This window comes from Biomphalaria glabrata, chromosome 4, assembly GCF_947242115.1.
Source record: "Biomphalaria glabrata chromosome 4, xgBioGlab47.1, whole genome shotgun sequence".
NCBI lineage: Eukaryota > Metazoa > Mollusca > Gastropoda > Planorbidae > Biomphalaria > Biomphalaria glabrata.
This window is the reverse complement of record NC_074714.1, coordinates 48459026-48603204: the sequence shown is the minus strand read 5'-3', so window position 1 is coordinate 48603204 and position 144179 is coordinate 48459026. Positions and strand designations below refer to the sequence as shown.

The following is a 144179-nucleotide window of genomic DNA, read 5'->3' as shown; positions in this document are numbered from 1 at the left end:
TTTGTGGAAGAAGGTTTCTCGGAGAAGGTTTCTTTGCTCTCATCAAACTCGGATCGAGTTGGGAGACGAAATCGAGCTCCCTTGATAGGCAGCTAATCGGATTTTGAATCTAAGCTACACATCCCAACGGTTTTAGTTGGAGGACTTAAATAGCGACTCCTCAACTGTACCTAAACATTGTTGATGCCCTAGAAGCCGTTTTCTTAATTAAGTATCTCAAGATTCTTGTTACCGACCTTTGTTCTGGCGTAAGACATTATAGTACATCAAGATGTCAACATCTTCTGCACCAGCTCTAACATAAGCATTGTAGTACATCAAGATGTCAACATCTTCATCACCAGCTCCAAACATAAACTTTATAAGACATCAAGATCTCAACATCTTCTGCACCAGCTCCAAACATAAACATTATAGTACATCAAGATGTCAACATCTTCTGCACCAGCTTCAACATAAATTTTATTGTGTTTTGACAAAACATTATGAACACAAGCTAATGTGCAAGTATATATAGCTAACTAGTACACTCCCATCTGACAAGGGGGAACTAATTAAAAATGTTTTAGAAATAAAATTGGAAACCATAATTAAAACTTTCCACACAGATTCTACATTATGCCTAATATCACGTATTGATAGTCATTGGTCAATGTCTATTTTACCAGAAGCATAGATGCTCAACTCGTGACATGTTTTCAAATACTGAAAAATTTTCCGCATTTCTAGAAATATTATAATAGTCGCTAACTAGGTATCCAATGTAGGCGCACATGTAATTGTGCATGGGATCTAGGTACATTTAGGTACTGAATAGTCCCTGAGAATAGTGTCAAGGTTTTAGTTAATTGAATCAGAAACAATGTGCAAATTATTGAAAACGTGTCCTCCTTATTTGTTTTCTCGACCCAACTCTAAAATACTTTTCTTTGATATACATTGAATCTTAGCTTATAAAATATATACAGACATTATTTCAAAAACGAAGATGATTACGTCCTAGCGTCATGCATTTAGCCATGCATATTAACCAACAGGGCCGGTCCTAGCGATTGCGGAGCCCTATGCGAAACTGATTGCGCGGGGCCTAGTCTGGATGGGAATAAGGATAATAAGTGAAAATTAAGATTTTCTATTAGAAAATAAATTCGGCTTTGCATTTTATTAATTTTTTTCTAAGTACATAATCGCGATCAAGTTAATTTTACTTTACCAATCTTGCAACCTATGGCATATTTATATGCCAGTGACTATAAAAGTAAATACGGTATTGGAACTTCCTGTTATGGGGAAAATTCGTCCGATTATTACATTTTATTGCATGAAAGCTGACACAGTCTTTTCTTTTTTATCGCGCGTAGGAATTGCGTTTTCCATAATGAATGACACACACAAATTATAATTTTGTCTATTTTTTATGAGTTTTCAGGAAATTTTAATAAGTGCAGGTTATTTCCAGGAATTTTTCGTATATATTTTGCAATTAATAATTACACATAAAATTAGCGCGGGGCCTATGAAAGCGCGGGGCCCACTGTTAACCAATGACTTAAATTCTGCCAAGTCATTGGTTTTCCTGGCCTGTTTAGGCAACCCATTCCATTTAACTTAGACTTAAATATTAGCAGATGTAAGAGTTATTTATAAGTTACAAAATATACTCACGGCAGTCTACTTCATCAGACATGTCCCCACAGTCGTTGTCAGTGTCACAGACAAAACTTTTAGGGATGCAGTTACCATTCTGACACTTGAACTCATTTGGACCAGTGCAGTTTTCAGCTATATGTTGAAATCACAAAAAAAAAAAATATACAAAGTTAAAATTGTTAGGCTTCAATTCAAACACACCAAAGTGGTTATAAAAACACCCAGCTTCTATATTACACCCAGATTCTAATCATCACACAGATTCTAAATTACACCCAGGTTCTATATCACACACAGATTCTATATTGAACTGAAATTCTGTAAAACACCCAGATTCTATATCACACACAGATTCTATATTGAACTGAAATTTTGTAAAACACCCAGATTCTATATTACTAACAGATTCAGTAAAACACCCAAATTCTATATTACACCCAGATTCTATGTTACACCCAGATTCTGTTACACCGCGATTCTGTAAAAGACCCAGATTCTATATTACACCCAGATTCTGTAAAACACCCCTATTGAATAATACACACAGATTCTATAAAAACTCCCAGATTCTATATTACACCCAGATTCTGTAAAACACCCCTATTCAATAATACACACAGATTCTATAAAAACACCCAGATTCTATATTACACCCAGATTCTGTAAAACACCCCGATTCAATAATACACCCAGATTCTATATTACACCCAGATTCTGTAAAACACCCAGATTCTATAAAAACACACAGATTCTATAAAAACACACAGATTCTACAAAACACCCAGATTCTATAAAACACCCAGATTTCTACAAAACACCCAGATTCTATAAAACACCCAGATTCTACAAAACACCCAGATTTCAATGAATGTACTCACGACAGCCGACTTCGTCTGATCCATCCCGGCAGTCCACAGCTTTATCGCAGTAGAAGCTGGCGGGAAAACAATCCAGCCCGTCTGCGCAGTGGAACTGGTTTGCACCACACGTCACTAAGTGAAAGTTCAAGGAAAGCCAGAATTATTATCTTCCTTGTGAACAAAAAAATGCACATAAAAGTCGACATTGTGAGAGAGTAGATGGTGTAAATGGTTAGAATAGATTCTGTAGTACCAGGATACCGTGGTGCTAATACAATGACTTCGTGTCATTGGTTTTTTTTAGTCAATCGACATTGTTTCTCTTTGTGACAAAGATGTCAGAGGCTTGAGCATAAATATCCAGTACTTAATTAATTTTTATTTTGGGGGGGGGGGGGGAGGGTAGTCAGTATTTGTGCCTTTTATTTCTGCGGGAGGTACTTTGTTTTACGTTTCACTTGTTCTTTCAGATTTTTAAAGATCTTTTCCAACTAGTCTTAACCTTCCTTAGGACGGCGGAAGTTGAAGGCGACCAGGGTTCAAACCCGGGACCATCGAGACATCATAGAGGAGCGCATACCCCTAGACCAGTAAAAAGTAAAGTTTCCCTTCAGACCTATAGGTCTATGGGCAGATGATGTAAAGGTCATTTGTTTCTGTTAACGAAGGTGTCATGTGGCCAGCACATTGACCAACGACCTTTACCTTTCCCCAACTAATGTCAGGTACCCATTAGAGCTGGGTGGACTCAGAGGCGCCTTAAAGATTTCTAAAGATCCCGAAGTTAAAAATCCCAGTTTTCACAAATATTTGAACCCTGGAGCCCCGGCTCGGAAGCCAAGCGCTTTATCACTCAGCCACCGCGCCTCTCTGTGGACCAGAAAGACATCCAAAATTCAAGTTAGATTTAATCAGCATTCACATTTTTCGGTCCCTGATTCATTTGATTTATAAACGAATTCACAGCATCCAGTTTCGCTGTTTTTTTTACTGTGAGTAACGCATTCGTTTTTCTTACATGTTTGTGATAATTACTACTAAAACAAGGAAGCTAAATCATGAAATCCTGAAAGCCCCCAATATATCGTTTAAGTCTCCCTAGACTAGCAACTGCACACATAAGAATACGCATACCTTGTCTCAAGGACCTCTCTTCTGATTCCTTCTTGAATTTCTCTTTTTGAATTTTACTGCCAACTAGCGTCACCATTAGCACCAGGAGCACAAAACACAATTTCTCGGCAGCCATTCTGTTTTCAAATAATCTGCAAGCAAGATAAGAATTACAACAATACTTTTCTTTTTACTTTATATTTTAGTTCCAAAAAGATTGTCGGTAAAGATAGCGCTCGCGTTCCCTTAACCAATGTCGTGATTTTTTTTGACTGCGAAGTCGGAAACTAGGTGAGATACAAAGGGGAATAATAACACAAGGTTACATTTAAATGCATAAGTATATAGGCCTATTTGATTCTACATAGTTCGGTAGCATTTTATCAAGCATTTCATTTTAAGTAATTACCGTTACAATGGAGAGGTAGCACCATATTTTCGATGAATTATTTTGCTAACATATGCGAAAATAGCCAGAACATATGTGACAAAAATTACAAAACGCGGATTTTAAATCATTGATGACAAGAAGGTCAAAGTTTCACCAATTCTGCCAAAAATGTCATCTTATCCATCCATACGTCTTTCTGTTTATATATATATTACTAAGAACCGTATTTTGTATAAAGGATATATGGACTTTAAAAAGGGGGAATTAAATATCGACAAATTTTAATTCAATTTTGTACATATTTTGAAAAGACGAACATACAAAGCTGAACCTAGCTTGTACTGATTTTAAAAAAATGGATTATGCAATTTTCTTGTGACAATTTCACGAGTAAGCCAACCACATCAAAAACAAACTAGTATAACCAAATATAATACATACAATAACGACATAAACATTCAGAACGAAAAATGTGACATATACTAGGAGGAATAGTCACTTTTGTTGTATTTTGTTTTTCCTTCATAAGCGGATATAAATAGAATAGTTTCAAAATGTTTTTCCTGTCACTTTTTTTATTATTTCAAGGTTAACCTTTTCTAGACAATCTATAATTTCCCCTGGGGAAATGGGGCGAGGTAAAAAGGTTCAATTTGTTTTTAAATCTAACATTTATTAATTTTTATGAACAAAATAATCGCTCTATGTCGCACAAAGATAGCCTTAAAGAGGATTAAGTTTGTTTCTTAACATCATAGTGTGATTTCATAAGACATTATTAGTTGCGGTCTGTTTTCTCTTTAGATCCATAGAGAAACCTGGAGAGACACCTGGAAAAACACCTGGAGAGACACCTGGAAAACACCTGGAGAGACACTTGAGCATTGAGAGACACCTGAAACAAAAATCTGGAGAAACACTTGGAGAAACAGCTGGAGAGACAACTGGAGTATCACCTGCACCTGGAGAGACATTTTGATAGACACCTGGAAAAAAACTGAAGAAACACCTGGAGAAAAACCTGAAGAGACACCTGGAGACAGAGCTGGAGAGACACCTGGAGACAGAGCTGGAAAGACACCTGGAGACAGAGCTGGAGAGACACCTGGAGACAGAGCTGGAGAGACACCTGGAGACAGAGCTGGAGAGACACCTGGAGACAGAGCTGGAGAGACACCTGGAGACAGAGCTGGAGAGACACCTGGAGAAAAACCCAAAGAGATACCTGGATATGACACAATTCAGATCTTGACAAAATATCCCTGTCAGTTTGTTCAAGACCCGCTGTGGTTGTGGAGTCGTGCGTATCATGGTTCATTTAGACACTGGAATGTGGAGACTGCTCTCCCAGTTCTTCTATTTTTCTAGTCATCTCTTAATCTTCGCCTCTGAGAAACATAAAGATTGCCGGATCTCCATGGTGGAAAAGACGTTTCGAATTTCTCAACCTACAATTAGAATAATAAAAAAACCCTCTTATCTTCAAGCCAAAAAAAAAAATGAAATTGTAATTTTTAATTGACTATCAATGTTCCCCTTCTCTTAACGTAGACAGAAACTAGTGAGACTTCAACATGTCGACCATTAAAATTTGCTTGGCGGTTGCTGTGGTCATCGCGTTGGCCAACGCAGTTCAAATTTCTAAAGACTCACGCAAGAAAGTACAAAAACTGAGTAAGTTTATAACACTGTGCTGTTAATGTTAGGTCAGTGTCATTGTAGGGATCTATTAACGACTGTTTAATTACTTACATAACTGTCGTACTATCACGCTACGTTTAGAGATGTTTAAAGCATCCAGTCTGCACCAAGTAATTTTTAAAATAATAAACAACAGGACCGCCCGGACCTATATACCGCTCAGTAGTCTAAGGCGATCTTTTTTTTGTTAAGTTTAAAAGAGGTGCGATGGCTGAGTGGTAAAGCGCTAGGCTTCCGAATCGGAGGGTTCGAGTCCTTGTGTAGACTGTGATTTGTAATTTCGGGATCCTTAGGGTGCCTCTGAGCCCTCCCAACTCTAACTCTCTCTAGTTGGAGAAAATTAAAGGAAGTAGGTTGTAGTTCTGACCACATGACTACCTCGTTAACCGTGGGCCACAGAAACAGATGACCTTTACTTTACTTTTAAAGGAGGACGGCGTAACAAAGCGTTATCAAGATCAAATATGTCGCAATTTCATCTTTGCTCGCACAGTAAGCTGATAGCAGATGGTCTCTGAAAGAGACTATCACAAAGGTCGCGGTATATATATATATATATATATATTGTTATAGCCCTAGTGGCGGACTGAAAGGGTTAATGTGTGTGTGACCAACTGACACACGAGACTAAGGCGAATCACACAGGTCAACGCCTGTTGACCAAGGGACAGTACTGCTAATACACGCAAATATGGCCCGTGCTGTGGTCATGTGACGAGAGTCTTCACGGACCAGAGACAGAGCGTGTTAGAAAGAAGTCGGTTGAGTCCAGGACAGCAAGCAGTAAGGACTGTGTGTTAGAAAGTGAGTCCTTGAAAATGTAGCTGTACGAGTCTAGAAGTAGACAGAGAAGGACTTGTAGTGATTAGTTAGGCAGTTAGTTCTGTTGTGTAGCAAAGCATTTGAAGTTACTGTAGCCAATTGTGTTTAATTGGCTGTTGTTGCTGTATTTGTCATTAAACCGCCACATTGTTTATTGAAGCTCTTGTTGTCAAGTTATTGTGTTAGATGTGCTGTGTTGTGTTTAGCAGTGTTTGCAGAAGGCCTGATTGAATGAGCACATTTCTCATTTCCTATGGACTCCAAGATGGCTGTAAAGTCCAATCCTCGCTTTAAAACGCCTGCCGCATACGTGGCATGCGTGGGTTAGGTCAGTTGCAGGTAGGCCTGCTTCTTCTCTCAGCTTTTTGTTTGTTCGCCGCTCTTACACCCTGGCCACTCTTCTTGCTTTTCAAATCTTGTATGATAGAAAAGTCCTGGCTGAAGACAGGCGTAGAAGACGAAAAGAAAACTTAAATAGACCCTTGATGGTCAACGGATTTGTCTGCATCTATTCATGCAAAATATGCAGGTCGAAACTGGGTTTGTGTAGTCACGAGAAATGCTGCCATCCTTCGGAAGTCTCATTAGAGATATTTGGACCAGCATACGTCCAGCTATTTATCACTTCTACGACAAAACTTCAATAAGATGCCATCTCCACAACATACATTGGACCAGAGACTAAACAAACAAAGTCATATGCTTTTATTTTGCTTAACCTTACACTGACTATGTATGCCATTAAGGTATAAAGAATCTGGGGGATAAATCCCATCAAGTAAAAGCCGCTTCTATATTCTACCTTAGAAGCTTTCGATCTTTATTTACAAAAAAAAAATGTATTTAGCCTTAAGTCAAACGAAATAGTTATCTGTTTACATTGAAAGAGATAATAAAGAGAAAAGAATTAAACAATGTACATGGATATGTTTATCACATCTCAAAATGGATGTTTCACTATAGTCACTATATTTCACTATATTATTACTTTAAATTAAGAAAAAACAACTGATTCGCTCATTCGCTTTTCCCTCCATGTTTCCAGGCAAAGCTCTAACAGTTTCAGATGGCCACAAGAAATCACCACTAGCCGGTCTTAGTAAGAAAAGTAATTACTACAGGAGACAAGCTCAAGGTTAGTTTCACACTCAACTCTTTCATTAACTTAATGTTAGCACAGGGAGTCTCAACCTGTGAACTTAGAGTCATGTCGTACATTAAATATTAAAAATATGTTTGTTTTGTTTTTTTCTTTGTCTTTGCATGCTTCTGTAATTTAATGACCTCAAGAGACCTTTAAACGTTGATCTCTCTAAAGCACTTTATTTCTATTGAGCTTTACAAACACTAATGTCAGTGTATGGTTTTGTTGACGAGAAATGTTATTCCCAAGAGTACTACATAGATCAACATTTCTATACTGAGCTGCCCTAAACATAACGCTAGCTATTGTGCCTACCTAAATTGTGCCTTTGACTGACAACTAATGATATGGATTAAAACCTTATAAAACCACATGCTAACCATTAAACTAGCGCTGTTCTAACTAGAGCAAATAGAGCCTTGAAGACGCCAGGAGAAGATCTGCTTGAGTTCTGAAAGAACCAAAACACTTAGAGCCTAACATTTGTTGTTTTTGTTTGATTGTGTCTACCTCCAATAGCGATTTACTTGGCAGGAGAGTGAACATCGATTGAGTGGCTGTTGTAACTAATGCCATTGTTAATATCCTGCTTAGGGTCATGTCACACTGAAGAGTTCCAGTGCCACGATGGGGCGTGCATCCCAGGGATCTGGCAATGTGACTCTGCCCATGACTGCATTGACCACTCGGATGAATTCAATTGTGGTAAGTAATAATGGTAATTATAATTTTTATTTTATTGCAGTGAGATGATTCGAAGATTCACTCAATCTGTTAGTTCACCTGTTAGCCTAATACCTTCAGCTTCACCTGACACTTAGTCTGTTGGACCTCCGACCGTCCATACGTTGATGTCTCCCATCGCTTCCCTTGCCTACTTCTTCTTCTTGTCCATAGTACTGTTCCCTGCAAACAAAAAGTATTTGCGAGTCCATTGAGGATCTCAAGCGATATAACCGTACAACCGTACAGCCTTGCTATATAATTTTTCACATCTATCTCTCTATCTCTCTCTCTCTCTCTATCTATCTATCTATCTATCCATCCATCCATCCATCCATCCGTCCGTCCGTCCGTCCGTCTGTCTGTCTGTCTGTCTGTCTATCTATTTAATCTTTTCGTATGTTTCAATGTATTGATGGATGTTAATGACGTCTTGTATTATAATGTATTGTAACTAAGACATACGTAACATTGAACATCACATGTACATAGATCAACAATATTTTATTGTATACTTTCCTACAGAATATAAAGTGTGTGTGCGTGCGTGTGTGTTTGAAGTAAAGCCTTAATCGTAATCTGTGGGGTATAATATCTTTTCAAGGAACTAATCGGTTGTATTTGCAATGTAGTAAGGGCCTATACATTCACATTAGAATATATTTTTCAAGTAAATCATTCTTCAATAAGGTTCTTTTTTTAATAGGATGAATAATAAGCTGTAGATGTCAGGAGAATGCGTTTCTGCAGTGTACAGCAGTGAGAAGTAAAGTAGCAATTATTCATAAAACACTGAACCATAATCTTCAAATAAAAAAAACAAATTTTACAAAATACTTAGAAAGACACAAAGGCACATATATAACTATTGTCCCATATGCTAGGACAAATTAGTACAAGTTCTTTTTCCCTAGTGCTATTAGAGCATGGAATGGGTTGCCTGAGCTAGCCAGGAAAACCAGTGACTTAGCAGAATTTAGGTCATTGGTTAATATGCATGACAGAATGCATGACGCGTTGGACCTAATCATTATCTTTTCTTGAACTAAGATAAGAAACCCACACAGGGTATTTCGGTTCATTTTCTTGCACTTCAAAGTGAACACTTTTAACTCCCTAGTTTTCTGATCTGGTTTTTGTTGTCTGCTTCAGTGGCCGACTGTTCCGGTGAACACCAGTTTCATTGTCACAACGGCAACTGTGTGCCTAGCTCGTTTTACTGTGACGGCGACAACGATTGTGGAGATTTGTCTGATGAGCAGGATTGTCGTAAGTATACATTACCAGCAATGGCACTTTTGTATACAGTGTTATGGGGTGTGTATGTTTCCAAGGTGATGGCGAAAGGAAAGCATTGATTGTTAGTCTGGTTGAATGATGCAACATAAGCGGCTATGTCATAATTCATGTTAAGAACGGGAGACGACTCCTGAATGCTAGATTGTACGGACGTGTTTTTATAGTGAGTTAGATTTGTATATCAAGTTACTTCATCTCAAGTTGGATTGGTCTACGTTGTAATAAAAGTTCTATTTAGTTATTTCAAGTTCTATAATTTAAAATATAATACGCTGACATCGGCTTAGTTACTACTAGCAACTGACAACAATATATAGATAATGTTGGAGTTGAATGTTTTTGTATTCAATGTATTGATCAATGGCTGCGATAGTAAGCTCCATAAATATATTGTAAAGTCTTAAGATTTATTACGATAGATTGAGAGGTGTTCAATTCATTTTTGCTTCGTTTCTCCGCAAGTGAACATTTTTCAACAACCTATGTGTTAAAGAAAATGCATTTTACCTTTTTTGTTTCCAGATCTGGTTCCTTGCACAGACACTGAAGTAAGATGTGATAACCATATCTGTATTGAAGCCTCGTCCGTCTGTGATGGGTTTGATAACTGTAGGAGTGGTTGGGATGAGTTCAACTGCAGTAAGTCTGTAGAGATAAGTTACCTATCACAGCTACTGTAGAGATTAGTTACCTATCACAGCTACTGTAGAGATTAGTTACCTATCACAGCTACTGTAGAGATTAGTTACCTATCACAGCTACTGTAGAGATTAGTTACCTATCACAGCTACTGTAGAGATTACTTACCTATCACAGCTACTGTAGAGATTACTTACCTATCACAGCTACTGTAGAAATTACTTACCTATCACAGCTACTGTAGAGATTACTTACCTATCACAGCTACTGTAGAGATTACTTACCTATCACAGCTACTGTAGAGATTACTTACCTATCACAGCTACTGTAGAGATAAGTTACCTATCACAGCTACTGTAGAGATTAGTTACTTATCACAGCTACTGTAGAGATGAGTTAACTATCAAAGCTATTGTAGAGATTAGTTACCTATCACAGGTACTGTAGAGATTAGTTACCTATCAAAGCTTCTGTACAGATTAGTAACCTATCACAGCTACTGTAGAGATTAGTTACCTATCAAAGCTACTGTAGAGATTAGTTACCTATCACAGCTACTTTAGAGATAAGTTACCTATCACAGCTACTGTAGAGATTAGTTACCTATCAAAGCTTCTGTACAGATTAGTAACCTATCACAGCTACTGTAGAGATTAGTTACCTATCAAAGCTACTGTAGAGATTAGTTACCTATCACAGCTACTTTAGAGATTAGTTACCTATCACAGCTACTGTAGAGATTACTTACTTATCACAGCTACTGTAGAGATTAGTTTCCTATCACAGCTACTGTAGAGATTAGTTACTTATCACAGCTACTGTAGAGATTAGTTAACTATCAAAGCTACTGTAGAGATTAGTTACCTATCACAGCTACTGTAGAGATTACTTACTTATCACAGCTACTGTAGAGATTAGTTACCTATCACAGCTACTGTAGAGATTAGTTACCTATCAAAGCTACTATAGAGATAAGTTACCTATCACAGCTACTGTAGAGATTACTTACTTATCACATCTACTGTAGAGATAAGCTACCTCTCACAGCTACTGTAGAGATAAGTTACCTATCACAGCTACTGTAGAGATAAGTTACCTATCACAGCTACTTTAGAGATTAGTTACCTATCACAGCTACTGTAGAGATTACTTACTTATCACAGCTACTGTAGAGATAAGTTACATATCACAGCTACTGTAGAGATTAGTTACCTATCACAGCTACTGTAGAGATTAGTTACCTATCACAGCTACTGTAGAGATTAGTTACTTATCACAGCTACTGTAGAGATTAGTTACCTATCAAAGCTACTGTAGAGATTAGTTACCTATCAAAGCTACTGTAGAGATAAGTTACCTATCACAGCTACTGTAGAGATTACTTACTTATCACATCTACTGTAGAGATTAGTTACCTATCACAGCTACTGTAGAGCTAAGTTACATATCACAGCTACCTGTTTGTTCAGTTTTCTAGATATTTGATAATATCCACCTGTCCACAGCGTGCACCAATGAACAGTTTCAATGTGACGACCTCTCCAAATGTGTCTATCACTTTTCAAGGTGTGACGGATCCAAAGACTGCAAAGACGGAAGTGACGAAATAAATTGTGGTAAGTGCATGAACAGATTTATTTGAACATGAACAGCTTGCCTCCCATCACTTGTACCATTTCATCACGTAGACACCGGAAGTCCAGGCATGATGACGCCACTACTTCTAGGACAGCTGATGTTCTCTAAGTGAAGAGCTCTTCTCTTTATAAATACAGAAAGTACTATGAGCATGGCGTCTCTACATGACATCGTTAGAAGACTGATGTTTTGTTCCAATAATTCAATTCGCTGTAGTTTTTCTAACTTAACGCTGTTGATACAGGGTCGTTGGGTTGTAACTCCAGACAGCTAGTCCAACTAAACATGTGTAGGCCTATCATATTCTTAGTGTAGAACTTAAACAAAACCTGAAAAAAAAATGGTACAAATAAAGTTTGTCTGGCCTGCCCTGTCCTTACTCGAATAATTTAAATAAAAATATATTTCAGACTACAAGAACACTAACTCTATAATTTTAAGGCCTTGTTTATACTGCGTTAACTTCCCTTTGGTAACATCAGAATCTGTTCTCCTAATACAAACAACTTTTATGCCATACAGCACCATATATTGTAGCATACAGCACCATGTATTGTAGCATACAGCACCATGTATTGTAGCATACAACACCATGTATTGAGCCATACAACTCCTGTGTTTGTCTATTTCATGTAGTGTGTGACCCTGACGATCAGTTTCAGTGCACCAGTGGCAGATGTATCCCCATCACTTGGCACTGTGACCGTGACAACGACTGCGGTGACATGTCAGATGAACTCGGATGTCGTAAGTAGAACACCATATTAAGTCTACACCTTTGTTTCATGAATCTCAGTCGTTCAGGCTTAACTCTCTTATGCATTTCTTTTCTTTATTCTATTTAAAGTCAGGGTTTACAAAATACAAGTGGACCACTTCGGGGGCCGATTTTGAGTTTGTGTTTCCACACAAACTGTCTTTATAACCTTGTTGTTTTTTACTTTCAGCTACCCTTCACCCTGATGTCTGCGCCAACGTCCTTTCTGTCATGTCCTGCGCCCTGATGAACGAGACTGCACGCCCCATGTGCAGTAACTACCATGACGCCCACAAGTACTGCAGACAGTTCTGTAACGTATGCAACGACCCCGTCATTTTAGGTTAAAATTTTTGTGAATATCACAAACACAGTCTGAGGAAAGAAAAATCAATAAACAAGATGTTTAGTTTATTTTATGCTGTCCTTTTTTTTTTACAAACGTTTTATCAACTCACTCTGTCTGTCTATCTGTCTGGCCAAGAAAATACAGTCATTTATTTCCACATCCAATCTCGTATCAAGTTGAAATTTCTTGTACCTTACAAAACAAGAATCAATTTCTAACAAAATTAACAAATAAGTTCATTAACTATTAGTAATTAATTATTTTGCTTGGTATTAAACAAGGGAAAGAAAATGTACTTAACAGATGTGGTGGTATAAGATGAATAACTCCTCTTTATATTTTAAAGAGAGAGAAACATGTCGCAGCTTTAAAGTTTTAAACTTACTGTAGGTGACTATAAAACCTTCTATTTTCATAAGCACCTCGCTGGCACAGTAATTGGTGCATTGAAGGCTTGAACCCTGGAGTTCAAAACCAGTTCGTTTAACTCTTTTATATATATATATATATATATATATATATATATATATATATATATATATATATATATATATATATATATATATATATATATATATATATATATATGCATTAAAAAGTGATCACGGTAGCATTCACAAGGATACCGCCTTCTCCCCTCATTCATTTCTCAACTGGTCCAGACACGAGATTGGATCATAGCGTCTTGAAAATAGTAAAAGCATGAAACACTCATCAGTATAACATTACATTTTCTTGTACCAGTCAGAGTCTTTCTATGAAGAGAGGTTCCTTCAAACGCGTAGTCTTGAAAAATTAACAATTTTGGCTATATTATGTTAATTAAAAAAAAAAAAACAAGAGGAAAGAGACACCAATATTTGGAACTACTAAAATCGAGAAAAGTAGAGTCTATGATAGACATTTTTTTTCTACACATCACGATGAGTGTTACTTGTATTTTGTAGTTTTAAATGTCTGTTGGACGTGTTGAAATCAATAACACATCGAGTGAAATGAAACATTGAATACAATTTTTTTGCTACAATTATTAGTACCGTAACTCCAAATGAGACATTGTTTGCCACAGATACTTAGTCATTTATTGTTTAAATCTGATGCCATTAAAAATATGGAGACGGCCATTGCCCCCCCCCCCCCCTTTATAAAAAAAATTAAAACATCTGTTATATTTTCCTTTTTGATACTGACATATTAATATCTATAAATATAAAAGGCCCCATAAATAATTAGCTTAGGGTCTTATCAAGTCTAAATTTTAGAATTATCAACGTTCCAATAAATAAAAAAATATCGGCAGTTATAAGTTTTTTTTTAGCACAAGTCACAGTACTCACAAAGTGGGGGCTCCTCTCTCTTCAGCACAATGGAGTGCCTGATGTAGGTGTGGCCAATCCTAAGCCTGGACATGGTCGTGCTTCCACGCCTTGTCAGACACTTAGATGCTGATCGCCACCTGACGTCCACCACAACCCGTCTAAGTTTGTTGTGGACCTCAGCCTCACACCGATCCTGCCACTCTCGGTAGGTGGCAGAAGCAATACTTTGTCGCAGGTCCGAGCAGGGAATTTGGGTTCCTGACACCGCTTGATTTAGGGCTCTCTTTGCTTCTCTGTCTGACGTTTCGTTTCCATCTATGCTCACATGGGAGGGGATCCAGTTGAAGGTGACATCGCTATGGTCCAAAAGCTTTAGGCTCTTATGTACCAATGGAATGTCAATCTTCATCCGCCCCAAAGTTTGCAATTCAGATTTGGAGTCAGAGCATATGAGAAATTTCCTCCTGTCTGGTGCTTTTACGGCCATAAGTGCCAGTAATATTGCATGTCAATCGGCCGTAAAGATGGAGCAGTGTGTGCACGACACATAAATGGAACTATTAGAATGTATATCGCAGCTATCGCGAACGAATGCCTGGTCGTGCGGTTTGCGCGCTGGACTGTCGTTCAGATTTATCGATGGTCCAGGGTTCAAACCCTGCCCGCTCCCATCCCCCGTCGTTAGGACTAGGAAGTAATTATCTTCAACTCTGAAGGAACATCCGAAACATGTAAAACATTTTTTTTTAGAAACACAAAATTTGAAGGTTAATTTGATTAAAATATGAAATGCATGGATTTTATTTTGTATGTTAAGGTGTTAAAGTATAAAGTAGATCTATCGTCTTAGAATTAGATCTAGAGTTAGAGTTAGATGCAAGTTGGATGTAGGCTTTGATAGATTTTCTTTCTGCGCGTGCGTGGAGCCTTTGCTATGCGCATGCATGACCTTTCTGTCTTCTCTAATGAAAGAAGCTCGAGATGAATGGGATATAAAGTACGTCAGGACGTCTAAATTCGCAGATATAAGGAACGAATTAATGAACAAATGACTAATTTAAAGGTTACTTTTATTAAATAATAAAATCAATGGATTATATTTTGTATTTTCATGTGTCAAAGTAAAAAAACTTTCTTCGCAAAGTGTTGTTCTTAAAATTAGATCTAGATCCTTTCGATCTTGTTCTAGGTAAACATGGCTATTATGATCTAGAGCCATGAAATAGTAATACTTTCATAGAGTTGGGTAACTTTTTTTTTGAGGGTCTAGAGCTAGTTTTAGGGCAACTGTACATACGTTACGGTTCCAGTTATTACCCAATGAACATTTATGCCAGTTTATGTCAAGATTGGTCAAATGGTTTTGATTTCTATTAGGGACAGACACTCATACATACACACGCCTTACTTTCTGCTTTATATTTTTAGATGTAACATTGAAGCTTATGGCAAAACCTGATCCACTGTATGTGCCTTCATTTTTAGTAGAAAGATAATTTAACGAGATTGAAGTGCTAGTAAAACAGGTTATATGAATTTTGCATATCTTCAGTGAATATGGCGAATCGTTGTCTATAGCCATAAAGCCAATGAGTATGAAATGTCGATGTTAACTCTAAGATCATATAATGAAATACAAGGAATCTTTATTTAGCTAAAAAAAATAGCCTCATGAGAAATGAATTTATGAATTGCATAGTACAAAATTTTATGGATAATAAAAAAAAAAATTCAACACGTGACAATGTCGACCAATGAGATCCACACTCATTAAGTACGAGGTTTATGGGTGAGTGACACTGGGGTCAATCATGCAGAGGTTGCAGTACTTCCTACAGTACTTGTGTCCATCTACGGCGTCCAGGCAGATGGGATGGACGGTCTCGTTCATCAGGGCACAGTCTCGAGCGGTCAACATGTCAGCGCAAAGGCTTGGGTGCAGGGTGGCTGAAACAGTCAGAAACAATTAAAAAATTATTTTTGTTTATACGCTTCTGTCTGTCTGTCTGTCTCTCACTCTCTCTCTTCAACGCTCCATCTTCATCTCTCTCCCACTCTACCATCATCTATCATCTATCTGGCAACACAATCGCAGACTCTTTGGCCCACCAGGGAGGGCAAATTCCACCCACTGATCAGGCTGTAAGCTTTCATCAAGCCCTGGCTATAATACAAAAAAAAAACAGAAATGGAAAAGTGGTTTGAGTGCTGGGACAAGTCCCAAAAAGCCCGTGGAGTCTGGGAGCGCATGAGGCGCCCTGACCGCACTTCCCCGTGGTGGAGGCTGTCCAGGCCTGAGCAAGCTATTATAGCACAGTGCAGGACAGGCCACTGTCCTGTTGGCTCATATTTCTCGCGGCTATGGCCAAATTTTGATTCACGGTGCCCCCGCTGCGGGGAAGAAGAGGAAACCGTGCCTCATATTCTGTTTGACTGCCCCAGACTTGCTGATCTCCGTCTCGACAGGTCTGGGAAACCCAAAATTCTCGACCTGTATGGCGACATTTGTGCACTACGCAAGACAGCAGGGTTTCTGTCCAGGGCTTTTGCAAGAGAGGATTTGAGCCTCTCAAGCCCTCACTCTAATGGGGTTTGATGATGATGATGATCATCTATCTCCCAACTCTCTCTCTCTCTCTCTCTTTTTCTCCCTCAAACGCTCGCTCTGCTCTCTCTATCAATCTCTCTCTATCTCTCTCCATCTCTCTCTCTATCTCTCTCTCTATTTCTCTGTATATATTTTTTATTTCTGTATAGTCTAAGTTTGATAAGTAGTTAGGTAGTTAGGAAGATATTAAAGCAACCCGCAATATCTACTTATTATTTAGGTCTCTTTATATCAAGACATTTCTTAAAAAATGCACCCCCAACCCCAACTACAAGAAACGTTACTGTCACAAAGTCCCAAACTGTACTTATATATACATTTCGTATGTGTTTTTATTATGCCTCATTCTATGAGACAAGGTAATCTAGGATCTATCGGATATCACTCGGGGTTTTAAAACATTTAATTCAATGACTTACGACATCCCAGTTCATCTGAAGCGTCACCGCAGTCGTTGTCTTTGTCGCATTTCCAAGTGATGGGAATACACAGACCATTGGAGCACTTGAACTGGCTGGTGGCATCACATGCTGGAGAGAAAGCCATTGTTAGCTAGACAATTAGACCCAACGATGACCTCCTAACTATTGTAAAAAAAAAAAAAAAAACTAAAACTCTATGGCCATATTACAAAGTCTTCGAGGCTCGCAAAGACCTTCCTTCAGGTAACAGTACCAGGAAAAAAAGAAGAGGCAGACAGAGAAAGCGATGGGAGAACAACATAAAAGAATGAACGAGCCTGCCATTGACAGAGGTTCTATTCAAGGCAAAAGAAAGAGAGGCATGGAGAAAGACGGTCAACGAATCTTCTGTGCCCCCCTAAGGGTCCAACAGACTAAGGCAGTGTTTCCCAAAGTGGAGTACCCGTACCCCCAGGAGTAAGGGAAGACTCTGGAGGGTGTACGCGTTGCACCTCATTAACTATTCTGATTTTTTTTTTTAAATACCAATTTATTATGTTAGTAAATTTAAAAAAGGGGGGAGGGTGGACGGTCGATTGGTACTCAGCATTACACAAATTATAAAAGGGGTACAGGTAGATCAAAAATTTGGGAAACACTGGACCAAGGGATAGGTGAAGGTGAAGGAAGAGACGGAGTGCGCATGTCACAGCCTTGCAATGTAAGTCATATTTCTGTTTTAGCTACTCGTCTTTAAAAAAAAAAATATTTATCCTCCACCAAACAGTTATCATTTGTAAAAATGAGGATAAAAAAATAGCTGCTCGCAAAAAAAAACTTAATGAAGCACAATTTAATAATATGACTTCCATTGCGATGTAGGTTTAAATCTGAGCAATCGTGGGAGCCACTTTATGAAAAAAAAAAAAAATCAAATTTTGTTTTCTGATTAATGTTTTAAAACAAATAAAAAAACAAATAAAAATGTGTTGTATTTTTTCCCCCCAGACAAACAAGAGAAGTAAGGTAAATAAAGAAGACGTTGCATTAGGCTAAAACCTGTGCAGCAAGGGGGGGGGGGTTGTTATAACTTGATAACGTATACAACATATAACAACATCTATTTCCCTAATACCAGTCACGTGTCAATGACAAGACAATGACAAGACATACTGCAAGACTTCTCGTCACTTCCATCTCTGCAGTCCAAGTCTCCATCACACTCCCACCTGGCGTCGATACATTTGGAGCCGTCGGCACATTTGAACTGTGAGGAGGAGCAGGATCCAGCTATGGAGATTGAAGATTATTAGTGCTGGATTAAAACACGTTTACAGTTTGATATGGTGCATTCTATTTTTCTATTGGTAGTATCACATTAGGTAGAAATTATATTTAGGCTCGACCTAGATGTTGAGGAAGGTCGTTGACTTGTAGCACTTAACTGCTGGTGGACAATGTAACCGTTGTAGGCGTATTAATTTAAACTTGTAAAACTTGGGGTACACAAACTTGAACAACTTCGTTTTGAACAATGTAAGATAATTACACTTAATTAGAATATAGGCAAAGTTGACTTGAAATGAAATAAATGTAGTGGGCGTTAGAAATAATATAAAAATATTATTTTGAACAAAATCTAGCTCACTACAAAAACACGTCTTTTCACTCTGGTAATCTGTGGTCGTCTGTTCTACCTAAGACCTGACGATTATTCATTCATCCTTCACTCTTATATAGCCACCAACCAATGCCAATCTACTATCACCATCACCATACAAACACACACACATTGTAATACTAGACTAAAACAAGAGTATCTCCAGTAACACTTGTGACTTGCATAAATGAGTGGCCAATGTGTGTAACGAATGCATAAGAGGAACTACTAAGACCATAACCCATAACCTATAGACATCTTATCTTATCTTATCTATTACTTCAAAAATTAAATCAAAGTCATGCGCATTTCGTGTCACCATCTAGTCATGCATGTTAATCAATGACTTAAACTATCCCAAGTCGTTGGTTTTCTTGGTTAATTCAGGCAACCCATTTCATTCTCTAATGCACTGACAAAAAGAAGCACTTGTAGGAATTTGTTCTAGCGTATGAAAGAAAATGTGCCCCTATCTTTTTGTCTTTCTGAGTATTTCATTAAGTTTTGTTTTTCTATTAGTAAATTATGGTTTAGTTTTGTATGCATTGTAGCTACTTTACTTTTTATTCTTCTGTCCTGATGTGTCTCTAAGTTAAGTGATTTTACTAAAGGTGTTACTCTAATCAAATTAGAATATTCGTTTGTTATAAATCTCACTGCTCTATATTGTATTGGATGACATTGTGATCAAAGAATATTCCAAGGCACCATGGCCTATTTATATTGTAAGTGGTGATAGAAGAGTATATTTTTTTTTATACTTTATGACACCATCGACCTTCTTATGACACCATCGACCTTCTTATGACACCATCGACCTACTTATGACACTATCGACCTACTTATGACACCATCGACCTACTTATGACACCATCGACCTACTTTTGACACCATCGACCTACTTACTGCAATTTCTTTCATCCCAGTTGTCACCACAGTCGTCATCACCATCACACAGCCAGACAGACTCGATACACAGGAAGTTGTCGCAGTGGAGCTCTCCAGCAGTGCACTCCTGTTTGTCTGTTTTAAAAAGAGAAAAGTATAAAGAAAAATACTTAAAACAAAACACAGTTATCTAATGGGAAGAACTCCACATTCCATTTTTCGATATCTAAAAAAATAATTAAATTACTACTATTAAATTAACTAATTGTTGGTTGTTTTTTTTTAAATTAATTCTTGGTTTGTTAGTAACAATGAATAATTGTGCAAAGTTTCAACTTGATGCGAAAATGGGACGTGGGAGAAATAGCGCTTTCAAAATTTTTACCAGACAGACACAAAAAGTGAGCTGATATAAAAACTTTGTAAAAAAAACAAGTTCACCATTTGGCAGGATGATACATTGACACTCTTTCATTTATTTTAGTAAAGTGTAATTGATATTTGATATAATTTGCAAGTTAACATAATCGTATCATAATGGGAAAATGAGTAAGACAAATGACTAGTTGTATCTTGTAGTGGGAAACAAATAGGGCGTGCGTGTCTAGCTCCCTTTTTACAGTTATCTGCCAAGAAAATAGAACATTAAAACAAACAAAAAAGCAGAATCAAAATGCCCTAATAATACTCAAAAAAAATACAGCTTTTAGACATAGATTGTTAGTTAATATTCAAACCCACTGAAACCACATTAATACTTTGAAAGACAATATATTTGTACATCATAAACGTCGAATAGCAGTGTACATTTCATAGTGAGTCTGCAGTATGACGTAGGGTGCTCTAAAAGTCATTTTGATGTTGACACTACTTACGGCAATCTGTCTCGTCTGTCATGTCTCCACAGTCATCGTCGCCGTCGCACAGGAACTCCCTGCTGATACACTTGCCGTTGTTACACTTCAGCTGGTGCTCGCCAGTACAGTCAGTAGCTGAAGACAGATTATAGCGCATTAATTCTTTTTCATTCAGTGTTCCGTCCATCAAAGTTGTTACTGCTACGCTACACAAAAAAGTCCTAAAAACTACTACTATCATATAATTTTAAATTCAACCAAAGCTAAAAAAAATAAATATCCCGCATAATAAAAACGTTGAAAACTGTTGTTACAAAAAAAAACAAAAACTTTTTGGATAGAGTTGACATGTTATAAATTCAGACAATAATCCTACAGGAAACAGTACCAGAAAGCTAAAAAGGCCTAAGAAATTAGATGGCAGGCGGTTGTAAAAGTGTCCTCTATGGTGCCTCTTTTACCCTTTCACGGGCTTAATGTATTAGTAAAAGAAGAAAAAATAATAATTACGCAATAAATAACAAATATGATTAAAACAATGAATATGTAAACTTAACATCTGTCCATTTATTGCAAATATTTTAAAGCCATAGTCCAGTATAGATAAAAATGAGAGTACAATACTTACCACAGGCAAGCTCGTCAGATCCATCAAAACAGTCTCTGTCTGTATCACAGTGCCAGTCATCTTGAATACACTGGCCGTTGGTACAGTGGAACTGGTTGGGGCCACATGTAGCTATGAACATACAAGAGACATGTAGCTATGAACATACAAGAGACAAGAAGATATGAACATACAAGAGACAAGTAAATATGAACATACAAGAGACAAGTAAATATGAACATACAAGAGACAAGTAGCTATGAACATACAAGAGACAAGTAGCTATGAACATACAAGAGACAAGTAGCTATGAACATATAAGAGACAAGTAGCTATGAACATACAAGAGACAAGTGGCTATGAACATACAAGAGACAAGTAGCTATGAACATACAAGAGACAAGTAAATATGAACATACAAGAGACAAGTAGCTATGAACATACAAGAGACAAGTAAATATGAACATACAAGAGACAAGTAGCTATGAACATACAAGAGACAAGTAGCTATGAACATACAAGAGACAAGTAAATAGGCCGTTCAGCATATCATGTCACTTGGTACTAAAAAAAAAAGCTTTCGTTGGAGGAAAAAACATTTTTTTCTAAAGTAGGACAAATGTTTTATTTGTTTGACATGTTTCTGATCTTTCTTCGGAACCTGAGATGAACTCCTATTGAAAAATCAGAGCAGGAAGGACTAGTCCTCCCGTAGTGCTCTGGCAAGAAACTTAGCCGTCCGGCGTAGTGCCTCATAGCTAACATACAAGTCGAGTGACTGCTCAGACAGGTCCCCCCTTAGCTCGCGGAGCTGGGGACACTTGTACAAGACGTGCGGAACTGAAGATTAATAAATCCTTGCCCAAATCCCGTAGGATAGTTGGGGATAGCTGCAGGCAAAGCTAGAACCCAGTACAGTCCAGAATGCATACCATCCGACTAGGCAGTCATTCACCGGTTATAATTAGGAAAGTGGCTTTAAAGTTAATCAAGAATCTTTAATTCTGACTGGTATCAATAAAGCAGCCGTAGAACTCCATCCCATTGTCCAGACAGCTTTTCTTTGCAACAAGCTAGTTTGTGTTCTTCCAGGAATGTAATCTTGGTCGAAGACTCGTGCTGTCAGACTGCGAGACAAGTGTCTATATGGCAGCACTAGCATACATCTAAGCATCACCAACAGTCAGGGCCGGTCTTACAAATTGCGGGGCTCAATTTAATGAATGCTTGCGAGGCCCATCTTTTAATTTTTTTTTTTGTTTTACAATAACAATTATTACTATTAATTAGAGAACATTACATCAGCATTTAATATACAACTTGAAATAGGAAGAAACTTAAAACCAATAGATGCCAGTGGGTTAATAAATTTATGTCAGTCGTACGATACACTAAATATGTTAACATTTTTAAAAACCTGTGATGTGAGCCATGAGCAAATCGGTCAAATCAGCCTAAGCCCCCCCCCCCTTCTGCCAACGCTAATAAACTACAATATTGATACTTCCAAGTCACTACTTACTCTGTCTTTTGTACATCTCTCTCTTGCTGTTGCTTCTTTGGCTGGATTTCTTGTAGCTCTTTTTGCCGGATTTACACTCGACCAGCGCGATGACCACGACAAGAAGCAGACACAACTTCCAGGACATCATTTTAGATTACTTTTTTTTATTTTTTCGGTTTTAAGTTTTAAAAGACCAGTTTTGGTTAAAATGGGCATCAGGAATCTTTTCTCTTAGTTTTATAGAGACATTGCCCTAGAGATAACAGACACGAGCAGGTCATTTTCTGTTGCTGCTGACAATGTTTTCTACATTGACTTCTAATCTTATCAGCGGAGGTCACGTGTACGTGGGGAAAAAATTGTTAAAAATGGAAATTTGCTGACGTAAAGTAATAAAAACATAACGGGTTTATTTATTACTAACCACAATGTGGCGGCCTCTTAATGTCTAGACAAACTATATGCAAGGATGAGTAAACCTTAAAAATGTAACATAAAAGCAGTACAAGAGTACAATTGTTTTCGATATCGAATTCTCAGAAGGACACAATGAATCATAAATTCATAAATAATATAATAAATAATCATAAATAAAGTAGCAATTATACATAAGGCACTGAACCATAATCTTCAAATACAAAAACAAAATTTAATAAACAAAGATAAAGGCACATTCCCCGTTCGTACGCTAGGACACATTTGTACAAAAACTCCTTCTTCCCTAGCGCTATTAGAGCATGGAATGGGTTGCCTGAATTAGCCAGGAAAACCAGTGACTTGGCGGAGTTAAGATCATTGGTTAATATGCATGACTAAATGCATGACTCGTAGGACGTAATCATCTTCTTTTTTTGAAGTAACGTCTGTGTCATATAAGATAAGATAAGATAAATTATCTCCAAAGTATAGTTGAATCACGGACCTTACACTTGGCAACGCTTTCTAGCAATGACAAGGGAACCAAACTAAACTGATCAATATATATTGAGGCCCGAGGCTCCAAGACAAACATAGACCGCTATACATTGCACAACTTTTCTGACTCTTCTCTAAAGATACAACAGGGCGACACTATGTCTACCACACCGTCTGCTCGTCTGTTTTCCACACTATTTGTGGTATACCTTGTTTACCACACTATGTTTACCTCACGCTATTTGCCACACCATGATTACCATATCATGTTTACCACACTATGTTTACCTCACAATATTTACCACACCATGATTACCATATCATGATTACCACACTATGTTTACCTCACAATATTTACCACACCATGATTACCATATCATGTTTACCACAATATATTTAGGATACCTGCGAGGACGCAAACTGTAGGCATTGGAGACAAATAGATCATTGCCACGTCTAAATAAGGTCTAACAGACATGTGACGTGGCAATGAACTATGGGTCTCCACTTGCCACAGGTCAGTGTTCGGACCATCTATGACGGTTGATCTCGGTCTACCACACTATGATTACCATGTATTGTTAATCTGTGACATTTCACAAGAGTGAATGGGCCATCGTCCCTATGCAAGTTCTAATGTGACTAAATAAGTCAATCCTTGATACAGAGGTGCGGTCAGAGGCTGGGTGTTTGTAGTCATAACCAGTGCTTTTTTTTTTTTGTTGTAAAAAATGGATGCCGGTACTCAGTGATGGATTGCCTAAATTTTAACTACTAATAAATTAATAATAAGCTTCGTTAAAATGCAAGAAAAGTTTATTTTTTCACCACATTGAGGGGGGTGCCGTCACAGGGGGGCCCTGATCATAAGACACTGTGGCGCCTTCAGCCTTTTTCCTACCTCTCGTATACGCACACTCTGTGATCCAGGGCCTCTCCTTCTTGCTGACTTTTCATAATCTTTGAAAATCTTGACATCTTTTAAGTCTACTTCATGCATTTAGATTGTATATAACAAGGCCTCTCCTTCTTGCTGACTTTCCATGATCTTTGAAAATCTTTACATCTTTTAAGTCCATCTTACTATAGTATACACACATGATATCTTAATCAAATACTTATTTTATATAAAATATTTGTGTTTTTTTTTCTAGTGTATGAAATTTTATTTTCAGACGGGGAGAGTCATTGAAGGGAGGCAACAAACATAATTACACTTTTTCAGTCTACTTAATGTCTGTGTTGTAAAAGTTTAGGTTTAAAGAACAAGATTTAATGTTTTTATTAAAACCTACTTTTGTCTCATGTATTTCTGTCATCAATGTCAAGGACTTTCACTGAACTAATTTTTCAACAACATGACATTATTTTAAAATGTCAAAACAGGTCAAGGTTAAATTCACATTCCTTTTATCTTGCCTTACAATTAATATCCTTTATATTGTAACGAAAGTGTACACACAATTCCAACACAACGGAGTGTGACTCTAATTTAAGACTTTTCCTTGCAGACGTGATCTCATGGTATATCCAGGTGTTGCATCGCACAGAACAAAAGAGTCAGTAGAAGGAACACCTTTTATCCATTACAAAAAATCTGTAGACCAAAAAAACAAAATCTCTCGTAAGAAAGAACAAATTAAGACGAAACAAAGTTATCTTTGGCTTTTGGAGCACAATTGGTTACGATTTTACAACCACCTCTTTCAGATACCCAATGGAGTAACAGAAAATGAGCTCCATTAAGAATTGACAAAACTGCCCCATATACCCTCCCACCTCCACCCACCCGACTCCTCCAAAGGAATCAATCATCCAAAACCAAATAGCCAGTAATAAAAATAATTTATATTTAAAAAAAAATGAAATCTTGATCATTTCTCTGTGTCCCATTGGAAGATACTGCACACGTGACAGCTTTCTTGCCGCATTCTTTTTATCAAAGATTTTCATCGATGGCGGAAAAACTATTAAAAAAACCTAGCTTTTTGGTGTAACCGGTGTACGGAATAAGGAATGTGCTCCTAAGCTAGGTTTTTCTGTCAAACGTTTTATGACACTTTTTTGGGGCATTTTTTTAGCCCATCAGAATGAAGGTTTCCTGAGTTTTTTAATTGGTAGACGGTGACAGGTTTATTTGTATTATAGTTGGAAACATTGAAGACATTGGTTTATTATATGGATGGCTGCCTGGTCGTGCGGTTAGCGCGCTGGACTGTCGTTCGGATTTATCGACGGTCGAGGGTTCAAACCCTGCCCGCTGCCATCCCCCGTCATCCTGCGGGAGGTTTGGACTAGGAAGTAAACTATCTTCAACTCTGAAGGAACATCCGAAACATGTAAAACATTTTTACAAACATATCGTGAAAATCTCCATCATATGTCGCTAAGCTAGTCCTGTTGTATTGTCGTGACGTCGTTGTGCAGTGCCATTATACTCGAGGATAAAAACTATTTTTTTATTACAAAGCTTATGTTAACTCACTTTGTCTGTTTGTCTGGTAAAATTTTGTACACATCATTTCTCCCAAACCCAATCTTGGATTAAGCTGAAATTTTGCGCAATTATTTCTTTTACCTGACAATACAAGAATCAATAAAAAAAAAAAATTGACCAACTAGTTAAATAACTATTGTTTATCAATTATTTTGGTTGGTATTTTAAACAAGGGAGAGAAATCATACTTGACAGATATGGTGGTATAAGTTGAAATAGTCCACTTGAGGACTCTTTAGCCTTGAGTGAACATTTACTTTTCCCCGAGGGCGAGGTGGCTGAGGGGTTAAGCGCTTGGCTTCCGAACCTGGGGTCCTGGTTTCGAATTTCGGTGTAGATTGTGATTTAGAATTTCGGCATTTCTATGGCGTCCCTGAGTACTGGGTACCTGACTGTCGTTGGGGAAAGTAAAGGCGGTTGGTCGTTGTGCTGGCCACATGACACCCTGCTCGTTAACCGTTTGCTAAAGAAACAGACGACCTTAACACCATCTGCTCAATAGATCGCAAAGGTCTGAAAGAGAAATAATGTCAGGTACCCAGTAAAGCTGGTGGACTCTGAGGCGCCCAAAGATCCCGAAATTAAAAATCCCAGTCTTCTCCAGGATTTTAACCCGGGACCCTTTTTTCAGAAGCCAAGCGCTTTACCATTCGGCCACAGCTCCTATATCGTACATAATTACGTTTCATATAATATTTGTTTGTTTTTAATGTATTTATCTTATTCTTGTTCCTTTTGCTTTGCAACTTTGTGTATCTGGTGTTTTATAGTACAATCACTAGACGCGAACATTGACAGATCTTTTTAATAGCTACTTATCTTTGGGTTTTTTTTACTGGTGGGAAGGGGCATAAATGCAGTATCAAAAATGTAACACCAAAGGGCACCGCACTTACACTGAACAAGATACAAACGTTGGTAAAATGGAATAGAGTGGCTTTACCGTTTGAGAACCGCTAAAACTAGATAGCGAAATGGTCGTTGTTTTAGAATGTAGGCTACTACATGTACATTTTATTTTATTTTCGGAAGGAAATAAGTAATACTATTTTTACTTTGTTGATCTTGTTTGTTTTATTTAAATCCTGCAACTATAAGTTTGGAATCCTAGGTACACATCTAGACGTTTGATGAGAATAAAATCATTGCTTCATTATTTCTTTCACATTTGTAAATCGTGTCACTGTATCTATAATGTATGCATTGGATTGGATGGTTTCTCTTATCAATGCTTCCTTGTCAAACTAAACTAGATTTAAAACACTGAAACATACACTGAAACATACACTGAAACATACGTATGTACGTTACAAGCGTGGCTTTTGAATCAGCAACACTGCAGTACACTGCAATACCTGCATTTCAAAAATCGATATTACAATAATAGGAAATAGTTAGAATAAGCAGTTTCGGCCCCATCTTTGACATCCCCCCACCTCCCACCTTTATGGAAGCATAAGATTGTTCTGTAAACATCTCATTGTCTAGTCATCGAATTTTTATAAAATATTGGAGCGTCTTATACTTGAAAGGAAACGAAACAATTAGAAAATCTTCTTATCACAGTGACTCAGTTTTGTTTCCCAGTAGATAAGGTCATGAACTTTGCCAAATGTCTTCATGGGTCTTGTGTCTTTAAACCTGACAGGTTGGGAATAGTCGAACAGAACGTAGAAATGTTTGAGACACTTTTGAGCTACAGAATAGATTCCATGGTAACAGAAGAAGATCAGGACATAAAGTCATGACCTTTTTTGAAACGTTGGCCAAAATCTATAAATATTTAATACGTAATCATGTCTTCATATACTCCAAGTAGCTGGCCTTCTCCATTCGACCCTTGTCTACCCAATCCTTCATTTGGGCCAGGAGTTGTTTGTATTTCTACAACATATTAGATATGATAGATTAGAGTCCTCGTGGTGTTTGTAGTGTACAGTACATGCATTTCAATTTAAAAATTCAGTACAGGTCTTTTAGTCTTTTTGGTCTTTTCTTTAATTTATAAATGTCCTTTTAAATGGAGGTTTGGACGATGTTCATGGAAACTGGGAGGTAGGGGGCGCCAATAAAGTACGATGCCCCGGGCGTACCTTATGCTCACTACGCCTCTGCTACCTACATTTTATGATTGCTTAACAGTGTCTATCTATCTATCTATCTATCTATCTATCTATCTATCTATCTATCTATCTATCTATCTATCTATCTATCTATCTATCTATCTATCCATCCATCCACATCCATCCATCCATCTGTGTGGCTGATTAAGCAGTGATGAGAATATAGGACTACCCACCCTTAATGTCCATCTATTATAAGCAAATTGAATAGGTCATTAACATGGCAATCAACAGTAACACTAATATACTAATTCTTGAAAGCCATATTTTTTTAGAACTCTGTAACGTGAAGATTGTTATATTGTTACAAAAAAAAAGAAAATTAGACCAAGAGATCTTATCTCCAAACAGAGACAAACTTTTTGATTTTTTGTAACTTATATAAGCAGCATATGGGTTTAAGTACACACACAGCAAAGTGAAGACACTGGCGAAGCTTTTCAATATATTAACAAAAAATGATTTCAGTAAAACACATAGCTCTTGTCTTGTGTGTGTTGACAGCGTTTGTCTTGCCAGAAAGAATGTTAAAGACATCTTTAAAAATCAAGCCAAAAGAGGTGAGTAGGAAGATTGAATTACCTTTTGAAACATTTCCAAGGCGTGAACTTTTCGTTGATCAAATGCACTTATTATTATTATTTTTTGTTTTGTTTGATCATTTTCGAGGCGCGGTGGTTGATCGGTAAAGCACTTGGCTTTCGAACCGGGGGTCTTTGGTTCGAATCCTGGTGAAGACTGGGAGTTTGAATTTCGGGTTCTTAGGGCACCCAGCTCTAATGGGTACCTAACATTAGTAGGGAAAGTAAAGGCGGTTGGTTATTGTGGTTTCCACATGACACCCTCGTTAACCGTAGGCCACAGAAACAGATGTTCTATACACCATCTGCCCTATAGACCACAAGGTCTGAAAGGGGGAACTTTTATTTTGTTACTTTATCATTTTCAGGAATTTTACAGCACTGAAGGGGGAGGAAGGGTTGGGTAGGGAAGTGCTGAGATCAAAGTATTTCAAGATTTGAATTAGTTATTGCATTTACTTTTTTCTTTTTAATAAAGATTCAGACCAAGAGAATGTCAGTCTGGACTCTGGACCTTTCCAACGAGCTATACCTGTTATTTACATTTTAAATTACGCTCACTTATTCTAAGTCTAAGTCTATATTACAATTTGTCGTTAATTGTTGACTACACAAGGTGCCCAGCTTGAAATAATTAAACTGAATCGGAGTTTGATTCCTGCAAGTTGGCTTGATAATTAGGGCTTGAGGCGATCAAATTGTCTACAGCAAAAGCCCTAAGATTCTGTAATGTGTGCTCATTGCATATATGTTCCCAAACGAATCAAAAGCATGTTGATTCTAAGGCATATCGAGACGGAACAGTCATAAAAAAATAGAAGACATTGTTTCTCCTTCTTACCAGCAGCGGGGGCACCGTGCGAATGTTTGAGTTAGAATGTTGCAATCCTCATTTCTGGGACGATGTCTGAAAACAATATAGGACATTGGATGTCACTTCTCAAGCTTATAGAGCAATATAGAGCAAAAGAAAATCACAGAACAAATGTAGAGGTTTTCTGGTGGCGTAGTAGATGAGCGGTAAAGCGTTTGGGTCTTGGGTTCAAATCTCATTGAAGACAGGTAAGTCGGGAATAATGGACGTCCCCAAGTTACGGAAAGTTAAATGGGTTGGTTTTTGTGCTGGACACCCTCGTTCACCGTCGGCCATTAAAACAGATGACCTTTGTATAATCTACCCCCATAATTTTCAAGGTCTAAGAGGAGTGTTTTATTGCCATTGCGATGGAGATTGTTTCTATGGCGACTATATAATGTCATGGAGTGTAATGTAATGTAACTTTCTACTTCTTCCACAGCTGGATGCGCTGCTAATGAGACACCTTGTAAGAATGGAGAGTGTGTCCAGATAGACTGGATCTGTGACACTGAAAATGATTGTATTGACGACTCCGATGAGATCAATTGTCGTGAGTGAAATTTGTTTTTCTGTTTAATGCGGAATATAGGTACCATACTTATTTTAGTACCATATATACTTTCATTTTAACGGCAAGAACTAAGACTGTTTTTCTGTTTGTTTTTTTTTAATTATTATTTTTTAATCTACAATTCCTCCTATTATCTGGCTTACTGTACATGAACTAAACACGGAAACTAGACACTGGGTGGACGGGTATTTCGAAAACATCTCAAACGATTTTAAGGAAATTGAACAGCTAAAGTGTATCTTTGTGAAACTAAAAACCGAATTAGTCTCTCATTAAAAACTTTCACGCACGTCTTTTAAAAAAAACGTTTTATTGACCCACGATTCAGCGGGAATTCCCGCACTCGACTCGAATGCTTGTATTAAGTAAAGAGTTTAATGAATAATTACACGTTCATGAGCATTTTGCGCACTGGTTTACGTGGAAATCATGAACTGGGCTGTAAATACAAATTAAAGAGCTTCATTGTGCGAAGGTCAATCCTTCTATTCTGGTCATTACAAGAAATTAAAGGAATGACAGATTATAGGAGGAATTGTTTGTTACTTTTTTATGTGTTACTTGTTTGTAAATAGTGTAGAAACTCACACCAACACTGTCGTGAATTTGTTTATTTAATAGTCGCCCCTAGTGTTTGTTTACATTTGTTAGACTATGTACTGACTATATTTCGTGTCATGATCTTTACTATGTGTGTAGTTGTTTGTCATTCAGTGTAATAAAGCTTTAGATGTAACATGGTTTTTGTGATTGCTGAAGTACGACAAACACACATACGAAAAACCAACAAAAAAAAAATAAATGCTGGCATTGTGAACTACTTGCTAAATCTAAAATTTCACTTCAAACATTAAATTATTGGATCTTGCTAAATCATCGTCTCTCTCTCATGAATCTATCATTAGCAAACACGTCAAGTCTTTCTAGATCACTTGATTGTATCTATTTGCTAAAACATCAAGTCTGTCTTGAATCTATCCATAGCTAGAATACGAAGTCTCTCTTGAATCTATCAGATGCTCAAATTGAAGTCTCCCTCTTTATTCCAGCAAGGGACTGCAGTGGTGAACACCAACTGAAGTGTAACAACGGACGTTGTATCAGCAGAGAGTTCCAGTGTGATGGCGAAAACGACTGTCACGATATGACGGACGAGACTGGCTGTGGTAGGTTAGGTTCATTTCACAGACACATTGGAGTGAATACTTCAGCAACTCTACTCATCTCTACTTGTCATCCACTTAGCAACTTCCTTTCATCCTTTTATCATCGTCATGCAACCCCTTTAGCACCTTCTTGTAATTCCTTTAGCACCTTCTTGTAATTCCTTTAGCACCTTCTTTTAATTCCTTTAGCACAATCTTGTAATTCCTTTAGCACAATCTTGTAATTCCTTTAGCACAATCTTGTAATTCCTTTAGCACAATCAGGTAATTCCTTTAGCACAATCAGGTAATTCCTTTAGCACAATCAGGTAATTCCTTTAGAACAATCAGGTAATTCCTTTAGCACAATCTTGTAATTCTTTTAGCACATTCTTGTAAATTCTTTAGCACAATCTTGTAATTCCTTTAGCACCTTCTTGTAATTCCTTTAGTCAAATCATTTTTTATCAATTTAGCTCCTTCGTGCAATCCCTATCTTAATAGTCTTAAAGTATACTGTCACAGTAGTTCGCTCGTTTTTATTTTTTTATACTAGACTCCCCCCTCCCTTTTTTTAGCGTTACGGCTAAGTAGATTTTTGTTAAAACATGTAGGTCAATGTAGTATGGTCCAATCACTTTTGTGAAGCAGTAAGAAGGACGGGAAGGGAGTATCAGGGAGAAGGTTTCCGTGCTGAGTTATTGAAGTACTTATAAAAAAAAGGCTTTATTACAATGTTTAGCGAACGGCCTAAATAGTATTGTATGCATTTGGTTAAAAATTGATCTATTAACAATTAATTACCTCATTAAGTCTAACCAATTCATACAATTTCATTAATCGAAAGCAGGGTTTTAAAATAAAGTCTTTGTATAAATCTAGTTTGTTTTGTTTTATTTTTCGATTCGAGGCGTTATGAATTTATTATTATTATATTTTTTTACCTTCTTTCCCTCACTTGATGATTTGATCTGACAGTTTAATTCGATAATTTGAACCAATTAGAAAAAAAAAACGACTTCTACGTGCATTTTGTTCCTCAGAGAATGTCCAGTGTGGTGTGGGTGAGGTCAAGTGCTCCAACTTCCTGTGTATTGAGGCGGAGTGGCTGTGTGACGGAGACAACGACTGTGGCAACGGATGGGATGAACAGAACTGCAGTGAGTACTAGCTGTGCACCTCCACATTGTCCTGATGTAACACACTCTATTGGAGGCGCGGTGGCTGAGTGGTAAAGCGCTTGACTTCCAAACCGGGAGTTCCGGGTTTAAATCCTGGTGAAGACTGGAATTTTTTTAACCCTTTCAGGATCTTTAGGGAGCCTCTGAGTCCACCCAGCTAAAATGGGTACCTGACATTAGTTGGGGGAAAGTAAAGGCGGTTGGCCGTTGTGCTGGCCACATGACATCCTCGCTAACTGTGGGCTACAGAATCACATGACCTTTACATCGTCTGCTCCATAGATCAAAAGATGTAAAAGGGGGAAAAAACTCGCTCTTTTAGATTCTGTCTTGTATTATGCGTTGCTTGTACTTAAACCTCTGTAGATCAAAGACAAAAAGTTTTTATAAAATTAGTTATTTTGACTACAAATTCAGCCTCAAGATAGATGGCTGTATGAGCGTGTGGTATGCGCCTTGGACTGTCGACACGATGGCCCGCTTGTTAGTAACCAGCCCGCTTCCATGGCTGCAGTCTTGGAAGTATGGGCTAGGGCCGTGATAACTTCCCTTTCTGAACGAAGTTTTCAATTTAAAACTTAAGAAAACGTTTTAAATATCTTACACTTACAAATATGTTGAAATGTCTGATTCTCCTTTTACAAAACAACTTGTTTCCTAATAAACATGTTTCCTTAGGAAGCTAGGCGAGCTTGGTGGTACTTTTGTGCGTGCCTATTTCTTCGTTGTGTTCTCTTTATTTTGTTAAAGGTGGGAAGCGTGGTTGAGAGGCCAAGTGCGCTTGAACTTGACTTGGCTACCTAGAAGGGTTCGGCACCCCACTTGGGCAGAGTTGTGTTTACTGAGCGCCTAAAGGCAGCACGGAAAACCAACTCCTAGAGTAAATTTTCTACGTTTTTTTCCATTATTGAAAATTAAAAAATAAAATTTAGGCCAGGTTCTTTTACCGGAAGTCAATCGTGAGTCAGTGTAATTACCTATTTATCTTAAGTATTGCTGTAAATTACGGCACCACATTTTTGTTTCAACAGTTGCCTATCATTCACCTTCATCTATCCACTACTCTATTTAACCGTTGGTTACCACTCATAATCAGTCGACCACCTTTCTCCATTTCCTTCTGTCTTTTCCCTGGGATATAATTTCTTTTAATGACAGGTCCGTCCATTCTTTTATGTTGTCTTACCATCTCTTTCTCTCTGCCTTTTCTTATTTTCCTGGTACTGTTCCTTGAAGCAAGGTCTTTGCAAGCCCTGAGGACCTAGTGATATGGCCATAAAGGTTTAAGTTTGCGTTCTTTGTCTATCAATACGATTGATTAAATATCATTTTATCTTTGCTGAAGTAACAATTCAAATATCTGAGTTAAATAATGGCCCCCTCTTTTAACATTAACATAGTTATTGTTCTTTATATCCGTAGCGTCCACCAGTGGAAAAAGATCTGCAAAGAAATTCATGAAGAAACTAGGCAAAGAAAGTGTATATAGAAGACAAGGTAATCTTTTTGTTTACGTCCTACTCTTCTAGCATTATTTAGATTACAGAGTGCTGCAAATTATTCATAAAACACTGAACCATAATCTTCAAATACAATAACAAAATTTAATAAAATACTCTGAAAGACACAACATTGTGTACTCTCCCACATCCAATATGCTAGGACAAATTTGTACAAATGCTCCTTCTTCCCTAGTGCTATTAGAGCATGGTATGGGTTGCCTGAGCTAGCCAGGAAAACCAGTGATTTGGCAGAATTTATGTCATTGGTGTCATGACTGAATGCATGACGCGTAGGACGTAATCATCTTCTTTTTTGACTTAACGTCTGTATTATATAAGATAAGATAAGAATTGCATGTTTTCTGCCCCAACCACTCGATAAAAATTGCTAAGTTAGTAAAGCGACTGGTGCTGAACTTAGCGGCAATTTCAAACAGGTGTTTGGGGGAAACGCTGAGCTCAGACTGACATGAGCTTTGCAAGCTCGTCTGTGGTGGTCACGAACAAATGCTATAATGGATCTGCCGCCATTGAGGTACTTTGTCTAACCATTTCCCAAACGGTGGGCCTGAACTAGTTGTATAGAAGGGATCTCCTGTCTAGGATTCAGCCCTGTTCATATGGTGTTTAGTATGGCGCCTGTAGGAGATGCAGATTTCTATTTAAAAGAAAAATGGAAACTCAAAGCACTCAAATGTTTAATATTTAAGGCAATGCAGACCGATCTTAAACACATCTTTAATTACGTATGTACGAAGCAGAAATATATTATTAAGAGCACTCGAGGTCAATATAAATTGTATTTTCCTAACAAAGTTCTATAAGAGACCAAATGATTAAAATCTGATAGTTATTAATTCATTTCTCTCCATAATATAGTTTATTTATGCCTGAGATAAAACATGACATGCTTTCCCTGTATGAAGAACTACCTAGTCATTAATAAATGCGAAATTTATCTCAGATATGGGACTGATTATATGAATATTCAATTTTTATTGAATCTATTATATAATTATATAGAATCTATAGACTATAATACCTTTGCACGTCTACTAACAGAACCGATATAATATTAATTTGGTTAATATTGTCTACAGCTTTCATGAAATGCAATACAAAAACACAAAACTATATTCGTATCTTAACAAATTTTATGCAAATCATAAAAATGTCCACAGCGTCCACATGTGGTGCCAATCAGCACCAATGTCAGAATGGGGCCTGCATCCAAGAGGAGTGGGTCTGTGACACTCAGGAAGACTGCACCGACAAATCTGATGAGGCCAACTGTGGTGGGAATTAACAATGAGTAGTCTCTTTAATCATTTTTAAAAAGAAAAAAGCCAACAACTGTATGGTCTAAACTTATTTGACTTATTGAATCCACTGTCATGTAAATCTTGGACGCTAACAGCAGAACTAGAGAGGCGGATCCTAGCAATGACGATTAGTTCATTCAAAGAATTATTAAATAATTTGAAAATTGAAATTGCGATTAGCATAAGGTAAAAAAAATGGGCCTGCATAAGGTTTTTTTTATATAATTAAGAAATGCTGTTATTGATTTCACTTATTTATATTAAATCTATAAATATCTTTCTAAATAAGATATTTTCTACTTCCCTCTTACTTAAATGTATTCTTGAATCTGTTGACCGTCTGTCTCCATTCATCTTTGTCTTTCGCCTTTGATAGAATTTATTAAATGACAGATCCGTCCATTCTTTTATGCTGTCCTCCCATCGCATTCTCAGTCTGCCTCTTCTTTTTTTTTCTGGTATTGTTCTCTGAAGAAAGGTTTTTGCGAGCTCCTAAGACCTTGTGATATGGTCATGGAGATTTAATTTGCGTTTTTATTTTTTTACAGTAGTTAGCAGATCCTCTTAGGGTCCGATCGCTGATCTAATCCAGTCTCTAATGTCTTTGATTGTGATGCGGTCTTTGTATGTGATACCTAGGATATTTCCGTAGCATCTCAGTTCCATTGCTAGGATCCTATTATTTAGTTCTGAAGTCAGTGTCCAAGATTTCGAAAGCTTATAAGAATGTCTAGGATCCTCCTAACTAGTTCTGAAGTCAGTGGCCAAGATTTCGAAAGCTTATAAGAATGTCTAGGATCCTCCTATTTAGTTCTGAAGTCAGTGTCCAAGATTTCGAAAGCTTATAAGAATGTGACATAACTACGGAGCACATCAGCCTGATATTAGTCTCGAGGGCTAGGCCCTTGTCTTTCCGTATTGTTTTGAGTTTTGTAAATGCTGCTGTGGACTGTACAATTGTGGCCAGAAGTTCAGGTTTAGGTTCCTTCATCTGAGACGATAGTTTCAAGATATTTGTAACTATAATTGTAGAATGCCTAGACATTTTATAGAATGCATAGGGAGAGTAGACCTACTTTGCCCCCAAAACGCCAGGCTATACAATGTCTGCATTTCGCCGATAACATGATATTATATACCGGCACCATTTTGAAAAAAATATTACTTTTCTTGTATTTTAACGTGTTTTTTTTTCCTTCTATAAATTGTAGTGTACTTTTAAGTTAGAAAAAGTTCTTTATTTTATAATTGTACGTTACCTGTGTGTCAGTTTGTCAGATCTTAAATGTGCGCTAGTCTATGTTTTGCTTACACCTAGCAGCGCCATCTATACATAAATACCTCAATGATTAATTTAATTCGAGCTACGCCAGCCTGATGATGTTATCGTATATGAGAGATTCCTTCCCGCTGAATGTTTATTTCAGTCACTGACTGCAGTGGGGAACACCAGTTCAAATGTACCAATAATCGCTGCATAGCCAAGGAGTTCCAGTGCGATGGTGACAATGACTGTGGAGATATGTCTGATGAAATTGACTGCCGTAAGTCTTGCATAAGTCATTATAGCATTTTATATTCGATCATTTTTAGGTTCGATCCTTTTATATTCGATACTTTCTACATTCATTCATAATTAAGAGCTACATAACTGCTCTGTAGTTAGTATAAAGGAGGTATTATCTTTTTTTAGCGGCCCCCGAAAGGGGAAAAGACGCTATTAGTTTTGTGTGGCCTGTCTGTCCGTCTGTCCGTCCGTCCCGTTTAGATCTCAGAAACTAGAAGAGAAAATGAAAATCGGACATCATGATATTTTAGATCATTCAGAGTTCTGATGCAACGGCTACTTTTTTCTTTTCCGAAAGTGAACGATCTATTTTTAAAATTGTATATGCAAACAGATTTTTTAAAAAATTCCACCAATTTTCAATGAGAAAAATTCAGGAGAATTTTGTCTTATTAAAAAGTTTACAAACTTCTTCATTAATAAATCAAGCCTCATTCATAGATTCGCGCATAGGTACAAAAAAAAATGCATCTAAGGTCACAATTGAAAAAGTATCAATGAATCATTATAAAATAGATTTTCCATTTATTAACTAACTCATGAAATAGAATATTGATTTAGATGTTGTTCTTAAAAAAGAATTTTAATACGAACTTCATTTCAATTGTAAGTTTTAAAAAAAACACCGTCATTAGGCTATACACTTGACAACAATCTAAATTACAATAAATAGAGGCCAGACATAGATCTAGATTTAGATTTAATTGTATTAAACAATTTGAACAAAATTTACATTTATAATCCATTAAGAAAATAGTATATCTTCTAACAACTTAGGGGTGCAGATTTATTTATTATGTAAGCAGTAGTATCACATCAAGAAGTGAATCTATAACCCAGTAGTAGGCCTACTAATTCTGATCATAATATTAACCTATTATAGATCTAGTAGATCTAGATTCTATTTATAGATTTATAGATCTCGTCTAGATTCTAGTCTAGATTAGGCTATAGATTTAGTTCTTGATCTTTAACTAGAGTCTTTATAGTCTAGACCTAGTCTAGGATGGCTGCCTGGTCGCGCGGTTTGTGCGCTGGACTGTCGTTTGAATTTATCGATGGTCCCGGGTTCAAACCCTGCCCGCTCCCATCCCCCGTCGTCCTGCGGGAGGTCTGGACTAGGAAGTAAACTATCTTCAACTCTGAAGGAACATCCGAAACATGTAAAACATTTTACAAACATTTTCTAGACCTAGTCTAGATTGTAGATCGAGATCTAGATTCTAGATCGAGACCTAGATAGATCTAAAACTTCAAGAGTCTAGATCCAGATCTAAACTGGATGTATATCATGTCTAGAACTAGTCAAGAAATCTAGATCTTGTCTAGATCTAGATTCTATATATATTCTATATTCTGGATCTAGTCTAGACCTATTAAGTAAATAGAGTCTAGAGCGATTAATGATCAGATTAGTAGGCCTACTAATGGTTAATAGTAAAGTCCTACTAGCCTATTCTGTTCGTATGGTAAACCTGTTAAGTTGTGCAGGCCCTTTTTTTTTATTTCTTACTAAGTCTACTTCAATATATTAATCGAAATTGTTGGGAAGAAGTAGGTATCTTGGAGCAGTGGCGTCATTTGGGGGGGGGGGGCGAGGGTGCGGTCCGAACCAGTCGACACCATTTTGGGGGTGACAAATAAGTTGCAAAAATTATAGCTTGGCAAAAGCAGACACATTGAAACAGATAATAATGGAATCTCGAGATATATTTTGGAGCAGTGGCGTCACTAGGAGGTGGGGGTGTGAGAGGTGCGGTCCGCACCAGTCGACACCATTTTGGGGGTGCCAACCAAGTTGGAAAAATTATAACTTGGTAAAAGAAGATACATGGGAAAATATAATATTAAAATTTCTAGATATATGCCAAAATATGCATTGACACATCTAGATGGTATTTGAAGTGTAAATGATACAGCACAACGTTATACCATTTGAAGTATAACCAAAGAAACCTGTTTATTCGATGTTAAGTCTGTTTATAATTTTAATTAAGTATTATTGTAAAATGTGCAATAACAATTAAATAAATGTTATTAACATTGGGATTTGACATTTGAGTAAAAATTTTAAAAAAGTAGGTAATCAGCTCACACTGTATCGGGAGGTTTCTATGCTGATCTTAGGCTAATCTGCTTATTCCAGAAGAATTATAAGAGTCTTATCAAGCACTGTTTGCTTTTATGTAAAAATTAACCCAAATTTCTTTAAACGATTAAATCGTTGGTGAATTTGATTGGGACCGCCTCTGAGTTTGTGTGATAACACAAACTCTCGTTGTAATCCTATTAAAGTAAATTTTAGATTTTTTTTTGTTTTATGTTAGATTTTTTTGAAAAAAAATGTTTAAAGTATATTTTGGGTTTTAAAATGTATAAAAAAGGAAAGAGGATCCTCTGATAGGCCAAATAGCCAAGTCCACACAAACACGGAATGGTGAACGTAGTAGACAGTTTTACTTGACACTTAAGTCATAATAACGTGGCCGGAATAATAACATACTGTAGCCTCCAAACTGAATTATGTCGTTTCCATTGTTAGATAAGCTTGAGTGCTCCGCTGGGGAAGTCCACTGCGACAACGGGCTGTGCATTGAGGCCACGTGGCTTTGTGATGGAGAAAATGACTGCCGGGATGGCTGGGACGAGAGAAACTGCAGTAAGTGATGACGTCATTTCTGATTATTACTAAGTGTTGATATTATATCGAAAGCAAAATACCCTTCTCTGTCTCTCTCTCTCTCTCTCTCTCTCTCTCTCTCTCTTTCTCTCTCTTTTCTCTTTCTCCTTATGAAAGACATTAGAATTAAACTTTCTATTTAATTAAGTACATCTTGCTACACTGTTCAGAAGTCTGACGACAAATTTTAAATTTCCTTGTAAATAATGGGGGTGGCTGTACGCGTCGAATCTTTGGCCTCAAGATTACGAAGAAGACGCCAAGCTTTGGAAGTATCCCGAAGATCCAGCCTGTGACAGGTATCCCTCCAGAGGTCCGCCCGTACAGGTTGGGCCACCTGGCCTTCCGACACAATGTGTTAAACTCTTTGGGGCATTCAGAAGTGCCCTTCTTCTGCGCTCTACGCCTCGCACCTCCCCCTGGCCCTGACAACTCTTATCTGATTCTCGGGACCAAGCTGGTCTATGCCGTGTGCCGGGATAGGTCTGCGGGATATATTTCCTAGCCACACCCAAAATCGCTGCACTGATTTCGACGTATGTGGAATAGACTGTACCTTCCTCCACCGCGATATTCGACAGGGCGTTGTTTTCCAATTCCGCCCCGTACGCTGGCCAACCAGCCTTAGTGTAGTGCCTAAACCTGTAAGCTTCGGATAGAAGGTTTCGCTACCCATAACCCATGTCCTTGCAGTCATAATTAATCATTGGAAAGGCTTCGGGATTCAACCCTGGGGAAAAATCATAAGCCGCCAACCCTTAGGCAGCACTCAGTGCTACACCATGGCAGAGCCTGCATCGGCACTCGCTGTTCCTTTGGATATCCATCAGCTGCGTGTAGAGCTACACCATTACGACCAGGCATTTCCATGAGATGATCCTTAGTTTTTTTGCGACTGAAGGAGGCCATATAATAAATATTAATTTGTGTATCAAACGTTGATTCCGCGGAGCGTACAAATATCTTAATTTTTCTTATTCCCGTTGATATGCTTTCAGATTTATTACTATCACTAGCATTATCCACCGGCTACGCCCGTTGATATGTTTTCAGGCTACATATTGTTTCCCCCTTTCTTTTTTCTTCGAACTTATAATAGAAATACTTGCATGAAAACTGCAAGATAACCTTCCCCCGTAAACGCCTTTGCCCGTGACCTTTATTATCTCTTACAATGAATCGGAACAGCCTGAATGAATCAGAACAGCCTTTTTATAACTCCCCCAGACATGTACTTTTCCCCATAAATTCGAGTATCCCTTCATGAAAGAACTGGGATGAACACTCCACGTGAAAATCGCACGTGATATTATACATGTGATCATCATGAAAGAACTGGCGATAATTCGGTGACGTTTCTGTCATTTTTTCGAAGACCTTTGGTGGCCTTATATAAAGTGAGTGTCAATGTCCAGTACTAGTTTATTACGAGTTTATTAGAGCAGTTAGACGTTTCGTGTCGCCAAGTATTTGGTGCTCATTTATTAGACTAAATCTATTAGGTGTCACGTTCTTTTGAACCCGAGCTGTCAAGTTCTTGAGGTGTGTCATATTTTAGAGTGTTTCCAGAGAGCCAGATAGAGTGTCATAACTATAAATAGTCCATTGATTTTGAAGAATGTTAATAATAACACAAATTATCTAGTACTTTTGTTTATGGTGGTAGGAAAAGTTCATTCTAGGCAGTGGCGTAGCTAGGTATTTGGTGGCCCGGGGAGCCTGACCTCTTTAGGGGCCCCTGCATTTTGACATTCGACACCATACCATGAGATAATGGCGTAATATTTAATCTAAAAACAAATTTAGGACACCTATTTAGGGGACCCTCAGGTGGGGGTCCGGGATGATTTTCAAATTTGGACACCCCCCTCCTCCCGCCCTAGTTACGCCACTGATTCTATGTACTTCAGAGGTGTGTTGGTTGCTGTCTATAAGTCTGGATGAGACCCATGTTAATTAAGAACTTGGTCTTTAAAACTAATTGCATGTCGTGGATGTCTCTATCTGCTAGCCGGCTCCTGCTCTGCCGCCCAGTTCCTGTGTATCGACGGCTCCAAGTGTATCGACGGCAGATGGAAGTGTGACGGGGACGATGACTGCCAGGACGCTAGTGACGAGCGTGGCTGCAGTAAGTGGTTGGCCATATTTTTGACATGCGTTCGTTAATGGTGACCTTCTGTCGGGAGAACCGTTGAGATCTATGCTTTCCTTTACACTCATAATTGTATGTTTTATAATGTACAGTGCTTATTTAGATTAGACTGTCTGAAACAGGGTCTAGTTAAATCATTAAAAACTGAGAACAGAAATTAAAAAAAAATTAACATTGATTGAAAATAAAAAGAATCAGAATGGATTAAGCTGCCATAAAGGATACATGTTTAGCAATATTAAATGTCTTCGCAAAGAGACGGACATCGTACAGTTATTATTAAAGGAAGACAAGGACGAACACAAAGAAAAACCCAGATGCAGTAATCTTTAAAGACTTAAGAAGTTTGTTACGCATTTTTTAAGGCCAAATAGATTTTTTAAAAATATTATTATAATCCCTTCAGATAATGTGAATGTTTGCTTTAAATGTCGGGATCGCATATTTACTAAACTAATCATTATAATTAGAAGTAATATTTTCAAATAAAACGGAAAAGGTTGTATTTTATTAACATAGTTTGAATCATGCAACACAGGAGCCTAAGAAGTTTATTTGGTTACTAATTGACTATTTCAGCTTGTAACGCCAACCAGTTTCAGTGTAAGAATGGACATTGTATTGACCAGAGTTGGCAGTGTGACGGAGATAACGACTGTGGGGACTTCTCGGATGAAGTTCAATGTCGTAAGTTCAATTCTCGTGATCTTTGTTTTTTCTATTTAGCGACAATTTGTTTTTGAAATTAGAATTAGATCTTTGGTTATCTTGAGGCTGGCAAATGGAAAGGCTTACCTTCGACATTTCTGAACACTCAAAAGCCCACTGATCTCTAGTTTAACCACAACTACTGCTTTCGTTAGATTTTGTACGGATGGCAACAAACATTTAATATATCTATCAATAATATATGTATCACTAATATATGTATCAATAATATATGTATCAATAATATATCTATCAATAATATATCTATCAATAGTAAAGTTCCCTCTGTCAGACCTTGCGATCTATAGGGCATATAATGTTAAGGTTAGGTTATCCGTTTCATTGGTCAGTTGTTTATGAGCAGGGTGTCATGTGGCCAGCACAACGACCAACCGTCTTTACTTTCCCCAATTTAAGTCAGGTACCTATTTGAGTTGGCTGGACTAAAAATCGCGAAATTCAAAGTCCCAGTCTTCACCGAGATTAGAGCCTAGGATCCCAGGTTGGGAAGCCAAACGCTTAACCACCGCTCACCCTAAACCATTTAATGTTGCACCGAATTTTATTTCTATCTTCTTCTTCTAGCCAGAGTTTCGCTGCTGAGGTGTAAAAAATATGTCTAGAGGTAGAAGGTGAAAGATAAGCCATGTAAATTGTTTGTGATAAGTTCTGTTGGCTCACCTTCAGATGGATGCATTGTTTGTGATAGGTTGCCTCACCTTCAAATGGATGCATTGTTTGTGATAAGTGGCCTCACCTTGAAATGGATGCATTGTTTGTGATAAGTTGCCTCACCTTCAAATGGATGCATTGTTTGTTTGTGATAAGTTCTGTTGCCTCACCTTCAAATGGATGCATTGTTTGTGATAAGTTCTGTTGCCTCACCTTCAAATGGATGCATTGTTTGTGATAAGTTCTGTTACCTCACCTTCAAATGGATGCATTGTTTGTTTGTGATAGGTTCTGTTGCCTCACCTTCAAATGGATGCATTGTTTTTTTTGTGATAAGTTCTGTTGCCTCACCTTCAAATGGATACATTGTTTGTGATAAGTTCTGTTGCCTCACCTTCAAATGGATGCATTGTTTGTGATAAGTTCTGTTGCCTCACCTTCAAATGGATGCATTGTTTGTGATAAGTTCTGTTGCCTCACCTTCAAATGGATGCATTGTTTGTGATAAGTTCTGTTGCCTCACCTTCAAATGGATGCATTGTTTGTGATAAGTTCTGTTGCCTCACCTTCAAATGGATGCATTGTTTGTGATAAGTTCTGTTGCCTCACCTTCAAATGGATGCATTGTTTGTGATAAGTTCTGTTACCTCACCTTCAAATGGATGCATTGTTTGTGATAAGTTCTGTTGCCTCACCTTCAAATGGATGCATTGTTTGTGATAAGTTCTGTTGCCTCACCTTCAAATGGATGCATTGTTTGTGATAAGTTCTGTTGCCTCACCTTCAAATGGATGCATTGTTTGTGATATGTTCTGTTACCTCACCTTCAAATGGATGCATTGTTTGTGATAAGTTCTGTGGCCTCACCTTCAAATGAATGCATTGTTTGTGATAAGTTCTGTTGCCTCACCTTCAAATGGATGCATTGTTTGTGATAAGTTCTGTTGCCTCACCTTCAAATGGATGCATTGTTTGTGATAAGTTCTGTTACCTCACCTTCAAATGGATGCATTGTTTGTGATAAGTTCTGTTGCCTCACCTTCAAATGGATGCATTGTTTGTGATATGTTCTGTTGCCTCACCTTCAAATGGATGCATTGTTTGTGATATGTTCTGTTACCTCACCTTCAAATGGATGCATTGTTTGTGATAAGTTCTGTGGCCTCACCTTCAAATGAATGCATTGTTTGTGATAAGTTCTGTGGCCTCACCTTCAAATGGGTGCATTGTTTGTTTGAGATTTTAACATACTAACATTTTCATTTCGCCACCTAGCACATGTACACATCAACCCAGCTAACACATGTACACATCAACCCAGCTAACACATGTACACATCAACCCAGCTAACACATGTACACATCAACCCATCCAACACATGTACACATCAACCCAGCTAACACATGTACACATCAACCCATCCAACACATGTACACATCAACCCAGCTAACACATGTACACATCAACCCAGCTAACACATGTACACATCAACCCAGCTAACACATGTACACATCAACCCATCCAACACATGTACACATCAACCCAGCAACACATGTACACATCAACCCAGCTAACACATGTACACATCAACCCAGCTAACACATGTACACATCAACCCAGCTAGCACATGTACACATCACCCCAGCTAACACATGTACACATCACCCCAGCTAACACATGTACACATCAGCCCAGCTAACACATGTACACATCAACACAGCTAACACATGTACACATCAACCCATCCAACACATGTACACATCAACCCAGCTAACACATTGTACACATCAACCCAGCTAACACATGCACCCATCAACCCAGCTAACACATGTACACATCAACCCAGCTAACACATGTACACATCAACCCAGCTAACACATGTACACATCAACCCAGCTAACACATGTACACATCAACCCAGCTAGCACATGTACACATCACCCCAGCTAACACATGTACACATCAACCCAGCTAACACATGTACACATCAACCCAGCTAACACATGTACACATCAACCCAGCTAACACATGTACACATCAACCCAGCTAACACATGTACACATCAACCCAGCTAACACATGTACACATCAACCCAGCTAACACATGCACACATCAACCCAGCTAACACATGTACACATCAACCCAGCTAGCACATGTACACATCAACCCACTCTGTAATCACTTGTATTTACTCAGGTGTGTGCAATCTTTACCTTTCTTCTCCCAGCGACCTTACACCCGAGTATCTGCAGCGACATGATGACAGTGACTGACTGCGCCCTGCTGAACGAGTCCGTCAACCCCGTCTGCTTGGACCCTGAAGTTGGACACAAGTACTGCCGGAAGTTCTGTGACTTGTGCTTGAAAGACTCTACCGCCACTCACCCTCACTAAGAAGGTCACTGTAACCTACTCATATACAGGAAACACCCCTCTCATAATTCAGTTAACATTATGTATAGAATTATGTTGATAACCTCTAGGAACTGATGAACGCAGCTATATGGACGAAAGTTTTGTATTTTTATTGACGCTATTAAATGATATGTTCTCTTTAAATGTCGATATATTTTGTTGAACTGATTGATTGTTCCGTCCATTGCATCATTACAGCTAAATATAGAAAACTAATAATAAAATTCCTATTATAAGAAATATTGAACTAAGTACTATGAAAAGCGGTTTGTTAAAATGAATGATGTGATTGAAATGCGGTAGGCCTATAATTTCACTTTTGCTGACGAGGTACACAGTTTACAAGATGAATGTAAGACATGCTAATTTAGTGAGACAGCTTTAGTCTCAAAGTGTTACGCTGGTCCTGACATTAAGTTTCATGCAACAGCAACTATACATTATCATGATAGGTGGATACTTGTTTTGTTTCCTTGGGGAGGCTGTAAACTCAATGTAACATCCATGCAATGTAACACACTTCTTTCAGTTGTATAGGCCCACCATCCGCATAATCCAAACAGATAAATCCTTATTTTATCAAGAGAGATAATCTCCCCTAAAAAATCGTATATGGAAGAAGCCTTTATATATATATATAATATAAAAAAAATATTTAATAGACATTCAATCAAAATTTTAAACATAATGATAGACTGGTAACAAAACACTAAAATAAAATATTCAACGCATGTTTTTAAATGTCTTATGCCAGAGCACAGAGCACTACGTCTATCATTGACATAACAAACTCTCCACAGACATTAGGTCACGACAAAGCATTTATTGACAATTGATCAGATACAAATTGTTCACAAAATAGTATGCATGCGTATTTAGGTGAAAAAAAAAAGTTTAAAAAATATTCACCAGGCAAAGTCCAAAGATGACCATGAAACTTTTCTTTCTGACGTTCCTTTCCCAAACCTGGACAAAAAAAAGAGGTAGCGCCCTCTTAGCCAGCGTGGTGTCTGAGTGATACAGCACTTGGTTTCGAATCTTAGTGAAGACTTGAATTTTTAATTTTCGGGATTTTTAGGGTGCCTGACTAAAGTTGGGAAAAGTAAAGGTTGTTGATCGTTGTGCTGGCCACATGACACCCTGCTGGTTTACCGTTAGCCAAAGAAACCGATGACCTTAACACCATCTGCCCCATAGATAACAGCAAGGTCTGGAAGGGATACTTTTTTTTTTACTTTACCTTTTAACCAGCTAGGGGTCAGGGGAATCTGTGTTTGAGCTCCAGCTTCTAGCGTGTACCTGCACTATGAGGTGCAGTAATACAATCGCATGGCGTCTGGGGCACACAATTAAGTAACTCTGATCAAGATCTTATTTTTTTTTAAAAATCTTTTTAAGCCAAGGAAAAAAAAACATTAACCTGAAGGGAGATAACTGGAGAAAACAATCTTGTCGGGAGAAGTTAAAGGATAGTTTCCCCTGTATTAACAACTTCAGCAGGGCAACTTTCAACTTTCTTACAAAAAGCGTTTATAGATTATATATATATTTTTTTTAGTTTTCCTAGTTCCTAATCAGAAAGAATATTCTATGAGAAATACAATTGAAAGTAGAAAAAAAGATAGAGAGAGATAGATTAGAGAGAGAGAGAGAGAGAGAGAGAATTATATAGAGAATTATATATATTATTATTATATAGAGAAAGGAATCATTTAAATAGGGTAGAAACACTAAGGAAATGATCAAGAAAAATTGATGCAACAAGATAAAGAATTGATGATAACAATTTATATTTCTCTTTTTTTTTTTTGGGGGGGGGGGAGGCTGGATTGTCTGTTTCCGCTTGCTGTCATCTAGTGTAAACATTAAGTAGCAGATAATCAATGAGATTGAGTTGAAGTGGCGTGAAAGCTCTCTGGGACATACATAACAAGGCTTGAAAGGACAGAATCTACCCCATTCACAATCATTGTAATGTTAACCTAGCTACACCATACTATATAGCGTGCAGTTATTTAGTTACTTCACTTTGTACATTCGTTTGCCCTTTTGCTTTTTCTTGAGAATGTGTCGCAGCGAGATTTAACCCACAATCGGCTGCTCTCTAAATTTACAGAGCATTAAATTGTACAAAGTATGTACACAGGGGCGCATCGGCTACATCAGTGATTTCCAAAGTGGTCTATATAGACCCCCAGGGGTCTATGGGGACTTCCAAGGGGTCTACGGAAGTGAAAAAATAAATTGGGGGTCTATGGCCTGTAAATGGGGGGTCTACGATAGCGGATCTCATTGAAGCATGTCGTGACTTTAAATTTCATTTCCCATTAATGAGTTGTGCCTTAGTTAATCCTTTGAATTTTAATCGAATGAATTTTTCTCTATTATAACATTTTAAAATTGTAACATCTTATTTTAAAGCGTTATTTTATTTTGCTTTATTTTAATTTGAATTTCATCAATGAATATGTATGGCCTAGAAATCACAGAAAAAAACACATTTGAGGTTGATGAATCTTACAAAAAATGCAGGGGGTCTACCGAAAACTGGAAAACATGGCAAGAGGGTCTACGAGACTAAAAAGTTTGGGAACCACTGGGCTAGATGGTCCTTCGGATAATTGTCAGGAAGGCCTTTACGTAATGGGTCGGTTGGGTCTCATAAAATGGACGGCTTTGAACGACTGTCTGACTCGCACATTTGTAACAACAATTTTGTCTTATAGAAGAGCTCAAATTGTTAAAAAGATGTTGCAATATAATCGATAATTATTTTTTTATATTGTTATAACTCTGCGGAGCGCACCGCCATCCAGGCTAGTGCTAGAAGGTGCGCACTGTGATAGACTAGACTGGAAAGGATGTCAACATTAGAAAAGGAGAACGATTTACGCCCAAGTAAAGAGCCAATATGGAGAGACTGTGCCTAAGATAGATGTTGTTTTGTGTACCTGTGATGTCGTTTGAATAAACGTCTATGTCTTGTTGAGTTGCCTCACTTAAGTTATTACAATATTAATGGAATATTCTATATCCACATACCGTGCTTCTAGTGAGCTCTCATCATTGGCCTCTTTCAGTCGTGAAACGACTATGGTTCATCTCGAACACTTTTTCATATGGCTGTGGAGCCCTATTTTGGAGAGACACTCCCGTCCACAGATATTGCATGTCAAGGTGGCTTTCGCTTTGGTGGTAGAGGAGCTGGCCGTTTTCATAGTGGCACGTTTTTCTTCAAGAAGCTAGTTCCTTACTTAACTTCTTGACACATACACACTTTTTGATTGACAAACAAAACAAGTCAAGGACTACGCTTGAGACCTAAAGGGAAACTACTGCATTGAATTTGATGGATGGATAATAGTAGCAGTAAACAGCAGAGTAAAGGCTCCTACATCTTCACACGTTAGGCCAATGCCTTCTGGACGGAGGAAGCGACCACAAATAAAGGAGAGTATGTCCTTCTGTTGCGGGATATCTGAGAACTCTACTACAGTGGTTCTCAAAATTTAACTTTCTTTACAAGGGAACCCCTTAAGTTAGTTAAAACTTGCCCACGTACCCCTAAGTGAAATTACAAATGACACCAAAAAAGACTGTTTTGCTGAAAAAATGTTTGTTAAAATAATAACTTTAAAATAAATTTAAAAAACGAATGTCTTTGATGAGGTTGATGAGATTGTATGAGTGTAAAATGTCAAGCTCAATGTCTGTCTCACTGAACATTATTTTCTGGTAGGTTTATTTGATTTGTGATCAGGTTCATTACGGAAATCAATCCGCGATATACCAATAACAAGATGGGAAAGTAGTCCACAACTTCAGTACAATGACCCGTAATGCAGACTATAACATTGGAATCAGATTTTCTAACAAGAATGTGTAGTATCTTTGTTTAAACATCGGTTTAAGTTCCTCCTCTGTGGGTATTTTAAAAAAGCTGCTTCATTAGTATGAATTCATCTGTGATTGAAATCTGGGTTTGTCCACGAGTAAAAGGATTCAATACTTAGTAGGAAATATCCAAGCTGGTTTGGTTTAGAATGTTTTGTACTAGACATATCAAACAGTAGTGAGGGACGAGTAGATTATTATCAAAATAATCCGATCACAAGAACTTTATACTTGGATTTTAGAGAGGAAGTTATTTTAATTGTATGCAATATTCATCTGTCTGCAGATCCCCAACAGTCATCTCGGGGACCCCTGGGGGGAGGGGTCTGCGGACCACAGTTTGAGAACCACTGCTCTACTACAAGTCGAAAGTTAAGTTATACCTTTCGATGTAAACCTATAATCTAGCTGTACATATTATGAGGACTGGTACGCAGTATGTTGGTCTTTTATATAGTACATCTTGGGCTATTCAGACTTACATTATCACTAGAAAAACAAGTGCAGAGTTAGCGTTCTTTCCCGTCTGAATAAATCAAGAGGAAACAGCTCATTTGATGTGATAGATAACAACTGATTGGGGGTGGGGCATGAGTCCATAGCTACACGATCTAATGGTCAAGCTGACAAACACAGTGTACATTATCTGGTCACTACACGTTGGACTATCATCGTTTAGAAAAAAAATAATTGAAAAATAAAAGCACTAAAACTCTAACGCCATAAGTCGAAAGATTGTGAAATGGTTGCGTGCAATGATCGATTGGTTGTACTCGGTGAGAAGTGAACAACTCGACTACACCAATTGACTTATTTACTTTAGCGTGTTCTTGGATTCTGTTCTCTTGTTCGACCTCCATTCATCACCACAGCGAGCGCCGACAACATGTTATTTAACACACTCTCGTTGCATGTAATTATCTTGCAATTTTTTTTATTTTTTTTTTGCCACCTAATTAAGCTGTACGCCTGCTGGGTTGCATTTCTTTGAATGTCAAGGTTGTTCTGAATCTTAATGATTCGGCTAGGCAGCGCTCTGACGTCATCGGGTCATTAGGTGTAACGTGTCGAGCGTGCGGTCTTACGTCGATATTTTTTCATGACGTCATAATTAGATTTTTTAAAATTTGCGTCAATGGGTAGAGGCCTCTTTGAAAAGCAACAAGCATCATGGGTAGAGATTAAGAATTCATTTCATGGTCAACTATTTGTTTCCCAAATGCCAAATTCTTTTACTCCTGTTTCAGATGCGCCACACATTTTATCCACATGTGATCCTTTAAAATAAACCATTTCGAATTACTAGGTCAGTTTCACACACCATTTTAAAAATCATTTTGAGATCTATTAAATGTCTGTACTCCTAGCATTGTTATAAGCTGTATAGTAAAAAAAAGTACGATAGTTTAGCGTAATGTATTATTTAAGCGTTTTCATTCATATTACTTTTCACCTATTTTAAATTTAATTAGAATCACGTCTTCACAAGTTCATGTTCATTCATATAAACACGCATAACTCATTAGTCTCTTCATTAGCATCTGTAATTACCTTCTAAACCTCTAGTGCCTTAACTCCCTGGCTTTAACGAATGGATCATTAGCTCTTAATCCATAAATAGAAACAAGATTTCAACATTTCTTTGCTTTGCTAGAAAACAAAATGCAGCAGACAATGTGAAATTAGAAATGGACAGAGCTTATTCATCTGTAAACACTTTTCTTTTCACTAGAGATTGTAATACTAAAAGTTAATCACAGTTATCTTCTCTTTCTTTGCACGTTTGTTTTTAAGAATCGAGTTCATTTTTACAAAGCTTATATGAACTCACTCTGTCTATCTGTCTGTCTGTCTGGTAAAAAATTGGTACACGCTATTTCTCCAACACCTATTCTCGGATCAAGCTGAAACTTTGCACACTTATTCATTGCCTTGGACAAAACATGAATTAATAAAAACAATTAACCAATTAGTCAAATAATTACTACTAATCAATTATTTTTTAATACCTAAAAGAGAAATTAATCCTTCAGTATTCACAGATACTCTTAAATATGTAGGGTTACGTAACCTTAGATCATCATCATCTTTCCTGTTGGTTCCTCATGGAACATAGGGCCTCAGCAAAAACACGCCTTTCTCCACGGTCTCTTCCCAGCTCTTTCCGGTCCTCTCGGCTTCCTCTAGTACACTGCGTCGCCATGTTCTTTTTGGTCTTCCTCTACGTCTTGTTCCCTCAACAACAGAGCTGGGCAACCTTAGATATCTGAGCATAATTGATATCAAATAAGAGAAATAACTTGTACATTATTTAGGGATATGTTGTAAGAGCTGAGTTCTTTCTATTGGATATATATTTTTTTAAAGTAGGAGTTTTTTTTTATTTTGCTTACTTAAAGCAATAGCATACAGTAAGTGGATGGCTGCCTGACCGTGCGAGGCCCGTGCTGGGCTGTCGTTCGGTCCTAATGGTCCCGGTTTCATACCGCTGCCTACCCCCTTTGTCCAGTGGGAGGGTTGGACTAGGAAGTAAATTATCGTCAACTCTGGAGGAACAACCGAAGCATGTAAAACATTTTACAAATCATTATAGTAAGAAAAGAAAAGAAGACAGTGTGATATGAAGAAATGTGGTGCCGTTATAATGGAACGTCAAGAAAAACGTAAGACAATGAAAAGGATGAAGATCGGGAAAGATATTGAAATAAATTGAGACAATTGACGCCATATTTAAAGCACATTTGGCTCTAAATACTAAAAATTCTTTTCTGCTTCAAACGTTTTGAGCTTAGGAAAAAAAATAACATGGGAAACAAAGTAGTGCACAAAAGTTATTGTACGGTGTATTAGAATACTTCGCGTATAATACTTTTTGTACAATATACACTGGCTAAACCAAAAGGCGGTCTATTTATGGATTAGACTTCATGTATCCTCAATCGTAGTTGCTTAATCTTGTAAAGCAAAGTAAAGTTCCCCTTTCAGACCTTGTGACAATAGTTTATTTCATAGTCATTTGAAACACTGCACTCATCCTTAATCTTTGACATGGAAAACAATGCCATTGTTATTAGTAGTAGTTTATCGGAGATTTTTATACATAGAGTAAAAGCTATACATCTATTGTCTGTGTATCCGTAGGTTTTTATAAATAGAGTAAAAGCTATAAGTCTATGTCTGTGTGTCCGTTGTATTGATAACTCTAAGTATTGTATTTTTTAAAAAGTATTTGATAGTTTTTATGCACTTTTTACAAAGCTTATATCAACTCACTCTGTCTGTCTAGCTGTCTGTCTGTCTGGTAAAAAGTGTGTACGCAATACTTCCCCCACACCCATTCTCGGATCAAGTTGAAACTTCGTATAATCATTCATTGACATAGAAGGCAAGACATGAATCAATAAAAACAAGTAACTAATCAGACAATTCATTATTCATTATTAATTCATTATTTTTGCTACGGAGTGCTTCCCCTTTAGATATGCTTTTTTTTTGCTTGTTAGCAATTGAGAGATACATTTTCTACTCTTTTATGTTTAGAATAGAAACAAATATTTTAATCTAGCGAAAGCTTTAGAAATCTATTCTAAACCTTATAGCCGTTTTCAGTACAAACAGGCAAGTAATTAGCGGACTAGAAACATGTTAGATACGAAGATAGACTGCCAAGCATTGAGATTCTGTTAACATTAGAGCTCAATCATTTAGTTGACAACAGTGACGTTCAATGGACCTCATTCACCAATCGTAAACAAACAACATTTAGTCACGTGATAATATTGATAAACAACGGAAAAAAAAACTGTCACGTGATAGCCATTGTGTAATAAAAATTAGATCGTAATTTTTATAGAAGAGATAGAGAATCGCGTGGCTAAATGTTGTTTGTTTACGATTGGTGAATGAGATCCATTTGGCGTCCTTGACATTGATTTAGTTTATCCTGAAATTCAACTATACTTTAGTGTCATAAAATCAAGTCATTGGTATAACCTTACCTTTGATTTCATACAGATAGAGAGAGAACCTTTGATTAAATACAGATTGGTATTTACAATAACAGAAGCTTTATACTCTAGACAAGTGGTTCTAATTTTTTTTTAATTTGACACCCATGGTATATATAGTTTGACGTTATTTCCAGCTGAAGAATATTATATGGCCTATAAGGAATGCACACTATATAGACCAAGAATACTTTCACATTATTGGGGATTTTCACATTGAACTAGACAATATCCACAATGCTAAACTGAGCTTAAACAAGGGAAATTAATGCTTCAGTATTCATAGACATGGCTAAATATATAGGGTTTTGTCCCCTTGCATGACGACACACATCATTTCTTTCTTTTATTCATCAAATACTCAATGAATTATTGGTAATTATTTTTTTATATAAAAAAGAGAAAATAACTTTTACATAATTGCGATATATAGTGGAAATTACTTCTATATTGCTTAGATTTATAATTGTAAATGTGGAGTTCTTTACCTTAAATAAGCTTTGGTTTATATTTTGCTTGCTAGCTTTCAGTTTCATATAACTTTAGTTGTCAAGGCCTTGTACACTTTGAGACCTGCTCATTCTGTCACATCAGGTAGATTTTAACGCTTCACAGGTAAGCCGAGTTGAATAAAAGCTAGGTAGACTAGACTGGAGCCACATCAATGAATGGGTTAGTGTATCGATCTGGGTAACTCATCGATTAGTTCTGCTAGCTCTTCGTACGGGCAAATGTTAGGTCACTGACCTGACTGAAGCACTCACGCAATGCGCTTGTTTTACAATAGGTCAGTGATCACGAAAGGCCTGACATTGTCTAGTATCACATGGAGTCATTGATTGGGACTGAACTATGTAAAGTCAGTGATAGCAAAGAACAAGATAATAGCTAGTTAACAGATTTACTATTACATTAGGTCAGTAATCACAAAGAGAGCATTACATCGTGCCCATGGTCACTATTATATTAGGTCAGTGGTCACGTGGATAGCAGCGTTATATAAGGTCAGAGGTCACAAGAAGAGCAAGCTACACACTCATGTTCAGTAATCACCAAAAAAAAAGATAAAATTACATTAGGTCAGTGGTCACAAGGAGAGCAGACTTGCAATAGGTCAGTAATATCATAGAAAATAACAATACATTAGGTCAGTTGTCACATGGATAGCAGCGTTATATAAGGTCAGAGGTCACAAGCCTAGAGAGCTACACACTCGTGTTCAGTTATTACCAAGTAAGAAACATTACATTAGGTCAGTGGTCACCAGAAGAGCAGCCTTGCAGTAGGTCAGTATTCTCAGAGAAAACAATATTACACTACGTCCATTGTTACAAAAAAGAGCATGATTACCATAGGTCAGTGGTCACAAACTGTAATCCATTAAGTCGTCCTGATAACAATAGAGTCGTAACTTATCAGGTCGGTGGATGTGATATTGATTTTCCTTATCGAACTATCTTATCAATAAGTTATTTCATGAACAGTGTAAATAAATGAACATTTTTTAAAATCAGTTTAAATGACAACAGATACACCAGCAGACACAAGCCTCTATAGAACTTGAAAAACTGGATGAAGGTTAAAAAATAAGGAAAAGAAAACATAGTGCATCCCTCATTTTGTAATTAACTTTTTGTTTTGGTCATTCAAGTATGTTACTTTAATGCCGCTTCTGCGTTCGCGTTATTATGTTGAATGGAGAAGGTATATTAATACTAGTATATACGATACGAAAAGCACAGTAGTTTCCAGATCAAGTAACTCTTCATACAGTTTGTCTGGAATTGGAGCCAGTGTCTTGTTCAGGCTTCTCGATAGTGCATGCAGGACATGATCGATATTTTCTGGTGACACTCCACAAGGGCAAATTTGACTACATCTAGTCTTAATTTTCAGTACCCGGAACATGTTTTGTTTCATTTAGTCGTGTCAGGTTCTTGAATTAAAAATTATATGTTGGTTTTGTCTGGATAGCTTGTAATTAGTTGTAGCTCTTCAGTTATGCCAGAAAACGCATTCATTAAATCCTATACCTATTTTTTAGGTCAGCCTTTTTTTTCTTGAAAATTTTTGTATCGCACATCTTTCTTCCTACATCATGTTCAGTGCACTCTGGTCCAATCTCCTTTGTGGGCCAGTGCAGGAAGGGGATATCTAGCAGAAGATTTCAGTACTTCCTTTTGGCGCACTGCAAACTCAACTCGATTCTATTCTGGATTCGAATTCGCCCACTCTCAATTGATCGGCAGGCTGTTTATGCCACTCGGCCACTTGTAGCCCGTGTCTCCAGTGTCATACCAGGTCAGTGCTCACTCGCAGCCCTCTCTGTGAAACTCCATAAGGCCTTTAACACTGACAGCTTTCGCACTTAAAATGAGTCCGTGAATAATGTGCTTCACTACACCAGTCCACCCTAGCAAACAAATTTGACAGAACTATTTGAAGAGACTCTGGCACTCTCTGAGTGAGAGGGGAAGATTGACATTAGAAATGAAAGTCCAGTACCACACTTGTACCCTTAAAACTCTCAACGACCATGTCCAGAGGCTAGATGAGTCTCTCTCTCTCTCTCTCTCTCTCTCTCTCTCTCTCTCTCTCTCTCTCTAGCAAATATTGGAGTCGACAGATTCCTATAAGTCGTGATAGTGAGAAAAAATAAATACTCTAAACTTAAAAAAAAAAAAAAAGGCGACAGTAACGTGGGGTAGTGAGATGTTTGACATGCGCACCACGTGACACCCATCAATGGTGACACCAAATTTATAAAAGTTCAGGAAAAAAAAATCGGCGCACCCATCCAACACATATAGTTCAGTGCGACCAATCAATCAATGTATGTAATTAGCTCTTTATTTATGCTCAAATAGAAAATAGAAAAACAACGAAAGATGTTATTGAAAAAAAACAAATATTTAGGCAAAAAGTGATTTTGGTAGTGACACCAATAGCTTATCAAGCCGTAAGACACCAAACTTAGAGACGCCTCTGAGGAGAAGATGATGTGCCTCAAATTACAAACTTTCTTGGCTTTTTCTACATTTTCATACCTGGCGGTAAAATTATAAAATAGCTTTGCTGTTTGGTGTATCCGATGTATAAAAAAATAAAGGAGGTGCTGATAAGCTGTTTTTTTAAAATGAGCTATATTTTAATAAGCTGTTTTTTTTAAATGAGCTATATTTTAATAAGCTGTTTTTTTTAAAATGAGCTATATTTTAATAAGCTGTTTTTTTTTTAAATGAGCTATATTTTAATAAGCTGTTTTTTTTTCTAATGAGCTATATTTTAATAAGCTGTTTTTTTTAAATGAGCTATATTTTAATAAGCTGTTTTTTTAATAAGCGTTTTTTTTTAATAAGCTGTTTTTTAAATAAGCTGTTTTTAAATAAGCTGTTTTTTTAAATAAGCTGTTTTTTAATAAGCTGTTTTAAATTGAAAATTTTCAATAGAAGCGTGAACGATTTTAATCAGGAGTTGAGTGCGCGCATGTAGATGTTGTTGTGTGTGTTTGTGATAAGATGTGGGACCTTCAACATTCACTTTCAGAGTGACAGTGACACGACAGTCCTTGGAAACAAAAACAAGAAGCTAATGAAAACAAACAAAAATAATGGGGGGGGGGGGGTGCTATAGTTGGGGGGGGGGGTGTAAAAGGGATTGGGAGACGAAAAGAGGTAATCAAACGAGGCCGGCGCTACACAAGATTGATGGGTCCTCTAAGCCCCCTCAGGGGGGAAGTGCTCCAATGTGTTAATGGGCGTGGTAGGTCATTAGTTTCCCGTTAGCACCGGACGCCACGTTTGTCCGGCTTAAGCTGACGTGGGGCCAGTTTCTCATTGTCTCACAGAAACGGGGAAGGTCAAGATCATGGCGACTCCGTGCTATTTAGGACCAAAAAATGCTTTAAAAAACAAAAACGTGTATCAATTAGTTTGGAGCAGTCTGGTAATTAAATTTGTCGAAGATCTAGACTATTCTAGACTAACAATAATACATCTGTGTGATTAGAAATATATTAAGCAATTTTTTTTTTATTTAGCGCAATTTCATACTTTTAGCTTTCTCAGTACGCTATGATCCTATCACTTTTCCTGCCCAGTTAGATAGGGGTTGGAGAGAAAGAACTGGGTAGCTGGGTGATCGCTTTTTAAATGTTCTCAGGTAATTACGGTACCCACTCTAAGTATAAACATGGGAGATTGTAAAGTTATCTTTTATTTATATTTCATGTTTGTGTTCATAAGCCTCAGACGACGACCTATAAAGGGGACTAATTCAGCTTATACCATTAATTCAGTCAAGTACAATTCTTTCCCTTCGCGAGATACCAAATAAAATAATAGATTACCAATAGTTAATAAACTAATTGGTTAATTATTTCTTTTGATTCTTGTGTTGTCAGGTAAATGAAATAATTTTGTAAACTTTCAGCTTCATCCGAGATAGAGTGTGGAAAAAATAGCATGTACCCATCTTTTACCAGACAGACAGACTGACAGACAAAGTGAGCTTTGTAAAAACAACATATAGATCCATCTCTTTAATCTCTGACCCGGCTCATTTGCACTTTGTAATTATCCTTCTTCCATCACGTCATCAATAATGTGTGCAGGTGAACTGTGAATGCTGGAGAGTGAATTGTGTTAGAGACTAAAGAGAGAGAGAGAGAGAGAGAGGCCTTTACGCTAACATTAAACGAGGACATTTTTAAAGGTAATCGAAATCTTCGCTGCCCTTTTTTTGCTGATATAATCAGTATGTACAGTAACATTTAATTGTCTATGTTGGTACCAAGGTATTTAAAAGTTTGCACTATTTCAATGATCTCTCCAGGTGAGGTGGACTATGCGAATCGCTGGGCTTGTAGTTTATACTAGCTTTAGTAGCCAATGTGTTTCTGTTTTAACTGACTTCCTATGTAGAGCATTTATTCGTGTCATGTGACAAAATGATGATCAAATGGTTCAATTGATTCTGCACTACCGTCCCGTAAAGAAATGACACTGGTATCTAACGGAGGGTGTGTGTTTTTTTTCTTCCTCTCTCCACCTCGCTAGCGCCAGAATGACAACCACACGTGAGAGGCAACGGGTGGCGGGGGCCGCTTGATTGAGGGAGGCAAGCGCCAGAGTTAAGAGCTCCACTTCGGGGCGCTGCATTCACGCGTAGCTCACGCTTGTGACTGGATGTACGCGAGCTCTTCACAATGTTGCTGGTGAGTACAATTTGTGTGCGAGCGTTGCCCGAGTGTATGTCATATATATTTCAGCACGTGATCGCTGCGATGTATGTGTGTGTGTGTCAGTGTGTGTGTATGTGTGTGTGTGTGTCAGTGTGTGTGTACGATGACGTTGCATTGTTTCTCACCTGCCCTGTCCCCTCACAATGTTATCACATGTGCCATTCTCTCCTTATCAGTCGGGCAATAAAACGTTTCTAGAGCAACGGTTCTGATGTTTCTTTAGGTCATAAACTTTCACTTTTTTATAATACGTCTATTCAACTCGTCATTTCGTGTAAACTTCAAAAACCCAAAATCTAAAACCAGGGTGGGTAGACGCGATTCTCGAAAACAGCTCTAACGATTTTCTAGAAATTAGACAGTTCCTGTATATAGCAGGGAAAAGAAAACTGGAAAAAACTCTAGTTTGACCGTTATAATGTTTCAAAGTAAACAAAAATAAATTGAAATTTGGCTAAAGCATGAGAAAACATATTTCTTGAATGGATTATAAGTCTTTGCGTTTTTCCGCATTTGTTTCAGATTTTAATAAATTAATGTTTAGGAGCATTTTGCACATAACTTCTAAGTCTTGATCTAGAGGAATATCATTCGAATATTATAAAGTTTAGTAGACACGCTTGACTAAAATTAGGTGTGGGAAATTGTGAGGGGTAACAAATGTTCTTTTTTCTTTAAATCTAACAATCATTAAGAAAAACATAATCGCTCAATAATTTTGTATAAAGTTGTTATTGTCTTTTTGAAAAAAAAATATTTTTTTTTGGTTAAAAATGACGTTTGTACATTACATCTTTCGTGCTATGGTTCTTCTCAGTGCGATCTAGTCCAATCATTGTGGGGCGTGTGTTAACTGAGAGGAAGGTACACAACTTTGCTCGGATTTGATCTCGAGCCCCCTTGTTAGCCATCGCGTTTCTGCATCTCACCCATACCAGGTTCAGAGTTAAGCAAGACATCTTTTGTGACATCCTAACAGTAGACATATTTATTTCTAAGTCATAATGAAGCTTTCAATGACATAGGCTAATCTTCAGTCCCTTGATTTTTGTCGTTTTTTGTGTGTGTGTCGCAAATGTGCCGTTATGTAGAAATGTTGTGATGTAGGGGGCTGCGACGCTTTGCCTAACAAATATTTCCACTCTTTCCTGTCAGAGACTGTGAAGATAGAGACCGGTCCATTCTTTCACGATGTCCGGCCAATTTTTCCTTGTCCCTTCTTCGTGTCCCTTCCTCTGTACCGTGAGAAATGACTTTTGATATTAAAGCTTGTCTTACAAGTTGCCCAAGCCAGTTCAGCTTTTGTCTCTTCATACTTTTAAGGATTCTCTCCATTTAGCCAGCAAAGGTATTGACTTGTATTGACCCCCTGCATCCTATTATTTTACTCTCCTTTGCATTTAGTTTAAAGTTATTCGCTATACATAGAAAATCATACCATATATAGAGACCGTTTTTAGCAGTGTACCTACATTTGGTCTCAGCAAAAGTACTTTTTTTAAAACTTAAATTATCTTAATTACTCGATAGGATTATTACATTTTTGAATAAAAAAATTAAAGAAAAGCGTATAAAACACACATTACAAACACACCACACACAGACACACCCACAAATCATACACATTCACACACATTGCAGTTGAAAACGAAAAACAAAGATTTACCTCCCTTTAGCAATTCAATTTTTAAATTTACTTAAAAGTAATCTAGCTGTGACAAGCAAAATCCTACTGGGCCAAAATTGTGATAAAAAAATGGTTATCAATGAAGAAATTCTTTTCTTACGCGGAAATGCGTTTAATAATTAAATTTCAAGTTTTATTTTTTTATTTTTTTGAGTAGCTATTGTTAACACTTCAGTGTGACTCTGCAATTATGTCCGACATTTCGTGGTGTCTTGAAAGAATCTTAGGCAGCCGATTTTTAGAATGAATCTTTTTCTGCGTTGACATTATCGTGATGGTGGACTCAGATAACTAATTCTATATCTTAGGTAAACAAAGGTTTCCAGATCAGGCAGATCTCTAAACACTTTTTCTTCTATGGTTGTGTTTTGGTGTCAGTTGTTCGGGTGCATCTTTGGAATACATAGTCCACATTCTCTGGTAACACTCCACAAGGGGAATGTTGATCGTTTCGTAATAGCTTGTAATGGAGTTTTAAAAGGGATTTTGTACTTGACTCTTAATTAGTCTTCACTCAGATTTTAACCACAATAATCAGCTTGCCCACTATTTAATTTTTTTTTTAAATAAAACCGACAAATCCTCTTTCAAAACAGAATGTCTACTATCACAATAAATTGACATCCCCAGAGGAAATAGTTTGAGAACCGCTCACCTTAAGGTTGTTGCTACTCTCGAAGCAACACTACAAATCATTGACGTTTCTCTCAGACTGTGGCAGGTTTGACCTTCGATAACAGACGCCAACGATTAGCAGACTTGAGACATTGATTGAGGTATTAGTCACATACACCAAGATCTTCAAATTTAGGGATATTTCACATGGAAAGCTGATAGCCACTTAGTCGATACGGTGCTACACGTAGTCATTGTGGTGGTACACGTAGTCAATGTGGTGGTACACGTAGTCAATGTGGTGGTACACGTAGTCAATGTGGTGGTACACGTAGTTAATTTTGGTGGTACACGTAGTCAATTTTGGTGGTACACGTAGTCAATTTTGGTGGTACATGTAGTCAATGTGGTGGTACACGTAGTCAATGTGGTGGTACACGTAGTCAATGTGGTGGTACACGTAGTCAATTTTGGTGGTAAACGTAGTCAATTTTGGTGGTACACGTAGTCAATGTGGTGGTACATGTAGCCCATGTCGTGGTACACGTAGTCAATGTGGTGGTACACGTAGTCAATGTGGTGGTACACGTAGTCAATGTGGTGGTACACGTAGCCCATGTGGTGGTACACGTAGTCAATGTGGTGGTACACGTGGCCCATGTGGTGGTACACGTAGTCAATGTGGTGGTGCACGTAGTCAATGAAGTGGTGCACGTAGTCAATGTGGTGGTACACGTAGTCAATGTGGTGGTACACGTAGCCCATGTGGTGGTACACGTAGTCAATGTGGTGGTACACGTGGCCCATGTGGTGGTACACGTAGTCAATGTGGTGGTGCACGTAGTCAATGAAGTGGTGCACGTAGTCAATGTGGTGGTACACGTAGCCCATGTGGTGGTACACGTAGTCAATGTGGTGGTACACGTAGTCGATGTGGTGGTGCACGTAGTCAATGTGGTGGTGCACGTAGTCAATGTGGTGGTGCACGTAGCCAATGTGGTGGTGCACGAGCTTTCACGATTTTAGCGAGTCTATTGGTGAAAGAAATTACGTAAACATGAAGTAAAAATGACGTTTCAATGACGTAATATGTCGTAAAAAAATGGGGACAAAAAAGTTCCACAGTCTCTATGATTTCAACAACTTCAACGGTCCTGTTACAGTTTGTTTCAACGCTTTACGACTATCAACTATGGCTCTAATGTTTCAATAGAAATACTTCCTATTTGGTTGTACACTTAAACAGTAACACCTCTGGCATTCAGTCATTAAAGTTTGGTTTCGAGTCCAAATATTCAGGAGTACAGTATTTGTACAAGGCTTATGTCAACTCACTGTGTCTGTTTTGTACTTTCATGTATCAAAGTAAAAAAAATATCTTTGCAATGTGTAGTTCTTAAAATTAGATCTAGATCCTTTCAGTCTTGTCTCATGTAAACATAGCTATATGACCTAGATCCTTTCAGTCTTGTCTCATGTAAACATAGCTATATGACCTAGATCCTTTCAGTCTTGTCTCATGTAAACATAGCTATATGACCTAGATCCTTTCAGTCTTGTCTCATGTAAACATAGCTATATGACCTAGATCCTTTCAGTCTTGCCTCATGTAAACATGGCTATATGACCTAGATCCTTTCAGTCTTGTCTCACGTAAACATGGCTATATGACCTAGATCCTTTCAGTCTTGTCTCATGTAAACATAGCTATATGGCCTAGATCCTTTCAGTCTTGTCTCATGTAAACATGGCTATATGACCTAGATCCTTTCAGTCTTGTCTCATGTAAACATGGCTATATGACCTAGATCCTTTCAGTCTTGTCTCATGTAAACATAGCTATATGACCTAGATCCATAGAGAAGTAGTACTTTTATAGAGCAACTGTTTTAAGGTCTTAAACTTGTTGTAGGGTTACTTTACATAAGTTACTGTTCCAGTTAGTATCCAAGGAACATTTAAGCCAAGTTTTATCACGATTGGACAAAAGGTTTTGATTTCTATGCTGGACATACATACATACATACGACTTTTTTCTGCTTTAAATATATCTATATATATCAAAGTTATCAAAGTATGTTTTGAGACCAAACTTTTATAAACAATAATTATGTAATCGAAATCATAATTCTTCTTGCGATATTAACTTATCACTTGATATTGACGCTAGTTTGTTCGCTAATCTACGTCATCACGTCTGCAAGATGCTATAAAAATATCAACGAGTCTTTTTTAAACGAAATAATTTTATTTCACCTTAAGGCTAAAATAGACACTCTCTAACCAATTACATTTTTTTTCTATTCATTGTAAAAGCTCTTCGAACTAAACAAAAAAAAAAACGATGTCAATTATTTGTTGTATGTTTATTCTGTCTACTTCCCAAGGGAGGGTGTCCATTATTTTATGTCTGAAATGTTGCAGATGGCTACAGATTAATTAAAGACTCTTGTGGATTGACACGTTAATTTAAAAACTGTAATTAGTGATCTGTACAAGTGATATGAAGATTAAGAGTACACTTTAAAGTTTGAGTGGGGGGTTTTTATCTTTAGAAAAAAAATCTTAATCAATAAGGATTACGTTGTTAGCAATTTCCAATATTTAAAACATCAAACGAGTGGTCGAGTTATGTTGGTTTATTTATAAAATGAATACAGATTTATCTTTCTTTCTGTCTGTCTGTCTGTCTGTCTGTCTCTCTCTGGCTTTCTCTCCAACTGTGTAGCACATTTTCTTCTAGCCTCTCACCATCTTCCTTGCTTTGTAAATTTTTTTCTACCTTGATTTTTTCTCTTTCTTTTACCTCTTTCTTTCTCTTACCTCTCTCGTTCTCTTACCTCTCTCTTTCTCTTACCTCACTATTTCTCTTACCTCACTCTTTCTCTTACCTCAATCTTTCTCTTAACTCACTCTTTCTCTTACCTCACTCTTTCTCTTACCTCTCTCTTTCTCTTACCTCACTCTTTCTCTTACCTGTCTCTTTCTCTTACCTCACTCTTTCTCTTAACTTACTCTTTCTCTTACCTCACTCTTTCTCTTACCTCACTCTTTATCTTACCTCACTCTTTATCTTACCTCCTTCGTTCTCTTACCTCTCTCTTTCTCTTACCTCACTCTTTCTCTAACCTCTCTCGTTGTGTCTCTCTCAGTCTCTATCTATCTCTCTATCTCTGTCTATGTTTTCTCTCTGTCTGTCTCTGTCTTTCTATGTCTTTCTCTCTGTCTGTCTCTCTCTGTCTGACTCTCTGTCTCTGTCTCTCTTTCTTTCTCTCTCTCTCTCACTTAATCGTGTCTATGTACAATAAAAAATAAATGTTAAATAAACTTAATCAATTCTCCAACTTATAACAACAATTTGTGGCAAGCAACAAATTTCTATTTTCCCTTGTTTATGAAGTCTTCCTGTGTTAAAATACTATCTCTTTCTAATTATCAGCGCGCTAAATCTTGTGTTTCTACTTTAGGCAGCTGTGGTCTATCCAGTTCTTGCATTGCTTCACATTCTCGTGCAGCACGAGTTCATTGGCAACATTTCAGGATAATGAAAAGTTGTCAAAATAAATTATTCATTTTTGTTACAACCAAGAAAGCGTTGATTTCTAGCTACGTATTGGAAAAAAACACTATACTATACTGTACACTCCGGACTACACAATAGTGCAAATATTTTGCACATAATTAAAAATTAATCATACTACCTTTTCTAAGTTAATAACAACAACATAATTGACTCGTTGTTATAATTAATCCAAACGTTCGTTATTGTAATAAGAAACTTATACATTTAAAGAAAAGATTTTATATTGAGTTTTAATTCATAACTAAGGACATACTATCAAATATCCCTGTCTTAAGCAGTTCGTGTAGTGAGGAATGTGAGATGGATGTGTCTGCAGCAGAAAAAAAGCTCAGTCAAATGAACACTACGAATAGTTTCTGAAGAAAACAAAGTTTGACATTACTTGTGGAACCATGAAACTTACTTTATTTATCCTGTCTGTTTTAGCAATGTAAACCTTTTGGACTACTGAATACAAATAAAAATAAAACAAAAACTTAGGTTAATGTACTGACCACAGCTAATGTACTGACCACAGCTAATGTACTGACCACATTTACCCTTCTTTCATTTGTAAACTTCACTATCCCTTTGAACAGCAACAAGTTTATCAAAAAAAAAGTAACGTTCCTCTCGCAATCTAAATGGTAGATGATGTAAAGGGGATCTATTTCTTTAGTGACGGTTAACGAGGGTATCGTGTGGCCAGTACAACGGCCCATCTCCTTTACTTTCCCCACCCAATGTCAGGCAATCATTAGATTTGTGGCGTTCTAAAACTCCAAAATTCTAAGTCCCAGCCTTCACCGAGACCCATCAGTTCGAAAGCCAAGCAGTCTACCACTCAGCCATAACGCTGCAGCTTAAAGAAAGAACAAAAACAGTACTCCGTTCATGTGGAGACGTGTAGCACGTCATTATCTTCTCCTTTGGAAGTGGAAGGAACGTCCGTAATTGAATAATTCAGAAGAAACAACCAGACATTTAAATCTTATTCCTCTGGCACTAATTACTTCAACCTTTGACTCTATGCTATGACACTAAGCCCAGCTCGTACGATACCTTCGTCTGCCAGATTACACTAACTGCATGAGGACCTGGTCAAACAAATACCATCTATAGCACAAGTATAGCAGTACAAAATAGAAAACAAAAAGCATTATAAAGTAAAAGTTAACAATCCTAAAATCTACCGGCCTATAACTTTGATGATGGCAAGAAATATTTGTCTGTCCTGATGTCTGTCCAGATTTGAAACATTTGTACAACCATTCGGACATTATAGAAAAAATGATTCCATTGGTTGCGTTAAATAACATTATATTATGACATACCTCTGTTGAACTTTTAAAAAATGTGTGCATTATGTCTGAATATGAGCATATGAAACAAATTATTGTTCGTAAGATTCATTTTGAATGTATTTTTATGTTACTATTTGGAGGATATCAAGTAGCTAGAGATGAGAGTTTTGTTTTATCTTTTGATGGACTTTGTTAGGAAATGTTCACGGAAGCTGGTACAAAAGCTTTTTCATCTGCTATCAAATTTTCTTCTCGTGTCAGGAAGCAGATCTCAGAAATCCCTGGCCATCTAGCCAATAGATAGTCTGCGTGATGTCTGCTATGTAGTCCATTATTTCTGGAAGACAACTGGTTCCATTGTCCAATAGTGTCCAGACGCTACTCACCCCCCCCCCTCTCCCTCCTCGAGTTTTTATCGTCTGAACGAATTTTGTGGTATTCTTTTTTTTAAAGTCATGTTATCTCCCTTTGTAAGCGAACGCTTGGTGTTATCTCCCCTAATAGTTCCTCTCAAGGCCGATAGTTAGTGAGAAACAGTTGCTGATCACTGGTGATAGCTCTTATTATAGACGTCATTCTATTGTCTGGAGGAGAGACACACTGTACTGTTGGGAATCAAACAAGAGGAAAAAAATATGAAGACCAGCATTGGTAAACCAATTTTCTACGAACACACTTTTTTTTTGTTCATTCCCCCACCTCCAAAAAGAAAATAATATTGTTTTTTTTTTTTGCATAGTGTATTTGTAAAATTATATAAACTCATTCTCTGTCTGGTACAAAATTTGGACACGTTATCTCTTCAACTTCCCTTCTTCGGTTCAAGATATAAATATAGACATCGCTCCTAACAAAACATGAATCAATACAAAAATAATAATTAATTAGTTATTTTAATAGTGGTAGCTTAATCAATTAAGTTTGATATCGAAAAAGGAAAATACATCTTACAGTGTGGAGAAATAAGGCTGTAAATGTGGAGTTCTACCCCTTTCAGGTTCCACCTCCATCTCTTTTTTATGTAGTCTATTTTTCATTAAGTTATCAACTCTTTCTCCCTTTTCATCTCTTATTAGCAGCCTCATTAGCTCCCTTTATTAGCTTCTCTCTTGCCCGTTTTTTTTTTCTTACTTTCTATTTAAGGCCACGGATTCCATTTTTTATCGCAAACTGCCAGGTTCCTTTTTTTCATGTAGTCCGCAATCCTGGAGTTTTCTTTGACCCAACACTATCATTCGACCTACACATACGTCAGCTCTGCAAGTTTCTTTATCTGCAGCTGCGCAGATTAGACCAGAACCGATCATATTTAACTACGGAGTCAACAAAAAAGCTAGCTGTGGCATTCATACTCTCCTGCCTTGACTACTACAAGGCTGTGCTAGCAGGTATACCCGATGACAAAATCGCCAAACTGCATCGAATTCAGAACAACGCCACACGAATAGTACTAAGAAAAACAAGACGAGATTCTGCTACCTCTATTTTGCGCACACTTCGTTGGCTTCATGTTAAAGTAGGAATTGACTACAAAGTTGCCACACGTTGTCATCAGTGCATCTACAATAAAGAAATGCCCTTGTACCTTAGCGAACTGATCACCCCATATGTCCCTCAGAGAGCCCTGCGCTCAATGGACTCAACGCTTCCAGTGATGCCACGTTTCTCCCTTAAAAGTTACGGTTTGCGGGCTATTTCAGTGCACCGAACAAAAGTTCGGATCCCGCTCCCCATAGATCTTGGATAAACAACATGCTTCACTACATTCAAGAAGAACATTAAGATCTGTTCAGAACCTTTTAAGATTAGTTTGTCATTTTGTCTGTCGTGTTTGCTTTTGTTATGTTATCACAGCGACTTGAGCTACATTTTGTTTTTCAAGGAGCTCTATCAATTAAAATATTATGATTAATATTCCTCTCTCTCTCTCTCTCTTTCTCTCTATTCCTGTTTCTCTTTATTATTCTGTCTATCGTATTTAATTTTTCTCTAATGTCGCCTCTCTTTCTTACTCCATGCTAATTCATGTATTTATTTGTTTGACTCTCTCTCTCTGTCTCTCTCTCTCTCTGTCTCTCTCTCTCGATATATATATATATATATATATATATATATATATATATCAGTGAGAGATGAAAAGGGAGATTAGTCAGTGCGTGAAAACAAAACTGTAGAGACAACAAATGTGTTTGCATCCCATCATCCTCTGTTGTAGAGATCGTCTGCTTCTCAAACTATAAACTCCAGAATCTGTTCCAATTTTTCTTAGTGCTCTGCACTTTATTTTCCCCAGTGTAATATTCCCACCCTGGTCATGTCCCAGCAGCAGAGATTGAATGTTCTGCTACCTCCCCCCCCCCCCACACACACACACAATCTCTATTGGCACTTTTTTTCCCCAATCATTCTTGTCGAGGCGTCTCATCTCAAGACCTGGTTGGACTCTCTCTCTCCCTCCCTCTCTCTCTCTCTCCCTCTCTTTGTATGTCCTGTCAAGTCCTTGTTGGACTCTCTCTCTCTTTCCGTATCAGCTCTCAAGTTCTGCAATCAACACAAGCACATGTATGTACATAAACTATGGAAGCAACAAATAAACAGGCAACAACTCCTCCTCCCTCTGCCCATTCACACAATCCCGTTTCCCCATCAGCCATCCCCCCCCCCCCATCTTCAAATGACATCTTCGCTTTCAACAGCTTACCAGGGAACACCACAAACTAAACTTACATCGATACGAATTGTCTTCCCTTGTCTACAGTTATCTCCCCCTGAACATCTCTAAACATTATGTGGAACTTTTTTTTTCTTCTAACATCTAGCTGCTGTCCCTGAACTAAATATACAGATCTATATGTATCAACAAAACATGACAGCGCAGAATAATCGCAGCGACAAAGGTAATGCTGTGTCGCCGGCACTTTAGCGTTCCTGCGACCTTGAGCCAGTAATATCTGCGCGCATTTAGATGTATGCATTTAGAAGGCGCAGACTTTTTACAGATCATAATGATAGGCTGCAAGCGTTGATCTCTCGTTTGATATCGTCAGAGTGGAGTGTTGACATCGTCAGTACTGACACTAAATATATACATGCGGAATGTTGACATCGTCAGTACTGACACTAAAGATAAACATGCGGAATGTTGACATCGTCAGTACTGACACTAAAGATAAACATGCGGAATGTTGACATCGTCAGTACTGACACTAAATATATACATGCGGAATGTTGACATCTTCAGTACTGACACTAAATATATACATGCGGAATGTTGACATCTTCAGTACTTACACTAAATATATACATGCGGAGTGTTGACATCTTCAGTACTGACACTAAATATATACATGCGGAATGTTGACATCTTCAGTACTGACACTAAATATATACATGCGGAATGTTGACATCTTCAGTACTGACACTAAATATATACATGCGGAATGTTGACATTTTCAGTACTTACACTAAATATATACATGCGGAATGTTGACATCTTACGTACTTACACTAAATATATACATGCGGAATGTTAACATCTTCAGTACTGACACTAAAGATAAGCATGCGGAATGTTGACATCTTCAGTACTGACACTAAAGATAAACATGCGGAATGTTGACATCTTCAATGTCAATGATGTTGTTAAACGGTCGTTGGTTTTTAAACCTTTACCTTCACTCTATCCTTTAGTCTGTTGGACCGTTGGGGCACCACATTAGATTTTTCGACCGTCTTTCTCCTGTCTTTTGCCTTGGATAGAAGCTCTTTCACTGACAGGCCTGTTCATTCTTTTTGTTGTCTTCCCATCGCTTTCTCTGTCTGCCTGTTCTTCTTGTCTGTACCAAATAACAAGCACAAATAAACAGCTGTAGGTGTATTGTCTTCTTACTATAGAACTTGACTAAAACCTGAAACAAACTTTTTTAAAAACAAAAATGAAAATAATCTACATTGGCAACACGTATAACCTTTGAACTTCTCTGTTGTCAACTAAATATGAATTGTGCCATAATTTTAACACATCTCTCCGGGTTGCGTTTAATTTGGAATCGTTTCTCCTTAGTTGTCGCCTAGTTCATTGCATATTTGTTTTCATATCAAATCAGCTGAAAATCATTAAGTGAAAGTCTGATATTTGTATTGAAGTTACTTTGTGATTCAAAATGAAAGAAATAGAAAATTAAATTATGAATTGCTAAATAATTGCAAAAAAAAAGTATAATGTACCTTTTTAAAAAGCAAAGCTTTTCAGCACATCTCTTATTTACTACATCGGATTCACCGAAAAATTCTAATCTTCAATACAAGAAGCGGGATTCGTTAAAGGTAAACGAGATTCTTTGTATTCTCTCCTTAAAAAGGTGTTTTATTGAAACAGTGTATTTCTATTGAAATAGTGTCTTTGGTTGAAACATTGTCTTCTATTGAAACAGTGTTTTTGAAACATTTCTTCTATTGAAACAGCGTCGTCTATTGAAAGTGTCTTTGATTGAAACAGTGTCTTCTTTGAAACAGTTTCAACTGCTGGAGAATAAAATAATGTCATCTATTGAACTTCTAAAGAAATACCGCCCTCTAACTATTATCATAAGTTTTCTTTTTTTTAGGTCTTTATAAATTTGAACATGGCCGGACTTAAATAATTGGAGGCCCTATGTGAAGTGAATGCAGTGTCCACAAATGCAATAAAAAAAATATATACATTCAAAAATAAAATATCGCAATTTATTTTTTTTTAAACTACTGTACTTCAGCAACAGCCATGGGCACAAGTTTCACTTTTGTTCTTTAAAAAAATTGTTTTGAGTCTTGTGTAGGGCCCTAATCAATCGGAGGCCCTAGGCGGCTGCCTAGTTTGCCTATGCCTAAGCCCGGCCTTGCTTTGAATCTAAGAAAACGATTGCGAAGCAGACTATAATCCTATCCGGTCGGATGGCTGCCTGGTCGTGCGGTTTGTGCGCTGGACTGTCGTTCAGATTTATCGATGGTCCAGGGCTCAAACCCTGCCCGCTCCCATCCCCCGTCGTCCTGCGGGAGGTTTGGACTAGGCAGTAAAAAAAAATTATCTTCAACTCTGAAGGAACATCCGAAACATGTAAAACATTTTACAAACATCTTTAACCTTAGCTATGGCCGAACTACTAAGAAGAGACTTAAACAAGAAGAGGACTTTCATTAAACAATCAAACCCACAAAGTTGAAATTAAACGACTATGGAAGGAACTAAAGGGACCTAATCCTTCTGACGAAACCTGTTCAAAATATCAACAGAACAAAAAAAAATATATTTCACTTTTGATGTCGGTCTCCCCCCGGGGGGCTTCCTGTCTAGACACTGTTTTAGTGTAATCCCTCCTGGCCTCAGAGTGTGTTGTCATTGAATGTATGTGCGTGTTTACTTTGTGTGTGTGTGTGCGTGCGATGACGTCACATTGCTAAATCCTTATTGGAAACGAACAAACTGTAACACAAATTTGACATTACCGTAAGTGAAACACAGTAGAAAATCCACATACGGTATAAGATAAGATAAGACAAAATTATTGCTTCAAACAAATGAAAATTCAGTTTGACTACAATAGACCACCTCAGCATAACTAGTATAACAATAACAATATAGATGCAAATACGAATAACACACACGAAACACATACACACTCACAACCAGCGCTTTATGAATAAGTCTTCTAATTACTTCTCGATGACGACAGATGACCTTGTAACACTCTGATTGAAAGTGGGATAAAGACGTTTTCAGCCGTCCAGTTTTTTCCGACTAATTTTACAGATAGTCTCTTCAGATAGCCTCTTTCAGAGATACGTTCCGTCAGAAAGCTTAAATGTCAATTAATTTTAGAAAATAGGATGCTGGGATAAGTCACAAAGACTGACACATAAAACACGGACAGGCTAATCGTGACTTGTCTGACGTAGGTCTATTGTAGATTGAACTCTGATTGTCGAGGTTTTAAGTTTCATAAGCCATTTTGACCTTATCAATAGAATAGATACCTATACTTGGAGAGAGCAATGTGCTTCTTTAACACATTTTGCCACTAAAAGTTTAAGGTATTGATTTATTTATTTATTAATGTTTTGTTGTTGTTGTTGTTTTTTTTTTTTGGGGGGGGGAATGCTAAGATTAAATTTGACTCTTTTTTTCCTATGACAAACAAGAACAGCAAAATTCCACAGAGATTGAGAAACCAGAGGCGTAGCTAGTGTGGGGGGAGGAGGGGGGTCCAAATTTGAAAATCCACTAGGGCCTTCACATAAAGGGGGGGTGCAAATGAGCTTCCAAAATGCGTTTTTACATTGAATATTACTCCATTATCTCATGTCATGATTTTGAATGTCAAAATTCAGGGGCCCTCAAGAGGTCAATTTCCCGGTTCCCCAAATACCTAGCTAACGCCACTATGAGTAATACAGATGTCATGATCTTTCTTTACGTTCCCTAGTCTACGAGATGTGCTGATATAGTCTCGCTGAAAAAAAGAACAAACACTCCCTTCGGTTCTTCACTTAATGGACAGGAGCCGCCCACTTCGGCGACCACTTCAGGCAGTTACGATGGCGCTGGTGACAGTTGTCTTCTAAAATTATTCCGTTTTCGCCGAGACAGCAGCGGCGTTGTTGAAAACAAATGTATTCAAAGATTGTAGCGCTTGTGGGTTTTCTGACGATAGCAGAATTAAATTTGCTAAGAAGTATGAAATAGTTGGATAAAAGTAATGACAAAGGTTAATGTGAAACTAATTTGATAAACAAAACTGAGCTCAACTTTGTTCGTTGTAAAATGTCTACTCAAGCTTAGATCTACATCTAATTGCTAGATGAGACTCGGTATCCACAAAGCTTTTTTGTCTAGTCCAGCATTGTAAAAAAGAAACGGAGAAGCCCGTCCACCTCCAAGGCCCCAAATATCTCCTTCAGACAATAGAGTTACGACCTCCAGACTCAGCAAATGAATGGGCTCAATGTCAGAGATGGAGTGAGCGTGAGTGGACGAACCAATGTGGACATGCGTGGACGAGTGGGGTCGTGATGGGGCGGGGTGTAGGGAACTAAGAAGTGGAATGGAAGGCGGATACAGAAGTGTCATCTTTTACATATCACGTTATTACATTCGTTCGTGCACGTGGGATCAGGGAATCTAATCTCTACCTACGATCTTGGAAATACAGCGAAGCTGAATCCATTATTTAAGAAGATCTGCTGTTTATATCAATGTTTCTGAAACTGCCATCTCTTCGTCCTCAATTATTTATTTCCCATCATGCAGTGTTGTCTGGCGTGACCCGAGGTTATAAAGCATACGATAAAAACATTTTATTTTTAGATCTAGACCAAAAATGCAGCTTGCTTCTTGTGTCCATGTTTCTGGGTGTCATTTCCAGGCTTGAAACTAAACACAGTCTTACAACTTGAGGGCAACTAAACACAATCGTTGGGAAGGCAGGATAATAGACACAATCATTGGGCATGCTGGTGTTTTACAGCCCCGGGCGAATAAAAGGCAAGGATTACCAGAAACATATCGGCCAAGAATTTTTTTTTCGGTAACATTGGAAGTCAGAACTGGTGCTTGTGTTTGTTTGTAGTGTGTTCTATAACTTTGTAATGTGTTCTATAACTTTGTAATGTGGTCTAGAACTTTGTAATGTGGTCTATAACTTTGTAATGTGGTCTATAACTTTGTAATATGGTCTATAACTTTGTAATGTGGTCTATAACTTGCTTTTCTCTTATTCCATACGCTAGAACGAATTTGTACAAGTACTCCTTCCCTAGTGCCTTAAAGAATGGAATGAGTTACCTGAATCAGCCAGGAAAACCAACGATTTAGCAGAATTTAAGTCATTGATTGATTAACATGCATGCCTAGATTGACACATGAAATGCGTAGGACGTAATTATTTTTCTTTTTTGAAGTAACGTCTGTAATAAAAAGAAAAGAAGGAGAAGATTGAGTGCAACAGCATTTATTAAACATATTTTGTACAAATAAGTGTGTATTTGGGGGGGGGGGGGGGGCTCTGAGAGAATCTTTACTGCTACCTGTTAGGTGAGAAACTAAGCATCATATCCTCGGCATATCCTTATCATATCTTCATCATATCATCATCATATCCTTATCATATCCTCATCATATCCTCATCATATCCTCATCATATCCTTATCATATCCTTATCATATCCTCATCATATCCTCATCATATCCTCAGCATATCCTTATCATATCCTCATCATATCCTTATCATATCCTCATCATATCCTCATCATATCCTCTTCATATCCTCATCATATCCTTATCATATCCTCATCATATCCTTATCATATCCTCATCATATCCTCATCATATCCTCATCATATCCTCAACATATCCTCATCATATCCTCATCATATCCTCAACATATCCTCATCATATCCTCAACATATCCTCATCATATCCTCATCATATCCTCATCATATCCTCTAGGGATATTCATAGTCGAGTGGAGACACTAAAAGTTAACATTCACAAAGAAGAGTTTCATTCCCCGACGTTTGCTTGTATAGTGTATCCTGATATATACGAGATACGACGAGTGAGTCTGAGAAAACTAATATATATAAAGTTTTATTGTTATTATGCTGCTTGAACGGCACATAAAGTGACCAACTCAGAGACACTCACACACTACACCAACGTTGTCAAGGTGTTACAACAAACACAAAAGAATATCCACAACATCATCACAATACCAACACGCACAAAAACATTGAATCAGTTATGGACTTTGGCTTGAGCAGTGTTTCAGATCTTGAAAACAAAACATCTTTTCTTAAAAGAAGTTATCGTAATGGAAACAAAAATTGACATAACACTACAGCATAGGTAGTGGTCATACGTCTTGACGAAACGATCCAATGCATCCACTTCTTTTGACTCATGGTGGAGCCCTGTTAGCTGTTAAAGTATGACTGTCAAAATCGGTGATGCTCAACCCACGGCCAGTGGAATAATAACCGGCCCATGACGAGGTTCAATGCGCAACTTCTGTCCTGGGTGGATAATAAAACCGCAGAGGCTTTAGAGGGAAGCGTGGTCAAGAGGCTAAGTAAGCTAGAACTTTGCTTGGCTTGGCTATGTAGGGGGCTCGAGGTTCGATACCCGGACTCGAGCAGAATTGTGTTTACTAAGCGCGAGACTTTTCATCAAACAAACCAGTAATACAATCACCTAACCCTAACCCCAAACCAGTAATACAATCACAAATAGACGTATAGAGGAAACAGGCTTCATATGGTAATTACGTATGCTCAAACCTCGCAACCTCCTCCTAATACCGCTAACTCAGGCCACTTCCATTACGTCATCTGAGAGATCATTCTCAAAGCTCAGGTTCATCAAAAACTAACTCAGGAGCACAATGACTCAAGAAAGGCTTATCATGGTTTTAATGTCAGTGAAGTCACAAATACTAGAAAGTATCGATGTAGATGATGTTATAGATTTCTTTGCTGCACAGAATGCACGACGTGAAGCGATATCAATTGAGATTTGTCACTTGTGCATTATTTAACTTATAAACAACGATATTATTCACTAAAAGAGTCTTAATGATTATTTTTTGTTAAGTTTACTGATATACTGAACTAATTTGATTTTGGGCTTATATATTTTTGCGTAAATGTCTTCATGTCATATGTCGAATGTCAAAATGCAGGGGGCCCCCAAAGAGGTCAATCCTCCCGGGCCCCCAAATCCCTAGTTACGCCCCTGCTAGACTTAGATCTTCAATCTAGTTTTAGATCTAAAACTAACATCTACTTTCTCCCCCCGTCCTCAAAGCCGAATCTGAAGCCACCCGTACTCATGAATTAAAAAAATAATAATACTGCCGGTCTACTGCTTACAAATGTTAACTCCTCTATAAACTAATAGATGAACTTGACCAAGTCATTAGCGATAACTATTCTTATGACCAAGAAAATAAAAAAACTACTTGTCATTCAACGAAACACTTCAACTAGACAGTAGCTGCTCATTCCTAAGACAGAAATGAAAGTAAGAAAATGATGATGATAGAGTGAGAAATAGTTTGAACATTGTTAACATCATCATTCTCATCTTAGAGCTGAGGAATAAAAAGTGATTTCCTCTACGTATCTTTTATTGCCTATTCCAAGACTCTATGGAACAACGTTGTGCAAAAAATGTGGTCTTTTGTTTGGAGAGCGTGAGATCCTAAAGTGGTTAAGTTGTTTATGATTATTAAAGCTTTTTGTTTTTGGTCTAGTATTGTAGGCTCGGTGTAAGTTAAAAACTAATACTTTTAGTTTGATGCACAAAGAACTAATAACACAAAATAACACAAAACACAAAATAACAGAGTTTACGACAGGATTTCACCCGCTTCCCATTCTTGGATCAAGTTGAAACTTTGCACCATTATACATTGTCGATGACAACACCTGAATCAATCAAGACATTGACCATTTAGTTAATTAATTAATGGTTATTAATTAATTTAGTTTACGAAGAAAATGGGAGATAAATCTTGCAGTATTGAGAGATATGGAAGTAAATGTGCGTTTCTTTTATTTATATAACCTTTTTATTATTTTGTTGTTTTTTCTTTTTTTGTTCATGCTCTGGAAGACAGAGTGTCTGTATAGATAATTGTTACATACAAATATTGCAGAGTTTATATTCCTTGTTGCTTGTAACGAGGTTTACGTGTTTTTTTCCCCCGAACCAAGGCTTGTAACATTCTGTATCTCACGCTGCAAGCCATGATTACATCTCTAACTGCTCCTTTAGAAAATCTTTTGGTCTACCTCCCGGCCATCAAATGAAATTAGACTTAAATTATGATCCGATTTTCTTCCACCACCTTAACGCGTGTCGATTAGTGTTATGAAAGGGTTAGTTAGCAAGAAATCAATATGGTAGGAATTGACCCGACCACCTCCACGTGGTATCGTATGGTAGCAGGATTTAGTTGCAGTGATCTGGGTGGAACAAGCGTAACGCTGAGAAAGTCGCTACTTTCCCCACCGACCCAAAGCGCTCTTCGGTCAGTGTTAATCATTTTGAAAAAAAGTTTTTAAAAAATGTAAAAAAAAAAACAACTAATAGTAACATGTAGTTACTTGTTTTTGCTATCTTTCCCTACTAGTCAACACAAAATTAAGCTTATGACATTTATGTCACTCCAATGCAACCTACGGAGGACGAGTCTCCTAACAGATGAGCTATAAATGGTTTAAAATACGGATAAATGTCTACCCAAAAAAAAAATCAGTTCTTAAAAATAAAAAATACCTTATTCATATGTAGCAACTAAACAATCTACAAGAATAATCCTAAAATATCTAAGCATTTTCTCAGAATCGTAACGACTCGCTCTGGCGTGTCCATAATCTCAAGTCATCAAACCAGGGCCGGCCTCAGGTAATTCGACGCCCAAGGTGACGTGAATTTTGTGTCCCCAAACAAAAAATAAAATAAAAAATACACATACATATAAAACAACGCCATTGCAATTTTTCGGTTAAAAAAATTAATTCTGACGAGTAAATAGAATGTAATAAAGCAACTCTTTGAATTCTCCACGTTTCGTTTGCGTTTTGTTGTACCAGACTTGAAATAACATTTTGTTATATTTACCACTAGGAAACAACAAGGTTCTTATGAAGTATGTAATCTAGCAAGTTGACCTTAACATTCACGCATAAACCTTGAGCCATAGTAGAGAACAAGAGATAGGCTAGTAGACATAGATTTCTGCTATGTTAGTGATTCGATCCAAGTGAGAGGGAGGTCCTGCCACGTGGAGGCTCTACGCGGCTGCCTAGTTTGCCTATGCCTAAGGCTGGCACTGCTCAAAACCCTCAACCGAAAGCTTTCAGTTCTACGAGCCTATAATTGTCAAAGCCCTAAAACAATCAGGTAGTCTAGTCACGTTGCTCTCAAGTGTAAAAGCCTTAAGGCCCAAGCCCTTGTATGACAGTGATATTAACTTCGATGACAGGGCTCAATACGATCACCGTCTCATGTCACAGCTTCACCCCCTCTCCCCCCCCCCCCCCATTCCCCATACGTTCACCGAAACACCTTCAGCTGCTGTAGCAAAACAAACGTGGTATTTTTCTGTCAATATCTGGTCAATGTTTAGTCAATGATATCCTGTCAATGGGCTATTCGAGTAGCACACATCGTGTCTCGACGGAAAGGTTCGATCAACCTTTTCTTACCCACTTATGCGTTAATAAGGTTGAAGGTTAAAGGTTACCAAAGGTTGAACGCGTTACAACTCTGACAACATAATAAGGATACAAGATTTTTTTCCCCATTTCTTGCGTTCTTTGATTAGCTTCTTGAAACTCTGTCAGTGTCATGTCTGTGTCATGTCAGTGTCATGTCAGTGTCACACAATGAGAAGCACGTGCATTTTTTTTTTGTTGACGTTACGGTATCGTCGGACTTCTGGAATCCACAGGAAACGAGGAAAGTTGGCAGAACTAAACAGTTCTGGTGGAGGTTGTTCATCAGTGAACTTGAGGATACTGGAACGACATAGCAGAAGATGAAGCTCAGCATCAAATTTGGTGGTGACGTGAGGTTGCTTCCATGAAGACAGGAGTCAAGCAAATAAAAAAAATACCCAGTTTAAAGCCACAACTAATAAGTTCTGCATACAATATAAAAGCAAGGTGGCTGAGTGGTAAAGCACTTGACTTCCGAGCCGAGGTGTCTCAGGTGAAGGCTGAGATTTTTAATTTCATCATTTTTGGGGACGCCCCCGAGTCCACCCATCTCTAATGGGTACCTGACATTAGTTAAAGAAGGTAAAGGCGGTTGGTCGGTGTGATGGCCACATGACACCCTTGTTAACTTCGGTCCTAGAAATATCTGGCCTTTAGATCGCAAAGTCTGAAAAGAAGGGGGATACTTTACTACAAATTAAAAACTATATGATAATTGTAGGACTTTAAAAATAAATAAAAAAATCTTCATTCAGACGTTAAGACGATTCTATGTCAGTGTATCCCAAAATGTGTTCCACGAGGTCTTAATAGTGGTTCCACGAACTACTGGAATAAATAACTAGTAGGCCACTACGTGAATTAATCTCTCCCAAAAAAAAAATAAGCAAAGAGTCCCGTTAAATACTCATAATGTGCGAAGTGTTCCATTAAGGAAAAAGTTTGGGAACCACTGTTCTATGTCATTTCCAAACCCTGTCCGGGATTGAACAAATTGCCTCGGAGAAAAGCAAAACAAGTGAAGACAATTAAAAACTGTAATTTCTAGGATTGACTCAATTCATTTAAACGAGGAGAGTGGAATAGGATTTAAATAAAAAATAGTTCCGTTAAATTAAGCGAGATCAAATGTGACCAGTTTTTTCCCCCAATTGCATGTTATAGTTGTAATTGTTCTAGACAAGTTGTAAATACAAAAACACACTTGAAATAATGAAATAAATTTGTTAAAAATGCAAGAAAAACAAGATTCCAATAAGACCACGTAAAGAAATGGAAATTATTCACTAAAATAAGATAATGTTTGTTTGTAAAATGTTTGTAAAATGTTTGTTAGTAAAATGTTTATAAAAATGTTTGTTTGTAAAATGTTTGTTTGTAGAATGTAAAATGTTTGTTTGTAAAATGTTTGTTTGTAAAATGTTTGTTTGTAAAATGTTTGTTTGTAAAATGTTTGTTTGTAAAATTTTTGTTTGTAAAATGTTTGTAAAATGTTTGTTTCTAAAGTGTATGTTTCTAAAATGTTTGTTTCTAAAATGTTTGTTTCTAAAATGTTTGTTTGTATAATGTTTGTAAAATATTTGTTAGTAAAATGTTTGTAAAATGTTTGTTTGTAAAATTTTTGTTTGTAAAATGTTTGTAAAATGTTTGTTTGTAAAATGTTTGTTTCTAAAATGTTTTGTTTCTAAAATGTTTGTTTGTATAATGTTTGTAAAATATTTGTTAGTAAAATGTTTGTAAAATGTTTGTTTGTAAAATGTTTGTTTGTAAAATGTTTGTTTGTAAAATAATTTCCATGTTTCGGATGTTTCTTCAGAGTTGAAGATAATCTTCTTTCTAGTCCAAACGTCGTGCGAGTGGGTGGATTTGCACCAGGCAGTGTGTGAACACGGATCCATGGAGACGACCGAACGACAGTCCAGCATGCATATTGTACTACCAGGCATTAAAGATTTAAAAAGTGATTAGAGAAGAGAATTTAAAAATTGAAACAAAACAATTACGATGAAATAAGAGAATGAGTTCTAATAATCAAAGAAAAAAAATGAAATCAGAGAATCACGTTAATGAATGGATGGCTGCCTGGTCGTGCGGTTTGCGCGCTGGACTGTCGTTCGGATTTATCGATGGTCGAGGGTTCAAACCCTGCCCGCTCCCATCCCCCGTCGTCCTGTGGGAGGTTTGGACTAGGAAGTAAACTTATCTTCAACTCTGAAGGAACATCCGAAACATGTAAAACATTTTACAAACAGAACGAAAGAATGAAATTGAATAGGTCAAATAAGATTATCAAAGAAGATGATAATAAGGCTTGTCTTCGAGTGCTAAGATTAATTAGGAATGCTGTATTTCACGAGACTATGCAGCCCCAGCTGTCACCTACATATCTTGCCACATCCAGTGCAAGCATAGCAATTGTCCACCGGTGGTCGATTATCAAAGAAGATAACAAAATACTAGAATGTTCTTTTTTATGTCCAAACAGTTTTTTAGCGTCTCCGAAAGGAGACAAGACGCTATTAGTTTTGTGTGGAATGTATGTCCGTCCGTTCGTACGTCCCGTTTAGATCTCGTAAACTAGAAAATGTAGTGAAAATCCGACATTATAATATTTTAGACCATTCAAAGTTTTGATGCAACGGCTACTTTTTTCTTTTCTGAAAGCGAAAAATCTAATTTTTCAAATCACTTATGCAAGCATTTTTTTTCATAAAAATACACCACTTTTACAACTATTCACTATTAATAGTCACAAACAGGGGAGGCTCATTAGTAGGGGAGAATACAATCTACCATATTTTTAACAAATTTATGCAAATGGTTTTAAATTTTATTGTGAGAATTTTTTGTGTACATTTGTATTGCCAATTTAAGTAAGTTCTGTTACTACATTTACATTTATAAAAAATAATGTTTACTTATTTTTAAAGAGAAAAAATATATTTAGTATGCATATAAGTTGGACATAACTTAAAACAACAACTAATAAGTAGTTTTTCAGATTATCGCGTGAAATTCACAACAGCACATAGCTATGAAATACACATAACTGTTGGAATTTTTTTTTTTACGGAAATGTTTTTTTTTTTCTTGAGGAGTAAAAGATTGACCCTTTACAAAACAATTATAAGACATCAGTTAGGCCAGGCTTATATCTAATTTCACATTCACTTTCACCTATCCTATGGTCTGCTAGACCGCTGGGGCACCACACAAGATCTGTCAATCTTCTTTCTCCATTCTTCTCTGTCATTTGTCTTTGATAGAATTTCATTCCGAAGTTCTTTTTGAAAATATTGAAACCTTTTTACCTGCCTGGGTTGACCACTTCGGTGGCCGATTTTGAGTTTGTGTTTCCACACAAACTTCCTTTGTAACCTTGTTTTTAACATTTTCGTGTGTCACTGAGAAAAGTTTTGAAAATGGATTTGAACTGAACACCAAATCTTAAGAACTCTTTTTTTTTCATGTTTCCCTTCTGCACTTGCCTTTCACTTTTGGTCTTTAAATTTGACCTTGACATTTGGTGCTCATCAGCAGCTTCAGTCAGACAAATATTTGTAAGCCCACAATGGCTTCTGCATTAATTCTGTCATTCATGTGATCATAAGCTGAAACGGTCGAAGTTTAAGCCGAGAAATGATTTTTTGAAATCAATACTCAACAAACAGAGGAAACAAAATATGAATTGGTTTAGCAAAAGAACAACCACAAACAAAAAGTCAGATCAGATAACTCTCTGTCGTCTGCTGAGTAAACAATACAGAAGTCTAACCTGAATGGAAAATCTAAGCTAGCAAAATTTAAAAAATCCTTTAAAAAATAAATAAAATATTATCTAAAGGGGAATTACTCCGTCCTTAAAAATATGTCTACCAGTAATGTAAAAGTTATTTCCTTTAACAAAATAATTAATTATCAATAATTAACTAATTAATTATTTTTGTTTATGTTTTGTTAGGCAACTATAAAACTGTTTAAAGTATCAACTTGGTCGGAGAATGCGTGAGGGAGAAATAGCGTTAACAATAATTTAAGGGGACTAAACCCAACAAAATTAGCCATATCTGTGAATACTGGAGGATTAGTTTCTCTTCTTGTTTTGTTTTACATGTTTCGGATGTTTCTTCAGAGTTGAAGATAGTTTACTTCCTAGTCCAAACCTCCCGCAGGACGACGGGGGATGGGAGCTGGCAGGGTTTGAACCCTCGACCGTCGACCGTCGATAAATCCGAACGACAGTCCAGCGCGCAAATCAGGCAGCCATCCATTGTTTCTATTAAACAAAATAATTAATTACTAGTAATTAATAGTCTAATTGGTTACTTTTTTCGATTTATGTATAATTTATTTATGGATAATTGTGTGAAATTTTGACTTGACCCGATAAAGGGTGTGGGAGAAATAACGTGTGCACACTTTTTACCAGGCAGACAGACAGAGTTCATATAAACTTTGTACAGAAAAAAAAATTCTTCTTTAGTTCCAATCACTTATCAGCAGCAGTTTCTCGTCTAACGCTAATCCAACAATCTGTTAGCGCCAGCCCACGGACTCTAAGCCCCAGAGTGGGTGCTACCGCGACACTTCACCTCCCTTCCAGTACTTCGCTCCTTTCTCAACCCTATCCCCTGGCCACTAGTCCACTCGACGCGCCTGGTCCCCAAGTAAGAGCTGATTGGCACGTGACTAGACGATGACGCGACATTCAGCCGACTCATTAATTATAGCAATCAATCGGAGAGCTTCGATCCCATCAGGAAGAGACGTGAGCAGTGGAACCCTACCCTGGCTTAAGTCCGTGACAGAAAAGGCTGAGACAGCGGTTCCCTGTTGTTATTGGGGTTTTTTTTTGTTGTTGTTTTTGTTCCTTTACAGTTTACAGAGTCGTGGATAGAGAAAGTCTTCGTCTCCTTGAGCCTTTCTGTTATTTGAGATATGCTATAGAGGAGGAAGGGGGGAGGAGGGGGAGTTGTTAAGTGGACAACTGCCCCCTACAAATGTCGCGGGATTTGTATTCGTGATTCATACGTCAAGGTCCAGACGACTCAAAAGATTTCTCTCAGCCTGTACCTGTCCTAGACAGAGGGAAAAAAAAGTCCGTTTGTCATCGGCCTAGAACAGCGGTGCTCAACCTTTTATGCTCGGCGACCCCTTTTTACAATCCCCCACTCTTCAGCGACCCACAACCCCACCCACAAACATACAGCAATAGAAGAATAGACAATAACAATTTTTAACAATTAATAATTTTCGATGGTCTTAGGCGAGCCTAGGCAAATCGTCAATCGACCCACAGGTTGAGAACCACTGGCCTAGAAACATAAGGGCCTTATTGAAGTTTAGATTACATTTGACATTTGTCGAGAAACTGAAAAGTTTTATTACTTACTTACTTAGACTTAGGTCCTCACGCGCCGTTGTGCGCATTGGGTGGGAAGCTGTCTCCACAAAGATCTGTCACTGGCAATGTATGAAGCCTCCTCCCACCTGGTGTCCACTGTTCTGAGGACCTCCATGAAAGTGTGGCGCCAAGTTATACGAGGACGTCCTTGTTTGCGCTTTCCTCGTATTGGCTTCCATGTCATCGTAACTCTTGGTATGCGTAATTCATTTTGTCGGAGAACATATCTCTCAAACCTCATGCGACGCTCTGTCACAACCTCACTAAGTGTTCGACTCCGGGTTCGACATAGAATTTCTTTCTTTGACATCAGATCTCTATAACTGACTCCCAAAATCCGTCTCAGCCATTTTTGTTGAGCCACATTTAGTCTTTTCTCAATTTTGTAAAATGACTTACATGTCTCACATGCATATGTTGCATAAGTAATAATAGTACATGTTTAGAAATTAAAACTTAAAACTGTTCGCGTTCAGAAGACAAAAATGTTATCTTTGAACAAGACATTTTCAAGCTGCAAAACTTCATGAAATTGGCTTCTCAATATCTTTTCTAGCTTTTGATTTCTTTATCGTATCAGACGGACGGACGGAGAGACGACACAAAATTAATTAAAGCTTTTCCTCTTTGAAGAGGCCGCTTAAAGAAAACGCAGAAGTTAAAGATAAGGAAAAAAATAAGATAAGAGAGGATAAGCTTTAGTAAAAAAGATAAAATGGTAAACATGATAAGACAAATCTAGATCGATAAAAAAAGGAGCATATAGCATTCCAGAGATCAATTCTTATCCTTTTTTTTCCCATTATCGTCTATAAATAATCTAACCCAATGACATTACATCTACTGGTCCTTTCAATTCCCACGTGACTTGCACGCTGAACGCGCGTTCTCCTACTTACTGTTGCGGAATCCTAATTTACATTTGCGTCTGTGCGTCTGTCATTCCTTTCATTGTCGATATCTTCAATAAAGAAGAACATGCTTGCCCTGGAGAGAAACAAGATTAATTAAGTCCATCGTCTCTCGTGTACATCTCGAGTCTACTTGTAACAGGGTATGAAATGAAATGGCGCCGAACAAAAAAATGAACAAACATTAGCTGACTTGGTGATCAACAAATAAATACTATATATACAAATCGTAAAAGTTTGCCTTTAGAAAAATATAATTGGTCATCAGAAAAATATATTTACAAAATATAATAGGCCTTTAGAAAAATATAATTGGCCATTAGAAAAATATTATTGGCCATTAGAAAAAGATAATTGGGCATTAAAAAATATAATTGCCCCTTTACAAAATTTCATTAGCCTGTGGTACCTTCTGAGGCATTGGCCACTAGTTGCTTCCTACAGATGACCCGGTTCTGAGCGAGTCTCTTCAACAGTCAAGAACGTCTTGTCCATCTGGTTGGCGTCTGCTTCCAAATCTCGATGTTTTGGTGTTCTGGGCCGTCTCGTCTTCCCTTTTTTTTCTTGGAAATTATTATATATATATCAATATAATAAGGCTTGTCTTCAAGTCCGAAGTGAGAAATGCAGTATTTCCCGTGGCTGCGCAGCCCCCAGCTGTGACCTACATATTTTGCCACACCAGGGCAAGCGTAACCATTGTCCGCAGGTGGTCGATTTAGATTTTCTTTTCTGCGTCTGTCCATGGCAGCGGATTTTCTTTTCGTCTCAAATGTGTATTCCGCGGCCTTTGTGAGTGACCTCCAGCTGTCTCGTTCCGATGCCGCATGCAACCAGGTGCTCTCTTCTATGTCAGCTAAGGCAAGTTGGCGCCTAATCGGGTCTTTGAAGCGTTTCCGTGGGGCGCCTCTGTTACGTCGACCACCTTTTAGCTCATATATAATTAGCTTTTAAAAGATATCTGGCCATTCGAAAAGCATTATGATTAGCCTAAGATTTCGATTTAAATCTCGTGGGAGAAATTGGTTACGAGTTTTATTTTTAGCGATACCAGAAAGGGGAAAAGCCACTTTTAGTTCTGTCTGTTCCTTCGTCCGTCCCGTTTAGATCGCAGAAACTAGAAATATGCTGAAAATCCGATATCATAATAGTTTATAGTTTAGATCCTGCAAAGTTCTGGTGCTACTTCTTATTTTCTCTTCTGGAAAAGAATATTTAATTTTTGTAAATTAAATATGTAAGCAGTTTTTACATAAAAATACACAACTTTTTTATTAAAAATAAAGAAAATTTCAGGTGAGGTAAGTATTCTAGTAATAAGTCACTAATCAGATGGGCTCTAGTACAAATTCCAACGTTAGCAAAATTTTTTGTATTAAAGTTACTTTTGTAAAACCTGCATGAAAACATTCTCCCAAACATCTCCCCCCCCCCTCCCCACAAGCTTGGAGTATTGCATGAATGTTTCGCTCTTTAGAAGTAATTGAAAAAAAAATCAAAACAAAACACGAAATTAATCATTTTAGGATTATACATCCCCTCAATCAGACATAATTATATTTTAAGGTCCAAAGTGGTTCATTCAGTAGCGCGCCTTCACTGGGAGGCCATGTTAGTCCCCAAAATAGCTCAAATAATCTCTGTCATTTTGTTAGTTGCCCGGTAGGATGAAAAGATGCTATTAGTTTTGTGTTGTCTGTCTGTGTGAGGTCTGTAACGTTTAGATCGAGATAATTAGAAGAGCTCCTTTTGGGCACAAATGAAATAACTTAATATATGTCAGATATCTCATTATAGATAGTAAATAGTTCCTTTTATTTAAGTAAAAAAACAAAGCCTATTGATTCTTTTTAACTTTTTTGCTTTAGATTAGAAATTTAAAACAGATTTATGGTTTGAATATTCCTTTTCCCTGTGTGGATCTGGTTATTCTGGTGGAGGTTATCTCTGAGTTTGTGTGATAGCCCAAACTCCCTTTATAATCTTTTTTTTTTGGTTGTTGTTGTTATTGCTTTTTCAGTCGTCACTGTTGCCCTGGTTTTGTATCCCCCATCCACGGCTTAATTCCAGGTAGTTCTACTGGAAGTTTGAAAATTGGTTTCCGGAACTAAGAGTCTATATTGTTGATTGAAAGTTCAAGGCACACCCAGTGAGAAATAGCGTCGACGAATCTGATTGATAATCAATACCTAAAAAATGAATCACATGTAACACAAATTTCTTGCACTTCCAAAAATCAGAAAGGGAGACAATTTAAAGTTATCTTCACCATCACCAGTTTCTGTTTTCGTTTGTAGTATGTGTTCAATTCAACGATGTACTAACCTTTTACAGCTGAAGTAGTAATGGCTTTAAGCCCTTCATTACCTATAAAATACTTCCAATAGCATTGATCTCAAATAGCCTCTGACAACCAATCCAACTCCTGGCCTTCACATGTGGTTCAGATATTTAGCCCGGCGGAACCGTTACCACTGACAGGAGAAATGCAAAGTAGAGCATCTGACGCCTAAACCAGTAATCCTTGAGCAAGAGGTTGACTACCCGTCTAGGAGAAGGAAAATTCTGAATCCAAACCTCCGCTGCCTTGACGCTATACCCAAACACCGAAAAAGGATTCGGAAGACAACTCTGAGGAAAAATCAGGAGCTGGTGACCTTTAGGCAGATTGGGACACACTGTGCAACAGCCTAGCAGAGCCTGCTGTGCTGCTGATCTCAAACTGTATCGTATACTCTGTTCCTTTGGTCACATCAGCTGCGTAAAGAGAGGGTGAGCTGCTGTGTGGGCGACATCGTTCCGACCATTAACAATGCCCAGGTTTTCATCTCGCTTATGAACCATAGTCGTTATACGACTGAAGAAGGCCAACATGTGGCCAGCACAACGACCAACCGGCTTTACTTTTCCCCAACTATTGTCAGGACCCATTAGATCTGGATGGGCTCAAAAGACGCCCTAAAGATATAACCCGGTCTTCATTAGGGATTGAACCAAGGACCTTCGCTTTACTACTCGGCCATCGCGACTCTAGACCAATGGTAGCAAGAAATAAATAGACATAGATGATCTTAAGATCATCGTGATCAGCTATTTAATTAACAAGGGAAAAAAAATATTGCTGGACCTAGGGCCTTTCAGAGTATGGGAGCAGCCATCATAATTTTCCCCCGGAAGTTTCTAGCAGTGACGTGAAATAATAAACAAGGGAAGTTACTCTGGCCGTCCAGGCGAGATAACTCGTTGTGATAACATCAATCATTTTTTTAGGGAAATTCCTATTTCTATGCTTCCCCACTCCTAAAAAAAAAAATAAAAAATAAAAAAAAATGGCCGGGGGGGGGGTTTACAAGATGAGAGTTTATGAGTGATAGTAAAGATTTTCAGGCCATGGGTTGGCGTGGTTTATCGATTGATTTTTTTAGTTGGTCGAGAATGGGTCCTGGTCCAGGAGAGCTGATGTATTGATAAGAACGTGCTGGAGGAAGGTGAAAGGCACTTAGGGAGGGAGGGGGGGGGCACTGGGCGCACTCTCATAACACATGGAGATACAACAAAGTGATAGTTGGAAAAATGGATCAAAACATTGAAAAGCACGAACGCTTTTTCAGTAAGACAAGTCAAAGTATTGACCTCACAGTGCAGGGAAAATAGTCACTTAATCATGGCAGTGTTATAGATTGAGACGCTTGGTATGGCGTAATTGATACGAATCGTATCTGCGGACGCAAGTTAAGCGACATAGTATCCAAGCCTGGCCGGGGGATTGGTAAATAACTTTTTAAATCCAGAACGACGATATCCCCCATTAGAACCACTAACTATATAAGTGAGTTATACACAATAGTCCAAGTAGAGATTTTCACTAGTAAGGAAAAGACGTCAAGAACAGAGAATTGAACTCCGCCTTTGTCAAATAAATAAAATAGAATTGAATTCTTATGTCAACACCACGCGGCAGTTGATCTTCGTATCCTTTATTGCCAATATATTAAGTTTCCAAATTTTTGCAAAGCTTATATTTCACTCTTGTCTGTCTGGTCAAAAGTTTGTACACGTTATTTCTCCCACATCCAATCTTGGATCAACATGAAATTTTGCACAATTATTTCGTATACCTGACATAACAAGAATCAGTTTAAAAAAAAATAATTAACCAATTAGTTAATTGGCCATTAATTATTTTGATTGATATCGAACAAGGGGAAGAAGTGATACTTGACAGTTTGGGTGGTGTTACGTGGTGTAAATGTGGAACGGTGCGAATGCGTGTTGAAAGGAGAGGAGAACCAAAATGGAGGAATATATACAAAATAGTGTTGACAGTGTTAATTATTATTATTATGGCTTTAAGCATGCTCAGATCGCTTTGGTCCAATCTCAGTTGTGGACCAGTGGGGGGGGGGGGTGAAGGGGTATCTAGGAGAAGGTTTTCCGTGCTGTCTTTAAGCGCTCAGTAAACACAACGCTGCTCGAGTCGGGTGTCGAACCTCGAACCCCCTTCATAGGTAGCCAAGCCAAGCTAAGTTCAAGCGCACTTAACCTCTCGACCACTCTTCCAATTATGATTAAAGTGTTCATAAACTATGATTTTCTCTTTTTTGTTTTGTGTTAGTGTATCGCTAAAGAGTCTCATCACATTTAAAAGACGTAACAAGTGGTCTAAGTTTTTGAGTTCGTCTCCTTGAGGAGGCTTGAGCCCTGGGTTTGAACTCAAGTCGTACAAACATTGAAAACATTGCATTCAAAAAGCGATCACGGAAACATTGAGACAGATTTGTCATCCCCCCCCCCCCTTTTTTAGTTTTCCCAACTGGTCCAGACGTGATAGGCTCGTAGCGTTTGGAAAAAAACTAAATGCATGCAATAGCGCTAAACAAAAACATTTGGTAAAAAATATTTCTAATCGCAAAGATTTATAAATGTTAGTCTGGAACAGTTACAAATCTAATTACACGAATTAATTGATACAATTACACAAATTATAAACATTATTTTAAAATATTATTTTCTTCTTTTACAAATAAGTTTTAAGCTATAAAAAAAAAAGACAGCAGAGGAATGATTTATTTCAAGCTAAAATCTCACACAATCAGATCCCAATTGGTTCGGTTCCGAATTAATTCGATTAGATCTGATTTGTTCCGATCCTATGTCAAGTTTTAAAATTTGCACAGAGTAGTAAAGCTGGTCAGTTGGGTTGATTGAACGTAGCAGTTGAAAGTAAGGTGCCCGTGCTAAGTAACACACATTTGAATTATTAAAGATGAATAAAAACTAATAATATAATATATACACATATATTGTTGTTGTTGTTAATTTTATTAAAGGAGATTCTTCTGGGTAAAAATCAATTAATTAATTTGATTACTATTTCTCCAATTCATCTAATTTCTCTTTGTAAAATTTCAGTCTCTTCTGTTGTTCATATTTCTATTTATTATCATATCGTCCACAAATAGTCTTAACTTTTGTTCCTGAACTTATGCAATTGGATGGGTCATTTATGTAAATCACTAAACCAGTAGTACTAGTAGGCCTAAGATTGTAACATCTAAAACACGAGCCCTTGCATTATCTCGTGTTCTGTAATTGAGTGTTTGAAATCTGTGTGAATTTGTCCTGATGAATGGTCTTGTAAACTGCCTGATTGTACATTACTGATTTGTTCCAGACACGAAGACTTTTGACAATGTCGTAGACCTCACTGTTTGCCGGACAGCTGGATGACCTGATGAATGACTTGGTGGATCTAGACTAGAGTCGGATGACGTAATAATTGCCCTGGTGGAGTATAGAATAGGGAGAGTCTGAAGTTTTGATTTATTAAGGGAGGAACCTCTAGTTAACTATGGAGGTGAGTTTGACCGTTGAATGAAAGATAAGCATGTCTGTCTGTCTGTCTGTCTATATAGTGTTAAGCTCCTCCACGGTGATGAGTGCTATCATGTCATTCGTCACTAAGTTAAACTTTACTCCCCCCCCCCACCCCTATTCCCGAAAAAAATAACTAAATCCTACTCATGTCATAACAATAGCTATCTATATCGATGTGAGCTGCGCTAGCCTGGGCACAAAGCTAAACATGTCCTAAATGAGAATGTAAGAATTCAACTTAAAAAAACTTTCAGCTCTATCTTTAGATTTTGCAGCTTTTTAAAATCAAACTCTTATCACTTTGAAAGAAAAATCAGATAAGAATCTTTTCTTCGTCTTATCCCCCTCTAATTGCATTTCCACAAAACTTCTTAAATTTCCCAATATAGAAACAAGAAAGCATGTAATTTTATGTGTAGTAATCTGTTTCTGACTTAATCAATATATATATATATATATATTTAAGTATGTATGTATGTATGTATGTATGTATGTATGTATGTATGTATGTATGTGTGTGTGTGTGTGTGTGTGCGTGTGTGTGTGTTTCAAATGTCTCTGACTTTATTTTCATGTCACTTTTGTTAATCTTAGCTCAATCACAAAATACTTAGCTAATGAGAACCAATAAGGGTTATTTAGTTTGACTAGTTATAGTGACTTCGAGGATTGTTAATTTTATTGCTTTGAATTGATTCACACATGGTAGTTATTTCAATTCAGATGTACTAGTATTTCTTTCAGAATTAAAATCATTATCATTTTATCGAACTAAAGTCTACTTTAAAAAAAGTATTGATGTCTGATCATTTTTAAAGAGCTCTGATTTGACCCTACGTCATCGCGTTCTCGAAAGCATTCGCACTTTGTAGAACAATTGAAATATAGGACGAGTGCATTGAGGGGTGTAACTTTCGGTACAAATCAATCATTACATAAGAATCTTGTGTGTAAATCGTGTTCACGCTATCCTGCACTTGTAAAGAGTCTTATAAGACTTTGTCATTTTGAAATGCGAATGAACAAATTTACATTCTAATGTTGGTTTTGCAACACGGTGGTGGAGTAACACAATGCTTTTACAAAAAAAAATCTAATGTTGACTTTTATTGATAAAGAAAGTTTATTCTTAAAGTGTGAGCAACAAGGGACGAAGAAGGTCTTATCTTATCTTATCTTATCTTATATAATACAGACGTTACTTCAAAAAAGAAGATGATTACGTCCTACGCGTCATGCATTTAGACATGCATATTAACCAATGACTTAAATTCTGCCAAGTCACTGGTTTTCCTGGCTAGCTCAGGCAACACATTCCATGCTCTAATAGCACTAGGGAAGAAGGAGTATTTGTACAAATTTGTCCTAGCATATGGGACGAGGAATGTGCCTTTATCTTTGTGTCTTTCAGAGTATTTTATTAAATTTTGTTTTTGTATTTGAAGATTATGGTTCAGTGTTTTATGTATTATTGCTACTTTACTTTTGAGCCTTCTGTCCTGAAGGCTTTCTAAATTTAGTGATTTTACTAAAGGTGTTACTCTAGTCAAATGTGAATATTCGTTTGTTATGAATCGCACTGCTCTATTTTGTGTCTGTTCTAGTTTCTTAATGTTTTCTTGAGTTGAGGGGTCCCAAACAGAGGATGCATATTCTATTATTGGCCTAACCAAGGTTAAATAACATTTTAGTTTTATGTTCTTATTTGATTTATAGAAATTTCTTTTAATAAATCCTAATGCTTTGTTTGATTTTTTTGTAGTTTCATCAATATGTGGATTCCATGACAGTTTTTCATTTATTTTAACACCTAGGTATTTTGCGTTTTTAGTCTGTGTTACTGGTTTGCCATGAATAAGATAAGAGGAATTAATTTGATTTAGTTTTTTTGTTACTCTTAACAACTGACATTTTTCTGGGTGGAAAGACATGCTCCAATTTGATTCCCATTTCTGTAATTCATCTAATTCTCTTTGTAAAATATCTGTGTCTTGTGTTGTTTTTATTGTTCTATATATTATGCAATCGTCTGCAAATAATCTGACTTTTGTTCCTGAAGTAATGCAATTTGGTAAATCATTTATGTAAATTAAAAATAGTAGTGGACCCAAGACTGTTCCTTGAGGTACACCTGAGTTTACTGTTATCGGTGTTGATTTAGAGCCATTTATTATTACAGTTTGTTCTCTCCCTATCAGAAAATCTTTAATCCACTGATGCAGTGGACCATTAATGCCGAAATATTTTAATTTTTTAAGCAAACTATGGTGGTGAACTTTGTCAAAAGCCTTAGAAAAATCTAGTAAGATAGCATCTATTTGTTCACTATTATCTAAACCTTTTGAAAAATCATCAATTAGTCCTATTAGTTGTGTTTCACATGATCTATATTTCCTAAAGCCATGTTGGTATGGTGTGAGGACATTATGTTTGTCTAAGTGGTTTATGATGTTGCTACATATTATGTGTTCTAGGATTTTACATGTGATGCTGGTAAGTGATACTGGTCTGTAGTTTCCTGGGTCAGATTTTTCTCCTTTTTTAAATAGGGGGGTGACATTAGCTTCTTTCCAGTCCTTTGGTACTCTGCCCTGGTTAAGTGAAGCCTGAAAGAGTATTTTGAACACTGGGGCTAGCTCATTACTTAGTTCTTTGAGTAATCTAGCTGGAATACCATCAGGTCCAGAAGCTTTATTTGGTTTGGTGTTGGCTAATAGTTTTTGAATTCCATTTTCTTGTACTACTATATCTTCTATGTTGTCTACTTGGTTCAAATTCAGTAATATGTCTTTGTCTCCTGGGGCTGAGAATGCTGATGCAAAGTATTTGTTTAGAATGTTTGCTTTAGTTTCATTATCATTATGTATTATGTTATGTTCATCTTTTAATGGCGCTACGCCTGTTGTTTCCATTTTCTTAGACTTAATGTATGACCATAGGTTTTTGTTGTTGTCTTTAGATATTACATTGTTTATGTATTCACTCTGCAGCTGTCTGCTTACTTTTTGGGTTAAGTGTTTAATTTTTGTATACTTTTTGTAAACTCTTTCTGCATTAGTTTCTTTAAATTTTCTATATAGGTTTTCCTTCTGTTTACAAAGCTTCTTTAGTCTATTATTATACCAGCATTTATTTATTTTGTTTGATGTGTATTTAGTTGGTATTTGATTTTCTATAATCCTTTTAAGATGGTTTTTAATGAAATTCCAGAGGTCATCGACTGGTTGGTTAATGTCTTTTTCTAATAAGAATGTTTGTTGAAAGTTTAATGCAGCTTGGTGTAGTTGTGTTAGGTTACATTTATTCCAGAGTAAGATTTTTCTTTTGGGTTTTGTATTGGCTACTGCTTTTATCTGACTGTGTATTTTTATGATCTCATGGTCTGATAGACCAGGGATAATATCATAATCAACTACTAATCCAGGTCTGTTGGTTAAGAAGAGATCTAATGTGTTGTTTAATCTAGTTGGCTTTTTAATGATTTGATCTAAACTTAGGTTGTGTAAAGTTTCTATGAAAAGCTCATTTATTCTGCCTAGAATACAAAGCACCCTAAAGCTTAAGCTTTGTAATTAAAGGCATTAGAGAGAGGAGGAAAAAGAAGAGATTAAGAACCCTTCATTTGATGACGTCATCTTGGCTCCGTTGTTTCATTTGAGTAGCTCTGATAATCATTTACTAGCAAAATAAAATCTTTTACATGTTTCGGATGTTCCTTCAGAGTTGAAGATAATTACTTCCAAGTCCAAACCTCCCGCAGGACGACGGGGGATGGGAGCGGGCAGGGTTTGAACCCGGGACCATCGATAAATCTGAACGACAGTCCAGCGCGCAAGAGAGATTTATGTTATATGGTAACGTACAAGCTAATTATTCCAGTAGTTCGCGGAACACCTATTCCGATGTGTTCCGCGGTACACAGTTTGAGAAACACTGCCATAGAACAATTACGCCTGGGTTATTCCTAATTTGTTTTTCAATTCTAGTTGGCCCGGCAGACAGCAATTAGGAACACGGCTTTCCTGGGGGGAGATAGGGTTAGCAACAGCTTCTTTAATGAAACATGAATGATGACAAACAAAGGGCGGACAGAAGAAAAGAAAAAAGATCTTAGGAGGTGGAGATCTAGAACTTTGAATTGATGGGGGACACTTCACCAAGTCTGTACAAGATCATATTGACGTTTAATATAGTTCATACTAGTGTTATTAACAATATAATTTGGAGTGTTGTTTCCCTTGTTTTGATGATCCCAAGACATTTCTGTATCAAAAGTAAAAGTTTAGTACCCGTTTCGGACCTTGCAATCTTTAGGACAGATGATGTAAAGGTCATTTGTTTCTATTGCTAACTGTTAACGAGGGTGTCGTCTGCTATTACTTTCCCCAAATAATATCATTTACTCGTTAAAAGCGTCCTAAAATTCATGAAATATAAAATCTTATTCTGTACCGAGTTTTCGAACCCGAAACATCTAGTAAGCCAAGTGCTTTACAGCACAGCCAAACAAATTATTGACCTAGTATTATTTTCACTAAAATCATTAGGCCTACTTTTAGGAGTGAAATGAGAATGTGTTCAGACTTTAAAAATCATTGCAAGGCGTCACTATGCCAACAATCAACAAAACCAACAGGATGGCTGCCTGGTCTTGTGATATGCACTCTGGGCTGTTGTCGCCTCGATGGTCAAGGGTTTGAATCCTACCCACCGCCTTCCCCCGCCGTTCTGCGGAAAGTTTGGGCCAGGATGTTTTAATTTTCAATTCTGAAGGAACATCCGAACCATGTACAAAAATAATTTGACTTCATCGTCCTAGAAGTCAGTAGAAACTGTCTGTCTACACAGTAAACTGAAATGTATTATTAGAGCACATGCCTCGAATCTTTGAGTGAGAAAATGTGGAAGCATGTTTCGTAACCTTAGTGCCAAAACATTTACAAAGAAAACGACAAAAAACAAAACGTATCTGTTGTCGACTGTCGTTGACTTGTAGCACCAAACTGCTGGTAGACAACTAAACCGTCCGTTGACATAATTTAACTTATAAAACTTGATATAACTTGAAAAAACTTCTATTGTGAACGAAACTAAATAGCATTTGTTTTTTTAGGATATAGATGAATTCAACTTGAGATAAAATGTTCTAAATGTAATAGACTTAAGTAATAATATAAAACAGTATTCTGGACAAAATTTGACTTACTACAAATAACACGTCTATTCAGTCTGGCGTTCTGGAGTCGTTTGTCCTAACTAAGACCGCTGACGACAATGCCACTTATCTTGCATCATTCACAACCAATCGCTAACGTCTTCCCACCGTATCTCTCATGAGGGTGGTTCTGGTTTTAGTTTTGTCGCACCGGTCACCATAGAAACACATACACATCACACTCCTCGACATTATCGTAATGATCTTTCTGTGGTGTATCAGTGACGTCCTGTGCGTGACTTTGTATGTGAGAGTCCTGAGAGTGGTGTGTGTCCGCGTGTCTATGTGTGTGTGTGTGTAGTGTGTCCGCGTGTGTGTGAGTAGTGTGTCCGCGTGTGTGTGTTTACAGTCCCGCTAAATTAGATAAAGAAAACGAAATCTTATTTGGCATGGCTCAGTCTAGACCAAGAACCAACGTCCCCCCCCCCTTTTCCCCCTAATTATATGTATTGGCGGCACTGCGTATCCCAGAGTGCACCTGTCAGAGATGCTTTACTGTTTTATCTCACTCGTTTGTTATTGCTATATGTAAGATACATAAACTGTATAGCAGTGTGTTAGCAGGTGCGAACATGTAAACTGAGAATTGATATAGGTAGATGGTGTTTCATACTTTCTGCCATCAATCAGCCCTAGACTTGTAGTAGAACTTCTACGCAGCGTCAAATCATCAAGTTTCTTGTTTCGTAACATTAATAATGTATGGCATATCAGTTTCTCATATTTCATATTTCCAAGCAATAACGTCAGTCAGTCCTCGTCTGCAGTAGAGTTCATGTAAACACACACACACAATGTCTAGTGATCAGAATTTGTACTTTCTAACTCTATCCTGTTGTTTATCGCACTTTATGGAAAGGATCTCTAGTGAAATACTTAACACTACCTTTTGTAATGTTTATCAAAACAATATGAATCACATAGGATATTTACTTTACTGTTTATCTTAGTGATACCAAACTTAGGCCCGCAGGCCATATCTGGCCCGTGCTCTCCTTGCTCACTTCTACCTAAAATGTTTTATGAGATCGCAAGGACCGGTTCCATTGGATACTTCTGTTGATTTGGTGCTGACGTGGCCGTAACAAATAGGTCGGAAATGTTTGTGGCTCTCGGACCCCCAAAAAACGTTTGAGCGTCTTGGGTTTATCCGAGACCAATCGCTACAGAAGGCCTGAACACTGAACTGCGACGTCACAACCTGTGGGCAGTTAAGACCAATAGCTCGTTGCCACGTCACATGTCAGACCTGCGAAAGCCGCAACGAGCCATTGGTTTAAACTTCCCACAGGTTGTGACGTCGGAAGTCAGTGTTGAGGCATTCTGTAACGATCGGTCTTGGTTTATCTTGTGTAAGAAAGATGGACAAATATTTCATATGGTTAATGTCGACATTTTTTTTACCTATTTTTTTAAAAACGAAATCTATTTATAAAACTCTCTTGCAGTAATGCATGATTATTAGTAAGCGTGGATAGATCGGAATGTATCAAAGGATGTGAGCTCAAGCCCTGATTAAGAATAAGAATTTTAAATTTGTGAGTAAAGAGTTGAGTTGTAGATTGCTGGGCGCCAAACGTAAGCACCGGAAGTCTTTTTTCCAAATACACACACACAAGCACAGCAAACTTTAGATAAGAGCGGCTTGATCCGGCACCTTCCGGTCACGGAGGTCACGGTTGATCATGATCAAGTATCACAGAAACTATCCATGCAATCAACAGATTCTACTCAGAAGACAAAAGAATGGAGCAAGACGGTTGACAGATCGTGTGTGATGCCCCAGCGGTTCAGCAGTCTAAAGGATAGGTGAAGGTGATTTTTAGTGTTTATAAGTAGTTGGCGGTTATACATGCACTATTCGCCTTATTTAGGTTGCCACAAGTATTGTAACTCAAATGTAGACCAAATAAAGATCAAATTTAAAAATCATCATTTTTACGAAATATTTAAAACAAAAGTTGTTTGTATTGCGCAATAAATAGTATTGGCTTTGGAGATAACTTTAAGAACAAGTTGTTGTTTTTTTAAAGATGAAACTAGACACCAACTAACACAATTTTTATTTAACTGTACTCTTGTTTAAAATTATCTTTAATAATAGATGGTCTTAGGCTTTAGTGTTCGTCTTGGATGTCAGCATTGCCTCTGGAGATCTCGACTTCTGGAGATGGTGATCAAATATTCATATTCAAAATTAGAACACTAAGAAGATTTGGGATTTGATGAGAGAGACAGACAGACAGACAGACAGACAGCGTATTGTGAAACACATCGAGGGAATGAAAATGGATACTGGTATGAAACTTGAGAGTAGAGCTGACGAAAGATTTGATGATGTACAGAGGGAACAGAAACAGACAGAACAAGAGAGATGGAGGAGATAGCTATAGGTGATGGAGAGATAAAGTGAGAGATGCTGGAGAGACAGAGAGAGATAGGAGGTAGCTATAGATGATGGAGAGATACAGAGATAGGAGATAGCTATAGATGATGGAGAGATGCAGTGAGAGTAGATAGAGAGACAGAGAGAGAGTAGATAGAGAGACAGAGAGAGATATAGGAGATAGCTATAGATGATGGAGAGATGCAGTGAGAGTAGATAGAGAGACAGAGAGAGATAGGAGATAGCTATAGATGATGGAGAGATACAGTGAGAGTAGATAGAGAGACAGAGAGAGATAGGAGGTAGCTATAGATGATGGAGAGATGCAGTGAGAGTAGATAGAGAGACAGAGAGAGATAGGAGGTAGCTATAGATGATGGAGAGATGCAGTGAGAGTAGATAGAGAGACAGAGAGAGATAGGAGATAGCTATAGATGATGGCGAGATGCAGTGAGAGTAGATAGAGAGACAGAGAGAGATAGGAGATAGCTATAGATGATGGAGAGATGCAGTGAGAGTAGATAGAGAGACAGAGAGAGAGTAGATAGAGAGACAGAGAGAGATATAGGAGATAGCTATAGATGATCGAGAGATACAGTGAGAGTAGATAGAGAGACAGAGAGAGATAGGAGATAGCTATAGATGATGGAGAGATACAGTGAGAGTAGATAGAGAGACAGAGAGAGATATAGGAGATAGCTATAGATGATGGAGAGATGCAGTGAGAGTAGATAGAGAGACAGAGAGAGATAGAGGAGATAGCTATAGATGATGGAGAGATGCAGTGAGAGTAGATAGAGAGACAGAGAGATATAGAGGATATAGCTATAGATGATGGAGAGATAAAGTGAGAGTAGATAGAGAGACAGAGAGAGATAGAAGATAGCTATAGATGATGGAGAGATGCAGTGAGAGTAGATAGAGAGACAGAGAGAGATAGGAGGTAGCTATAGATGATGTCGAGATGCAGTGAGAGTAGATAGAGAGACAGAGAGAGATAGGAGGTAGCTATAGATGATGGCGAGATGCAGTGAGAGTAGATAGAGAGACAGAGAGAGATATAGGAGATAGCTATAGATGATGGAGAGATGCAGTGAGAGTAGATAGAGAGACAGAGAGAGATAGAGGAGATAGCTATAGATGATGGAGAGATGCAGTGAGAGTAGATAGAGAGACAGAGAGAGATAGAGGAGATAGCTATAGACGATGGAGAGTAAAGTGAGAGTAGATAGAGAGACAGAGAGAGATAGAGGAGATACCTATAGAGGATGGAGAAACAGTGAGAGTAGATAGAGAGACAGAGAGAGATAGGAGATAGCTATAGATGATGGAGAGATGCAGTGAGAGTAGATAGAGAGACAGAGAGAGATAGAGGAGGTAGCTATAGATGATGGAGAGATGCAGTGAGAGTAGATAGAGAGACAGAGAGATATAGGAGATAGCTATAGATGATGGAGAGATGCAGTGAGAGTAGATAGAGAGACAGAGAGAGATAGGAGGTAGCTATAGATGATGGAGAGATGCAGTGAGAGTAGATAGAGAGACAGAGAGAGATAGAGGAGATAGCTATAGATGATGGCGAGATAAAGTGAGAGTAGATAGAGAGACAGAGAGAGATAGGAGATAGCTATGGATGATGGAGAGATGCAGTGAGAGTAGATAGAGAGACAGAGAGAGATAGAGGAGGTAGCTATAGATGATGGAGAGATAAAGTGAGAGATGATAGAGAGACAGAGAGAGATAGGAGGTAGCTATAGATGATCGAGAGATACAGTGAGAGTAGATAGAGAGACAGAGAGAGATAGGAGATAGCTATAGATGATGGCGAGATGCAGTGAGAGTAGATAGAGAGACAGAGAGAGATAGAGGAGATAGCTATAGATGATGGAGAGATAAAGTGAGAGTAGATAGAGAGACAGAGAGAGATAGAGGAGATAGCTATAGATGTATGGAGAGATAAAGACAGAGTAGATAGAGAGACAGAGAGAGATAGGAGATAGCTATAGATGATGGAGAGATAAAGTGAGAGTAGATAGAGAGAAAAAGAGAGATAGGGGATAGCTATAGGTAATGGAGAGATAAAGTGAGTGTAGATAGAGAGAGAGAGATATGAGATAGCTATAGGTAATGGAGACATACAGTGAGAATAGATAGAGAGATAGGAGATAGCTATAGAAGATGGAGAGATAAAGTGAGAGTAGATAGAGAGATAGCGATAGGAGTTAGAGAGGAGAGACATAGAGAAATAATAGATAGAGATAGATACATGATAAAGAGTAAAGGTATATAAGTTATATGATAGAAAGACAGAGAGAGAAAGAAAGAAACAATGAGAGAGAGAGAGAGAGAGAGGGGAAATAGAGAGACAGACAGAGATAGGTGATATAGCGATAAAGAAAGAGAGATACGAGATAGAGAGTCAGAGAAAGAGGTTGTATATAGAGAAACAGAGAGAGAGAAAGTGATAAGTACTTAGAAGGAATTAAATCAAGCGGTGATACATTCAGTAAATCTACAAGATAAAAAGTAAGTGTGGTGCGAAATTCTAAAATAAATAATGCAACAAAAATTCAATTGACTATTTTAGCATAAGAATATAGGATTAATCTTATAGTTAGCTTCACACCATCTAACTCAGCAGTCTACAAGTCTTTTAATTTTAGAAAGTGAACATTGAAAAAAATTAGTGAATTCAAAAACACAAAAAAAGTATTGAAAATATTTTTCTAGTACAAATAAGCCCATTCGTACACGCTCATACAAATATCTCATACAAATACACAATGACACACACACGCACACATACTTAAAAATACACAATGACACACACACCTACATACTTAGCGATACACAATGACACACACACGCACACATAAATACTTAGCGATACACAATGACACACACACACGCACACATACATACTTAGCGATACACAATGACGTCAAAAAGTTTAATGGCTTCAGTCCGTCGTCAGTGATTGTCATGGTGACAGCTGTCAGGAGAAAATGAAAGGAAAAAAAATTCTGAGGGTTTCCAGTGAACACAGCAGACTCCACCCTTGGTGACAGATTCAGTTAGGGTTCCATTAACATCACACACACACACACACGGGTGCACATACACACGAAAGTAGTTTTTCCCTTTTAAAGTAAAGAAGAATACAATCCAATTCCCTTTTCAGTTCATGGGACAGAAGATGTAAAGTTCCTCTGTTCCATGGGGAATGTACATGCTTTAGTTAATCACAGTAACTTGGTCTTTGTTATTACAAAGCTTGTTGGTTGGTAATACATTTGACATGTTTCGAATGTTCCTTCAGAGCTGGAGTTACTTCCTAGTCCACATCTTCAGCTGGAATATGCGGGGGCGGGGGGGGGGGGGATGGCTGGCCGTGTATGAACCCAGGACCATTCACAAGTCCGAACAGACAGTCCAGCGCTCACACCACAGGACCAGGCAGCTACTCTTTCCATATAAACTCACTCCTTCTGTCAGCATCTATGTCTGGCAGGATTATTTTACACCTTTTTTTATCCCCATTTCCCATTCTCGGAACAAGTTAAAACTTAGCCTTGTCGATAATAACTCATGAATCAATGAACAAATTAAACACAGAGAAAAGTTGATTAATTAGTGGTAACTACATACATTTTCTTTATATAGAAATGGGGAAATGAATCTTGCAGTATTGAAAGATATGGCTATAATTGAGCAGTTACCTCCCTTACATCAGCCTCATTTAAAAAAAAACAAAACTTTTTTTATATTACTTGTTTATATCAGTATTGATTGTTAAGATTTGGTTTTCGTCCTGTTTGCAATGAGTTACAAGAGGGAAGAAGAACAACATTCCATATACTTTTCAAAAAGACTATTACTTCCTTTATACAACTTATTGAGCGATTGGTTTTCTCTTAGAAATTAATGAATGTTAGATTTTTAAACATTTTTTTACCCCCGCCCCCTTCCCCCTTTCTGGTTCCCATGTTCCTCCATGAAGGAGCTGAGGGAACAGTGTCATTGAGAAGGCTCCATAACGCCCCGTCGATAGAATAAAATCTGTAGACAAACGTGAAAAAAAAATGGGGTAGAGATCTTGAAGTCAATGGAGGAAATATTTTGTCCAAACTTTAACATCGAGAGATCACTATTGACAACTGTAAAATGGTCTGAGGTCTGTGTGCTGTATTCTCTCTACTGGGTTCGTGAGTCTGAGATTCGACTATTGAGTTGCGTTACACATTTAGTACGTGACAGACACAACCATTATGCACAGACTTGAGTCCGATTTCAGCAGACAAAATTCTCTGTTTGCGCTAGAGATAGTATAAGATAAAATACTGCTTTGACTTTAAGCGTCCAGTTACAAATCAATGGTTAGATATGAAAATGGCATGATATCCTTTATAGTAGTTATGTCAATATACTCCAACATAACAATATAGCGAAATATAATTACATTCGCATCACAGCGAGTAGAAATTAAAAAGTCCTTTAGATTCGACAGCTGCGCTGGGTTGAACCGCAAGGGAGACGACCGCTTGCCAAAGGCGATCTTCTTTAGCGAGCTTAAAAGGGGAAGGCGTAACAGAGGTGCCGCATTGGATCAACTCAGGTGCCAGTTCGCCCTCACTGGCATAAATGAAAGTAGCTGGCAGCAGATGGCCTCTGAAAGAGACAGTTTGAGACCTCTCATCAAGGCCGCGAGACAGACAATCTAGTTCCAAAGTAAAACCATTGTTGGAGAAAGGCAAAGATGTTATGAAAACTTAAACAGACCACCGGCGGACAACGGCTTTGTCTGCATCAGAAGTGAAAAAATATGCAGGTCACAAAGTGTGTTTGTGTAGTTAAATGAAACACTGCACTTATCTTTAATCTTCGGAATCGAATACATTGCCATTAATTGATGCCTGATAAACAAAAATCGTGATTTATGAGAATCTCCCGTCTAAAACAATTAAGATGGTGGACATGTTGGGCCAGCGCAATGACCAAACTCATTTACGTTTCCCCATCTTATGTCTAGTTCGTGACGGACGGTGAGCGCTCTACTACTCGGCCACGACGTTACATCTCTTAACTGCACCAAAACATATTCCCTTTGTTTTTTTTTTTAATTCCTCTATTCAGATGGCACACTCATCGGCAATGCCTGAAAAGAATTGGAACCTTAAAACGGTGCTCGAAAACGGCTCTCACTTTTTTACCTAGAAATTTGACGGTTGACATATATCGTTGGGAATAGAATTACTAGCTCGTTGGCCACACTGGGAAAAAAATAATAATTTAAATTTGGCTAGAGAACTAAAACATCTTAGCTTGAACAGATTTGGTCTTCGGTCATTTTCGCATTCATTGAAAGAGTTAATGACATGAATGTTCTGGAACAATTGTCCCGCCGTCTTCTAAGTCTCGATCTATAAACCTATCATAAGAATATTATAAAGTCTTGTAGATGTCTACATTCGTTTAAACAGGATTTTTCTTACAGGGAAGGGGGGATTAGGCGGGGTAAAAACAAATGTCCTTTTTCTTTCAATTCAATTTTCATTAGCTATCAATGCAAAATAATCAATATATAAGATAAATAAGAAGATAGTTTTTTTTAAGTTTTTTTTTTTTTATTTTTATGTTGTTGGTTTTTAAATATAAAAGAGGAAAAAAAAATTTTCTTCTTTTTTAAACTGTGCTTATAATTATTTGCTTTTCCTTGTTAAGCTTAAAACAACCCAAATCATAGAAGTAATATAGTTAATATGTATTTTTTTAATAAAAAAAAATACAGTTATATATCATATGAAGTTATTATTTTTTTTTTTTGGCTTTGGGGGGGGGGGGGGGAGGGGGGGATCATTTTCACAATGGATCCTTCTCTTTAAAAAATATCTGGAACTATTTTTCTGCTCGTGCAGACACAATTTGTTACAAGGCTGGGTGAGCGGAGTCAGCCAAGTGAGCCAAGCGTGCCACGTCGAATTAAACATATTACGTCCAAGGCTTGAGTCAATAGAAGTGAATTGAAAGAGTTTTAGACGCTGGATCAATGGCTTGCCCTTTCGGTGGTTTCGCAAGGTCGTGGTGACATTTCCTGGATCATACAAGGTCGAGGTGAAATGCTGAGGGGGAAAAAGTATGTTTGAGAATAACGCTCCTCCCGCCTCTTTCATTATTAAATAATTTGGTTGAAATCAAATAAGGAAAGTTAAATAGAAATCAATTTTGAGAACGCTAAAAACAAATGTAACAGATAGTCAATTGGATATTTACCTGTGAGTGTGTTATAAAATATATTAATAAATAGCCTTGAAAAAATGGAAGTCTCGAGAGGTGACATTCAAATTAAAGAGGTCAAGTACAATTTAAAACTGCACCTCGTCATCTCCTATGCCCAATTTATTCATATGTTAATTTTCTTTGTACGATTCTGAGGCCGGCTACCATAAATAACGTATAGAGAGACAGAAAGTACAGAGAAACACTGGGAGATAGAGAGGGAGAGAAAAACTAAATGTATCTCAACAAAGATGGTTAAGAAGGATTTTAGGAGTCAGTTATGGAAATCGGGTCTCAATCAAGGAAATCCTATGTCGAACTGGGAGTCGGCCCCTTAGTAAGGTTATGACAGAGCGTCGCATGAGGTTTGCGGACATGTTCTCCGACAAAATGAATTACGCATAATAAGAATTGCGATGACACGGAGGCCATTACGAGGTAAGCGCAAACAGGAACATCCTAGTACAACTTGGCGCCACATTTTCATAAAGGTCCTCAGAGCAGGTAGGAAGAGGCTTCAGACATTGCCAGTGACAAATTTTTGTGGAAGCAGCTTGCCATCCAACGCGCCGAATGACGCGAGAGGGCCTAAGTCGGTAAGAATAGCACATAAGGATTTTGAAATAAATCTTTTTAATAGCAGGATAATGCACTGTAGATACCTCTGAATATGCATTTTGTTGGCTTTCAATACCGGAAATAGTACTTGGCGGCGGGGCTTCGCCCCGCGCTGGGGGAGCTCACAGTGCTCCCTTAGACCCCCTTTGCTGGCATTTTCCCACTAACTCCAGGAAGAACCTATTCTAGAGTACAATAAACTTCTTCCGAAAGAATGAAGGGTCAGAATGTAATAAAGATTAATTATGTACACACACAGACAATTTATATATATATGACCCCCCCCAAAAAAAAAAATCCTGGCTACGCCCATGTATATATATATATATATTGTTTTTCTTCTTCTAGCCAGCTTTTTGCTGCTGAGCAGTGAGCTCTTTTGGAGACTGTGCCAAGGAAAAAATAGTGTGCTGTTCTCTTCAGTTGTTCAGCACTGAAATACGTGGTGTTGGTTATGTTGGGCTGTAGCGGAAGTAGGGTCTGCCAAAGGTGGATTAGGAAAGGGGCATTCAAAGAGGATATGGTTTACGGTTTCATAAGGGTGGGCGCAGTACCTACAAAGGGGGAGTTGTGTGGAATTTATTTTGTTAAGATGGTATATATAAGATAGAGGAAGGTGGCGTCATATGTCATAGAACACATTCCATTTTAAATTATTTTTAAAATGTGTTTATTTTACTTTTCTTAAAGTTACTATACCTATTAGCCACTAGCGGATCCAGAACTTTGAAGTGGGGGGGGGGGGCGATTTTTTTCCAAACCCTAACCCTAACGCCCAGTAAACCCTAACCCTATGCATAAACGTGCGTACACACACACACATACACACACACACACATATACATACATACATATATATATATATATGTTTATATATATATATATATATATATATATATTAGAATTATAAAACAGCAGCATTTCTCAACCTTCAGCGAAAAACAAAACAACTGAAGCAGCGCTATAAGGTTCTCTTGTGGGGTTCTTGCTTTTTTCACTGCAGAAACGCATTCTCCTGACAAGTACAGCTCTTTATTCATCAATGGATTTCGGGGCGAAGCCCCGACGCCAAAAGCGTTTTCTTCTTTTTTCACTGCAGAAACGTATTCTCCTGACATCTACAGCTCATTATTCATCAATGGAGTTCGAAGCTCATTATTCATACTATTAAAAAAGGACCTTTTGAATAATGTTGTACTTGAAAATTATTTTAATATTAATTTATAGGCCCTTAATACATTGCAAATAAAACCGATTTGTTCCTTGAAAAGATAAGATACCCCACATATTTAGATTTTGGCTTTGGGGATCGCCGCCGAAAAAAAATATTATTCAATAAATAGTATTCAATACGATCGAAGTATAAATTGTGAATTATAGTCCCAAATTTATTTAACTAGAAAAATATTAGATTGAGTAAAGGTTGGTAAAAGGCGACTATGAAAACATTATTTGAGTTTATAACTCATCTCAATCATGGCTCTAATACTGAAAAATTTCGTTTGAATTCTAACTTTTCCAATGCAAAGTCTTACTTAAAATAATTATGATAAATTCATGTGAAATTAAATAAACTCTGTCTGGATATGGGAGGAGCGGTAGAGTGAAAACGATTAATCCTCGCTCCTTTAATAATTTCTGCTAAAGATTGCATTTGACATTAAAGAATAGGGGTTGGGCGACCCTTTTTCATTTAAATTTACTAATGATACTATTTGAGATTAGATTGTGGTATGACATAATATACAATGGGTTACATATCAATACGTAGTTTATATTATATAGATATTCAACTAATTTTGTTCACAAACTATGATTCTCCACAAAAATAGGACCGCCCCCCCCCAGCATTCAGAGGGCTAGAGTGGGGAGGGCAATACATGCAATTGCCCCCCCCCCTCACCCCACCGAATCGGCCAAAATACCAGAAAGGGAGCGACATAATATAAAAAGTATATATTAATTCAACTAATTTTGTTCACAAACTATGATTCTCCACAAAAATAGGACCGCCCCCCCCCCAGCACTCAGGGGGCTATAGTGGGGAGGGCAGTACATGCCCCCCCCCCTCACCCCACCGAATCGGCCAAAATACCAGAAAGGGAGCGACATAATATAAAATGTATATATTAATTCAACTAATTTTGTTCACAAACTATGATTTCTCCATAAAAACGGACCGCCCCCCCCCCACTCAAAGGGCTTAGGTGGGAAGGGCAGTAGAGGTATTCGCCCCCCCCCACACCAATCGGCAAACAGGGAATGACATAATATAAAGATCGGTTAAAAAATCAATAATAAGTCTACATAATGTAGATATTACTTTGATTCTATTAGCAAGCTGTGATTTCTACAAAAAAATTGGACCGCCCCCCCCACTCGAAAGTGCATGGGGGGGCGGGATTGATACCATCCCCCCCTCCCGACCCCACCAATCGGCCAACATACTAGAGGGGGGGGCGAAATAATCTAAAAATAGGTTGAAATATAAATAATTAGTATTTATTTTTAACATAAGTAATAAATTTGTATACAAATTGTGTGAATTCTATAATAAAATTCGCCCGCCCCCCCCCTCCGGGGGGGGGGAGTCGGCCGAATGGGGGGGGGGGGCGATCGCCCCTACCGCCCCCCCCCCTGGATCCGCCAGTGCTATTAGCAAGATTCTAGATTTCTTTTGCCGCAGAAAGGAAAGTATCAAACTCCAGCCTACGACCAACTGTTTGCTGACCCAGTAACGGGCCTGTCACTATTTGGCGTTTGCTTTCTCCTTGGGGTTCATTAGTGACCATTGACGCAGAAAGCGCGCGTTAAATTTAGCGCTCGACCGCTGGCCAATACAAAATACGTGAAGGTCGCAGCAAGAAATTGGAGGGCATTATGGGTGTGAGTTCCTGTCTGACTTCTGACACCAATCAATGAGTGAGTGTTGGATAATTATGCATGAATTGTAAATTCAACAACAAAGTTGTCAAGGCCGTCTTTAAATAAACAGACTTATATTATTATTATTGAAGATGAACTGAAATGTAGATGCGTGTAAGAGGTTAAAAGTTATTTGTATATTAAGATGTGCGTTCCTTTTAAAGTGAATTGTAAGATTTCTCGGAGAATTAAGTCGTAAACGTGTATTCTGATGTGGATGATTATGAAAATGTGTATTAACTCTTTCTCTCCGAATCGACGACACCATCGTTGATTTGTTATATAGAGAGGGTATGCTTTTCCCTTTAATTCTATACCAAATAAAACATTTTCTGATAACAAACGAAAAAGGTATTGAAGCTTAATCATAACAGGGGATTGAAATAGTAATGAGCGAAATGAAGGATTCCGTCGAAACGTGGAAAAAAAATTACGGAAAGAAAGAGTTAAAATGTATTGTGGAAATATTTTCCTTCTTAAAAAAAAACCTTATAAGCTGATGGCATTGTCAATGTATTTTATACTGTGGTTATGGTGGATGAATGGTAACGCGCTTTACGTACGTACCGAGTGTTAAAAAGTTACAATCCCGATTCTGAACTTTGGGACTCCCCCAAGCCCAAAACAATGAGTCTTTGACACTAGTTGTATTTTTTTTTAATTTAAAGGGCAATGTGCTGGACACGTGACACCGTAGGTGATCGTCCGACCCTATAATCTAAAGAGCCGTACAAACTCTGTCCACAAGGAATGAAAGAGTGAATAATATGAACATACAAACAATTAGCAGAGCAAGCTCTTCAAAACAAAAGTTAAACTCTATTGTTTTGTTTCTCTTCAAGTTTGTTATTTGAGACAATAATGGACGTGCTATTCGATACGCTTAAACTTGGTTTTAAAAAAAGTACTTCGAGGGATGGTCCATTTATGACGTCCACGAAGAATGGAGGTGACGTGTGTTATACAACAAAAAAGAGGGGTTGGAGCGGTAGTCTTGTGTAAGCATCCTCAGACAAAAAACTAGATTCTAAAAAAACATTGCTTTGTCGTTTTTTTTTCTATTCAAGTTCCTCAAACTGGAGATTTATGGAATATTGTCTCGCTGTATCCGGTGTTCAGAATACGAAAATATTGAAAGGCAATTTGAAAACACATATATTTATTTTTGTGCACTTTTAAGGCTGAGCTCTTCAGTTTGATAGCATGAAGTTATGTTTATTATACACTCGATAACAGTGATGTCTCATTTCACATCATCCATTAATTTTATGTTTGTCTATTTATTTTGAATTATCTCTCAAACTTTTTTTTTCCATAAGTTCCACTATTTTTACCCCACATTTCTCAATATTGACTTGTCTTCTTTTTCCCTATTACTCTATTGTATTGCTCAAAGAACGTTAAAAAAATGGACAACAAAGAACCAACTTAGTTACAAGCGGAAGTACATGTTATTTATTAATTATTTAAATGTAAGTCATTAGTTTTCTTGAGTGATTCAGAAAACCCATTCTATGCTCTGAAGGCACTAAGAGATAAGGAGTTCTTATAGGATTGGGTTTGAAGAAAGTCTCACTAGAGTCTAGACCCTATGGCCATTGTGAGTTGTACTGCTCTAAGCTTACTTTTTTTTTTTTTTTTTTGTCGCGAATGTTGGCCTATGAGTAATTCGTTTTGGTTTTAAAAGATTTTTAATGTGATGCGTTGTGCTGTAAAAACATAAGAGGTTTGTTAGTCAATGTCGAGACAGAGAGTAAGGCATTCACAGACTTGTAGAATGTTGTTATTAGTCAGACAGTGTGACGTAGTGTTTGGAGTGCCGTGATATTTGGTTTTCATAAATTTGTAATGTGATGTTTTTGTGCTGTTATAACAAGAGAGGTCTCTTAGTCAATGTCGAGACAGAGAGTAAGACTTTCACAGACTTGTAGAATGTTTACATTGTAGGTGTGACGTAGACTCTAGTGGGCCATTATTTTGAGACCATGAGTTGTTTTCTTTCAATGAGCACTTCAGGACGAAGCAGTTCTCTCATCTGTTTCTCTTGCCTCTCGGCGTTACTTCTGGGTGTCTTTCTTGCCTCTTGATATCATGCCAGTAAACACGTTCATCGTGGGACATAACGCGTTGAAGTGTTATTGTAATGAAAGTCAGTAATTCTTCGGTTATGTCCCTTAACTGCCAAAATCATTTTCAACACTTACAAAAACATCTACCCTACAAGTAATATTCAAAGAATACAAAGCAGTTAGAAACTAGAAAGTTATTACGGGAAATTTAACAAGTTGGTCAAACTATGTATAGTACATACAGCATCCACATAGGCTTTGGTATTTCAATAGTATTTCAATAGTATCGCACATATAAAAATATCGCTGTGGGAGTATTTTCTTATTTATGTAAAGAGGAAGCGACCGATGAGATACGATTCCATGAAGACCTGGGGATCTATTCTACACCTTCAGTAGTTCACTGGGCTCTAGAAACAAACTATAAAAAACTACAAACACGTTCAATAGCAGCGCTAGGGGCTAGGGACACTCGTAGATCAACTCCTTTGTAATAAGTCAGTTGAGTCAAAGACTATTGGAACTCTGGGTCTATGGAATCTGTTCTCTCTGAGAAGAATTCAGTTACGATGGCTCGTATCCTTAACTGGGGGGTTTGTTCTGCTCTTCCCTATTGCCTAATAATCTCTTCGGATGAATCAATCAAAAAAAAATTAACCAATTACTCAATTGATTATTAGTAATTAATTATTTTGTTTAGTATCGAACAAGGGAAATAAATGCTACTTTCTGTGAGATTAGGCATTATATGTAGAGTTATTTCCTACTACCCAATCTCGGATCAAGTTGAAGTCTTGCACAAGTATCCATTGTCGATGACAATACACGAATACATTTTACAAAAAAAACCATAATAATCAATTAGTGGTAATTAACTGATTTTGTTTAATATAGATAAATATAGCTTTTTCCTGCAGTATTGAGATGTACTGCACTGATTTTGGTTCTTTCTCTTAGATAACTTTATTTTTAGCGGCCCCCGAAAGGGGAAAAGACGCTATTAGTTATGTGTGAAATGTCGGTCCATCTGTCCGTCCGTCCCGTTTAGATCTCGTAAACTAGAAAAGCTATTGAAAATCCGACATCACAATATTTTAGACCATTCAAAATTCTGATGCAACTGCTCCTTTTTTTTCTAAAAGTGAAAAATCTAATTTTTAAAATCAGTTATGCAATCAGTTTTTTAAAAGAAAAAGCTAATTAGTATGCATTATAAATTAGACCTAATTTAAAACAAATGGTAATCTTATAAACTTAATTTTCCTAAATTTTGTTGCATTGCGCACGCCAATCGGCTAGGGAAGGCGCGATGGCTGAGCGGTAAAGCGCTTGGCTTCCGAACCGGGGGTCCCGGGATCGAATCCTGGTGAAGACTGGGATTTTCAACTTTGGAATCTTTGGGCGCCTCTGAAACCACTCAGTTGGGGAAAAGTAAAGGCGGTTGGTCGTTGTGCTGGCTACATGACACCCTCGTTAACTGTAGGCCACAAAAAAACAGATGAACTTTACATCATCTGCCCTATAGACCACAAGGTCTGAAAGGGGAACTAGTTAGGCCAGGTTCACATCTAACTTTACATTCACTTTCACTTATCCTTTGATCTGCTGGACCGTTGGGGCACTACACAAGATCTGTTAACCTTCATTCTCCATTCTTATCTCTCATTTGTCTTTGATATAATTTCATTCGGATGTTCTTTCTGAAAATATTAAAGCCTGCCTGGGTGGACCGATTTTGAGTTTGTGTTTCCACACAAACTGTCTTGTGAAACCTTGTTTTTATATTTTTTATGTGTTTTTTTTTTCTTAAATCGTACCTCTTAAGCTGCTGAAGACTGGAATGCTGCTAATGGAATTTAAACTTCTGAAAACTATATAGAAAGAATTTAACAACGTCCTTGACCTTACCATTTCGCAAAGTTAGTTTGACCTGAACCAATTTTTTTATTTCAATGACGTCACTGGCACGCTTGAGAATGACTTCTTTAAAAATAAAAATCGAACTTCAGTGAAATTTAATTCCTTCTAGATCTTTTCCAGCCCACTCGATGTATGACTTTTTGTTGGACCAAATGTCACGTAGATCTGAAGTTTAAATGGCACAGAGGCTTCGTTGAACCAAAGGTCGATACAGTCTGGGAACTCATTAGCTAGCATTCCATCAAATGGATTTCTTTGACTTACTAGTTTAGGTCTAGTCAGTAAAAACCGCGAGACTAAAACTAGAGTCACAGTTGTAATGGTGTCTCTAGGAGATATTCAAATGTTGGTTTCTGATCTAAGTAATGAGTAAACATCAATAATTTTGTTTCGTTGTCGCTAATAGTTTTCTTCCTCTCTTCCGCATTTTGAATGACACTGTCGTAAGCAGGGCGGGCCTTATTCCAATTTTACACATTGCTCCATTCGGGCCCCGTGTTCGACAGGGGCCCACAAATTACATTTAGCATATCACTATCTGCTATGGCTCTTGTCACATGCTCTTAACGCTATACGACTTAAAGGGTCAACATATTGAGTGTATCGTACGATTGACGTAACTTTAATTAACCCACTGGCCCCCCATGACATTTATTGCTTCCTATGCATGGTGTATAGTACATGTTGATACAATGATCTAATTAATAAAAAATAGTTATGTAAAAAAACATTAGAAGAAGTGTCTCGCTGGCATCCATTTCATTGCGCCCCGCAATGTGTAAGGCCAGTCCTGGTTGTGTATATATTACTTTTCCATACGTAACCTTTTTCCCTTTCTTCAAAAAAAATCTGTCAAATTTTATAGATGAGGATTTTCCTTAATTAATTATTTAATCTCTTGTATGACTCTCTCTCTCTCTCTGGCGCTCAATCTCACGCTCTCTCTCTAAATATATATATTCTTTTTCTGCATCCTCCTCTGCCTCTTTTCTTTTTTTCTCTCTCTATTTTTCTTTATCTACTTCTCTTTCTTTTTTTCCTTTGCCCTGTCTTTCTCTTTCTCTCTTTCTTTCTCACTCTTTCTCTTTCTTTATTTCTATGTTTTTTCCTTTATCGCTTTATCTTTTGTTTCTCACTCTCTTTATCTCTCTCTCTCTCTCTCTCTCTCTATTTATCAAATGTACACATTTCTTTTTCTCTGCTTATCGTTCTAACTATATCCACAATTACATCCTTAAATTCTCTTTCTGACTTTCTCCTCTCTTTCTCTCTCCCTCTCTCTGAGATACCTTCTCATGTTTCTTCTCCTCTCTGTTAGCATTCCTTTCCTCTCTCTACCAATGCTGTAGTAGACTTCATTCTCAACACTGTAAATAGAACCCCATTCTGTCTTAGTCCGCCCCCCCCCACCCACACCGCTCCACTTAAGTCACATTCAGTCCAGTCGTCTGGCGTCTACTTCCGGTACGTCTTGTCCACTTTGAGTGAATTACACCAGCTCACTGGAGACGACATGGAAGAGAGGCCCTAAGAAAACACTGACCTCAAACTGCCCAGCGGGATCGCAAGACCAGTGCTGTGAGTCACTCAGTGAGAAAGATACACAAATCAACAATCTTAATGCAAACAAAGTTGATGTATTGATGTTTGTAATCAATTTTTTAGAGGTATTTTTATTTAATACAATGGTTTGGGTTTTTTTTTTTACTTTCTAAAGTTTAAGAGCAAAGTTGGTGTTTTAAATAGCTTTATCCTATCAAAAATTTGATTGATTTGAGAAGATTCTGTAGGATCAAGCTGGTACTCTTAAAATTATAAATAAAAAACTATTACAGTGTCATTCATAGTGATATTGTGTCATTTAGATTGTTATGGTGTCATTTAATTTGTTAGGTTTGATGAAAGGTGTGGAAGACGACAGTGTGGGTGCTATTTAAGCGGGGCAACAAAGTAGGGCAACTTGGTCTGGAAAAGAGAGGCAAGTGAGATGAGAGGGACAAAAGGAAGACGGCGTAAGGGGAGACAATGACTCTATGAGTACAGAAACTGAACATGTTGTTTCTTTTCTTTTTTATAAAGCTTATATCCACTCACTCTGTCTGTCTGTCTGTATGTCAGGTAAAAAATTGTACATGTTATTTCTCCCATACCATACCTAGGATTATGCTGAAATTTCGTACAATTATTTCTTTTATATGACAACACAAGAATCAATAATAAAAAAATTAGTTAGTCAACTATTGGTAATTGTTTAGTTTGTTATGTTAAACAAGGGAAAAAAATTGTGCCTAAATGAAATTGTGGTATAAGCTGAATTAGTTCCTTTTAAAGGTCGTCGCTTTAAGTTAAGTTTGGAACAATTACTAGATATTTATTTTCATATTCACCTCACTTGCAGAGTGGTTAGTATGTCGGCTTGAGACGTAAGGCATGAGTTCGAATTCAGGTCGTTCCCCTCTTTTTTTTATAAATGCTTCTAAAAAGTGATTACGGTAACATTCACCCAGATAACCCTTTCTTTATCATCCCCAAACCCCTTTTTTTTCCCAAACATGTTCAGACAAGTGATAGGATTATAGCATATTGAGGACGCTAAAAGCATTAAATAGCGCTGAACAAAAAAAAAATTGATTAAAATATTTCTAATCGCACAGATTTATTGTTGTTGGTCTTGATCTATACAGAATTTAATTACATGACTGATTTAAGCTAATGGACCTCATTCACCAATCGTAAACAAACAACATTTAGCCATGTGATTCTCTTTATCTTCTATACAAATTATGTAATCCATAAAGGCTGTCACGTGATACGTATTTTTCATTGTTTTATCAATATTATGGCGTGGCTAAATGTGTTTATTTACGATTGGTGAATGAGGTCCATTGGTGAAATTACATTTCGTAAAAGCTTTGTTGTTGTTTTTTTTTTAAAGTATTTTTTATGTTTTTCTTTTTCTAATGTATTACTTAAATAACGCAAATGAGATTTTAACAAGCATGATCTAAACCGAAAGAATTTCACTTTGATTAATTAGAATTTCTGATGAAAAACTACCAATACCCGTGTATTTCCATTCCAAAGCAGCGTAGAAGGACGACTTAAGCTTGCATCATGCCCTTGTGACCACTTAACGCACTAATCCCGTTTAAGAACACAAATAGACCCCAGTTTGTCCACTCCGTTGAACGCCCCCCCCCCCCTACACACCCTTCTATATCCACCCTCCACCTATCTTCCCCTCACATTTCCTATTAAATCGACCCCCGCAGACAATAAAGATCGATCGCGTAAAGTAGATTTCCTAGTACTTGTCTGGACCAGAGATTAGTGAGACTGACCAGCCCTGCCAAGGATTAGTGAGACTAACCAGCCAGGCTAAAGATCACTGGGTAGTCGGACATTTCCTGCAGTGGTATGTGCACGGTTCATCTCCACTTCATCTAGTGAGACTCACCATTTAAAAAAAAAAAAGTTTATAAAATATAACGGTATTTGTTTTTTAAACTTTATCAAATCCAAAGTGTATTTTTAGCGGTCCTATAAAATGGGGAAATTCGCTGTTGGTTTGGTGTGGTCTGTCCGTCCGTCCGTCCCATTTAGATTGCAAAAACTAGTGCAATGACGCAATAGCAAGACGCGTAAAAGTTGGGGTTTAATCGGGTATTTCCTTAGTGACGCGACAGATCATTTAAAAAGTTAGAACGGAAATAGAGAAGAAAAGATTAACCAAAGAAGGACAACGCGGAGACAGGCTTGTAGTATAGAGACGACGTTATTACAACGGTTCTCAACCTTTTATGCTCGGCGACCCCTTTTTACAATCCCCCACTCTGCCGCGACCCCCCCTCCACACACACACACATACATCAATAGAGGAATAGACAATAACAATCCATATTTTCACTGGTCTTAGGCGAACCCTGGCAAATCGTCAATCGACCCCCACAGGTTGAGAACACCTGAGTCGTAGACTGTGTCCTTATTTTGTAATAAACTGGTGTTCAAGTTGATTCTATACACAGAGCTTGCATATAACATCTACATTACATATAACATCTACATTACATATAACATCTACATTACATATAACATCTACATTACATATAACATCTACATTACATATAACATCTACATTACATATAACATCTACATTACATATAACATCTACATTACATATAACATCTACATTACGCTATACAATTGATCAACCAACCACATCAATACATCTACCATCAACAATAATATTTCACGTCCGATGTCGTGATATTTTAGCTCTTGCATAGAGAAGCAGCTTGCTTTGTTTTCGGAAGTTGAACCGCTTAAGGTTTTACATTACGTATACACGCTTTCTTTTATTGTTCCTAAAATATAAAAATAGACTATTTCAACAACTACTTACAATTTATAGTAAAAGAAACAGAAGAGAGACTATAAATAAGGGAGGTAATTTTTCTGTCTATTCTTTAGATTTATACACATGGTTTTATTCTTTTTTAAAATAGTGCTATTAATTACCCCGCTCTGTTGTGTTGTATTTAACTGAGAAAAGAGTCCTTGTAATCACAACACATTTCCATAAGGATCAATAAAGCAGTCTTAGTCTTAAAGACATTTGTTTTACTCAGTGGCGTAGCTAGGGTGGGGGGGGGAGGAGGGAGGAGAATTTGAAAATCCTTCCGGGCCCCAAATGAGTGTTGTTTACATTAAAATTTAATATTACGCAAAATGCAGGGGCCCCCAAAGAGGTCAAGCCCCTCCCGCGGTCCACCAGACGACGACAAATTCCTAGCTACGCCCCTGGTATTCGGCTACTAAACTAAATTATTTCTGATATAAAACAATTTTTTTAAAAATATATATATGTATATATAACACATGGCTAACTGATTCCGTATGCTCGGAAACTCACATACAAGTTCTCCTTCTACTCTAGCACTATCGGAGCGTAGAATGGGTTGCCTGAATCAGCAGGAAAACAAAAGACTTCGCAAATTTGTGCCAGTGGTTTTTAATAAGTTCTATTCTTTTCTATTTCTAATTTACATGACGTAGGTATGGGAAGGGGGCACCAACCAGCTTCCTCCAGGCATCTCGGTTCTGGGCGAGTGGCTAATGCCCTAGAATGGACCTCAGGCAGAGATGATGATGAGATGAGGGGCGTGTTTAATGCATGCCCCAGAACCATTATATTGCATTTATTATCTATCAAAATACCCGACAAAAGTGATGCTGATTATATATTTAAATAAACATTTCTTCGACATAATTTCAGTTATGTAGTTTTGCATTTTTCATTAAAAATCTCCATAGCATACCACGACATCTGTCAAGTACGATTTCTTTCCATTGTTCAAGATACCAAACAAAATTATTAATTACCAATAGTTAATTAACTAAATGGTTAATCTTTTTATTGTGTTGTCAGGTAAAAGAAATAATTGTCCATTAATAATCCGAGATTGGGTTTGGGAGAAATAACGTGTACAAATTTTTAGCCAGACAGACAGACAGACAGTGTGAGTTGATATAAACTTTGTGAAAAAAAAAAAAGATCTGGGATTTTTTAAAAATAATTCATTGCCGGGCATAATGCTAACGCTGAAAACTATGAAAACTCGTTTTCGCCTATCAACGCATGACGGATGAAAGTGTGGAACTAAATTGATTATTACATGAAATGTCTCTTCGACTGAGAAATATATTAGACTTAGCATAGTAGTTTCACAACCTAAAAAATGTCCTCGGCGTGTTGGACATTAACATGAAAGTATAGAAACACCACTGGCCCTCAACGTAGCGCTCTATTCAAGAACGATAACTATCCAAGACCAAAACACCTTACAAGGAAAGCCGTCTTGGAGAGTTACCGCCCCTTGTCCAACCTGACTAAACCTAATGCTTAAAAGAATTAGTCGCGCGATCACACATTCACACTCACACTCACACACACTTAGAGATATTTTTTAAAAAAATGTTACACAAACAGGGGAGGGGGAAGTCCTGGACGTTACGTAACTGTAAAGTATTTTTCTTGTTAGGCTCTTCGATGTCCATAGAAAAAAATTACCCGCTCTAATGGATCGCTTTTAATATTGATCTTTCTGGCTACGTTTATTTTTGTTTCTTATTTGTTTGTTTCTATTGTCCCACATTGTTCAATGTTATAATAAAATGTGTCAGCAGTCCACATAGATCTAGTTGGCAGAATAGAAGGAAACGCAGAGCTAGGGGAAATATGCTGGGTTTTTTTCTACAGATATTAGTGTAACTTAATAAAGAGGTGGCCTCTAGGAATTGGAAACTAGATCTACAGACATATCTACACCGAGAGCAGACGATATGACAATGGTTCTTTTGTTTTTTTAAACATTATTACTTTCGTTTTGAAATGTAATATATGTCTTCAAATGTTGCCATGGCAACCGACTCTTTGCATTTAAGCAAATGGATTAATCGTTATAATTTTGAACTGACGGTCTACACATTCATACGTATTGCTCAAAAACACGCAAACAGAGCTGTGACAGAACCCTTGATGCCAGGATCGAGTTTATCCAAGCACTAGGATGTCTGTCTCTTTGGCTTATATCATTCAGATACACGTGAAAGTTTAAACATGATTCAGACAGATGTAACGTTAGACAAACAGAATGTCAAACACGTGTATCTGATATCTGAAACACATTAGACCTAGATGTAAATCCCATATACCTGATACGTCATGCATATATATACCTGAAATGTAAAACCCATATACCTGATATGCCAAACATATACCTGAAATGGAAAACCCATATACCTGATATTTTAAACACATATAGCTGAAAAGTAAAACCCATATACCTGATATGTCAAATATATACCTGAAATGTGAAATCCATATACCTGATTTGTTAAACACATATAGATGAAATATAAAATCCATATACCTGATTTGTTAAACACATATAGCTGAAATGTAAAACCCATATACCTGATATGTCAAGCATATATACCTGAAATGTAAAACCAAGATACCTGATGTGTCAAACCCATATACCTATATGGCAATCACTTACCTGAAAGGAAACATGATAACTCAAAACACATATACCTGAGATATAAAAGACACATGCCTGACATTATCCAAATTTTATTATTCAAATGTACCCACCATAATATTTAAGCCGTTCGGATATATCTGACGATGTAAAATATAATATCGATTAATATACCTCACATTGTAATCTAGGATGCCATTTAGATATTCATAACACTGTCGATCAAAACGCCGTTAAGATTTATCAGCTCCAGCGTGAATTCTAACTTTGATATGTAGACATTTTATGCCATCGGTCACACAGCCCACGCGTTTCATCCAGTTTTTAGAAATATGCGATATTAAGTATTTTGACAAATAAATCAAATAATCAGATTCCTTATGAAAGAGGCTTTTAGAAACTTAAAATAAAAGAGTGATGGAAACTTAAAATAAAAGAGTGATGGAAACTTAAAATAAAAGAGTGATGGAAACTTAAAATAAAAGAGTGATGGAAACTTAAAATAAAAGAGTGATGGAAACTTAAAATAAAAGAGTGATGGAAACATAAAAGAAAAAGAGTGATGGAAACTTAAAAGAAAAAGAGTGATGGAAACTTAAAATAAAAGAGTGATGGAAACTTAAAATAAAAGAGTGATGGAAACTTAAAAGAAAAAGAGTGATGGAAACTTAAAATAAAAGAGTGATGGAAACTTAAAAGAAAAAGAGTGATGGAAACTTAAAATAAAAGAGTGATGGAAACTTAAAATAAAAGAGTGATGGAAACTTAAAATAAAAGAGTGATGGAAACTTAAAATAAAAGAGTGATGGAAACTTAAAATAAAAGAGTGATGGAAACTTAAAAGAAAAAGAGTGATGGAAACTTAAAAGAAAAAAAATGATGGAAACTTAAAAGAAAAAGAGTGATGGAAACTTAAAATAAAAGAGTGATGGAAACTTAAAATAAAAGAGTGATGGAAACTTAAAATAAAAGAGTGATGGAAACTTAAAAGAAAAAGAGTGATGGAAACTTAAAATAAAAGAGTGATGGAAACTTAAAATAAAAGAGTGATGGAAACTTAAAATAAAAGAGTGATGGAAACTTAAAATAAAAGAGTGATGAAAACTTAAAATAAAAGAGTGATGGAAACTTAAAATAAAAGAGTGATGGAAACTTAAAAGAAAAAGAGTGATGGAAACTTAAAAGAAAAAGAGTGATGGAAACTTAAAATAAAAGAGTGATGGAAACTTAAAATAAAAGAGTGATGGAAACTTAAAAGAAAAAGAGTGATGGAAACTTAAAATAAAAGAGTGATGGAAACTTAAAAGAAAAGAGTGATGGAAACTTAAAAGAAAAAGAGTGATGGAAACTTAAAATAAAAGAGTGATGGAAACTTAAAATAAAAGAGTGATGGAAACTTAAAATAAAAGAGTGATGGAAACTTAAAAGAAAAAGAGTGATGGAAACTTAAAATAAAAGAGTGATGGAAACTTAAAAGAAAAGAGTGATGGAAACTTAAAAGAAAAGAGTGATGGAAACTTAAAATAAAAGAGTGATGGAAACTTAAAATAAAAGAGTGATGGAAACTTAAAAAAAAAGAGTGATGGAAACTTAAAATAAAAGAGTGATGGAAACTTAAAATAAAAGAGTGATGGAAACTTAAAAGAAAAAGAGTGATGGAAACTTAAAATAAAAGAGTGATGGAAACTTAAAAGAAAAGAGTGATGGAAACTTAAAAGAAAAGAGTGATGGAGACTTAAAATAAAAGAGTGATGGAAACTTAAAATAAAAGAGTGATGGAAACGTAAAAGAAAAAGAGTGATGGAAACTTAAAATAAAAGAGTGATGGAAACTTAAAAGAAAAGAGTGATGGAAACTTAAAAGAAAAAGAGTGATGGAAACTTAAAATAAAAGAGTGATGGAAACTTAAAAGAAAAGAGTGATGGAAACTTAAAATAAAAGAGTGATGGAAACTTAAAAAAAAAGAGTGATGGAAACTTAAAATAAAAGAGTGATGGAAACTTAAAAGAAATGAGTGATGGAAACTTAAAATAAAAGAGTGATGGAAACATAAAATAAAAGAGTGATGGAAACTTAAAATAAAAGAGTGATGGAAACTTAAAAAAAAAGAGTGATGGAAACTTAAAATAAAAGAGTGATGGAAACTTAAAAGAAATGAGTGATGGAAACTTAAAATAAAAGAGTGATGGAAACATAAAATAAAAGAGTGATGGAAACTTAAAAGAAAAAGAGTGATGGAAACTTAAAATAAAAGAGTGATGGAAACTTAAAAGAAAAGAGTGATGGAAACTTAAAAGAAAAAGAGTGATGGAAACTTAAAAGAAAAGAGTGATGGAAACTTAAAAGAAAAAGAGTGATGGAAACTTAAAATAAAAGAGTGATGGAAACTTAAAAGAAAAGAGTGATGGAAACTTAAAAGAAAAAGAGTGATGGAAACTTAAAAGAAAAGAGTGATGGAAACTCGTTCAGCTTCTAATCCCACTACTAATGTGTTTTTTTTTTGAGTCACGTGGCACATTGTTGAAGAAAAACAAAACATCATTCTAATGTTGAAGATTTGAACTCTGAGTTGACATATGTAAAAATGGTTTTGCTCAATCTGGCGTGGTGAAAGTATTCCCGTAGAATAACTTCGCCTTGGCTTATTTAATATCAAAATGTGAAGACATAAGAGTCTAGAACATTCTGCAGTAAGATCAACTCTTGTAACTCTGTCAGGATGTCAGTTACCACTGCAGGTATGTATTGTGTCACGTGAAGGAGACTAGCTCATTGATTGGTTGAAGTTTCAAAAGTTGAAAAGGAAAAGAACGAAAACAAACCTTCTCACAATATTTGAATACAAAGTAAATAGCACGAGGTTAAAAAGTGTAGAGTGACAGAGAGGAGGGGGAGGGGAGAAGAAGAAGAAGAAGAAGAGAAAGAGATTGGCAGAAAGAAAGAGATCAACGGGGAGAAGCGAGAAAGAGAGACGGAGAAAAAAGCCAGTGGGAAAAATAAAGAAGAAAATGAAGAGAAATGGAGAAAGAGAGAGGTAAAAAAAAAGAGTGAGGATGAATTTTAAAAAAAGTAAAAAAAAACAACCTCAGAAGAGAAGATGAAATTGCTTGAAAGATTCAGTATACAAACACAAACGCCTGCTCCGTAGTTCTCATTTTGTCTAGTCTCATTTAATAGTGTCCACCCAGTCCAGTGAATCTCCAACTGTCTGCTACATATCCAAAGCCATAAATCAATTCTATTTGCCCTGCCTATGCTTTGTAAAAACATAAAGAAAAAATAATAATTTGAATACTAAATGTATCTGTACAATAAAGAGAACAACAATATATAGTGTTTGTTATGTGCTCAGAACTATCGTCTCGATGGGCCCGGGCTAAAATCCCTGCTCGCCGCCATGGCCGCCCTGCGGTAGGTTTGCGCAATGCTGTAAAAATCTTCAACTTTTGAAAGAGCACCTTAAACTTGTAAACAAAAACAGAAAAAAAAAACACAAAAATACCAGGAAATTTCAGATCAATACTGAAAACATTTTTATTCATTATCCCTCAGCCTTATTGTGTGTGTGTGCGTGCGTGTGTGTGTGCTTATTTAACCTGAAACTTATCTTGAAATAAACTTATCGCAATGTAGAACTACCGGAATAGACAGTCCGGTTCCTTCCTGACAACGCTCTCTAGAGTCTAGATAAACCGATAAAAATGGCGGTCTCTTCCGGATTTAAAAACGAAAAAAGGGAAAAACATTTTCTTGAAATATTTTTTTATGTCAATAATTCTCTTATCTGACATTTTTTTTTTATATTTATTTCTCACCATTCGGCTGGATAGAAATGACTCACAGCTTTGGTCACGTGATGTGACGTCCTGACCAATCCCCTCGAGATCACCCATCATGAGTATGACTAACTTCATTTCTCTTCAGACCACATCACCCCATCACCCATCAACGGTGTCATCTCATCTCTTTATAGACTTCGACACTGATCTACATATAAATACTCTCCAACACAGCTAAACAAACATGTCTACCGACTAACTTAATTATCAAATCTATTTCAACTGGGACCTAAGTTTTTGGTGTTTCCGGAAAGACTTCTCTCCCTTCGCCTATTTATAGTTTCTCCACAAAACTTACTCCGACGTAATATTTATGCAAATTTCAATTGAAACATTTTCCCCCCCTTGTTCTCATTCATATCTCTCCTACAGTGACAGCCAGCTCCAAGAGGCATTGAAGGCGATAAAAGGGTTCGATTCTATGGTTCAAAGGTCAAAAGAGCAACATGTTTAGAGCTATTGGTCAAATGTTTTATTCACTCTTATTATTAACAAGGGACTGGACTCTTGTGATCACGACAAATAAAGATGTCTGAAAATAGTGTGGTCAATACATTTCTAAGTTGGTAGTTCATCATTTCTGTACACGTCATAGGGGAAAAACACATTTTTTTTCTTTTCCTAAAACACAAAAACACATTGAAGAGATTATAAAGAAGATGAATTTTGTCATACTATATATATATGTGTATAGATGTGTATATATATATATATATATATATACATATATATATATATATATATATATATAGAGAGAGAGAGAGAGAGAGAGAGAGAGAGACAGACAGACAGACAGACAGACAGACAAACAGACAGACAGACAAACAGACAGACAGAAAACACAGACACTAATAACTTTATCTTCTCCTTGAAAGTAGCGCTATATAAAAGTTTAAATTATTAATTATTATTATATTCTGTTCACTAATAACATTCTCCTCTCCTTCTGTTCACTGATACCATAATTAAAAATTTATATATATATATATACATCCATAAGTCACCCGCGGCCCGCGAGTCTTAATTTGCGTATCACAGTCGATATAGTCATTGAGAGTGTTTTGTAAACAATTAAACGAAATAATAATGTTATAAGTTAATCGACCTAAATCCATTTTTTTCAAATAAAAACATTTGCTTGTCGGCATAAACATATATTTGATTAAAATATGAAATGAGAAGACTTTATTTAGATTTTGGGTTAGAGCTAGATCTAGACTAATCTAGAGTTAAATATTGGCTTGGATAGAGCTCGTTCTGCGCGTGCGTGAAGGCTTCGCTCTGCGCATGCGTTACCTTTTTAGTTCGATTTACGCGACTGATGAATGGAACTATTAAAATTTATGTCAACAAAGCTTCACAGCTATAGTGAACTAATGTATGAAAAATGCTTTAGAAACACAAATTTGAATTTTAATTTGGTTAAAATATGAAAATGCATGGATTAATTAGTATGTTCTTGTGTTTAAGTATATAACTATCTTTGCTAAGAGAAGTTCTATCATCTTAGAGCGAATTAGAGTTTTAGACCTAGGAATAGAGAGATGTGTAACAATTCGGTCTTGTCTAATGAAAGAATGTACATCAGGAATTCTAAATTCGCAGATAAAGGAACGAATTTATGTAAAAATCTTTTGAAACACAAATTTGGAGGTTAATTTTATTATTAAATAATGAAATCAATGGACTATTGTTTGTATTTTGTATGTTAAAGTAGTTTTAAAAATTAGATCTAGATCTAAATCCTTTCGATCTAAACATGGTAAACATGGCCTAGATCCATGAAATAGTAATACTTTCATAGAGTTGGGAAACTTTTCTTTTTGAGGGTCTTTAGTTTTGTTTTAGGGCTACTATACATACGTCACGGTTCCAGTTAGTACCCAAGGAACATCTATGCCAAGTTTTATTAAGATTGGTGAAACGGTTTTGATTTCTATGCGGGACATACATACATATATACATACGCCTTACGCGAACTGAACAGGTATTTGCTGGGTTGCCACTAGTTGCCAGTAATGTTTCGAAAATCTCATTGGGTGTACAGATATTTTAGTCGTAAACCGAGCAGATTGTTGAATACCTAGGTTTCACTGTATTTAACGGAATTTAACAATCTCCAGATATTTATAATCATTTTATATTGAATATTTCTTATCTTTTTATCTGATATGATACAGACGTTACTTCAAAAAAAGAAGATGATTACGTCCTACGCGTCATGCATTCAGTCATGCATGTTAACCAATGACTTAAACTCCGCCAACTCACTGGTTTTCCTGGCTAGCTCAGGCAACCCATTCCATGCTCTGATAGCGCTAGGGAAGAAGGAGCTTTTGTACAAATTTGTCCTAGCATATGGGACGAGGAATGTGCCTTTATCTTTTATATAATTAGTTTGTTATATTCGTTGTTAAAAAAAGAAAGAAAGGTGTTTTTTTTTTCTTTTTTTCCTCTCCCTTATAGCTTTCTATGCTGTAGACCACGTCAGCAGCGGCAGCAGCAAGAACGATGACTCTGATGTGATTAAATGAATAATTGATTTAAGTCCCGTCTCTCCCTACAGGAAATTCCGAAATTTGAAACGTGGTTTAGCATTCACTCCCCTTGTCTTTAATTACTCCCCTTGATTTTCCTCTCCCTTTCCTTTGCCTGCGTCATTTGCCGTCGGCGGTTCTCTTCCTAACGTTTCAGACTCTACACTGTGCCTGGGCCTAGAACCAGATACAATGGTGGATAAAGCGAAGCACTTTTAGAAATCAAATGTTTTTTTTAAGTTTGTCGTTTTTTTTATGTTTATAATTGTCTGAACTCACAAAACATCTGTTTCATAGAGTAGATGGATGTATTAAATCTTGGCCAGAATTGAAGTTTTCATTTCTGCACCAACAAATAGTGTCCTTCATTGCGCGCCTATTGAAAGAAGAAAAAATTATTTTGAAAAGGATTTGTGTTCAATGCAGATTGGGTATTGTTAGGCCGGACTGTGGCCAGAACAATAAGGCATTCAATTGGCTAGTCTGTGACTACTACAACTAAGAACTGTTTGTCTGGTGTGTGGCTAGTACAATAAGGTGATATTTTGTCTGCTCTGTTGCTAGTATAACTAGAGGGCATCTTTGTCTGGTCTATTTCTACTACAACTCGAGGACATCTTTGTTTGCTCTGTTGCTACTACAACTCGAGGAAAGTCTAAAATAATTTCAGGCGATACTGGATGCCAAGAGTCCATGAGTTAGTCCTGACCACTCTGAGAAATTCTTCTTAGTGGCCGCAGGGTTTCACATAGTATAGCATTACCCCATATCCTTTACGGCAGCGGCTCTCAGCCTTTTTGGCTCGGCGACCCCCTTTTACAATTCACCACAATGCGCCGACCCCCAAAAGTAAAATTATTTTCGTATGCTAGTCAGCACAGAATGGAGGCTTGTTATCAAAATGGCGGATTAACGAAATAGCTTTTCAGTTACGCCACAACGAAAATAGTATCTATGATTCCGCATGGTGTAATATGGTGCCATGCATTAATTTACATTCATTTAAACTGTTATAAATACTTATACTGCAACAATATTAGAACCCCTGCTTGACGGCCTATATCAGGTCTGTGGCCAGTACAACTTGTAGCTTGTCTTGTCTGCAGTGAGCAAAGATGTCAATGCTTAGGAAGACAAAGTTCTAGACCAGGCCGTGTGGAGGGGAGTGGTAGCATGACAAATAAAATAGGAAGGTAGCAACGAGCTCAACCATGAAAGAAGAGCGAACCAAAGAAAGACTGGCTCCTCCTCCAACACTCAGGTTCAAAGTTCACGTGTAAAGTAGGCAGACGAGACTGCATCTCCTAAATCTGACTTTATAGCATCAAGAAGAAAGTCAAAACGCCCAAAAGCACAGGTGTAGGAAAATGTTTGTGGCAGATAAAAAGTTAGCCGACTATTGAACTCTGGAGGTGTGGGGATGAGCACTGGCGTAGAAAGGGGCGGGGGTTCAAATAGGTTGTACCATTTAGGTTCCCCTCGCCACTGGAGACATGAGAACGCTTTTAATTATCGAAATCAAGTTTCACCATTCTATCAGGGGCTTAGCTAGGAATTTTCCATCATTTGGGGACCCGAGGTGCTTGACCTTTTGGGGGCTCTTGCATTTTGCGTAACATCTAATATTGAATGTAAAAATACTCATTTAGGGCCTCCTCCAGTGGGGGCCCGGGGGATTTTCAAATTCTCCTCCCCTCCTCCCCACCCTAGGTACACCACTGCTTTCAATATAAACCAAGTTACAGGGCCGGATTTCGACCTGATAAGGGTCTAAGCTATTTGAGATATGGGGCTCTTCATATATCCAGATAGTATATGAGGATGCTAAACATGCTTCTCGGATACACAAAATACTTTAATTTAAGAAGTTTAGATATAGTGAAATTACAAATTATAATGCATAAATTTTTATCACTCGGACTATTTGTAAGCTGCCCCAAGAAATTGGGGGCATTAAACCATAAAGTTTATTTACATCCTTTGTTCGTTAAAAGTGCACTCTGTGTGAGATTAGATCCAATCTTATCCTCTCTCGTCATCTCATCTGTTACTTGACTTTGGTTGTAGGGGTGCTATGACAGTGCGCGTATTTCTTCCACTTTTCCCGGTCAGCAGCTGTTCTTAGCGGGCTATCAAGAGTAAAGGAAGGTCCCTTCTTTTCATTTGTTGGGGGGCAGGCATCAAATGGACGAGAGAAATGAATATTGACATTATCAAATCGTTCTTCTGTATAAATAAATGAGATGATAACCTCCCCCAGGCTATATACTACAACTCTTTAAAAAATTCAGAGAGAGAGAGAGAGAGAGAGAGAGAGAGAAGTTCATTTCATGCGATTAGTTTTGTTTTTGGTAATTCTAAAAAAAAAAAATAGAGAACACAGATCCAATAAGATTAATTCAAGTTTGCCTGTAATGATCAATGCCACAAGGTGCCGGGTCAAATCAACGCAGGATTGCTGTTCCAAATTGAAAATTGATAGACCAGGTCACCATTTGATCTGCATTGTCAGTGGGCAACATGAGAAGCGCCCTTCTGTTTCTCTTAATGATGTGCCCCAAGGGAGCTGTTCAAATGGTCCGAAGATTAAGGTTTACATCGTTGTGATTAAAAATGTTGAAACATTTCATCAGTTGTAATCGCAACATTTAGAGCCTCGTAATGAATTCACGAGCTAGAACGTAATTTAGACAAGCCTTGTGCCTTTACGTTTGAAAAAGTATCCTCAAAACTGAAGAGTTTTATAGAAATGGAAATGCTCAAATGGCATTGGTAAAAAAGGCAACGGCAATATTTTAACAAAAGCCTCTAAACATGTTCGATCTGTACACTCTTTTGTTATTGACACGTGATAGAACATGGGGAGCCAAGAGGATCAAATAGACGAGAGAAATGAATATTAACACTATCAAATCGTTCTTCCGTATAAATAAATGTGATGATTAACCTCTCCAAGGTTATAGGCAAAAAACTCTAAGAATTCTAAGAATTCAAACCCACCTAAGAAGATTCTCATTGCCTGTTACAAGATCGTACTGCTGCTGACCTGCCACATCAGCAGAAAATTTATCAGTGAACACTGTTAAAGGGACTAGATCTACAATGAATGTTATTTCTCTCTAAGGAAGCTGGTAGTGTCAGAAAATAAAAAATGACATCATTTCTACAATAATAATAATGATTTACGAATGATATCCTAGGAGTAATCAAGCCAAGTATAATACTGTATTATTTATCTCTGAAATACAATAAATATACTCGAAAACTTAATGATGCACGAGTAGAAAGTAGATCCTGATTAATTTATGATTCTCTCAAGCTCATAACTCTAGCCCCATTAATCACTTTCTCCGTAGCCGCACGTCCCTCACGATGAAGGCAGATCCATAGAAAGCAAGCTATTTAGTGCCTCCGGTGTACGGAATAAACAAGAGTTGATAAGTTTTATTTTTTTAGCGCCTGGTCCTATGTGCCACTTTTTTTTTTCTATGTTCGTACAAGATAATACAAAGGGAGAAGATTGCAAAGCCTCCGAGAAGAGATCGACGATGTCAGGTTAAGTATCTATAATTCATCTTTTCAGCTTGCGAAGTCTTCATAGGTTGAGAGTGCGTGCGTTAGCGGGCACGGGCCTTTAAAACAAGGTCATCGGGTCTCACAAAGACCTTCCTTCAGGAAACATTACCAGGAAAAAAAGAAGAAGAGGCAGACAGAGAAAGCGATGGTAAGACAACATAAAGGTATGGACGCGCCTGCCATGAAGTGAGATTCTGTCCAAGGCAAAAGACAGGGAGGAATAGAGAGGGACGTTGGACAGATCTTGTGTGGTGCCCCTTCGATCCAAAAAACTAAGGGATAGGTAAAGGTGAATAAAGGTTATACACTATGCGAATGGCGCCTACTCTTTTTTTTTCATCTAAACTGTTGCAATGGGAGCCAAAGTTAAAGTATATGTTCAGCTGAAACACTTACAATGTTATAGATTAACTCTTAAAGCTTTTTGCAATAGTTGGGTGGAGGCAATATAAATGCATAGCTGAATGTACCCCAAAGGATTAAAGAAAGCAAGGGAAATAACCTCAAAAACAATTCCACGGTGGAGTCATCTTCAATCACATTGGTGATCTTCTGCTGGAATAAATTTGATGAAATCCAGAAAATTGAAAACATTTCTATTTTGTGTTTGACTGTGTGCTTTTTAATCATCAAAGGGAATTTTGAAACTCAGCGTCACGTGACATGTTCTACATTAAACGAGTTGAATGTTTTCATAAAAAAAAGATATTTGACATTTGTAATGAAACGATTAATTCTGTTTATAACTATAAAGTACATATGATAGACAAATACATATAGATCTAGTGATACACATGCTAAACATAAACATTCCTGATTGCTAAATTAGGACTCAACATATAAATTAAGATACAGACGAGCGCCCTGCATGAAAAGTTACTCTGCCACAGGTGGCTGCCTGGTCGTGCGGTATGCACGCTGGACTGTCGTTCGGACTTGTCGATGGTCCCAGGTTTAAACCAGGCCCCGTCGTCCTGCGGAGGTTTGGAATAGAAAGTAAATTATCAACATCTGAAACATGTCAACAATTGACAACTAAAACACTTGTCAGTTGACTTATTGGGCCTCTTAAACAGTGGCGTAGTTAGGGTGGGGGGAGGAGGGATCGAATTTGAGGGGCCCCCAAAAGAGTGTCCGAAATTTATTTTTACATGAACTATTACGCCATTATCTTATGCCATGATGTCGAATGTCAAATGCAGGGGCCCTTAAAGTAGCCTAGTCAACCCCCCCCCCCCCCGGGCCCCAAAATCCCCAGCCACGCCACTCTAAAATGACAAGATACATTTATTTCTTGGAAATTGCCTGATATTATCAGTAATTGGGAACTCTTAATCATCAGTTGTTTTTTCTCAGGATATGTAGTTCAGGTGTGCATGTTGATACAGCGAGAGAAAATGTTGAAGTAACAAAACACAACTAAGACTCGAACCACCGGATCAATGAGAGCAAATCTATGCACTACCCAGGATCATCATCATCACATGCTCTTTGACTTGTCGCATGGGTCGCTCTGACTTCTTCTTCGTTCTCATTGTTATGTTGGAGCGTTCGATGACTAGACCAATATATGAGATGAACTGCGCAGTGGTTTCCAAATCAGGTAGCTCTCCATATAGTTTTCTTTCTATTGGGGTGATTTGGGGCCAGTGTCTTATTTGGGCCTCTTGGTAAAGAGAGCAGTTTCGTAGGACGTGGTCGGCATTTTCTGGTGATACTCCACATGGGCAGATTTCACTGGTTCCAATTTTGAGCTTCCGGTGTGTGTGTTGTCGCATTCTGTTGTATCCGGTCTTGAGTTAAAAAATTAGACGTTGGTCTTGTCGGATAGCTTATAGTAAGCGTCATCTTTCTTGTGATTTGAATGAGAGGTCGTCCATTTCTCATTTATTTTATTTACAATTAATTTCTTCAATTCTTCTGGATAGAGTGCAGAGTTTATTTGAGAGTTAGTTCTCCCACTCTTGGCGAGTGTGTCAGCCTTCTCATTTCCTTCAAGTTGTATATGAGCTGGTATTCATTGAATAACAGTTTTTTTTTCCTGTTGTTGTTGAGCTTTATAAGTGCTGTTCTGAGGTTTTTAATATAAGAGGTATCAGAGTTTTGCAAGCTTTGGAGGGTTGTTTTCGCATCAAAGACAATCTGACTGTGTGGGGAACTTGGATGATTTGCTAGCATGGTAACAGCTAGTGCTAGTGCTTCCCTTTCTGCTCTGTGGCTGTCAGAGATCTCTCCAGTTGCAATGGATTTTTCTAGTTTTCCTTCATCTGGCCATTCGATAAGTATTCCAGCTCCTCCATTTATTGTGGCTTTATGGGATGAGCCATCCGTGTAAACTCTGATCCACTGATTGCTAGAATAATTGGTTTGTAGGGTCGCTCTGACAATTTGCGTAACCAAAGCCCTCCACTTTTCCTGGTCAGCAGCTGTTCTTAGTAGGATATTAAGAGAGAGGCCGGTCCATTCTTTCACGTTGTTCAATCAATTCTTCTTCTTTGAAAGAGCTTTTCTTCATGCTTCCGCTACTGTACTTTGGAGGAACATGTTTGACAGTCGTGTCATTTGATAGAGAACCAGCTCCGCATTCATTACTTCACAGTATTGAGAAGTTTCGCATTTTTTTTTAGCCGCCCAGAGTGTTGACTTGTAAAAGTACAAACTCATTAGTTTTATTTTGCTTAAATCTGATACTTTAGCAAATTTCCTGAAGCCTGACACATACCAGGCTATAATTTATTTCGTTTTGTTATTATTTGATTTTAAAAAAGTAATAAAAGAGATTGTAACTCTAATACCAGTCATTATTCAAGAAACTAGATATGAAAATCTTATCTACGATAACAAACTTATAAAGGCGGTGAATCATTTGCTCTAAGGTTGGGAAATAATTTTAAACATCGTTAGGAAAGCACGAGTTACAAAAAAACTTAAAAAGATGGTTTTCATATTAACTCCTCACTTTATGAAGCTGACAATGTTTTTATTCATTCTCAATCTACTTATTTCTAGTAATGCTTCAACAAGTCTTTCTAGTTAGCTTGGACAACCACGTTCTAATATGACAGTCCAGCTTATTTCTATTTAAGACGGTGCGCAAATGTTCATGGCCGTCTATTTATTTATTCAACTCTTTATTGAAAGCAAAGAAACATTTGAGGCAAGTGCGGGAAAACCCGCTGAAAGTGTGTTTAAAAAAGCAAAATTTCATGTTTAGATGACTACTATCAAAATAATTTTAACAGTGAAACTAGAGTTTTCACTGTTTGGCCAGTTAGCTAGTAATTATTTTCCAAAGATACACATAAATTGTAAAATTTCTAGAAAAGTGTTAGAGTCGTTTCTAAATCAGTCCACTCAGTGTCCGACCCCCATGAAGATATTTTTTAACGTATTAGGAGTGTCTAAGCATGCATAAATAAGAATACATTTTGATCTTTGTGTTAGTAACCTACATAGTAGTTGTGGTGACCATCATATTAGTAATATTTTATTTAAACAGCGCTAGCAATACCATTAGTTTAACTAAAGTATATAATAAAAACAATCATTCGATTCATAGAATAAGACAGGCGAACAAAAAGAGTATAAAGTTCTCAAAAAGCAAAGAATATTTTTGAGTTGACATTTCCAACACCCTCGCGAAGTCACGTTACTATGGTTAACATGTCGACGGTCATGATAGTGAAGCCCGACTTATTGGAGTTGGCAAGTGGAAGGTCCTAGTGAGGTCTAAACCTCCTTCTACTCACTCCCGACATGAACCGTGAATCCGCTTAATTAGCGAGACGTTTCTTTCTGATGGCCTCGACGGTCAGCGCAGATTATGGTCATCTCCGCCACTGACCATTGTGCCCGGTTCTGGTCTCGAGAGGGCCGTTACTTGTCGTGTTTCCCATCAGATGGAAACCTCGACCCTGACAACCTTCGCCACCCCTCCTCCTTTAGAATGGAGATTGATTTTTTTTTCTACGGTCGTCCTCCCTCCTCCCCCCCCCCAACAGCCGCCCCCCAAGCTATATAGCTCCCAATTCCTTAATACTCTATTCGTGTTCACAAATCACACGAGACACACACACCTGAAGACTTACAACACTCACACTCATAAATAACACAAATGCCAACACCCCAACACACATAGCTCTAACTATTTCTTTAATGTCGTACAGGCCACCCCACCCCCTCCCCACATCACATCTACCTCCCTGGGTCTGGGGCTTCTGTGAGGTCGAAAATGTCCTTTCTTTTTTTTATTCCCAGATCCTGTTTTTTTTCTCGCTCCGGCCCCTTTCATTGCAAAGCTTCCCACGTGCAGACGTTTAATGTTGATGATGATGATTATGTGTCTGTATGTGTGTGTGGGTGTTAGGGATGGAAAGGGGGGGGGGCGGTGGGGCGAGGTGAAGAACAGGGCGCTAGGGAGGCTGGAGTGTCGATGTAAAATTGAAAGGCGCTCTAGAAGAAGTGTACACCTGATCTTGTAATGACATTGTGTGATAAACGTCAGAACTGCCATTGATGTCCTAGACTTTAAACAGCCAATGACCATTTTCTCGTGGTCAGTATTGAGTAATTTTTCTTCTTCCGGTATAACAAGCTCAATGCTGGGGCAAGAATTCGTATAAAAATATTTAAATGTTAAGAAACAATACACAAATTTTAGCGCAGTCTAATTATAGCTGTATAATTTAGTGAACTTTATGCTGTAACACATTTTGTATGAAAATATTCTTTATAACAGTTTTATTTCTAATTATTCATATCGTTATTATACTTACAGAAATTGCTGACACCCTTTAAGTTATTAATTTCCCAAAATGGTTTCTGATTTTAATAGAAGCCTTATCAGAATCAATGACATATATAAACTTCGAGAGCTGGAAGAATTACGAAGTTTATGTTAAGCCAATCAAGGATTAGATACACGCCAGTGTCTGTGTAGCTTCTAGAAACATTTGTTTACACATCCGGTTATATGATTCATTAAAGAGTTTGTTTGTTTTTCTCAAATCCAATCTGAGTGTAATAATGTATTCAAATGACAAAGGGACGTAACTGAAAAAAAAACAAATTTTAACATAAAGAGTTACAGTTAGTTGTATGATAAAAATTATAGAACCTTGAGGAAAATATTGCCCGCATATTTAATAAATAAAAAATTCTGACATTTTCAGCAATTATTAGAGCTGTGACATTAAAAACTAAAAACCCTTAAAGACTACGAACTTTAAAAATTACTTTGATTTAAAAAGTAATCTGTTTTTTAAAATACCTGTTTGATATAATTTGTTTGCACTAAGAATGCAGGAGTCTCTCGATGATGGCTATAATCATCAGTCTGAGCTCTATAAGCTCTAATCATGGGGCAGAGTCATTGTAAGCGATAATTACGCAGAAAATATTTTTTTTTTTACATTGACCGATACTGTAATTGTCACATTAAGCGGGAATGAAATGTCACACATGACGACAGTTGAACGATTTGCTCCTCACTTGCGCAGAATGCAGGTTTCAAAGACAACACCAGAACACAGGCGATAAAAAACTGAAATTTGAACTTTAATTAGTTAGAACATAAAGTAAATGACTCTTGTAGCACAATGACTCAATGTAATGCATGTGTATTTTGAGTGAACAATCTAAATTTAGAACTAGAGATTTTTAATATGACGAAAAAGCTATAAATAGTTTTGGTCCATCCGGTGTTCAGAATAAAGGGAGTGTTGATTACTTATGTGTTTTTAAATGTCTATGATAATTTGTGTGTACGTTTTAGAACCGCAGAATCAAAGCCATTTAGCTCTTACGTTAAAAACTTATTTTATTTATTAGTTGGCAACAAGGAAGTTCACTTCAGCGTCCTTGACATTGTGTAGGTTTATCGTGAACATCTCCTTTAGACTCGAGCCCCCGATTTAAACTTCAAAGGCATTAGGACAATCACCACCGAATCTTCAATTAGGTATCATACATAAAACACTGAACCATAATCTTCAAATACAAAGACAAAACCTTATCAAATACTCAGAAAGACACAAAGATAAAGGCACATTTCTCGTACCATATGCTAGGACTAATTAGTACAAATACTCCTTCTTCCCTAGTGCTATTAGAGCATGGAATGGGTTGCCTGAGCTAGACAGGAAATCCAATAGCTTGGCAGAATTTAAGTTATTGATGAACATGCCCAGTAAACATCTTCTTTTTTTTTAAGTAACGTCTGTATTTTATAAGAAGATAAGATCTAGAATGCCGTCTTTACTTGAAATTTTAAGAGTATTTCAGTACATTTTATACAGCTATTTTTGGTCTGGAAATTTCCAACAACAGTCAAGACTATTTTTTTTACAAAGCTTATATCAACTCACTGTGCCTGTCTGTCTGGCCAAAATTTTGTACACGTTATTGCTCTGACACCCAATCTCGGATCAAGCTGAAATTTTTTACACAATTTTGTCTTTTCCCTGGCAACACAAGAATCAATTTTAAAAAATTATCCTATTAGTTACTTAACTATTGGTAATTTTTTTTTGTTGGTATCTCAAACAAGGAAAAGAAATAGTACTTGATTTAAGTGGTGGTTTAAGCTGAATAAGTCCTCTTTATAGATTGTTGTCTGAGGCTTATTAAAATTTTAATTACACGACATCCAAACTAACTGATACACTTAATATCAGCTTCGTTTTTTTTTTCTTAAGTTTTTTCATTATTTTGCTTGTTTACGATTTTGTTTTGTGTCTTTTGTTTGTTTGTTTGTTTTGCATTTTCGGATGTTCTTTCAGAAACGAAGATTATTATGCCCTAGCCTCCTCCTCCTCCTCCTGCGGAACGGAAGCGGACAGGGTTCAAATCCAGGACCTTCATGACAACAGTTCAAAGTGCATATCACACGACAAGGCAGCGGCCTAATCCTATTGTGTAGCCACTGCGCTTAGCGAGAGTATGTCACTTTCGAGTGACTCTTCTCTTTACTTTTGGTGACGTTAAACTATTTTTTTTTCCTATTTTAACCCACAGAGTCGAGTTCACCCGGAGGAGTGGACAGGGACACTGCAGGAGGACTTCAGCTTGTCCACCCACCACGTGATCAACTTCTCCACCGCCCTGTACCACCCATGGGGTAGCCAGACCGGAAGTGCTGCAGCCGCCATACTTTACACGGCATGGATCTCGGCTGCCAACATTTTTCTGATCTTTCTCCTGATCACGAACGTCAAACTGCTCAACAGCAGGTGAGGTGCCGCGACACATTCAAAGTGCAAACCAAAGACGGAAGACGTTGACGTTTAGTGCTAAACACTTTGTTGTCACATTCTTGTCTACGGTGTTGTCACATTCTTGTCTACGGTGTTGTCACATTCTTGTCTACGGTGTTGTCACATTCTTGTCTACGGTGTTGTCACATTCTTGTCTACGGTGTTGTCACATTCTTGTCTACGGTGTTGTCACATTCTTGTCTAGGGTGTTGTCACATTCTTGTCTACGGTGTTGTCACATTCTTGTCTACGGTGTTGTCACATTTCTTTAAGTAGTGGTAAATAAAGTATGTGTCAAATGGTCACGTTGTTGAAAGCATGATGGTAGCTCAATGTAGAGGCGTGGCCTATTTTTCTAAGGCATAACATACCGTACATTTTAAGCTTTTTTTAAAAAGTTATTTATCAAAGTGACCATTGCGAATGCAGGTAATTATTGGTACAGTACTTATTCAATTGAACGTGTTCGAATCCCCTACAGAGATTCGAATTTAAGCCACAATCATTTGATACTATGCCAGACGCACTTTCACTTAACCCTAACGACCCAGAATGTGAAACTTCAAAAGGTACTTCATTTGTTACTAAAATCTCCTAACCTTTAAAATTACAACTGATTCAAAGATGTGTCTTCGCTCTGTGTGTGTCATTTGTTGCTTATTTATGTTGTTGTCATGCGTGGCTGTCATGTATATGTGTTGTATGTGATTGTCAAGTGTGGTCGTCATCTGTTGCTTGTCATGTGTGATAAGCAAATACGGGTTTAAAGTCTGGTCGTGGTGAAGTTTAATTGTTTATTCTCTGTTGTGTTTACACTTTATAACGTTTGACTCACATATGGTCAATAAAATATGTTTCTATTCGTATTTTACATTTAACTCTTTCTCTCCTAATCGACGATACCATCGTTGAATTGACCCCATTCAATTCAATTAATGTTTATTTTTTTAAACTTGGCTTAGTGTTATATAAAAAGAGCATCCATTCCCCTTTAATTCTAGACCAAAATAAAACATTTTATGATAACAAACAACAAAACAATTGAAGCTTAACCATGACAGTGTAGTGAAATAGTAATAAGCATAATGAAGAATTCCTTACCAACGTGGAAAAGTAATTACGGAGAGAAAGAGTTAAATGTTATAAAATTCAAAACTGCATAGACATAGGAGTTCTCACTGTTTGCGTATTTCATACATTTATGATGCTTCTATTCCTGTGAACGACTTTTACATAGCGATAAACTGCTGGTCAGTGGTTCTCAAACTTTTACCTAAACGTCCTCCAGACTATACAATGTACCTTTACTCCAGCAACGTATTTTACTGTCCAAAGTGGAACCTTGGCGTCAAGTTTTTCCCTGCATTCTGTATAACAGAAATACATTCTCCTGGCTTTCATGTCACACTATTTATCATAGTTTTAAAAAATACAGTTCAAATGAAGTCAAAGAAAAAAGACGTTGGTACTAGCCAATTACTAAAATGTGCGAGATAGAGATAGAGCTCACCTATGAAAACAATAATCATGTCCGTCGTGATAGCGTCTTCGTATTAACATGGACGTCTTGTATTATAGAACGCCTGTTTATGTCACGTACATGACTTCAATAGAACGAGATACGGCAGTTGGGGAAAATTCGAACTTTGTGACAAGACAAAGGCGAGAATCGCATTAGCAAAGACGTGTTATAATTGCTTTCTTTTTTTAATAAAAAGGTTAGAATTGATCTTTTCACTAACGCCTCATGCGAAAACGTTGTAGAGTGTAGTAGCACTTACTTAAAAGATTTAGCATGTCCCTTCAAGCATTTTGATTTGTTGAAGTAATGGTAGTGTTATTTCTACATGACTAATATTCAAATAATTATATATAATCAAAAGCCATGTACAAAAGATTTTTTTTTTGTCCTATGAAAAATAACATTACCGCCTTTAAGAACGTGGCTCTTAAATCTCGGAGAGCAGCCCACAGTTTGAGAAACGCTGATGTTGGGTTTTAAAAAACCAAGCAAAGCTCATTATCGTATCTTATTGAGTCTAATTAGACAATGGCACTGGAGGATGACAATGCGATTCAATGGAAGCGACGTCGCTGGCGTAAACCTAACTAGCACCGATGTGCTACATTACGCACTCACTCGAGCAGAAGGGGACAAAGAACCAGGTCAAGGTTGCTTTTTATGTATTTTATTATTTTATTTATTATATATATATATAATCACATAAAAATCAGCCTTGAGAACTTTAGCTCAGCCAGTGGTGCGCGTCACAAAACAAACATCAAGACACAAAGAAATGCACAAACTAAACATTTCGGGTGATGTTCATGATAAATGTTCGATTCTGAACAATGCCAAGGACGTTATATTGAAGGATCACTGACGTCTAATAAATAATACAAACTAGTTTTGTGCGAGGAAAGCCCAAACAGTGACGTGCTCGTATAACCACACCTTCGTGAAGGACCTGAGACCAGTGGAAACCAGGTAGGGAAAGGCTTCTGACATATAAAGATCTTTATGAAGACAGCTTGCCACCCAATGCGCCGAACGGCGCGGGCGGATGTAAGTCTGATTGTACTACAAGTCGAAGAAGCTTAAACGACGGTCAACGCTATTACAAATGTACATGCTCTACTCAGTCTCTTGAATGTCTCTCAAATATCGTTCCGTCCCACCCCTTCTTAATTGAACTTATTTCTTGACTTACTAGGAGAAAAAGTGCGCTGTAGAGTGTCACACCAGAAGAATGAAGCTCAAAGTGCAGGAATATGATTGGCACCAGAACACGTTTTGGGTAACTGAAGGCACCACCTTAGACTCCCTTGCTGGCTAGAGGGCGCTAACATACCATTGTTATTCTGGTGGACGGGGGGATCACTAGTTAAGGTTGAGAAACACTGCCCTAACTGTTAGTTACTTGTATCAGGTAACGCGAACAAAATAATTTATTAGTTACAAGAAAATTATTTTTTTTCCTTTTTGTTTCCAGACAGAATATTGTCATCCTACACTATGCTGTCTCAGACCTGACTGTTGGAGTCTTCTACTGCCCTCTGACGGCCGACTTCTTCCTAAGAGGGTCCTGGGCCCATGGGTGTGGCAGTTTTTTCGTCTGGTTCACATTCGTGTTCCCCTTGACCTTCTTAACTACTCACTCAGTGTTCCTCCTGCTCATGATGAGGATACTTCCTCCTTGTTTCAGGTGAGTACTGCATAAAGAGAACCACAAGTTAGATCGTTAGGCGAGCATTGCATAAAGAGAACGACTATCTGGGGATTACTACGTAAACAGAACCACTAATTACATATCAGGGGAGTACTGCATAAAGAGAACCACTAATTACATATCAGGGGAGTACTGCATAAAGAGAACCACTAATTACATATCAGGGGAGTACTGCATAAAGAGAACCACTAATTACATATCAGGGGAGTACTGCATAAAGAGAACCACTAATTACATATCAGGGAGTACTGCATAAAGAGAACCACTAATTAAGTATCAGGGGAGTACTGCATAAACAGAACCACCAATTACATATCAGGGAATTACTGCATAAACAGAACCACTAATTACATATCAGGGAAGGACTGCATAAAGAGAACCACTAATTAGATCGTGTATACCAGGGACGGGCTGGGTGTAAAAATTAGCCCGGGCATATCTATACTATACGGTCCACAAATTATATGCCACATGATTCGCATCCAGTTATACCTGTCCTCAAGAGTATTGTGTAAAGTTTAATAATGTATCGAAAGAAGTTATCTATATGAATAATTTATTAGATGATTTTGAAACTATCGGATATGTGTTACTTTTACTAAGAATATTATAAATCATAAAACAATTTACTGGCATTCATGCGGCCTTTTCGGTAGCCCTACCAGCCCTATTAGGTACCTGCCCATCGGGCATTTGCCCGAATGACCATATAGCCAGTCCGCCCCTGGTGTATACTTCCTGACACCCAAGCACTGTATTAAGGTTATACATCTAAACAGCTAGACTAACAGATAGTCATCGTGTGTTCCGCCTACGAGTATGAACGCATAAAAGGAGAAGCACATTGGCGAACAATCGATACCCTTAGCAGTGGTACCCAACTTTTTTCGACCTGTGAGCAATTTACATTTTCTACACGCACGTCACGTGACACATTTTATCGCAAACAAAAAAATATCTTCAAGTCCTAAGGAATCGAGACTCTGCGAACTCATTGCACACTGTGTGCAGACGTGACGAGGACCCAGTAGGCTGGGAATCACTTACACGCTTACACACTTGATCCTAATGTTTACGACATTTATTTTACGTCAATCAAAAACAACTATACTGAACCATAAGACAAAGCGACAGTCTGAAAGGTCAAACATGGCCAGGTATTTCCGGGTACTTTATAGTGACCCTATTCATTCACCAATGTTGTTCTTATTTCAGGAGATATGGTCTGGTGGTGAAAAATATGGCCAGGAACTGTGTCTTTTCAGCGTCCTTCATAGTCTTGTGGGCTTACCTGGTCGCCATTGTTTCTGCCCTGAGCGCCGGACGACATGAAAACGTGCACGTACGTAACTTCCTGTTTACCCATAAGTCTGCGTAACTTCCTGTTTACATATATGCACGCGGTTAAGTAGAATACATTATTGAACGGCTGGTTATAATAATCACCAATTAAAAATACATTTTGACTTAAATTTTAATTACATGACAAAGTAAAAAAAAACTATTAAATCCACCAAAACAAAAAGATGTTGAAAGATCTGTTAATCTCAATGTATGCACCGAAAATAAGAGTTATACCCAATATGAAAGAGTAATATTTTACAATGAATTAAGAAAATGTTGACATTAGTTGAGGGAGGGGGTAAGGAAATATAACAAAAGTACCTTCTTCTTAATGTGTAGTAAAAAAGTTACGAAATTCTCAAAAGTGTGCACTTTGGATTCCGGAAGGTGTTCCTATTTGTTTAACCCTTAAGGTGCACTTTGTAGTTTAGCCTCTAAACACCAAAATTGTAATTTCATTTAGAATGCATTCAATGTAAACCAGCTCAGCACTCTAATGGTTAACATTTGTTACATTTGTCTCGGTGCTTATTGCTTGATAAGAGGTGGGATAACTCTCTCTTTCTCTTTCCAAAACTCATTTCATGATAGCTTGATTAAGTCTAACGTTTCACTAATTTGTTTGGGGGGAAATGTCAAAGTCGTTTCATGGAATGATGCTTTTCAATTTTCAGATCGCCATAGCGCCCGGTGTCGTCTGCAAAGCTTTGGTGGCTACCCATGGTGCAATCATTATCAACGTGCTGGTCTACTTCCTGCCGGCTTCCATGTGTCTTCTGCTTCTGCTGCTAGTGGCGGTAAGTCGGCTATGTGTACTTTAGATTTTCAAGCTCGTAATTTTGTTTTTATATTTTGATGTTCAAATCTTAGCTTCATTCAAAAGTATTGCATATTCTAAGATTTAAGATCTCTGAATTTTGCCAAACTTTCAATTCCAATCTGCATTACACTAAAAAATCCCGAAACAGCTTGCTAACAAATTTTATGAGTTATTACTGGATGCGTACTAGATGGAGGCTAATTCAGCAAATATATTCAGATAAATATTCATAATAGTTTTGAAGTTACGAATAGTAGCTTCAAATGGATGGTTATTTTAAAAATTGATTTAACATTTCCAGTGGTTTATTTTATATAATTTCATTCTATGTATTTAAATATATCAATAATATTGATGTATAACTTTATTTACAAAAGTTATGGTCCTTTGACCATGTGGTAATGTCCCTAGCTAGAGTAAAGTAATAAATTAAGATGGCTTAATACTAAAAAATATACTTAAATGTTTGCGGCCGAATCGTAGTCTTTTTTAAAAAATGAAATTCATACAATCTAAATTCAATTAAAAAAAAATTTTGTTTATTTGTACAGATTCGTGAAAAGACCTTGATCTCAACACCCAGTGTCCAGCTGACGCTAGAGGCCAACACAGAACAGTGCACACCTATACCGCTCCACCTCCTGTCCCTACTCACCATCCTGACGTCACTGCTTCCTCTCCCAGCGTTCCTCATCACCACCGCCATGGCCCGAGGCGTCTGCTCGTCTGTCGAGTGCCTGGCCTGGCTACTTCCGCTGGGAACGGTCGCCGAGTGGGTGCTGTTTGCCAAGTCCGGCCTCGTCCCCTTGGTCATATTCATGGCTCCCGACTTCCGGGCCGCCATTGTGGGCGCTCTTCACCACTTCCGGCGAGTACCCACTTCTGACACGCGAGATCTTGTTACCAACATAGAAGACCCAGAAGAGGATGGGCCATTTTCAAGTATATAAATAGAGCCGTCTGCTAAATTCTTTTCTTTTCCCCATAAACCAGTCGGTCTGTCTTGGTCTCTAAGTGCAGTATCTTAATAGAAAATATCTTTCAAGATCATATTGAAGATACACTAATGATATCGATCAAGTTAGATCGTTGAAGACTAAAACATATTCAACCTTCTTAAAAGTATATAAAGTGAACGATAGCTTTTACTAGAGACGGTATGAAATTATGACATCATCAGAAGATGTAAATCTAAACCAAGATGTAACAATACTGTGAAGATCAATCTGGACATTATATTCAAAGCATTTCGATTCTTGAATTTGAATTTTCCGAACTTAAAAACAAGAAATGAGAAAGAAATGAAACAAAAAGATGACTATCATAAGATTTTTTCAGTAACGGAACACTTCCGACATTCTGAGTATTTACAGGAACACTTTGCTTGGTTTTTTTTAGAGAGATTAATTCACGTGGTGGTTTAATAGGTAATTATTCCAGTTGTTGGCGGAACATCTATTCACGCCTCTTTGGACACTAGGGTTCCGTGGAACATGGTTTGGTAAGCACTGCTTTAGAGGATTGGGAAGAAAAACTCAAATGTTTTTTGTGGAAACGTAAAACCAACGGATCAAAATATTTGGAATGGTTGTATGGTTTAAGTTTTATTTGTCACGAGCTTTTATGAGCTGGGTATAAAATACTGTATCTGGTTAAAGACTTAATATTTGTTTGTAAAAATGTTTTACATGTTTCGGATGTTCCTTCAGAGTTGAAGATAGTTTACTTCCTAGTCCTAACCTCCCGCAGGACGACGGGAGAATGGGAGCGGGCAGGGTTTGAGCCCGGGGCAATCGATAAACCCAAACGACAGTCCAGCGCGCAAACCGCACGGCCAGGCAGCCATCCATGATGGCTATTAAGGTTGAAAATATGGAATACTAGGGGCGAGAGAAAAGAACAAAGGCTGGTAGAAAGTGTGGGAGAAAGTGTGAGAGAAAGTGTCTGAGAGCGAGAAAGACAGAGAGAAGTGCTTTTATTTTGAAGTACTCTAAACTGTGTTAAATAACTATTTGACATTTGTCATACTTTGACATGTCATTTTAATAAGACCAATAAGGTTGCTTTCGGTTGTTATCTGTAAGACGATTACTTGTCTTTTGTTGAACTTTTCCCCATGTGCTGTACATATTTTTTTTTTTTGCGAAATAATTTCCAATGATAGTGCTGCGATTAGATTTAGAATGAGTTGCCTTCGAGCTATTTAAATGTTTCATTACACTGGAGATTTTCATTTACGACGGACATTATTAATAGCTTTTTGGAGTATCCACTGTATCATATTGGAAAAGTTTGATAAGCTATTTTTTTTAATTATGTGATAATTTTTGTCAACATTTTTTAACTGTAGAATGAATTTTTTTAAAAACTATTGCATTAAAAAAAAAAAAAATTTCAATATGCAAGAAGCATTAAAAGTTCACTGTATGACTAAACATAAAAAAAAAATAGGCAACTAAAAAAAAAAATAGGCAACTAACTTGGGTTAATAAGGGAGATTAGAAACGAAGATCAACACATTAAAACTATGGCTTGATGCCCTTTTTTA

General features: G+C 37.3%; 5 protein-coding genes across 6 annotated transcripts in view; 3 read left to right on the top strand and 2 right to left on the bottom strand.

Annotated features, from left to right (window-relative positions):
* LOC106052682 (low-density lipoprotein receptor-related protein 4-like) overlaps positions 1-3831 on the bottom strand; it is a 9130-nt gene extending 5299 nt beyond the window's left edge. The window contains exons 1-3 of the mRNA XM_013208113.2: positions 3645-3831; positions 2529-2642; positions 1666-1782 (exon numbers count right to left, since the gene is read on the bottom strand). Of these exons, the coding sequence (XP_013063567.2) occupies positions 1666-1782; positions 2529-2642; positions 3645-3759 (346 nt within the window). The 5' untranslated portion in view covers positions 3760-3831. The remainder of the gene's footprint in view (positions 1-1665; positions 1783-2528; positions 2643-3644) is intronic.
* A 1698-nt stretch (positions 3832-5529) lies between these two features.
* LOC106057976 (very low-density lipoprotein receptor-like) lies at positions 5530-13151 on the top strand. The gene is made up of 8 exons (XM_056027109.1): positions 5530-5688; positions 7583-7672; positions 8276-8386; positions 9557-9673; positions 10226-10342; positions 11848-11958; positions 12617-12727; positions 12928-13151. Exons 1-8 carry the CDS (start codon positions 5589-5591, stop codon positions 13083-13085), a joined length of 915 nt encoding a protein of 304 aa, XP_055883084.1. The 5' UTR covers positions 5530-5588; the 3' UTR covers positions 13086-13151.
* Positions 13152-16034: 2883 nt separating this feature from the next.
* Positions 16035-23128, bottom strand: LOC106076387 (very low-density lipoprotein receptor-like). The gene is made up of 7 exons (XM_056027287.1): positions 22949-23128; positions 21448-21558; positions 20838-20954; positions 19981-20097; positions 18588-18704; positions 17433-17543; positions 16035-16352 (listed from the first exon to the last, which is right to left on the bottom strand). Exons 1-7 carry the CDS (start codon positions 23076-23078, stop codon positions 16189-16191), a joined length of 867 nt encoding a protein of 288 aa, XP_055883262.1. The 5' UTR covers positions 23079-23128; the 3' UTR covers positions 16035-16188.
* Positions 23129-24334: 1206 nt separating this feature from the next.
* LOC106058013 (sortilin-related receptor-like) lies at positions 24335-45964 on the top strand. The gene is made up of 12 exons (XM_056027579.1): positions 24335-24362; positions 28855-29025; positions 30345-30455; positions 31526-31642; positions 32665-32781; positions 34225-34299; positions 35486-35599; positions 37054-37170; positions 39736-39852; positions 41885-42001; positions 42605-42712; positions 45633-45964. The coding sequence occupies exons 1-12, from the start codon at positions 24335-24337 to the stop codon at positions 45797-45799; spliced, it is 1359 nt and encodes a 452-aa protein (XP_055883554.1). The 3' UTR covers positions 45800-45964.
* A 12822-nt stretch (positions 45965-58786) lies between these two features.
* Positions 58787-143762, top strand: LOC106079919 (uncharacterized). 2 transcript variants are annotated; one of them, XM_056028003.1, is made up of 7 exons: positions 58789-58936; positions 90378-90560; positions 135999-136213; positions 139231-139443; positions 140683-140809; positions 141486-141608; positions 142183-143762. In XM_056028003.1, the coding sequence occupies exons 2-7, from the start codon at positions 90555-90557 to the stop codon at positions 142579-142581; spliced, it is 1083 nt and encodes a 360-aa protein (XP_055883978.1). In that variant the 5' UTR covers positions 58789-58936; positions 90378-90554; the 3' UTR covers positions 142582-143762. The 2 variants fall into 2 exon arrangements, with proteins under 2 accessions (XP_055883977.1, XP_055883978.1); XM_056028002.1 differs by lacking the exon at positions 90378-90560 and having other exon boundaries at positions 58787-58936.
* The last annotated feature ends 417 nt before the right edge of the window (positions 143763-144179 follow it).

What these genes read in the sequence shown, in the direction of transcription:
- LOC106057976 (XM_056027109.1), top strand. Translation starts at nt 5,589, where the DNA reads ATGTCGACCATTAAAATTTGCTTGGCGGTTGCTGTGGTCATCGCGTTG. An exon ending in CAAGAAAGTACAAAAACTGA is followed by an intron (nt 5,689 to 7,582) that starts GTAAGTTTATAA and finishes CCATGTTTCCAG; the next exon opens with GCAAAGCTCTAACAGTTTCA. An exon ending in TTGGGATGAGTTCAACTGCA is followed by an intron (nt 10,343 to 11,847) that starts GTAAGTCTGTAG and finishes ACCTGTCCACAG; the next exon opens with CGTGCACCAATGAACAGTTT.
- LOC106076387 (XM_056027287.1), bottom strand. Translation starts at nt 23,078, where the DNA reads ATGATGTCCTGGAAGTTGTGTCTGCTTCTTGTCGTGGTCATCGCGCTG. An exon ending in GACAGACGAGACAGATTGCC is followed by an intron (nt 20,098 to 20,837) that starts GTAAGTAGTGTC and finishes TTTTTAAAACAG; the next exon opens with ACAAACAGGAGTGCACTGCT. An exon ending in AAGTGACGAGAAGTCTTGCA is followed by an intron (nt 17,544 to 18,587) that starts GTATGTCTTGTC and finishes CTTTCTCTCCAG; the next exon opens with CATGTGATGCCACCAGCCAG.
- LOC106058013 (XM_056027579.1), top strand. Translation starts at nt 24,335, where the DNA reads ATGAACTATGGGTCTCCACTTGCCACAG. An exon ending in CTCCGATGAGATCAATTGTC is followed by an intron (nt 30,456 to 31,525) that starts GTGAGTGAAATT and finishes TCTTTATTCCAG; the next exon opens with CAAGGGACTGCAGTGGTGAA. An exon ending in CTGGGACGAGAGAAACTGCA is followed by an intron (nt 39,853 to 41,884) that starts GTAAGTGATGAC and finishes TCTATCTGCTAG; the next exon opens with CCGGCTCCTGCTCTGCCGCC.
- LOC106079919 (XM_056028002.1), top strand. An exon ending in ATACTTCCTCCTTGTTTCAG is followed by an intron (nt 139,444 to 140,682) that starts GTGAGTACTGCA and finishes TTCTTATTTCAG; the next exon opens with GAGATATGGTCTGGTGGTGA. An exon ending in GACGACATGAAAACGTGCAC is followed by an intron (nt 140,810 to 141,485) that starts GTACGTAACTTC and finishes TTCAATTTTCAG; the next exon opens with ATCGCCATAGCGCCCGGTGT.